This window comes from Notamacropus eugenii, chromosome 6 (assembly GCF_028372415.1).
Source record: "Notamacropus eugenii isolate mMacEug1 chromosome 6, mMacEug1.pri_v2, whole genome shotgun sequence".
Classification (NCBI taxonomy): domain Eukaryota; kingdom Metazoa; phylum Chordata; class Mammalia; order Diprotodontia; family Macropodidae; genus Notamacropus; species Notamacropus eugenii.
In genome coordinates, this window is record NC_092877.1 from 300317244 (window position 1) to 300453449 (window position 136206).

The following is a 136206-nucleotide window of genomic DNA, read 5'->3' on the forward strand; positions in this document are numbered from 1 at the left end:
GGTGTGGGGTATACAAATGCATAAAATAGTCTCTGCCCTCAAGGACCTTACATTTTCCTGGTACTTATATTATACACGTAGAAAAAAACAAGATAATTTTGAGGAAGGAGAGAGAGGAACAGTAATGGGAACAGGGATAGGGATGAAGACAGGCTAGCCTTGGAGGTGGCACATGAGCTGAACCTACAGGGAAGATACAGGTTTAAGAGGCAGCGGTGAGGAGGGGGCCCATTCCAGGCATGGCTCAGGTATGAAAAGCAGCTTGTAACAAGGCATAGAGATGGGAGAAAAAAATTCTCAAGGGTCAAGATTTAAAATGAATTGTGTGTGACCATTCTGTGACTCATTGCTCAGAGGTATTAATTGCAGAATGCTCTTATTGCAAACAAGTTTTCTTCTGTAGTGTTGCTGAAAGGATATCTATGTGTAGGAGGTGGGGTTGTTGTTCAGTTATTTCAGTTGTGTCTGACTTCTCACAGACCCCTTTGGGGTTTTCTTGGCAAAGATACTGGAGTGGTTTGCCATTTCCTCCTTTAGCTCCTTTTATAGATGAAAAGCTGAGGCAAACAGGGTTAAGTGACTTGCCTAGGGTTGCCCAGATACTAAGTGTCAGGTCATATTTGGACTCAGGAAGATCAGTTTTCCTGATTGTGGATCCAACATTCTACCCACTGACCCATCTAGCTGACCCTAGGGAGTGGAAGGAGAATTTCTGTTTTCTCATCTATAAATCAAAGGTCCCTTAGTATGGGGTCCAGGACATCCATTTACGTTTGGAGGGTCTGAGCTCACTTTAAGATTGGAGTATTGAAAAGATGGACAGACCTATGTCAAAAACAATACCTTGGTGGGGTGGGAAGGTGGGGAGAGAAGGTAAGATAACAAGGATAGGATAGAAAGAGTGGCTGAGATGGAAAATTGTGAATAAAATAAGATGCAGGAAAATTCATGAATAGTAATTATAACTTTGTGTGTGAATAGGATGTTTATGGTGGCTCTCTTTTACAGGGGCAAAATTATTTTTTCTGTGAACTGAAAATAAAATAATATTTAAAAAATACCTTTGATTTATATAGGTATTTCTTGTATAGGACTTTCTTCCATACAATGTTATCTTAGGTGAGTCTGGTGGTTCAGTATTAGAACAAAATGAGACACCTTTTAAAACAAACTTTTATTTAGCCATAACATGGAAAGTATATCCATCAGATATATAGCAGCGATCCAGTTGAGCATAGCTCCCCTGCCTCTGATGGCCATGGTGGCACAATGGTCAAGAATGAGGGAGGAGCCTATGGTTCCTCTAATGTTGGCTTTCATACTTTGGCCACAAGGAAGATGCCATTATCATGATCATTGCTTTTTTGGACCAAGTAAGCCTTGAGGACAGTTTTATGACCTTTCCTTTGTGGGAGGGTGGGAGGTTGGGGGGTGGGGTGGGACTAGCCTACATGACTAGGGAACTTTAATAGGTGCTACTCCTACTCCCATGTTATTAAGTAGAAGAGCTGGGATTTAAATCAAGTTTTATTGATTCAAAGTCCAAAGGTCTTTCCAGTATAAATCGATCTTTCAGTTCTGGGAAATTTAGAAGTCCTCATTAGAAAGGGTTGCAGTGGCAGCGGAAAAATAGAATTCAACAAAATAATTGAAAAGAATATGAATTTATATATGAAATAATGGAAAATATTGCCATGGAGTTCATTTCATTTTTCAAAAGACAGAGTTCAGTACACAGAATGAAAACTATTTATAGAGAAGGAGGATAGGGATAGGAGGGACAATTGAAATCTATAGGTAACTAAGAGAATTCAAGCATCTCTCCTTATTATGTGTAGTCAGATTTTCCTTCCCTTCTATCCTGACCCAATTAAAAATGTATATTTCTTGAATCAAAATGACCTACAAAGAAACAGTAGAATATTTTATATTTTCCATCAACCTTATTACTTTTTCCAAGGCATATTTCAGGGGTGCAGATTTCTAAGAAAGGCAACATTAAATGTCACTTTCCACTTTTTGCACACTCCTCTGCTAGCACAGAATTGGCTCATTAATGTAATGAGCCATGCCTATGTAATGCCAAACATCCAAATGAAAAGTGAACAATTTAGTTAACTAGCTGGACAAAATAGCTAAGTGACTGAGATCACGGATTTAAAGCTGAAAAGAACATTCATGATCATGTAGACAACACTTACTGTACAGATCAAAAATGTGAGGCCCAGAAAGGCTGAATAATTTGCCTAAGGGCATATATGTAATAAATAGTAAAGCCAAGTCCTTCGACTCCAAAGTTTTTCCTTTTTTATCCAGATGTTTAGAAATAAATAAAACTGCTATTTTTATTGAAAATTTATTTTCCTTTCAAATCAAGACATACCTTTAAAATGTCTACTATGTGCTTTATAAATCAGTGCTATTCCAAACTACCATAATCTATAGAAGGCAGCATCATCCTTTTATTTCCCAGTTTTACAACCTCATCATTACTCGACTTTTCACTTGGGTGTCCCTGACCCCACATAGTCATTCAGTTCTCAACTTATCAACTTTTCCTCCATCACTTTTCTCAAGCTGGAAAAAGTGTCTTCTTTCAATTCAAAAAGCTACTGTTCTAGTTCAGGTCCTCATGATGGACTATTACTTTGTTTCGAATCCTGCCCTTCTCTATAACATTCTCCATCCAACTGCTAAGGTGATTTTCTTAAAATACTAGTGTGAGCTTGACACGCATCTACTCAGTGAACTCCAGGGGCTCCCTATTATCTCTAGGATAAAATACAAATTTCTATGCATGGCATTTAAAGCCCTTTGAAACCAAGTACCATCCTTCCCATTCTTATTGTACATGACTGCCCTTCCTATATTCTCTACTCAAGCCAAACTGCCCTTACCGCTCCTCACACAAAACATTGCATCTGGGTCTTCATGATTTGTGCTGGCTGCCCTCTATTCTTGGAATGCATTTAAAAATATCATTCTGAGGAGTCCATAGGCTTCCACCGACTTCCAAAAAAAGGTCCAAAATACAAAGGAAACACTAGGAACTACTGTTCTAGAAGGAGACAAGGGTCTAGGATGCATCAAAAGACTGGGTTTCCATGGATAATATAAGAAAAAGCTCGATTTTTCCTCTTCCCCAAATTATTTTGTCTTTGTTTCATCTTTATTTTGCATGTTATGTGTGTGCATATGTTGTCTCCCCCAATAGAATGGAAGCTCCAGGAGGACAGGGACCATTTAATTTTTGTGTTTGTGTCCCCAAAACCTACTACAACTTCTTTCTCTCTAATTTCTGCCACCAACCTCTTCCATCTGTCTGATTCCAGGACACTTTGCACATGTCCTTTGACTCCATATTCAGCATGAAATAGTAGGTAGAGTACTAAATATGCTCTAAATAGCAGATAAAGTACTAAAAAATTAGCAGATAGAGTACTAAAAAGACTTGGACTCAAAATTGCCTGGGTTGAAATCCCACCTCAAGTACTTATTGGTTGTGTGACCCTACGCTGGTTCCTTAGCCTCTCTGGGTCTCATTTGGATCTGATGACCTCTAACCTTTCTAGTTCTAAATCTATGATCACATGATCCAGTCTTTACTATTTCAAAATATCTTCCATGGCCAACTTTGATTCCAAGATAATGATTAGAACATCTCTTCCCCCTGTTGCCTTTATTTGTTCTATCACATGGAAACCCCTTTCTAGTCTTCATGTGTGTTCTAGACTCCTGTCTCTGTCTAGATCATGGGTTCTTAACCTATTTTTGTGTTATAGACCCCTTTGGCAGTCTTGTGAAGCTTGTGGATCCCTTCTTCGAATGTTTGAATGATTTTAAATTCATAGAATAAAACACATAACAAAGAAGACCAATTATATCAAAATAGTTATCAAAATATTTAAAAATCAAGTTCACAGACCCAGGCTAAGAAACTTTTGGTCTAGATGAAAGCTTCTTTAGGTGCAGTGAACCCTACTCAACTGCTCACTGATGTCTTATGGAGTTGTCTCCTAGGCATCCTGTCTTCTTCCTTTTACGTAAAGTAATTTTAAAATGCTCTAGATTAGTACCCACAACTACCTCGTTGGTGAATGCAAGTGACTATTAACTTGTATGAAACAGGTATTTCTTTCCCTCTCCATTCTCAGCACAAGATAGTAATTTCTTTTTCTTCTAAAAAAACCCCAACCAAACAAGCAACCAAAACAACCCCAAAAACCCACTACTGATTATGCCAGTAGGTGTCAGCCATTCACATAAAACAAAACAAAACAAAACAAAAAACCCTCAAGCAATAGCAAACAGTAGACACCACTGCTCATTCATCAAATGGCATTTTTGAGTTAAATGTTAAATGTTAAATTTTTTTAATGGTTTTATTGGTGCTTTTAAAAAATTATTGTCATTTTTGTAAACATCATGCCATTTCCCCTCTCCAAACTGAACCCTCTCTAGTAATTAAAAAAAACTGTATTACTTTTTAAAATATTCACTTCCCTTTTATTATGAACTTAAACAACAGATCGGAACATTTCAATATACAGTTGGGTCTGATTAATGGGAATAATGAATCTCCTGAGATGGTAATATTATTCCAGTTCACACTTCATATTTCCATTGGGCTAGATCCAATTATTACATATTACAAAATTATGACTTCAAATAGTATGAATTTAAATATATTCAACCAGACCACTTCAGGGGATTCATTGTTCTCACTAACAGGGACCTAACTAGAGAAAGAAGAATAAAAATGAGGGAGGTCTGTGGAACTGTGTGAAATGTTATGAACAGTTTTCAGGACTTATTTCACTTTATCTTTGTATCCTCAGGGTCTAGCATAATGCCTGGCATATAGTAGGTGCAAAATAAATGTTTGTTGATTTTAAAAGAAAGAATATATTAAATTAAACATGATTGTAACAAGACTTCTCTGCTTGTCTGTCCTTCCTAAGCTACCTTCCAACCACTTCTCTTTCTTTTTCACGTTTTATTTACACTTTTCTTTCATTCCTTCTTTATGCTATATCACTTTCATTACAAAATTCTATTATATTACTTCTACTAAATTTCAGCCTTTCAATTGGAACCCTTATCAGAAGTCCCATGAGTGAAAGTAAACAGAATTGGGTCCTAAAGATTTCAGAGAGAGCATGATGTAATGGCTTAAGGTTCAGAATTTAAAGTTAGTAAGAGTTTAATCTCACTGGAGAGATGTATACATGAAACTAGGGACCGTGACCCCAATTTTTCTAAAGATTTTTCTACAGGAATGTCCATAATAAACCTGAATCATGATATCTTGATCCTTCACCATGAAGCATCTTTGCTCTTAATCCTCCCTATCATTCATCCTAGGAATCAATCTGAATTACAGGGCAACTAGGTGGTGCAGTGGATAGAGCACCAGTGCAGGAGTCAGGAGGACCTGAGTTCAGATCTCACCTCAGACACTTGATACTCACTAGTTGTGTGACCTTGGGCAAGTCACTTAACTCCAACTGCCTCATCCTGGGTCATCTCCAGTCATCCTGATGAATATCTGGTCACTGGATTCAGATGGCTCTGGAGGAGAAGTGAGGCTGGTGACCTGCACAACCCTCCCTCACTCAAAACAAAGTCAAGTACAAGTCATACGATTATTTCTGATGGCATGGTCCTCTTTGGCAATGAAGGAGGAACACAGAGATCAATCTGAATTAATTGCTAGTATGCCTAAATATTACATAACTAAGTCAAGTGTGATAACTCGACTTTCATCATTTTCATCTCAAGTATGGTAATGCTCATTCCTGCTTCAGACATTAGATATGTGACTCTGGGAAAATTATGTCACTTCTGCGATCTTCAGCTTTCTCATCGGTAAAATAAGGAAGGTAGGAAGTAAATAACTTTTTTTATGATCTCTGGGAGCTCCAAATCTGAGATGCTATATGTTGTTAATATTTAATATAAATTTTAGACTTTAATAAGGGCCAAAGTTTGAATTAAGAAGAATCTGGACCTAATAGTCTCCTTTGTTTAGAGGATGTCTACATCTTGGGTTGTGAATAAACAATTTCAAAGGCCTGTTTAGGACAGGATGTCTGCAATCTGGGTGATGGGACTTTTCCTTACTTTGAATCACAAAGGCATGCTACAGAAGGAAGATGCCCATAGCCTGGGATCACAAAACCTAATTACAATGTATTTACAGTGTGAGAACTCCTTTCTCCTGGCAAAATGTACTTAAGACAGTCAATTTCTGTACTAAGTCAGCCAGTTCTGATCCTGGCTCCATAGCGCTATGTAACTGTTTTTTTTATGGGGAATTGATTAATTAATTAAATCATAAAATGTATGCATTTAGCCTGTTGCCTTTTCTTAACCAAGTTTTCAGGTCAACAATGTCCAATAGCCTTTTCCATCAAAGAACCTATGGGTGAGTGTATCAGCAAGCACTCTGACACATCCAGGATGGCGTGCTATCACAGGATCTTAAATCTGCTTTGTAAAAGCACAACAACTTTTGAGAGATCAGCAATCTTCTTTAATTGCATATACCAACAGAAAAAAATGCAAGCAGAAAAATCAAGACCAATAGACAGAACTTCTAACTCTCTGACCAGAAGCAATACATACATCACAGACCACCAGACAGGTCCAACTGTCTGATCATTACATACATACACAGTTACCAAAGAGAGAAGCACCAACATCTGGGTTTTCAAAGCTGGGGCAGGGGGTGGGGGCTCCTTAACAGCTACCCAGAGTCTCATCTGGCACACAAACCTTCTTCCAAAGAGTAAGCCCCAAAGCAAAACCTCACCTCAGAATATATATATATACTTATACTTTTCAGAGCCAGAGCATATCACAACCCTCTTGACCTAGTACCTCATTAATTAACAAAAGGTGTTGGCCTTCCTACAAAACAAGACTCCCCTAATCAAGCTTCCCTTAATGGATTCCATCTGAGGTTTATAAACTGGTAGGGAAGATCTTTAACTTTCATTACAGTGAGGAAAAATGAATGACTTTGATGGGCACGGAATCATCATCATTCCATTCTGAAAGTACATTAGTGAAGAGGTTGCTAAAGGTGAACACTTGAGAAGCATCCAAGGAAGTACTTAGACTTTTCAGAGAAGCATCTCCCCAAATAAAATAAGGGACTAACAGAGCGTGAAGGCCTTGGGTGACTAGGAATCACTGAGACTCCCTCCTACAAAATTTTTATAGAACTTCCATACCCAAATTGATTGTTATCTTTTCACATAAGCCTCTTGGTTTATGTGCTTATTTCAATGATTTGATGGGCTCATGTCACTCAGAACACTTGTAGAATTGCTGTCTATTTTGTTTTAATGAAATAGGCAGCAAATGTTGGTGTTTCCCAGTTTGATCACTCATCTTGCTCATGAGACTTGTCTCTGAATGACTTTTAGCTGATTGCAAAAGTTTATTCTAACCCCAACAGACCAAAGACTTGCGGCCATTCGGATTTTGAAAAGACTATGTCTTAAGCCCACGCCCAGAAGGCAATTCTAAATGAAGTGTTTCAGAAAATGTGCTCAGCATGAGAAGAATCACTGGCACAGCCTCCCATCCTGATTTCTTTGAAAGGCAACACTCATTTGGGTAAATAAGTTCCCACATGTTTCTTTCAAAATGCGTCACATTACTATGCCTGGTCCAGTGCCTGGTTCTTGGCAAGGGTTTAACAAAGGCTTAACTGATTATGTAGGGCAAATTTCCTACCTTCTTTAGAAACATGTAGCCTTACCTGAGAAGGATATTGGAATTGTTGGACAAATTAACTACTTTAGAGATTAAAAAAACCCCCACAAACTACTTCAAAACATTCCAGGCTGATTTCAAATTCAATTTTCTTCTAGGTTTCAATTAAAGATGGAAAAAAAAAAACCCAGGTAACCCAAGAATGAACCTGAGTTAATTTCCATTACACCTTAACATTCCACTAAGTTCATACGCTGATACCTCATCAGGATTTGATAGTGTTCTCAAAAGCTCTGCTAAAGTCACAAGAAACTCTGGAAGGTCCTATTGAGCTAGAGAGGCCTCAAGGACAGTGACAGAATGTCACTCAAGAACTAGTTTAACTAAATTCCAAGAAGTGCTTCATGGGTTGACTGGCCATCAAGTACAGATTCTTCTGACCACAGTCACTCAAGAAACCATCTGTTAAAGTGGGGAGAACTTAGCATTTGAGCAAGTGGAAGAAACATGTCTCAACTGATGATATGCCATTGGAAGTGTTAAATAAATCCTCCTTACACAGATGCAAAGTTAAAATAATTGCACTCTGCTAGTCCTATGTCAGTATAATTCAGAGAGCAAAACCTTAGAAATTATGCTCCTCTCTGGTATTTTCATTCTACTAGGGGATAAGAATATGTGGGTGTAATCATCTTGCTTTGATGTTTCTACTTGAGGACAGTAAAACATGTTTGGATAGTTTCACCAAGTTTGTTTGAAGCATTCAGATTTAACGTGTGTGTGTGTGTGTGTGTGTGTGTGTGTATTTGTATGTGTATAGGGGTTTGGTTCTGTGAACTCTTTCCCTATTCTACTTTCATTCAGGTTGTAGCTCTATGCCACAAGCAATACATTTCAACTGATCAACAATGTTAGTTGAGTCCTTACTATGTGCCAGGCTTTGTGCTAGGTGACTGAGATGTGAAGAAAAAGCCAAAATGTCCCTGCCACAAAGGGACTTACCTTCAGTTGGGGGAGACAATATCGGGCGTCATGTAAAAGGTGGTGTTGGAGTTGAAGGAAACCAGGGATTCAAACTACAAAATACAAAGGTATTTAGCTGCAGAGTCTAGGAGAGCATTTAGTTTTGAACTCTAGTGCCTGAAAGGCAAGAATTAATAAACATTCCTCTCAATTCTCAGTGTAACACAGTTTCCGTCCCACACACTCCCACCTCAGGCATCTGCATATACAAATCAAAACACTTGTAAGTCACAGAATGAACAAAAACAAACAAAAAGGCTTCCTGTGGGGTGAATGGAAATTTTTACTGGGTTAAATTTCCAGTCACATAAAAAAGCAACTTGAATATTGGAAACTACAAGCAATTTGATTGGTGATGTTTGGAGATTTGAGGGGAATGAGAAAGAACACATGTAAAACAGTTCAACATGAGGTATGATTTAATTAAGGCTTAGCAGTATGACTACTCAAATGTCGTGTTTGGCTATGAGTATTTGGCATTTGTTACAGGGTATTTGGCTAGAAACTTCTGAAGAATAAAAAACCAGGCTGTTGGGCAAAGGCAAAGAGATTCACATAAAACTCCATATCTTTCTTTACCTTCCTAACTTAATCCATCTCCAGCTTTTATGGAATCATAATTTCCATAAGCTGCTTTTCCCCTCAATAAGTTTGATTAGACTTATGTTTTAGTTTGTTTCTTTGGAAATTTTTATATTCTCCAGGATTTGGGGGACTTCATCTAGTACCCCAAAGAAAGTACTGAGATAAGAGAAAAAGATGTTTAAAGTAATTTCTGGCCAGGAGCACTGCCGTGCTCAAGAATGGGGAATGGCTCTTACATTAGCCAAAAGAGACCATCTTGTGTTTAAAATTATGGTTGTGCCAGGGTAAATGTGTACTAAGCAGGTGAATTTAGTCATGTGACATTAACCTAGGCAATCTAATTTTATAAAAATGCCGTTAAAACATGACCAGACCCAAAAGATAAGTGGCCAAAGGCTATAATAAAACACTTATCCAAAGAAGAATTGCAAACTATTAGCAACCACATAAAAGGATACTACAAAATGGGAAGAGAAATGGAAATCGGACCAGCTCTGAGGTTTTACCTCCTACCTACCAAGTTAGCAAAGATAACAAAAGATACGCCCAGTGTTGGAGGCCCTATGGAAAGATAGATACGCAAATGCAATGTTGACGAAGCTATGGTTGGATTCAATCATTTTTTAAAGCAGTCAGAATTATGCAAATAATGTGACTAAAAATGCTAAAATCATTTGATTGAGAAATTTCACTGCTAAGTATATACCCCAAGGAGATGAGTAACAAAAATAAAGGCACCATGTACAACAACACTTTTTTTTTTGTAGTATAGTGGTATAGGAATTATAAACAAAATAGATACCCATTAATTATGAAATGGCTGAACAAGTTGTTGTACATGAATGTAATGGAATATCATTGTGTTGCAAGAAATGGGGAATATGATGAATGCAAAGGAGCATGGAAAGACATATAAACCAATATAAAGTAAATTAAGGAGAACCGGGGAAAGAACCAGGCAAGCAGCATGTACAATGACTGTAACAATATAAATGAAAACAACAAGAATAAAATAATTGACATTGGATGCTATAAAATGATGGTCAAGCTTGGACCCCAGAGGAGAGGTTAGAAGACACTTCCCTCTATTTCTTTACAGAGTTGGAGTATAATGGATGTGGAATACTACATGTAATGCCAAACTTTTTTAATGAGTTGGTTAGTTTTGTTGAACTGTTTTCCCTCCTCTGCTTCATTCTTTGTTATGAGGGATTGTTCTCTGAGTGAGAAATCTGAAATTTGAAAATTTGAAAAATCTAGGTTATATGAATGAAATTTATTTGCCCTCCTCTAAAATCACAAAACCCAACCCCAAATGTTTTTATTTAGGACAGGTGCTGGAGCTCATTCTTGCTCAACCTCTCCTCCAGCTCCAAGAATGGTTAGCATAATCTCCTTATAAAGTGTCCCCTTTCTTTTGCCTCTCTCCCAACCTAGTGTGATCTCAGAGACTGCCTAGAGAGCACTAGTTTTTACCAGCTTGGCCCACCAGTTAAGCTAATCTCCAACAGGGAGAGTTTTTTGTTTTATTTAGCCTTGCCCCTATTGCTTAGTCAGCATAATCTCTTCTCAGAAAAGTTCTTTGTCCTTTGGACTCCCATAGAGGCTTGATTAGAGTTCATTCTTGGGAAGCGTCTGCTTTGCTAGTGTCTGGTTCCTTGTGCTTAAAAAGATTTAAAAAAATTTTTTTTTGTTCCTTACACCATCATGTATCCTTCCTCCACTTACTCCCCAAGCAGCATTCCATATGACAAACAGAACGTTTTGGAAAGGGGGAAAACGTACTGCTGATCAATATATTGAAAGAGTCTAAAAACAGATGCAACAGGCAACACCTCTGGACCTTCTACCTCAACAAAAAAGGGTACTTTGGGGGTATCATCTCATTTCTCTTCATTTGAGTCCCACATGATCCTTATAATTTTCTTACATTTGCTTTTGATTTCTTGGTGTGTTGCTTTTTCTATTTGCACCATTGTAGTTACTGCATGTATTGTTTTCTTGTCTCTGCTTCCTTTACTCTGCATCAGTTCATATAGATCTTTCCGTGCTTCTCTGTATTCATCACACTCATAATTTCTTACTACATTCCATTAATGTATCAAATTTATTTAGCCATTCTCCAATAGATGAGCATCTACTATGTTTTCAATTCTTAACTATCAGAAAAAGTGCAGCTATAAATATTTTGAAGTGTATGAAGACTTCCTTGGGGTATAAGCTCAGGAACGGAGCTGGTTCATAGGGTATGGACATTTTATTTACTTTATTTACATAATTTCAAATTGTTTTCCAAAATGATTGTGCCATTTCAAAGCTCCACTAATAATGTATTACTATGCCTATCTCTCAACAATCTTCCAATATTGACTATTGCAATTTTTGAGGGGTCATTTTTGCCAATTTGCAGGATATGAGGTGAAACCTCAGGGCTGTTTTGATTTACATTTCTCAAAATAGTGATATGGAACATTTTTTTCATGCAGTTGTGAATACTTTTCATTTCTTCTTTTGAGAATTATTTGCATCATTTAATAATTTATTTATTTGGGAATGGCTACTAGTCATATATATAAATTATTTCTATATTTCTGATACCAAATCCTTATCAGAGAAACTTGATACAAAGATTTTTCCCCATTTGACTATTGCCCTTCTTATCCTAGATGCATTAATGACATATGTGAAGAAGCTTTTCAGTTTCAAGTTTCCTCTTCTTCTATAGACATGGTATTATGTTTCTTCAGTTAATTTACTTGAATCTTTTTTTTAAGGTGGCCCTGTCCTCACTAGCTCTCTTCCCCTCACCCCTGAGTCCATCTTTCCATTTAATATTCTCCCATTCTCTCTTCCCCTTCTTCCCTAGTTTTCACATTTTTTGGGGTTCCCATTTCTGAAAAGGATTTATTTCATTCTCTTCATTAACTGTCTTTTATTTCTGTTTATTCGGAATCCTCATTTTCAGAGTCATGAGCTTTATAATTATCCAGTCTCCCTCTTTTCTCTGTATTCTTAATGCAGTCAAAGGTTCCAAGGCATCCATTCCAGGGTCTCCCTTCTAGTTGCTTTCTGTGACTGCCTTGTAGGGTTTGCCCTGTGAATTTCCCTTTTCCATTGAACTACACCTCTAGAACAATGGCAAATATTGCAAGTGTCAGAGAGGACGCTGCCCATGGTAGGACCCCTTCCTCACTAATCTTTGATTATGCTGCACAACTCTGGTCTATACTCTCTTTTGTTTATCATTTTCACCCTATATTTGTCTGAAAATCTCCTTCCTGTGTCCATGTTCTCCCACTTTTCCAGTTGTCCCCAAGGGTCCCTCCGTCTCAGGACAAGTAGATTTTTCTAGCACCAAATCCCTCTGGCTTCATCCAGCATAAGGTCCTCATTTCTTTTCATTGATGATCTCTCATCATCCATGGAGTATTTGTAATTGGAACTCACCTCCAAAGTAAGGCCTTTCCCCCTTTTTTTCAGACTTTCCCCCTCCTTCTCCCCTCCTTTTCTATAGCCTCTTATCTTTCTGAGACCACAGAGTCATCTCCTCATTTCTAGCCCTGCCAGTGCATCTCTATCTCATTTCTCCCATCTCCCCCTTTATGTACCTTTTCATGTTTAATGTAGTCTCACAAAAGAAGTTTTCACCCATAGAAAGGATGTTGCCAGGTTCTGCCTTTGTCCTCATCTTCACTGGTACCCCACTCATTGTACTTTGAATCCTACCTGGCAAGCTCTCTACCTATGTCCCCTGGACATTGTTTTACTCAGTGTTTTTATGGGATCAAGTAATGATATCAGATAAGATTTGCCAGTACTGGGAAAAAGAATATTATTTATAGGTGATTCTATGCTTAAGGATTTCAATGCAAAACAAATGGCTACTCTTATGATGATTTCATAGTCTTACCTTCTTTTTGCCATAAGAAGGTATTAGATATGTGTACGTGTGTTTTGGCTAGTCATTCTCAGAAAGGGTTTCAGTCACCATCATGGCAGCAGCAAGCAATGGCATAAACAAAAATACTTGATCATTCTCTTTCCCATGACTTTTTAGGGTTTTTCATTACCATAAGTTGTGGCAGTTGGAGTGTTCCATTAGAAGAGCCTTTAGAAGAAGATGATGGGCGAGACCAACTTTAGATGTAAAAATGTTCATGTACTTGCAGACCAACTGAGAATAGCAGGCTGATGTAACATTTTGTCTCTTGGTCTATTTATTGTAGCCCAAATCCCAAATATTGCCTGATGTTACCATCCTCATTGTCATCATTGTCATGATAGGGACCCTATTTTTGCTTTAGACTCTACTTATTTCTTTAGCCCCTATAGCTCTACTATATGTCTGTAAGGATGTCATAGAGACAACATCTTTTTTCCCCAAGTTTTGATTTCTAGAGTCTACCACAGTATTTTTCATACAATTGGTTATTCACGAAATATTTGTTGAATTGAATGGAACCATAATCTTTCCATATTCTGACTGTTCTAGTTAGTGAAAGGCAGTGTGGGATAGTGGAAAGAGTACTGCCCTTGGAGTCAGGACAATGATATTAATCTCATACTTAGAAGCTGTGTATCACTGGCAAGCCTCTTAATTTCCTTGTCAGTAAAATCACACATGTTTAATTTATCTTAAGCATGTCATAGTCAATAAAGTGATGGTTTGAAGTCCAGGAAGACATGTGTTCATGACTCATCTCTGAGTGACTCTGGGCAAGTCACAACCTCACAGAACCATAGGCAACTATCAAGACCATGAGTTGTAGAGAAGGTGCCAACTGTATTGGTAGAGCGAGTTCCCTTATCTCTTATCTAGGAGTTACCAACACCAATAAAAACATACCCTGCACCTATTTTCATCTACCCAACCCATGAGACTCTTGGAAGAAAGTGCTCTATAAACTTTAAGCATTATATAAATGTGATTTATTGCTTTCCTCTCTCCTTTTCTTATCTTTCTCCAAAGGTTCTCCCAACATTAAAACAACAGGGTAACTTGAAATATATGAGGATAAAGATAATATTCATCAGTTAGTTGCCTAAGAAATACTGTTATTCACAAGAATTGATAATTTAGGGAAAATATATCTAGGGGAACAAAGTTAACACAGAGAGAAATAAGTGTGTACTTTATGGCAAACAGTCCAGTATCACAGTAACATGTGTTCTGATACTCAGAACAGACTTTTTCTCTATGTTAACCTGCCAGTAATTCGTGGGCACATTTGTCTTTCATTTTCACCAGCCACAATAACACCAATAGCCTTTGGGAGTTAAGTGAAAGCCTTTGACATACTGCTTTTGCATGACTCTCAACTCAACCCCCACATAACACACTTCCTCCCCAGAGCTTAGAAAAACAACTGAAGACGTGAATTCATCCGTCAGCTTTGAAAAATCCCAAGAGAGGGTGGTAGCATCTGTTTCAGGCAAATATGAAGATAGACATCTTACTTTTTGTTCTTCTCAGCCTCCAGGCTAAAATTCTAGCAGGTGAGTGTCCCTACTATGCTTTTCTTTTCTTATTAGGTTATAACCCATGAGGAGATTGAGAACATCATGGCAAGAGAAGCCAAGGACCAGAGGATGGGCTTGGGGAACTGGGAATTGTAACAGAAGATGTACTTGCCTGACTTTGGGCATGTCAGATTTAGTTTTTGTGATTCCATTGTTTCTTACCTGTCATGTTGTCTTCTTTTGCTAAGGAAAATGGCACAGGTTGTTTTGTAACATTTTTGTTATCTGCTTGGAGTTACCATTCACTGCCAGAAACTAGACTTCTACTTTTTCTCCTATGGAGATACAAATAAAAATGGCTCCCATCAACAGGATTTAAACTGCTAAGTTACTTAAAATAAATAGTACTCACATCTGGAATGGGAATTCTTATTTTCCAGGAAAACTAAATAGATGTTGTTTGAGGAAGAACATTTTGATACTTTCATCTTTCCTTTGGTCTGTGGCTCATAATGCCCAGTTAACCACAGAGTTTTCCTCGGCATTGGATGTTACTCCCTTTTACTATAACAGGAACTTAAGGGATAAATGGGACAGGCAAGAGGACATTTTTATTTTGGAGGTCCCTCCCCATCATCCCTTTTTACAATGGTTATTTATTTTATTTTAACAACAAAATGTACATCTAAGGCCCTCACAAAAATCCATATTTTGATGGTATTTAGGTGAGGACTTTCGGTATACTTAATTTATAAACCACAAAAAAGGGCCCCAAAGTTATTCCCACTTGACTTCTTTTTAATATAGTTGAGATTTGTGTCCTTGTCTCTAACTCAGAAGACAGTGGATGATGTCTCATTTGGTGTTATTTTTATTTGCTCTTCAACTCTGTGCCATATTCTTGATGGCTGAGAAGGCATACAACTGAAGTGATACATGAGAAGGAAATACTGCTAACAGCAGAGTTGAAAGAAGACAATTTGACAGGCTTAATCACATCAGTAAATATATTTTGGGGTGGAACAGAGACACACACTTTAATTTGCCTCCAAATTTTTAATGACTCTCTCTTGACACAAATGTATATGCCTGGTACTGTAGTGATACAGGATGAATCAACAGCACTGGAGAAAAAAATAACCTGATTAAGTGAGGCCTATGAAGTATTTAGGACACATAGACCTAGTGCTTGCTCTAGGGGATGCATAACTTCCATTTCCAGGCCACGCAGTTACACATTTGCCTGTGCTTTCTCTATAAATGAAGAAAATCCATGATTAGAGTGAATGAACCTGGATGGTGTTCATTTGTTTAACAGATGCTTATTCAAGGCATGCTATAGGTAAGACACCATGCTTGGTGGTCAGGTCAATGCAAGAATGAATAAGACACGGCCTCAAGAGGCTTATATTTGAATAGGATTGTTGATTTTTCTTTGTACTTCCAAAGTGTCTTGTTTCGAGGAACAGGCAAACAACATTGAAGAATGCTACATCAATCTGGGTGTGTCAGCTACACTCTGAGCTACTTACGTTAATATCAGCATTTTTTTTCTAGTTTAGACCCAGTCTTAGATGAGGTATTTCAGGTCACCAGAGTGATTTGTTAACTCTGGATAGTCATTTAATCTTCCTAGAATACGATTACTCTTGCATCACTTTGACATTTATTTGTTAATGTTCATATTACAAATGGCACCAGGGGCACATCTAATTTTCACTTGACAGTTAAAGAAACTGAAGCCATTGACTAAGGTCATATAACAATAATGATAACGATGATCATATAAAAAATCGATTCTGCCCAGTTCTATAGATTTGTACAGTAGTTACCATTCTACAGAAGTAGAATGCGAGTAGTCCCATAGAATTTAGGCTTCTAGAGGGAAAAGGCTATTTCAGTTTGTCTTTGTGTCTCAAGTACCTGTTACAGTGACTGGCACTTAGTAGGTGCTTAATAAGTATTTGATGAAGTGAGGTCAGAGCAGGAATGTAGGGAGTGAAAGCTCAGGGCTTGTAACTCCCATGTGGCTGCCCAGGTTTGTTCTGAAATTCAGGTAAAGATTGCAAATAGATTAGGATAACGTGGCTGAATAGGAGAGGATGGTCAACGAGGAAATTCTTTTATTTATATCAGTTCTCTTTGAGTCTCCAATAAACACGCTTAACTAAGTTCTGTTAATTATGGTTGTTATTGTCTATTGTGGACAGAAGTAGCTTGGTGGCAAAGGGGGTACAATGTTGACTTCAGAATCAGGCTGACCTAAGTTCAAATCTCCCCTGAAATACTACTTGTGTGACCCTGGGCAAGTCACTGAACCTCTATATCCCTCAGTTTCCTCAACTGTAAAATGAGGCTAATAATATCACCAGGCTTGCGGGTTTGTTTTGAGGATCCAATGGAATGTTTGGGAAGTGCTTAGGATGGGATCTAGCACATAGTAGGTGTTTAATAAATATTTATTGTCTTTCTATATGAAACATTGTTGACTTAGTAGGTAACTTGCATTGAAAGGCTACTAGGAAGCTAGTCTTTCCTAGCTTCATTTGTCTGATAAACACTTATACAGCAAATATTTTGTTTTTGTCATTGTATTTCCAGAACAATGAATGGCACACAGTAAGTACTTAATAAAGGTTTATTGATTAATTGAGGAAACTGCTACGTGTAAAACATTGTGCTATTCCTTTTTCTGCCATAAAGCATTAAAACAATATAAATATGATTATTCATGGTAAAATACCAATAGTTCTTATCTGTAGAGAACTTTACATATATATGTACACACATATAAAGTATGTATACACACACCATATGTAGGCACACACATATTATATGTATGTACACCCATAATACTTATACACATATACATATGTACACACACTATCTATCTATCTGTCTGTCTGTCTGTGTCTGTCTATCTATCTATCTATCTATCTATCTATCTATCTATCTATCTATCTATCTATCTATCGTCTATCTACTGGATCTCCCCATCTTTTCCTGGCTGAAAGCAGAGTCCTAACCCACTACTGATCAACGGGAAGCTTTGATATGCTTCATTTCTGACCTATTCCTATGATTCTTAGGCAACCTGGTATCCAATCCCCCTACCTCCCAACACACCTCACAGGAATTAGGGCAAATATCCAATCAGCTTATCCCTATTGCAGCTCAGAAACCCCAAGTTGTGAAATCCTTCTGCCTCAGCCTCCTAGTAGCTAGGATTATAGGCATGTTCCACCATGCTCAGCAAACCTTACAGTGCTCAACAAACTTTACAGTATTTAAAGAACCTTCATGTTCTTCATAGCCTGAATAAAGGTCAATAATGATACAAACACATCCACATTTATCAAGGATGAAAGTGAATTCCTCAAGATTAAGTGATGTGGCCAAAGTGAAATACTCATGTGGCTTGTCAGTGGTAGATCAGAGATTAGAATGTTATGGCTCTTAATCCAGTGCCCTTTTGACTCTACACACAATTCTTCAGGCTTCATGTATTTCTTACCCATGAGGAGAAAAATACTTCCTTTCTTTCTGATACTGAGTTAAGAACCCAGAAGCTATCCCATAAAAATAGCATCTTTCTATGCCACAAGTAACTTATATACTGAGTTTCCCCTTTCTCCTAAATTCTATCTGCCTGTAACATATCTCGGCTCAGCATGTGTACAGCTCACCCAACTGTTCCACTTAATGTATCATCTGCCATGGCACGTTATCTCCAGTAACAGCTTCTTGAGTCAGAAGCTGTCTGGCAGTTTTGTTAATGAGCTGAAGTAGAGAGCACCTTTTGTTCTTTCTTGGTCTAGTTAGCACCCATGGGGCTGAAAGTAAAAATACATCTTTGCCTACAAATGAAATGGGTTTTAAATTGTGCAAGGGTTTCCCACCCTCAAATTACAAGCTGAATATGTCTATCTCATCTTGGGAAGAACACACACACACACACACACACACACACACACACGAGATAGACAGACAGAGATAGACAGACAGAGACACACACAAACAGAGAGAGACAGAGGTAGAGACAGAGACACACTGAGAAACAGAGACAGACAGAGACAGAGACACAGAGAGAGAGACAGAGATAGAGACAGAGACACACACACATAAAGAGAGACAAAGAGACAGAGACAGAGAGACAGAGACAGAGAAAGACAGAGAGACAGAGAGACAGAGACAGGGGTAGACAGAGACAGACTGAAACAGACAGACAGAGAGAGAGAGAGACAAAGAGAGTTGGGTGTTCTTTGTTCCTAAAACAGACTATTAATATCCACACTAGCATAATTAACACACTTTACTTCTTCAGTGAGTACTCATGGAAGCTTTACTTTGTACAAGATTTAACAGGGATAGTGATAATTATGATAAGAGTTAGCATTTATATAATGCTTTCAGATTTTCAAAAGCTTTATAAATATTATATCATTTTATCCCCTTTGATAACAACTCTGTGAGGTAGGTGCCATTATTATCCGTGTTTGTACAAAAGAGGAAATTGAGGTACACGGAAGTTAAATGATCTGCCAGGGATACATAGTTAATAGATATTTGACTTTGAACTCCTTTCCCTATCTAGAACTTCATCTACTTTACCACTTAGCCGCCATTTTATAAGATTCTATGTAGGCATTTTGTATAAAAATTATAAGGGAAAAAACCTAAGGAAGTGATAATAAGAACTCAAAGAGTTACAATATATGTAGCTTTTTTCTCACAATAACCATATGATACAGTTAGGGCACATATTATTCCCATTTAATGGATGAGGAAACTGAGACTCCGAAGGGTAAAGTCAGTTGTCTGTAGGCACAGAGCCAGTTAGCAATGCAATTGGGACTATAATTTAGGTTCTCTGACAAGTTCAGTGTTCTATCTACTTTATCACATTGATTCTCCAGGTACTGGTTCATTTCACATCCTCTCCCTTCCATGATGATCAAGTGGAGCATTTTTGTTTATTTGGTAATGACTTGTTGAATGCCAACTATCAGCCCTACACTATGCCGGGTGCAGGGAGGGATACAAAAGAAATGTGACACAGTCACTAATTTCTAGGAGATCCATCTGGTGGATCTTCAACCATTGGTTAAGACATTGATCTTCAATACGATTGGAGAGAGGACTTATATTTGAAACAGCTAAGTAACAATAAGAAATTACATATAATTACGGACCAAATAAAAAGCCATGGAGAACAATTGTTAAAGAATTTCAGAAAAGGAAGAGATTTGCGAATGAAACTGCAACGCCCAGAAGTTTGGGACAAAAGCTGGCTTTTGAAAGACTAGCAGAAGAGAGGGCATTCCAAGGTGAGGGAACAGAACGAGTAAAGGCAGAAGATTAGAAAAAAGTGTGGTAAGCTCAGGAGAGGAGAAGGACAGTTTGGCTTGTCCAGGGGTTTGTATTGGGGTATGGCATAGGAGAGAAGTTTTAATGTCTATTTAATAAGTTTAAATGTCTATTTCAGGGTCAGTTTATGAAGAGCGTTGAGTAGTAGGTTAATGAACCTAGACTTAGTTTTGCAGCAAATAGAAATGTTTTGGACATAAAATTGACATGATGATGTCATGTGAAATTCATTTAGCTATGAGGTGCTATTGGAACATGTGAACAAAAGTTGCACAGAATGGGCATGAATGGATGAGTTGTTAATTGCATCATTGAAGCAAATTTCCAAATCCATAAAATCACAGATCCAATGGAATATTTTGAGCCTGGTGTGTGACAACTCTCTTATTGGACCACATCTGAAAAATTTTAGTTCAGTTTTGGAAAATGCATTTCAGGAAAGGCATTGATAAGCTTGAAATATATCCTGGGGAGAGTTTCCAAGATATTGAAGGGCATAGAGCTTACAACATATGGAGATCAGTTGAGGGAAATGGGAGTATTTAGTTTAGAAAATGGAATCCCTGGGGTAGGAGGATATAAGAACTATCTTTAAGCATTTGAAAGTTCTTACATAGAAAAGTGTTCAATTTGTTCCCTTTGGTACTGGGGGCAGAACTAGGAGCCAATGAGTAGAAAAGCAACAATAATGCTCGTACAGTACTCTGAGGTTTTGCAAAGTACAGAATCTCACATATCCCCATAACATTCCTGGGAGGGGGGTGCTATTATTATCCTCATTTTACAGAGGTAAAATTTGTCAGGTATGTAGTAAAATGGATGGGACCTTTTTCTTTTTTTTGAATTTAATTTTATTTATTTTTAGTTTTCAACATTCATTTTTATAAGATTTTGAGTTCTGATTTTCTCTTCTCCCTCCACTCCCCCCTCCTCAAGACAGCATGTAATCTGATATAGGGTTATATGATCAGGTGAAACATATTTTCACATTAATTATGTTGTGAAGAATCAGAACAAAAGGGGAAAACCATGAGAAAGAAAATATAACAACAAAAAAACAACAAAAAAGAGAAAATATTATTATCTGCATTCAGATTCCATATTTCTTTCTCTGAATGTAGATAGCATTTTCCATCATGAGTCTTTTGGTATTGTCTTAGATCATTACATTGCTGAGAAGAGCTAAGTCTAACAAAGCAGTCATGGCACAATGTTGCTGTTACTGTGTGTAATGTTCTGGTTCTGCCCACTTCACTCAGCATCAGTTCATGTGAGTCTTTCTAGGTTCTTCTGAAATCTGCCTGCTCACCATTTCTCATGGTACAATAGCATTCCGTTACATTCATGCACCACAACTGGTTCAGTCATTTCTCAATTGATGGACATTCCTTCAATTTCCAACTCTTTGTACCACAAAAAGAACTGCTACAAATATTTTTTACATGTGGGTTCTTTCCCCTGTTTCACGATCTCTTAGGGATACAGAGATGGGTTCTTTTTCAAGGATGCATTAGACTAGATGGTCTCTGAAACTCCTTCCAGCACTCCTGAATAAGAAAAGATGGATTGAAAAAGTAGGAAAAAAATCTGATTCAATTAACTCATGATTTGTACCTCAATTTTTTCACATTTATTTATTTTATTTTTGATTTATGGAATAAAACAGGCATTTCTATAATATAGTATAATAAAAAATGATTGCATATGAAACTACAAATCTATTATGTGTATAACTTGCTGTTCCTTGTAAATATGTTACAAAGTTTTCATGTAAATTTCTCTTTTCTTTCTTTTCCTTATCTCCCGTCTTCTCCACCTTAGAGATAGCTACTGCTAGACACAAATAGGTATAACTGTATCTGAATTTTACAAATACCAGGATAATAAAAGAAAGTTTATGAGTTCATAAGGTGGAAAAGTAGAAAGAGCAGGAGACATGAAGTCAGAAGACTTGAACCGGAGTCCTGGTTTTGACTTTTACTGACTATGTACCCTTCAACAAGCCATTTAATTTCTCTGAGACTCAGTTTCCTTATCTGAAAAATAGAGATATTATTGTGCTCACAGCTTATAGAATCATGAGGATCAAAGGAGATGCTATGTGAAGCATCTTCATATCATAAAGCATTATACAAGTAAAAATCATTTTAAAGGAGAATTTATAAGCCTTAAACCACAATGCAAGACACATTGCAAAAAGGAAAATCATTTCATATAAATACCACACAATAAGTATGTTCTAGAAGCCTGAACATGAAATAATGAAAGTGCACACAGGGATTACAATATGTTTTTAAAATATTTATGTGTGAGTGGGATGTATATTAAAAACACACACTCATATATATATATAATTTCCTCCCACAGTACATGTATGTATTAGCTTTTCTGGGAGGAATCAAAACACATACACAGAGAGGGAAAACTTATATGTTTTTCTTAGCTCTAATTACTGAAATACCTATGACCTTACTAGACTTTCAAAGGTTATTACCAAAGCCCATAGGTAATAATGCTAAAAAGATTTAGATTTATAAAATGATTGATTAGGCTTGGACAAAATGGCATTATTATTTCTAATGAATCATTCATAGCTTACAATGGCAAATAAAATCTCAGCAATTTTCCTGTTAAGTGGGATCTCTATGGGGTTCTTCTCCTAACCAATTCTGTTCCTCTAAAAATGGTATCCAAAGGCAACTTTTGCTGATTGTTTTATTTGTATTCTTTTATGTGAAATTTGGAATTCAAAATTTTATTTTGGGAAATATAAGAGACCTACTCAGTTCAGGTTTCCAAGGGTATTCCCAAATTATCATTAGTCAAAATCCAATTTTTTTTTGCTTTGAATTTTAAAAAACAAAAAAAAAGTTGACCAGTGAGTTTTACCAACCCAGCTAATAGAAATACAAAACCATTTGTGTGTATATAGATATAATCAAGAGCTCTAGTCAAAAATTTTGTGACATACATAGCATATCTCGACTTTGTTTGTCTTAACTTTTATATTCAGAAGTTAGAATGAAACCTTGGCTCTGCCTACACAGGGTAACTGGATTAAATATTTTTAATTACTCCAACAGTGGCTACATTTAATCAATCAGTTGTTGGATTTTTCACAGAATTAATTACTTATGGTTAGATTGAAATGACCAAATCACTAGCTGTGTAACTGAAAAAATCACATATTTCTGAGCCTTCATTTTCTCTTCTATAACCTTGGGATAATCATACTTCATCTACTTAACTCACTAGGTTGTTATAAGATTAAAATAGAAAATTGTTTATTGTTTTACTAAAATCTGAGATTTCATATTTATTGTGTCAAAACATTCTTTTTTTTTTTTTTTTTTTTTTTTTGCTACTGGACACTAGAGAGGCTCAAGTATCTTTTATAAGGTTATCTACTGCAATGACTACAGAGACTGAGATCTGTGGAATTTTCACAGATAACTTGGTAGTAGAATTTTTCCATTGGAATGTAAACAGCATGAGGGCAGGGCCATGTCTTTCTCAAATTTTGTAAACTTTCAAATATGAGTGTGGTGTTATTGACAAAAAAAATGATTAATAAATATTAGTGAGACTGGTAACTAGAAAGATCAACTTCTTAGGAGTAAAACTTCAATATTTTAAAAATGATTTTCCAAAATGTCATTCTGTATGTAATAGATAATCCTTTCAAGAAGAGGAGATACCCTTGGTTCTAACAGTAATTTGATTAAATAGTAAGACTATTTAAAACCTTTTTGAACAGGACCCGGTGGTATATACTTGTAATCCTTGTTCCTGGGACTGATGAATTGCTTGAGCTGAGGAGTTCTGAGCTGAAGTAGGGCTAACCCAATGGAGTATCTGTCCTAATTCTGGCACCAGAATTGTGAGTTTCCTAAAATGGGGTCCCCTAGAGGCCCTAAGGAGTGGAAACTGTCCCAGATTAGAGAAGAATCGAAACTTCTGTAGTGGACTACGTGTGTGAGTAACCCCCGCATTTGGAGCTTCATGAGCCAGGGAGACAGTCTCAACAACAAAAAAAAGAAAATGATGCAATTATTAGACACTCTCTATGCTCACATCTTCAGCTAAAAGAAAAATATGAGTATTTCATCAGTTTACCATTTTATTTCTTTATATCATTTTATGTCATTTTAAATTCTAATTTCTTTCCTCCTTTTTTCTCTTTTCCATTTTACTTTCTCAAGTCTTCATTTTAGAAATGTCACCAATTCTTCCCCTACTTTCACCAACCCTCCATTTCCCTTTTGCCCTAACCATTGCTTGAAGACAAACTGTTAAAAACCCAGACTGAAAAGCTGTCTCTTTTATGAGACTAGATCAAAGTAGCATAGACAACACCTGCAGGCTTCTGTATTAAGAATTAAGTGTATGAAATTCTTGAATATATATATAATATATATACACATATATGCTTGTTGAATAAATATATACATATACATATGTGTATACACATACATATGTGTATATATGATGATTTGGGCATACACACTAAGGCTGCACAGATAATTTAAACAATCCATGACATCATAGGATTTAGAGTATAGAAGGTGAGATAAGACAAGTGTACAAAGAATTTTAACAGAAAATAGGCAATGAAAACTTCCATCGTATTAATTTTATGTAACTAAAAGCAAGGTAAAAGGTTTGAGGTAACTAGGAGCTTCAGCTCTTGAGACTATCAGCCCAAAAGAATAGTTGCTCCTACATGACATTGTCTGTCTGGTGCTGCTTGTCAGGTGCCCCAGCTTTAGAGACTCTAAAAGACTTGAACCAAATAGCCCACGAGAACAGAGCTCAAGGCAAACAGATGCCCTCAGTTCCTACATCCTGCTGAAGTGTGCCTGTACCATATTTTGGGTACTGAGACAGTGGGGTCTGACTCTACCCAACTTTCTGCTTAATTCACCAGCCAACACTTTTCAAAATTGCCATCTGCTTCTAGAAGGAATGGCACCCCTCAAAATGACAGCCACTAATAGCCTGGATATTTTGGTAACTGCAGGCTCTTTGGGGAATCAATTAACTGTGTTTTTCTCCTTGGTACTAGAGGACAAGTATTTACTATGTGTACAGGGGAAAAGACTTGCTTCCTTTATTACCTCATCATGGAATCACAGAGTGTCAGAGCTCAAAAAGATCTTAAAGATCACTTAGATGAGAAGTTCTTAAACAAGGGTCCATGGATAGCTTTTTGAGGGTTTGTGAACTTGGATGAGAAAAACATTACATGTTTATTTTTACTAACTGCTACTGAAATTTGGCATTTTCTTCAACAATAACAAAAATTAATATTTCCGGAGAGGGGTCCAAAAGGTTTCCCCAGACTGCCAAAGCAGTCCATGATACATGGTCAAAAAAGCTAAACTCCTCTAATTTAGATCAACTCTCTGGTTTTCCTGAGCAAGAAAGCTAGGGAGGGGAAATAACCTGTTCAAGTCCACACAAATAGTAAGTAAAAGAGGCAGGGTTTGAATCCAGAACCCCTGACTCTGCATCCAGTGTCCTATTCACTATACAATACTCAGTCTAATTGCTAGTTTGTATGTAGCTGAACTAGTACTTGAATGCAGATCAGACTAGAAGTCTTTTGTTTTTTCCAGTAGATATTTGCTTAGAAGGATAATCATGAGGGAATAGAGGAGTTGAAGGAATTTACTACTCTATTCCTGCCAGCTCTGGTTTGCGCACCAGGACCATTTTTTGGCTGGGAGAGGGGAGAGGAATTGGGTTGTTGAATGGGCAACCATCTTGCTTCTACATAGGTGATGGATGCAATTCTTTCTCTTCATACTCCAGTCATAATTCACCCTGCAAGGGAGAAAGGCAGGTTTGCTTAATTTCATATCTTTCTGGTAAAACATCCATTCAAAGAAACCACAAAGTAGTGACTGACATCAGAGAATAAGTCTACAAATAATTTGCTTTGATGCTCTGGCTACCATATATAACACCTGTGGGATTTTTTCATCACCTTAAAGCAAAACAATTTTTATGGGAAGGTCTCTCTTTCATTTTTTCCTTATCATACACACTTGTGAAGTTAAAAAATTTCCCCCTCCCACAGAAATAGTAAATCCTTCTACTCGAGTCTTAATCTGGTGCCTTATCATGGTGTGCGGATGGCCTGGCATCCATGAAGGATATTCTGACAACTAATAAGCTCTGGCAAGTCTTGATGAACTGTCAGCCTAAAATTAGACTGGGCATATTGAATGGGTATATATGAGGATCATCCAGGTTAAATTCAGAAATGCTTAGGCACAGAGCACCATCTAGAAGGTGGTCACAGTCACCTATAAAGAATGTCTATTGAGAATGGAGATGGCATCAATTTTTGTGCTTCTCTCCCTAGCACCTAACATAGTACCTACCACATCGTAGGCACTTAATAAATGCTTGTTGATTGATGATGGTGTGTTAAGGTCTACATTGTTGGAGGGAGTATTCACATCGATAAAATCAAGTGTTCTCGATGTATTTATCAATTGATAATTTCTTGCTCTTAATTATCAATAACTTTATCTTAAATATGTGCTTCTCTGAAGGCCCCATCATCAGTACAAAAATCCATTTGCTTACAGAGAATTTGGTAAGTAGGATGAAGTTAAGTAGGTCTGTCTTATAGTAGACAATGTCCTTATTCCATTTCACTAAATAATGTAGATGTTTAAGGAGTCTACCCAGTCACCACACATCTGAACAAATTGTTAAGAACTATGTGGAAGTTCTCAAGCAAAAGGTACTTTTCCTAAAGGTTTTAAAAAAATCAATCAACACCCCTCCCCAATTTAAGCTCTTATTATGTATGTGCTAAGCTCTGGGGATACAAAGACAAAAACGGGATAGCCCATACCTTCACAGAACTTATATTCTACTGAAAGCATACAGTATATTCACAGAAGTAAATACAGGATATATAGAAAATACATGGATGGAGCACTGAGAGAATTAGCAAAACCCTCTGTAGGGAGGTCACAAAGGAGGAAGGCTGAGAAATAGCCACTGGTTTAGCTATAAAGAGATCATTAATCATCCTTGTTTAATTGAATTGTGTTGAATTTCCATTTTACAGATAGAATAAGTCTTAGAATGTTCTTTGAGGCAGGGACTGTATTGTATTTCCTTGTATTTCTAGGACCAGCATAATTCCAAGAACAGAATCCTGAAACCCAATGACTAACTTTTATGTAAATATAATTTCAAAAAGTGAATCTGAATCCATTTAACCACTTCAGGGAATTCTTTATTCACACTGATCAGGACCTAGATGCACTCCATCTCCCAACTCTGGGAATTTTCATGGGCTTTCCCTTCGTGTCTAGGAAGTTCTCCCTATTCATCTTTGCCTTCTACCTTACCTGACTTCCCTCGTGTCTCAACCAAAATTCCACCTTCTATAACAAGCCTGTCCTGGTGTCCCCTAATGCTAGTGTCTTCTCTTTAACCAATCCAGTATGTAAATCATTTGTGCACAGTTGCTTTTCTGTTGTCTCCCCCATTATACTGTGAGCTCCTTGGGAGGAGGGATTGTTTATTGCCTTTCTTTGTATCACCAGAACTTAGCACAGTGCCTGGTATATAGTATTCTAGGCACTTAATAAATGATTGTTGACTGACTGAATTGCAACTGATTAGATATGACAAATAAGGGAGGGAAAGATTCAAGGATGATGCTAAAGTCACAGACATTGGTAACTGCAAGTACAGTCATGTCTTCTTCAGAAACAGGAAAATTTGGAGGAGGTATGTGTTGGGGGAAAACATGAGTTCCACTTTGGACACATTTGAGATGCCTAGTAGATATCAAGGTGGAGATACCCAGCACACTGTTGGAAATTAGGGCTGACTACATGGATTTGGAAGTCAACTGAATAAAAGTGGTAATTGATGTGATAGAAATAGAGGAGATCCCTGGGAGAAAGAGTTAAGACAAGAGAAAAAAAGATGGAAGCAGGGAGGTATAATGCATAAGGCACTGGATTTAGGAAGATCTTGGTTTGAATCTTATCTGAGATACTAGCTATGTGTGGCCTAGGGCAAATTACTTAATCTCTCTCAGTTTCTTCATCTTTATAGTGAGGAGGTTGGATTCACTGGTTAGAGTCAGTAAATTCTTCAGTCTGTCAGTGGATGTCCTGCCTAAAAGGAGATTCCTGGCTGAACACAACAATCTAAATGCAATCTGACTATGGCAGAAGACAGTGGGTGTAGCACTTCCCCATATTCTGAATGTCATGACTTTCTAAGTGCATAAGTGTTTTTGGCTGCCATATTGGACTTGCAGTACACTAAAAACATCACTGTCTCTTAAATTTATGTGGCCATATCTTCCCTAAATTCTACTCTTTAAAGTGATTTTTTGAATTATGCTATTAAATTTCATCTTGCTAGAGTAAGTCTAATATTTTGGAATCTTGACTGTCATTCATTGCATTATCTATCCCTTATGATGATAATTTCTATAAATCTGATAATAATATCTTCATCCAAATAATTATTTAAAAAGGTTCATTGAAGTAGGACCAAATACAGATTCTTGGGACACTTCACTAGAGACTTGCCTCCTACTTGATTTCAACCATATCCTTTATAAACAATAAGTCAATCAGATCTGAATCCACTGAATTGTACTATCTTTTAGTCTATATCTGCCCATCATGTCCTCTAGGATAGGGGGAGAACCTTCCTTAAATGCTTGTGCAGTTGTGGTTTGTCCTTCAGTCTCAAAGAAGGCCATGAAATCAGGAAGATCATACCATGACTTACAAGTCAATTGGATTTAACTGAGGGAGGCCTGGGCAAAGTCACCAGCCTTACTTTCTCCTCCAGAGGCATCTGGGTCCAGTGGGTAGATATAGATCAGGATAACTAGAGATGGCCCAGTAAGTAGTTTGCTGAAATCTAGGCAACTGTATAATATTTCTCTAATTATCTAGTCAAGTAATTGTCAAAAAAAGGAAGTATAGCATGATCTCTTGTTGATGAAGCCATGCTTATTTTTGTGATCATTTCTTTCACTAAATGTTTGGTAACTTTCCTTTTAATAACACATAGAATTTTTCTAGGCATTCAAGTCAAGTTTGACAATTATTTGTATTCTCTCTTTTATAAATCAAGACATTATTTTGTAGCCTAGGTTTTGTGTGCACGTTTTCCTCCCCATAAGCTTTTAGTTATCGTTTACAAAAATTTCTGGAGCAACAAGTACACTGAATAACACACATAAGGTTTGCAATGATTGCTTGTTCAGTTCAACAAACTTATTAAATTCATTGTTTAGGCGCAGAGTAGAACTTCCTCTTGTTAACTCATCCATCTTTTGAAATATAAAATCATCTTTAAAATAGTCAATCTATTGCTACTTTGTTTTTGGCAGAAAAAGAGCTTCAGCAGATTTCTGGATCACTGAAGTCCTCTGTTGCTACTGTATTGTGCCTCTGGATTTGTGATCTATTCTTGAATTCTTCATTTATTTCTTTTTTCTGTCTAGATTGTTTTCAAGTGCTCTAATTATAAAGTTTCTTCATTGATTTTAACTCAAATTTGCTTTCTTTCATGCTTCTCCATGCTACCTTCTCTATTTAATATATTTCCACATTTGAGTATGCTCAGTCTACAATGTTGTTCTCCCCCACTACCTCATTGAACTTGTTTTCTATCTTGTTTCTTTGGAATAAGGTTAAATGTGTAGTACCCTAACTCACATTCACACTTGTAGGTTGGATCTCCATGGGGGAGACTAATAGTACTCCCATGGCTGCTGGGGCAACCTTTGTGAGTAGTCACAATTAATGGCACTGTAGCTCCTGAGACCCCATTGGTGTTCAATTAAGATTCAACAAGAAAACAACTTTTGTTTTAAAGCCAAATAGCATAGTAAGAACAAATATTATAAAGCATTTCTCCCATAGACTTGAGGTGCATTCTCCCATCAGAATCTGTGGGAGAGAGTGGATATAAACTTAAAGTATCATGATAATGGGGAGCACAGATGGCCAACACAACTCAGAGGCCTAGAACTGCAGGACCTTGATGTCTTTTCTTTCTCTAGAATTGTCCCCACCAAATCACTGCTGGGTGTGATGTCTCGGGTAGATGGATGATTCTGTTGTTAGGCTGAATTGCCCTGCTCCTAATGCTAGACTGAGCTTGCCTTTGACAGGGTCTGGCACCCTTTCTGGAAGGACTTCTCCATAGTTCCTATATGATTATTCTCTGCTGCTTTGCTCATATGCTGAGCTGTTCATCTTTTCAGATGAATTTGCTCAAAGGCAGCAGGTGGCAGTGTGGAAAGGTAGGGCCTCTCTGGTTAACTTTCAAGACATTCTTTCTGGGTCAAGACTCAGTTCCCTCAATGAGAGACTCCATTTTTACTTAGGTGACCATCCAGAACATTTCTCAAATCTTCTGCCAAACAATCACCAAATGGTTGTTAGTATTCTACCCTCCTTTTACTTTTTTTTAAAATCCAAGTTTCCTCTGTTGGTCTTAAGCAAATGAGTATCTGAAAAACAAGGTAGTCTATGCACTGGGGACAAATCCTTTGTCTCAGACAAATCTCCCTCTCAAAGCCTCCCATGGTTTGGGTTCTGATCTCTTACAACCTACAGCTTACCAAAATCTGAAAGAGGCACTACTTTCTATAGGCTTCCAGAGTTGTATGCCAGGTATGGATTTCATTACCTCTGAAATCAAATCTACATCTTCCATTAGGGCTTCGAATCTTTCTTGTCTGAATTTTGAGTATTTGTATATAGAGGAAAGAGTCAAAGATAACCTTAAGTTGCAAGCCTCAGACTGGCTGGCTGGCTGGCTGGAAATAAGATGTTTCTCTCAGCAACTCGGGAAGTTTGAAGGAAGGATGTGTTTAGGTATATAATGAGATGTTATTCATTATTGGTAGCTGACATTTATATAGCACTTCAAATTCTATAAAACATTTTACATATATTATCTCATCAGATCCCTACAACAACCTTGTAAGGCAAGTGCCATTATTATTTCCATTTTTAAGATGTCACAAGTATTAGAAACTGGTTTTAGATATACTGAGTTTGAAATGCTAATGGAACAATGTAGTGGGGATGTCCCCCAAAGAGTTGCTGATTTGGAACTAGAGTTCAGAAGAGAGGAGATTGTAGGTTAAAATTTCAATGAGGTAGTGATATGCTGGTGAGGAAATCCCCTCTACCAATGAAGACCAGCAACTGTATTGCAATTTATGATCTTACTGAGCTACCTGAGCTACTGGGAGATTAAATATTTTGTGCAAGATAACACAGCCAGTAATTACTAAAGGTGGAAATTTCATCCAGTTCTTCTCAAGTCCAAGGATAATTTTCTATCCAGTACACCAAACTGCTTCTCATTTCAATTTTTCAGAAGAGAGAGATTAGGATTTAATTCATAGATTTGGAAATCATCTGCATAGAAATTATCATTAACCCACAGGAGCTGATATAATCGCCAAGAAAGAGAAAATAATAGTAATATGTAGCACATAAAAGTTTGCAAAGTGCTTTACATACGCTATCTCATTTGGTCCTCACTACAACCCAGGTGGTAAGTGCTATGATTACCCCCGCTTTGTAGATGAGGAAATTGACACTTGTCAAAGTTAAATGATATGCTCAGAGTCGTATAGCTGTTAATTATCTGAGGCAGGATTTGAATTCAGGCCTTTCTGACTCCAAGGTTGATCCTCTATCCACCATGCCACCTTGTTACATTTGTAATATGCATATTTTTCTTTCTTTCTTTCTATCTATCATCTATCTATCTATCTATCTATCTTTATCTCTATCTCCATCCATCCATCCATCTATCTATCATCTATCTATCTATCTCTATCCATCCATCCATCCATCCATCCATCCATCCATCCATCTGTATCTATCTATCTATCTATCTATCTATCTATCTATCTATCTATCTATCTCTATCTATCTCTATCCATCCATCCATTCATCTATCTATCTATCTATCTATCTATCTATCTATCTATCTGTCTGTCATTCAGAGAATATTTGTCTTTAATGGTTGAGAAATGGGTGATAACATAGTAAAGGATACTGAGTGATGGTTAGGAATGTATGAAGAAAACCAGGAATGAGTAGTGTCATAGAAGCCAAGGGAGGAGAGAGCATCACGGAGGAGAGGGTGATTGAGAGTGTCAAATGGTGTAGAGAAGTCAAGAAGAATGAATATTGAGAAAAGATCATTGGCTTAGTAATTAGATCATTGGTAATTCATTGAGAAAGTAATTCAAGAGAAAGGGTAAGATCAAAAAAGAATTGGAGGGGATTGAAAAGTGAGTGTGAGGTAAGAAAATGGAGCCACTTAGTGTAGAAAACCATTTCTAGGAGCTAGGTTGTGAAAGCAATAAAAATGAAGGTTTTTTTTTTTTTTAATGATAGGGGGGACCTTTGCATACTTGTAAGTGACAAGAAAAGAACCAGTGTATGAGAAGCTGCAGACAAAAGAGAAGGCATATTTGAAGCAGGCAAGCTTCCAGAGAAAAATGAGTATGGTAAGGGATGAGATTGAGAAGATAAGAAGAGACTTTAGCAAAAAAAACAAGGCCATCTCTTTCCCTAAGACAAATACAAAGGAAGAAAAAGTGGTAGATTATGTTGAGGGACTTTCAAGTCTGGAGTAGGGCAGAAGAGGAAGAGCATGATGGATGACCACTTTTCTTCATGAAATAGAAGCTGAGGTGCTATTCTGAGAGTGAAGGATTACAAGGTAGTACAGAGAGGACTTGAAGAGAAAGGAAATATTAGAAAAGCTACTGTGGAGAACATGATAATGAGCCAATGGGGAAGAATAGAAGAAATGTTGTGCAGCAGTGCGGGCCAAGTCAAGACTAGATAATATAAATTTGTAGTGGATCCAGTAATCCTTGTTATGTGACTTTCTCCAGGGTAAATTGGTAATACCAGAATAAGAACAAAGAAGATGGAGAATGGAAGTTAGGGTTTAGGAAGGCATGAGCCATGACAGGAAATGAGTTTGAATTAGTTTTTGTAAAAGCAGTATCAAGTGAGTCTGACTGAAACACAATTAGATGGTGGGTATCATAGACAGATTGTGTGTTAGTGAAGATAGCTAAGAAAGAAGATGTTAAAGAAAGGTGTGTGCATATTAATATAAGGGGGAAAACTATAGATTAAGGAGAGAGGAAGACCAACAGATAAGGGAAGAAGGCAAAGAAGAGACAGAACATAAGAAAAAATAGAGTGGGATTAAGAAAAAATTGCATTCAAAGCTTTAAGGGCTGGTAAGTCCAGCTTTTCTTTCAATTTTCTAATTATTTTCATGCTATTTTCCATTACATTATATGCTTTAGTGACAAAGGGCTATTTCTCTTTTGCAACATTTTGAACATGACCAAAAATGCTATGGAGAGTAGGATGCCATATAATTTAAAAAGTTAAGACATCACAGCCTTTCTTCATGTTCTCATTCCTCATTCTCACCCAATAGAAATACTTAAATACTGAACGCAGAGTAATTAGAATGCAGTTTATCAAGCATTCCTTGGACTCAGTTAAAAATAAACAAATTATTGGAAATCATTGGAACCCTACGTTTATGAAAAAAAAAAGCTGAACTGGCTTTTAAAATTACAATATGTTGAAAATACAGAGAGGTAAAGGTGTACACCTAACCAATTATGAGTAATTGACATTCCTTTTGAGACACACAGAAAATATTCTTGGCTCTTTTTGTTAGAGATAAACTGAGGTACAGCTTCCTGAAGTTTATTCTTTAAGCTATTATTAAATTAAATTTGAATAAAAACAGTCATTGTACAGTTGAAGAAGGTGAGAAGGGGTAGAGATAGAGAGGTAGAGTGGTCTGCTCCAGGGTAGCATACAACAGTAAGTGACAGACCAGCATGAGAATTTAGAGCTTTCAAATTCAAATTTAATGTCTTGTTACAAGTTAAAAATTTTAAATTAATTAATTAAAATAAATATAGAAATCTAAATGTATAATATATTATATATAATATAAAATATAAATAAAAACAAACAAAATTATAAACATAATATAAAACATATAAAATGATATTTTTATAAAATATAATTAAATATAAAAACAAAATTTTAATTAATTAAAATTAGTAAAAAGTCAAATTTCTCAACTTTTCCTCACCACCATTGAGAAGTGTAACATTATCTGTAACATCACTTTTCTCCCATGACTCTTCACTATCTTTGCATCTTTATTCCTTTTTACTGCCTTCCTTCCCTTCAAATATCTTGAGAGAATTAATCCCTCAAGCACTCTCAAAATTATTCTCATTTTGTAAATGAGGAAACCAAGTGACTTGTCTAAATTCACGTAGCTCATTTGTGCAAAAGCAGCATTGGACCCCAGTCTCAACAACTCCTGGTCAACTGGGCTTTCCATAATGTTGCTACACCTTGAAGTTTTTCTGTCTGGCTCATACCAAAAAGGAGAAGTAACACTGGAGATCAGCAGGTACAAAATTTAAGTCAGACCTGAGTGCAAGTCTCAATTCTAACAGAAGCCATGGGACCTTGGGGAAGTGTCTCTTGAGCTTCAGTTTCTTCATCTAAATTGGGGTTAAAAATGTTTATATTACTGTCATCAGAAGATAGATTTAAGACTCATGTGATGTATGCATACACACACACACACACACACACACACACACATACATATACACATCAGGGCAGCTAAGTGGTGCAGTGGATAGAGCACCAGTGCAGGAGTCAGGATGACCTGAGTTCAAATCTCACTTCAAACACTTGACACTCACTAGTTGTGTGACCTTGGGCAAGTCACTTAACCCCAACTGCCTCATCCTGGGTCATCTGCAGTCATCCTGATGAATATCTGGTCACTGGATTCAGATGGTTCTGGAGGAGAAGTGAGGCTGGTGACCTGCACAGCCCTCCCTCACTCAAAATAAAGTCAAGTGCAAGTCATATCATCATTTCTATGATGGCATGGTCTTCTTTGGCAACAAAGGATGAACACACATATATATACATATGCACATATATATGCATATCTATATAATATATACATCTATATGTATATCGATAAAATTTTTTAAACTGAAAAGTATGTTAGAAATGGGAACTATTGTCAGGGATGTGCCAGCAAATATTTAACAACGGGTTCTCACAGAGGGAAAAACATTTGCAGACATGCTTAAGTTTAATCTACATTATTAACATTTTTGTCTATGATTTTCTTAAATCTAGGCAATCAACCATATAAGAAATCAAGTCCTGATTTTGTACCATTTGCAGATTTCTGAGGTATAAATGGTCATGCTGAAAATATATTAATCAGAGAAAGCCTGTTTGAAGTGATTCCAGAATACCCCTGGCCTTCCTATTGATTAAGCTTGAAACAACCAAGAAACCCATTCAGGAGTTATTGGGCTATATTATACCTTCATATCCACTTTCGGCAGAAATTAACACACCTCAGGTTCTATTTTGTTTGCTTGTTTGTTTCCTAAGGCTTAGAAAGAAGACAAATTAATTTTCTTCTTTTTCCTATTTTTTCTTTTTTTTGGGCGGGGGCGGGGAGGATGGGAGTAGTGGCTAGAAACTACAAAGAGGTCTGGGAAAAGAAGTAGCAAAAGATACCAACACACGAAAAGAGGCCAACTTAGTCATCCTTTGTCTAAAACAGATGTCAACAGCTCTGTTCTCTCTTTAACCTGTCTTTAAAAATCTGACGTGACCCATAGCCCTTCCTACATGGTTACATTTGCAAACTTTTCTTTTTTGCCTCAGACTTCCTGAAAAGCCTAAAACCAATGGAGATCTAACTTGATACTAATGCAACCTCCTTTTTTGGGTGGCTGTTTCTGCTGTTTTTTCTCAGCTTGTGATTTGCTACCCAGATGAGGAATGGTGCCTTGTGGATAGTGTACACCCGATAAGCTGCCTAGCCTCTGCCCCACATTCCAGGAGGGTGGCTATGTTTTACCTGGCTCACACAGATACTGGGCCAGAGCACCGTCCAAGAGGGTCAGGACATGACATGCAGGGCTGAACCACCAAAAGTAAAGTTACTCTTCTCAGGTGGAGTCATGGAGAGAAAAAGTGGTATTTCCCTAATTCTTTCTCTGTCTCAGTAGTCTTTTATACTAGGCTGCTCCCCCTCCCCACCAAAAACAGAAGAGGAAAAGAAAAATAAAATAAAGTAGGTGTGCTAAATGAGGAGTAGTGAAGTCTTAAACTACAGGGACTTGATATACGCATGCTGTACCCCTAATCCTCCAGAGCGTCCAGAAAAGCAAAAAAGTTCATGTTCCCTTAAACTTATCTAGGGATCTGCATCTGGGTACATTTACACAGACATGTGTACTTACCTTAGCCTTTAACAGTGATATACCCTCCCTGATGCAAAGACTGATCCCCAGATTCCATCAAGAAATGCATTCATTCATTGCTCATACCAAGAGTGCATGTAATGCTTGAACTCAGAATTATCACAAAATTCCATCCCAGTCAGGATAGCTAAACCCTTTTATCTGTTTACCTCAACTCTTCCTACCCACTTACAAGTCAATCTCGCAATGTCCACTTCTGCCACAAATATCAGTATTAGGGGAAGATCCTGATAGCTCTTTTAGAGTCTTTGAATGAGTGTTTTAGGGGTGACAACCACTCCCACCAGAAGTACCTGTGCCTACTTTGCCTCTGCTCCAGCTGCCAGTTCCTGAACTCCAAGAATATATTTCACAGAAATATTATAAAGATCAAATGATATGGTATATTTAAAAGGTTTGGAACACTTAAAATGTTACAAAAATATCAGCTAGTATTATTATCATTGCTTAGCATCAGGTTCATATAGAATTAATTAATATCTAGTAGGAGGGCTATGCTTATATGGGTAGGCTTACCCCTAATCTTTTCTTCTTTCTTTTCTCTTTGATTGAAAAGGCTAAACCTATAAATTATCAAACATTATTTCTCCTGTTTATTTTTAGCATCAAATCCTCAAATTAAAAATCCATTTGCTATTTTACATGACATATATTGTTTATAATTTTCTTCTGGATGATATCTTTTCCAACATGGAAACTCTCTAAAAAAGAAAGGTCCGATGTATTTGATTGAGTTTTTGGTAGGACTCTTGAGAAATAAAAACTTAATCAAAACCAAACTATCATTCTAGAGTTTAAGCTTAATCTGTTGTTGAGACTTTTGCTGCTTAGTCAGGAAAACCACAGCTTCCTCCTTTCTCCTCTCTTTACCAGACAAAAAATATGGGACGCATTCACTTAACTCCCACCATTTCTGACGAATAGTAAACATATGCTTGTTGACTGAATGATGAAACTGATTATTTCTTCATTTTCAATTCCATTTTCCCTCCCTCTCTTTTCTCAGTAGATACAGCGTAATTTATGGACATTCATATTGGGGAATGACCTTTTTTTTTTTTTATTTTTTTGGGTCTCTAATGAGAAAGAATGAATTTTTAAAATAATTATCTCTATTCATACTTAGATTGGACCATTTTGCCCTTCTAGAATTTTATTTTTAATGGTGTCCTATATTTATTGTTTTCCTTTTTTGACTGGAAGCTTACAATTGTTTAAATGTTCATTCATTCTTCTAAGTAACCTGATACTAACAGACTGAGGGCACTCAATTTCCTCATCACTGGACCAATGATTTAAAAGTACTCTTTATTTGCTGAGAAATCTTGGACCTTTAGCAATTTACATGGTCCAAATCCTGACTATTAGGTACAGGACCACAGAGATTTCCAAGATCTCCAACAACTGACCTATAGACAACTAAAAGAGCTAGGAAGGGTCAACATTGTTGACTTCTTCCATTTGGTGCTAAATGAATAGAAGTAGAGTACGGAATCAAAGATTTAGGGTTGGAAAGGACCAATCACTTAGTCCATCACTCTCATTTAACAAATGAGAAAGTGGAAGCCTAGAGAAATGGAATGACTTGCCCAACGTCACAGAGTGACAGAATATCCATGAGGCAGATAATTCACTTCACTTTCTGCCTCATCCCCTCTACTAAATTTAAAACGATTTTATACACCAAATAGAATGTGTAACATGCAATCAATCAACATGAACCATTTCCTGTTCAGATTATCACCAATGTATGCTCTTTTATCTTTACATTTTAGCTATGGGGAAACAGTCTTGATGATTAATATCTACAGACTTTTTGGACATCTTGTGTTATGGGCCTGACTAGGCAATGAGGTCTTCAAATAGAACATGAATGACCACTTGTCCAGGCAAAGATCATTCCTTATCTAGCTATGGGTTGGACTAGATGACCCGAAGTCTTTTGCAACTCTGAGATTCTATGAGTCCAAATTAGAGTTTGAACAAGGAATAGAATTAATGGTATAAATATTTGTTGTTTATTGCTATATCATTTTTGTTTATTTCCACTAAGCAACCTCAATGGATACAACTGATAGAAGGTAGCCTGCTTTCAATAGCTATTCATTTTTGTTTCCTGAGATCATAATTTTCTGTTCTTATTGACTTTGTAAAGCTCTAACTTAAGGTAAGATGTGAAAGGTGATTGCTCTTATATCCTTACACTGTTACTCAGAAACACACATACACACAAAATGCTACTTGTTTTTTTTCCTCCTCCAGAAAATTTCAATGAGTCTGCCCAGCTGCAGTTGATTGAATACCATAACAGAGGCTTAAAATTGACCTGCCGCTTTCCTGAAGATGCCCGGGACTTTAAAATGCAGTTGTTGAGTGGGACTGGAAAGCAAAAAATCTGTGAACTCAAAAAGGATAAGACAGGTGTTCAAATGACCAAGGAGATGGTATCTTGTCAGGCCGATCTTTTCAACACAAGTGTAATTTTCTTCTTGTCTGACTTGAACAGCACTCATACTGGCCATTACTTCTGTAGTCTACATATTACGTTTCCTCCTCCTTATCAGAACAGTACTTCAGATGGAGTTTATGTACATATCTATGGTAAGAGAACTTTCAAAACCTATTCTGTTTAAAAGGGAAGGAGAAAATAGGGGGAAAAAAGCCATTGTTAGAGAGACATTTGCATATGCATTTTGCTCACTATGATAAAATGTCTCAACAAATCAAGAGCCTTTGTTGTTGGCATTTCTTTAGTTTTACCAAGTCACAATTATTTCCTAATGGAAAAACATAAGGTGGTAACTTTAAAATTTATTTTTATTACAAATCTATAGGAACATTTTTTACTCAATGATAATGAGAAATCCAAAAGAGCTAACATTCATACAGCTCTTTAAGGTTTGGGAAGATATGTGTGTGCGTGTATGTATACACATACATACATATAAACATATATGTATGTGGGTATGAATGTGTATGTATATGTATACATATATCTACATACATACATGTGTGTATGTATGTAGATATATGTATACATATATCTACATACATACACACATGTATACGTACATATATATTCATTTTTTTCCCCCAATACAACCCTGCAAAATAGGTGCTACTATTACACCCTTTGCAGAAAGGAGAAAACTGAAGCTGAATGGTGTTAAATGACTTGCCCTGAGTCACCCAGCTAGTAAATACCAGAAGCAAGATTTGAACTCAAGTCTTTTGGATTCTCTTATTCTCTACATTGTGCTATTTAGGTGCCTAATAAGATATTCCTTTTAAATGCATGTTCCTAAAAGCTAAAAACGAATAATGATTCAAAATACATTTCTTTGGTCTCTACTGTGTGCAAAGTGCTATATTAGGTGCTGAGGGGTAAAGCAGCAGTTTTTGCCTTCAAGAAACTTAATGTTTACTGAGAAAAATATTAAGAAAAAATGACCACACCTGAAAGGGTGATAATATAAGCCCCAAACCTGAGGTTATAGATAGAAACTTCCAAAATGTTTAGCTGAACTAGCTATGACGTAGTGAAAAGAATGCTGACCATGGAATTATGAGACCTGGGTTCAGATTCCAGCTTTGATAACTGGCCTGTCTTAAGTCTCCCCAACTCCACCATATACTCCATCATCTACTTGGCTCTTAAAACCCTTAATTCCCTTCCAGGCTCAGTGCAGGCACCATCTCCTATGCCAAACATTTTCTATTTCCCCAGTTATTAATTCTCAGTCCCTTTTTAAATTTAAGAATGTACTTATCCCTATAGATTTTGTTTCCTCCTGGTGGATTTAAATTCCTTGGGGGTAGGGCCTGCTTCACTTTTAATTTTGGCTCCCTGGTTCCTTGCACACAGCAGGTCCTAAATTTTTGCCCAGTTGAGTTGAGTTTGTAACAACAAGAATGTCACTTGTACTCTCTGATTCTTTTTATTTTTTCTCATCTGTAAAATAGGGATAATAATATTTGCAATAGCTCCCTCTCTGGATTGCTGCAAAGAAATGCTTTGCATATCTTCACAGGGCTAAAGAAATGCCAATCATTTGTTATGCAACAATGTTGGCTTTTCTAATGTGGGGACTCCTTCCACTAAGGCAAGTCAGAAAATGCCCTATAACATGTCGTCTCAGAGGTTAAACTGAAGATTAGATTGAAAGTTTAAGTGATCTGTCCATGATCATGAAGCCAGTATATGTCAGTTAAGACTTGAATTTAAGCCTTCTTGATTGCAAGGTTCTCCCTCTACTTACCACATTACACTGGCTCTCATTGTGAGCTATTACTAATAACATATACATAGACATACACATGCATACCCACATACATATACACATATGTATGTGTGTGTATACATACATGCACATACATATCTTTGCAAACCTTAAAGAGCTATATGAATTTTAGCTATTTTGTAATAGCTAACTAATTAATAGCTACTAATATAAGAATATAACATGTCACTTGACATAAGATTCACAAAATAGTGTGGTTAATAAATGGCTTTGAACATATGCAATGCTTATTCCTTACATAGATATCTGTTGCTATTGTTCAGTCATTCAGTCATATCTGATTCTTTGTGAACCCATTTGTGTTTTCTTGGCAAACCTACAAGAGTGGCTTGTCATTTCCTTCTCCAGATCATTTTACAGATGAGGAAACTGAGGCAAATGGGTTGAATGACTTGCCCAGGGTCATACAGCTAGTAAGTGTCTGAGGCTGAATGTGAATTCAGGTCCTCCTGACTCCAGGACTGGTGCTTTATTCACTGTGCTACTTAGCTGCTCCTTTTACACAGATGTAGGGAAGATTTATCTACCAACCACAGATTACATAAACTATATGTGCGTGTACGTGTATGTGTGTGCACATCTATATGTATGTATGTGTATATATGCGTGTGTGTGTATAAAATTTTTGGTGTCTGAACTGTTAACATAAGTTGATGTTTAGATTACTCTAGATCTATTGAATGTCATGAGTGTTTTAGAAGCATAGCCTGAGTCTGTTAAGAATGTCTCTTAGACCTGTATAGGAAAGAGAATTTTCAAAAGTGCCTTTCTAACGATAACGTTTGTCTCATTTTTTTCCACCTTAGAGTCAAAGTCTTGCTTCCATCTGGTCTTATGGTTATCTATTGGAATTGCATTTCTCCTCTTTTTTACTGGAATATTTGTTGGCACATTTTCTTACTGTGTAAGAAAAAAGGTGAGAAGATTCTGTCTTTTCTTGTAAAAACCATTCCTCTGCAAGAGAGATGATGCATTTTGGACCTAGCTGGCTGAGGAACATCAGGGATATTTGCTTGTTAAGGGGAAAGATAAATTGTATTTGCCAAAGTAATTTAAGAAAATGAGAGCAACTTCTCTCCAGATGTAGCTTCTGGTTAATTTAATCATCTGGATCAGAAGGGAAGAAGAGTCCTTAATATAAATCAGCAAGAGTACTCAGGGAGGAAATCTGCCTGTTGGCTTGTTCACAGCGTGATAAGTGGAGTAGAGAGATAACAGTAGATCGACTTACCTCTCTGGCCTCTTGAACTTGAACCAAGGAAGAAAGCCAGAACACAGGGAGAGGGCCTTGGCCATCCTATGTTCATTGGCTTTGTTTTAGCTTCATAGCCCACTGTGGCTCTGAATTCAAAGACCTAAAGCCTCAGTGAACAGATCTTCTGTTAACACATAAATATTCCTGATACCAATAGAGACAAATGAATCCATGACAGACTAAATATTGAAGAAGAGAAAAAAGGAGGTGGTGGGGTCAAACTTCAGGAGATGGTATGTGGAGAGGGCACCAAAGCAAAAATGAGGAAAATTTCACTTAAAAAAGATATAATGGCATAATATTTGTGCAGAAAATTCTTCCTTTAAGGGTTACCATTAGACATATAGGATCATACACATAGAACTAGAAGAAACCTTAATGGTAATTGAGTACAATCTTCGTGTTATTTGTAAAATACAAGAGTTGTCATTTTGCAGATAACAACACTGAAGAACATATTAAATAACTAGCCTAAAGCCACATAGGTCATAAGTGATGAAACCTAGGTTTTCTGTCTCCAGATTCTTTCCTCATGCTCTTTACTGACTCCCTTTGGCTTCTGTTGTAAATAAGTTCTAAAAGCTTAACTTCATGCTTCCTTAAAACTCCTGGACCCATTCGAAAGGTCTGTGATTTCATTAGCTGCGGAAACACCCTTTTCTTCTACCCCAAAGACCAACACAGATCTACAACTTAGAAAAAGCCAAGAGAGTTACTTGGGACACATAAAGGTTGTAGTACTTTCCCAGGGTCAGGATATGGCAAGGACTTCCAACGACGAATAGGAAAAAGAGGGCAGAGAACAAAACTGGCAGATAGAGGCTAGGAAATAGAGAATAACTAACTTATTTTGCTCATGGGGTGCTCTTTCTTTTCAGATGAGCCAAAGTCAAACTTGTTTGCATGAAACTAATAGTGAATACATGCAAATGGCAGCAGTGACTGCAGCTAAAAACCCTGGATTCAAAGGTGGGTCTTAATTCAGAACTTTAATCAATGATGAGAGTGTTAGGGTCCAAATATTTATGTTTTCTTTTAAGGGTAAAGGCCATTTCTTCTTGGATTGATTCTAATAGGTTTGAAAGAAGCAAGAATTTTCACATTAATAGTGCAGTTTGTTCTCCCTCTTGTACATTGAGAAAAAAACACCAGTTTGAGAAAAATTAATTAAAAATTATTCAAAAATTAGAACTCAGAAATTGTGCCTATTTTAGTTCTTTACAATTCACTGTTACTTTAAAAACTCAGAAATCTCCAGGATTGGAGTGAAGAGAGGGAATAAAATGATGTGGGCCACCACATTTTGCAACTATCCTACTAAATTTGGGAAAGAGACATGAGCATGAAACCATAGGCCAAGAAATGACCTTAGAAATAATAGGAACAATGACTTAGATCTGGAAGGGACCTCCAACCTCCTTATTTAATAAGTGTTTTCTCTCAGCCATGAGTATTCTAGACTCAACTCTATTTAGGTACTATTTATAATCACTGGTTGGTACTGCATCTTCTGAGCTCTAAAGAAAAATATCTTGAATGAAGATTCAAAGAAGAATTTATTTCCAATAAATAAATGAAATATTGACTGAGCATCTACTATGTGTCAGACACTATTCTAGGCACTGAGAAAATAATTACAAAGAATGAAAGAATTTTGAAAATAGGTAATGTAATGAAAGTTTTTTCAGAATAGGAAATATATTTCTTCTTAGTCCTGAAGAGCACCTAGGGCAGCTCCCTTCAGGGCTTAAAGACTTCATACAGCTAGTTAGCAGTCAATCATTAATATATAATAAATAAGCATTTGTTAAGCTTTTATGATAAGCATTTATCATAATAGTCAATAAAATGTATTATTTATTAATAGATTAGCACTTATTAAGAGCCTACTATGTGTTGGTATGCTGCTAGGTACTAGGGCTATGGAGATAAAAATGAAATGGTCTCTCCCCTCAAGGAGTTTATATTCTCTTTTGGGTAATATATCATTAAATGCCAGATGAATGGCACAAATATTGGCAGTTTCAAAACTTAAAGAAATATGAAATGGGGTGGTTGAGGGAGACTTTTTGAAGACCCCAGTCTCCCTGCTTGTAATATGCAGATGGTTGGATTATATCAATTCTAAGTTCACTTGTAGATTTAACAGTTTAAGAATCAATGAAGAGGTCAGATTTGAGATAGACCTTGAAGGATGGGTAGGATTTGGATAGCTGGAGAGGAAGGAGAAGAGCACTCTACAAGGAAATTCATTAAAAGAAGGTCTGGCGAATGGTGGTATCTTTATAACTAATTTAAAATTTTCATTACAGGTATAAGTGCATAATCTGAAGCTCAGGTTTCCAAGCTGGGAAGCATGCAAGTCAACTCTTTCTACATGGAATTCTGTATTCTTCATCTCACTCAAATAGAGTTTTGAATTTATTTGGCTAAACTATACATGGATCCCAGTGACTATATATGTTAATGGCTTTTCAATAGGTTGGGATTGTTGGGTCCAGCTCAGAACCAACATGTGGTTTATCTACCTTGGCCCCAGAAAAAAATAAACACATAAAAAACTATCTCAAAAAAGAATGAAGCCAACGCTATGGAATCTCTTCTAAGGAAAATATCCAGCACTTATCCTCAGATCACTCACAGACTACCTCTTCTTTTCTGTGGAGTCCAGTTTACCATTACTTAGCAAATGCCCTAGAAGCTTGAAATATACCCATAGGACAAGAGGGGAAACACTTGAACTATACCTAAGGACTTTGAAGATATTGGACAGCCCTACAGTATTCTTCTGACTTCAAGTATCTTAGGAACTCCGGGATGCAGCTCAGAAAGAGCTTCAATATCTTTTATTTTTCTCCTAGAATTCTCTTATTTACTCATTTCCTTCTGTGCATTTACTTGTCTATCAAGCAGAATCAAGGGGATATTTCTATACTATTTCTGTGAAGCTCAAAAAGACTTTGAGACCTCGATAAATATAATTTGTTTTCCCTAAAATAAATGATCTGTCACAGAAGCCCATCTTGTTACTTCAAGTTTACGTAATCCTATCGAGTTACTTCATTATTATCAGTGATACTCAGCATTGCTGTAGCTTCCTCCAATATTATCAGCCTTCTGGTGTTGTAGTATTTGGTGGCTACCAGCCAATGTCATTTTCATAGATCCAATTTAAACAAAAGATTTTCTGTGGCAATGTGGCACCCTTCTAGTGGAGGACTGACCGATAACTTGCTTGAAAAGTTCTAGGCTAGCTAAATGGCCAATAATCTCAATAAAACTGCTATTTGAAGATTGTATCCTTACATGCTAGAGGAGATCCCAGAATTCCCAAGCCTAAGGAGATAAAGTGAAAAGACTTGTTATAGCCTGCATGTTCCTGGAATAAGTACTAGAGGTTTGTCTCCATCATAAAGATTGAATGACTTCCATTGCTATTCACTAGCTCCAGGTCCTTTTGCCTTAGGGTTTGCAAACAACTTGAGGAGTCAAAGGGACCTCAAACCTAGAACTAACTAGGAAGTTCTGAGTTTCTGATAGGACCATAGAATAACTCCACATTCATGGCGGAGTTCTGCTACCTAGAATAGAATGAAATAGATTTCTTTTGAAACCTCCTTTGTCAGGAATATATTTAAAATGCAGTCTTTGGTTTTAATATCCCCTCTGCTTGTTTCTTTTTTTTTTTTTACATAATCACAGCTTCCAAGTGACAAAAATGTGTGTAAATTCCATTTTGTCTCTTATGTGAAATGAGTGTCTAGTAGTATGCAAAATGATAGTCTAGAATTCTTAATATTTTAGTTATCAATAATATCATTATGTATACCTATGTTCTTTAAGTGTGCATAATGTTGAGTTTGTACAGTACAATACTGAACTTGTAATTTGAATCAAGTTTTGATGTTCAGTGTCTTCACTTGGACTAACTCTCTAATTCTAAAGAGATTTTTCCATAAGTTTTTTTTGACTCAAGGTATTGAGTGGACACATAGGCTGAACTTTGGTATGTTGGCCTTTTGGTCAACAGGTACATTAATACAATGCTCTTTCTGTCAATAGCATTGAACATTTCAAAATAAATGTATTAAAAGGCAAAATTCCTGTCAAATGAATTTGGTTTAACAGCATCAGATTTTGAAATGAATTAAAAAAGTAATAAAGATAAAGTTTGCTTGTTGTTTGTTGTTTTTCATTTTATAGTCTAAGTAGCTTTCTTATTTTCTTGGGTGTGGAATACTTCCCTCAAAGTATCTTTCTGACTGGGTTGGGATGACAGGGATCTTTAAATTTCACTTGTGCCCTATCCACTACCTTTTCATTTTAGGACCAGAGGCAATCACAGGCAAGTGACCTGTATGAGTGCAGCAACTTCTGTCCCTGTCTTTTCAAATTCAGACTGTTACTACCTTGTCAGCACCAGAATCAGAATCACAGAATGTTCAAGATGAGAGGGCATTTAGAGATCATTTGATTCACCCTTTTATTTTTCCTCTGAGGATACCAAGGCTCAGAGAGGTGAAATTACTTGCCCAGTGTCACAGAGGCAGTTAGAGGCAGAGCAAGTTTCCAAGTTCCTCTGCCGTTACGCTTACAAATCAAGTTCAATAATTAAATAATTCAATAAACCTTTATTAAGCATTTCTTATATGTGCTAAGCTTTGGGGACATGAAGGGAAGGAAGGGCAAGGAAATGAGCATTTTAAGCACCTACTATGTGCCAAATATTGTGTTAACACTTTATTTGTATCCTTACAATGAAGTAGATGCCATTATTATCCTCATTTTACAGTTGAGGAAACTTATGTGGACAGAGGCAAAGTAACTTATCTAGGAGTCACACAACTAGCAAGTGTTGGAGTTAAACTCAGGTTTTCCTCCCTCCCAGTCCAGCTATCACATTGTACCACCTAACAGCCCCTGCTCTCATGAAGCTCACAGTTGAATGGAAATAGCACAGAAACAATCAGGCATAAACAATATATACACACATATATGCATATGTGTATGTACATGTATATATATATATACATACATACATACCTATATATATACATATATAATAAATTGGGGATACTTTTGGGGAGGGCATTAAGATTAAGGAGGACTAGGAAAAGCTTGTAGAAAGTGGGACTTCACTTGAAACTTGGAAGGAAACCAAAAGGCAGAAATGATGAGAGAGAAAGTTCAGATGTGAAGGGTAGCCTACAAAAACTTTCAAAGTTGGGAATTGAGTGCTATGTTCAAGGAATGGCTAGGAAGTGAGAGTCAGTGTATAGTAGGGCATATAAAAGGAAGTAAGGTATAAAAAGACTGGAAAGGTAGGAAGGAGCCAGGTTATGAGGGCTTTAAAAGCCCAACAGAGGTTTTTATATTTTGACCTGGAGTCAATAGGGAATCACTGGAGTTTATTGAATGAGGGAAGGGAGGTGACATGGTCAGACAGCTGACCGGAGGATGGATTGGAGTAGGGAGAGACTTGAGTCAAGGAGACCAACCAGCAGACTATTGCAATGGCTCAAATGTGAGATCATGAAGATGTGATGAGGAACTTGATAAATATTTGTTGAATGAACAAATGAAAGACCAAACTTGAAGACAGTAATTATGTCTCCACTAAGTCTTCTCACTTTCAGAGACATTTCTAGATTTTTTCAGCCCATCTTTTGTAGGACATGGTTTCCAGACTCTTTGTTGTCTTGATTTCCCCTCCTTTGGATATGTTATAGCCTACCAGTGACCATTCCCTTTACACTTTCTTACTCTATACTTTATGCATATATATATGTATATATATATATACATATATATATATTCAATCTAAGGTATCACTGAGTTTTATTGTTTGTTTTTGGCAGCCATATTATCTGGTTGGCATTGAACTTGTAGTCAGCTAAAACTCTTGGATCTTTTCATATGTATCAAGTAAGCCTCCCACATTTTCTAAATCTTCTACTTATTTAGTCAACTTTTTGAACTAAGTACAGGAATTTACCTTTATCCCTGATAAAGTTAGGCTACTGACATATTTTTAAAATCTTGATTTAAACATTATAGTTAGCCCACTCAACTGTGCAATCTATAAATTTCATAATATACTTTGTTTTTATTCAAATCATTAATAAAAAGAATGGTTGTCTAGCCTTGGGTACAACACTAGAGATCTCATTAGATTCATTAGATAGTAAGTTCCTTGAATGCAGGAACTGTCTTTTGCCTCTTTTTGAATCCTCAGCACTTAGCACAGTGCCTGAAACATAGTAGGTATTTAATAAATGTTTACTGATTGATTGATCTCACTTTGAGTTGACATTCATCTGATAATATGCATTCTTTGGCTCTAGTGAGTCAGTTACAAAATCTCTTTAAACTGCCATCCAGTTCACCTTTCTTCATTTTGGGCACACAAATATCATGAGAAATAATTTCAAATGCCTTATGAAATCAAGGTAGACTATGTCTAGGACATTCCATTAATCTACCAGTCTAAATATCCTTTTAATGGCTAATATTTACATACTTAAGTCAACAAAAAATAAGGTTTATTAAACATGTAGTATGGGCCAGGTCCTATGCAAAGCATAGAGAATGCAAACATAAACAGAAAAAGAAATTGTCTTTACCCTCAAGGACCTTACCTACTAATTGAAGAAGACAACACATAAAAGATAGCTGAAAAGAGAGTGTGTGTGTATGTGTGTGTATGCGTGTGTGTGTGTGTGTGTGTGTGTGTGTGTGGTGAGATGAAGAGGGCATTATAGAGAAAGTTCAGAGTCAGCAGTGTAGCCTTCAGAGGAAGAAAGACAAGGCTGTTCTGGACATTCTTTATAAAATGGATGTTCCAGGAAGAACCAGCCGACTATAGGAAGAGGCCACTGGGATGATATTTATTTCCCATGTGAGAAGTCCAGGGATGAAATGTGTTCCCAGATAAAGTGAGTTTCCAGTGAAGAAGATTCTGTAGATTGGGACTTCAGAGTTTCTAAAAAAAGGACAATGTGTCAGATTGCAATACGTGCTCAACATATGCCAGCGATTGGACAATTGCTAGGTCTGAGGGGATGTCAGCAAGGAAAAGAGAACTAGGCAACACATGATGTAAGGAGGTTCATGTTACCAATGTTGCCACCTTAAGGAAAATTTGTCAAACATAATCAACCTTTTATGAAAGCAGTGCTTTCCCTCACTCAAACTTTCTTTGTCACTGTACTCATGGGCCAATATATCTATCGTGTCCACTTCTACTTCAGCTGTGCTAGTGATGCTGTGCAATCAAACACCATCTCCCCCCTATGTTCACATCTGTGAATATAGAATATAGAACTTGGGAGGACATTATTGAGGCCTCTGCCAACTTCACAGCATGTTGACTCCTCTGTCCTCTATTTTGGGCTGTACCACTGCTAGTCAACTAGATATTTACTCAGTCTTGAGTCAAGTATCACCTAGACACTGCATATTTCTTGCCTTTTCATAATTACCAATATTGGGTACAGATTCATGTGTCGAGGTCAATCTTGTAATAAGGATTTTGTAATAACAACTAATGGAAAGGAATAATTTTAGCCCTTAGCCCTACAGACTTGAGTGAAGTGGAAATAGGCCTGTCTTCCTATCTGCAATTTTCTGGAAAAGTTTACTGGTATGGTTGTGATAGTCTCCTGTGCCTCAGGGCACGATGATGGCTCAGTGGTAGTCAGTCTCACGTCTCCACAGAATTAAGGGACTCTCTCTGCCTTGGATTGGTGTCTTGTGTAGCTTGAAAAAACATTCTTTCCTTGATGGAGACAGAAACAAAATAGGAACTGGAACAGCTTTTCTTTCTAACTGTAGAAGTCAGGTAGGAAAACTTTGGCAAGAGTTAGGACAAAAATGGGTCAGATGGGTAAGAACACAAAACATGAAGCCAAGGGACAGTTAGTCAAAGAACACCAGATTGAGAACTCCTAGGATGCTGGGTAGCACAATGAATAGCGGTTACTTGGAAGATGGTTACTGGTGGACTAGGGATTTTTGTCCTCACAGTCCTAGAATTTCTCCTAGATGAAACTCTTGGGATATTAATTGAGCAATGCCTAGTTTGGACCAGCTTTCTACTTGTAGGGACTGGAGTTCATCTTCATTTGCCCAGAAACCTTTAGTATCACTATTGGATAATTTGATCTGGAGTTTGGAAGGGAATTGAATCTTACCAGAAAGTTCTGTGGGATCATATCCTAAGGGTCCTAGTACACCAGAAAGGAGAACATAGATTTGGGCAAACAGGAGGAGCTACCCAGCTGCCCAGATTTTTCTAGAACTTCACTGATCTGTCATATACAGGCCTCATCTTATCATTTCTTAATGTAGTCAGTTCTGCAGCACAAAAATTGGCCCAGAAACTTGGGCTAGCTTTGCTTTTATAGCATGGCACAGGTTGCCTCAGCAGGGGCCAGGGAAGAGGTTGGTGCCCTCATCATGGGTATTGGCAACTCCTGCTGCCTTCCTGCCCTCCAGGGCAATTGCTCTTGCCTTCCTGATTGTGGCAACAGCTTGATCAGTTAGTGAGGTCAGAGAATTATTTCTGCTCTGATGATATTAAATTTGAAGTCATGTTCAGATCAGAAAGTTGAATTTTGGAGGTGGTCCAATGTGTGTGATTTAAAACAGGAAAAAAAGAAAGTTTATTCTTGCTCCTTGGAAGGAACTGACATAAAGAACGAAGACTCCAAGGCTGGCAGTATTTGCTACTGTATGGCTATCTTAGAATAAGAAATAAAAACACTTTCCTTCTCTGAAGGGTACAGAACCTTAGAGTCAGAATTGAGGCATGGAATATTGAGTATTCCTAATACCGTCAGCTAAGCCAATCTGTGGTTAGACTTTAGCTACCTCTGGAACAGAAATCTCTGCTCTGGTTTTTGTGGGCATTTTCTCTTCTAACTTTCTCTTGTTTACTAGTAACATTCCTGGAGCCTTGTTTCACTTGAATCAAGGGATGGTGGTGGAGGTTATTAACTCCTATTCTAAGAGAACTCAATTGAGACCAGGTGTGTGTGTGTGTGTGTGTGTGTGTGTGCGTGTGTGTGTGTGTGTGTGCATGTGTGTGTGTGTGTGTGTGTGCGAGTGGGGTTAATGGTTGTCTCTCTGTTTTATAGAATCATAGATGTAGAGCTGGAAGGGAAGTCAGATGCCAGAAAGTGGAAAACCTTCATTTTACACATAAGGAACCTGGAGCACAGGGAAGTTAAGTGACTTGCCCAGGCTCACACAGCTGCTAAGTGTTTGAGGCAGGGTTAAAGCTCAGGTTTTGTTGACTCTAAGTCCAGCTATTTTATCTACTGGGCCACCTAACTACCAAATTCCTAGTGCCGGTCCTTCTCACTTTCTTACATGGTCCTCTAAGATATTAGAAACTTGACACTGAACACCAATACAAGCAAATCAATACGCTTAGTAATTATTCACATTGAAATAAATTATTTTCAACTTGCAAAGATGAAAATATTTCAGTCACTCCTTAAGTCCCCATCAGGATTCTTTGTCCATTTATTCTTAAATACTTTTTCACGTATGATTGTACTTACTATGTACTCCATTTTTCTGGTTCTGATGGTGTGTCTGTGCATGTGTGAGGACAAACATGATGCACATGTGCTTTGCTTTCTTTTCTAGCCTCATAATGGGGCATTGAAGGCCATCCCCTTCTACCCACACTTGACCAAAAATCACAGTTGTTCAGCCGCTGCTTGAAAACCAAAAATGAAGTGGAATCCAAATAGTTCCTAAGCTAGCCCTTTCCACTTATGGATAACTCTCATTATAATTAGTTTTCCCCTCTGTTGAGCCTAAATCTATCTGGTTACAACTTCCACACGTTAACTTTTAGCTCTATTTCCTAGGGCTAATCCCTCTTCAAAGTATCAAACCTTCCAATTCTTGAACAGATCTTAAGATTTTCTTTTCCAGGTTAAAAACATATAGTTTTTTCATCAGATCTATGTTCAGCATAATCTTAAACTTTTCATCCTTCCAATCAACCTTTATTTAGATATGCTCAAGAAAGAGATTTTTTTCCCTGAAGGATCCAGATTTGAACTGAGAACTATTGATGTGCCAGGTACACAGGATATAGGAGAAGGGAATAAATATCTTCCCCATTTTGTACCCTGTGCCTTGCTTACTAAAGCCCAGGATAGACTTAGCTTTTTTGTGGTTACCATGTCACATAGTTGGTTCCTAGTGTTTAGAATCTATTTAAACCCCTAGATAATTTTTTATTTTTGATAGTATTTCATTTTTTTCTCAGTTATGTCAAGAAAATTTTAGCATTACTTTTTATAAGATTTAGAGTTCCAAAATTTTCTTCTTCCTTGCCTCCACTCCCCTCTTCTGAGAATCGCGGACAAGTTGATATATATGTGCTATCATGTAGAACATATTTCCATATTAGTCGCAGTTGTGAAAGAAGAAACAGATCAAAAGAAAAAAATTAAAAAAGAATAAAGTAAGTGAAAATAATATGCTTTGATCTATATTCAGAGTTCAATAGTTCATTATCTGGATGTGGATGACATTTCCTTTGTGAGTCCTTTGGACTTGTCTGGGATCATTGTGTTGCTGAGAAGAGCTGAGTCCTTTATACTTAGTCATTGTACAATGTTGCTGATACTATGTATAAGGTTTTCCTGGTTCTGCTCATTTTATTTTGCATCAGTTTGTATAAGTCTTTCCAGATTTTTCTGAAATCTGCCTGTTCATCATTTCTTATTTCACAACAGTATTCCCTTGCATTCATATACCACAGCTTGATCAGCCATTCACCAATTGATGGGCATCCCATCAGTTTCCAGTATTTTGCCATCACAAAAAGGGCTGCTATAAATATTTCTGCACGTATGTCCTTTCCACTCTTTTATGATCTCTTTGGGAAACAGACCTGGTAGTGGTGGATCAAGATTAAGCACAGTTTGGTTGCCCTTTGGACATAGGTTCAAATTTCTCTCCAGAATGGTTAGATCACTTCACAAATGAACCAACAGTGTTATGTGTTCCAATTTTCCCACATCCTCTCTGATAATTTTCTTTTTTTTTGTCATATTAGCTAAACTGAGGTGTGAGATGATACCTCAGAGTTGTTTTAATTTGTATTTATCTAATCACAAGTGATTTAGAGAACTTCTTCATATGTATATAGATAGCTTTTTTTATCTTCAAATGAAAACTGCCTGTTCATATCGTTTGACCACTTATCAATTGAGGAATGGCTTGTATTCTTATAAATGTGACTCAGTTCTCTATATACTTGAGAAATGAGGCCTTTGTCAGAGATACTTGTTTCAAAGATTGTCTCCCAGCTTTCTTCTTTCCCTCTAATATTGGTTACATTGCTAGTATTTTGCTCAAATTTTTTGCATCTATGTCCATTAGGGAAATTGATCTATAATTTTCTTGCTCAGTTTAAGCTCTTCTTGGTTTAGGGATCAGCATCATATTTGTGTCATAAGAAGAGCTTGGTAAGACTCCTTTGCCTATTTTTCCAAACAGTTTATATAGTTTTGGAATTAGTTTTCTTTAAATGTTCGGTAGAATTCACTTGTGAACCAATCTGAGTCTGGGAATTTTTTTCTTAGAGAGTTCATTACTGGTATGCTCAATTTCTTTTTCTAAGATGGGCCTATTTAGGCACTGTATTTCTTGATCTGTTAATCTGAGTAATTTATATTTTCATAAACATTCATCAATTTTGCTCAAATTATCAGGTATATTAGCATATTATTGGGCAAAATATTTCCTGAAAATTGCTTTAATTTCTTCTTCATTGGTAGTGATTTCACCCTTTTCATTTTTGATACTGGATATTTGGTTTTCTTGCTTTTTTAAAAAAATCAAATTAACCAATTGCTTTTTTTAATCATTTTTTTCATAAAACCAGCTTCTAGATTTATTAGCTCAACAGCTTTCTCAATCTTATTAATCTCACCTTTGATTTTCAGGATTTCCAATTTGGTACTCAATTAGGAATTTTTAATTTGTTCTTATTTTGTAGTTACGTGCCCAATTCATTGATTTGTTCTTTTTCCATTTTGTTGATGTAAGAATTTAGAGAAATAAATTTTCCCCTAAGTACTACTTTGGTTGCACCCCATAGATTTTGGTATACTGACTCATTGTTGTCATTCTCTTTAATGAAATTATTAATTATTTCTATGATTTGTTCTTTGACCAACTTATTCTTTAGAATTAGATTAGCTTCCAATTAATTTTTAATCTCTTTCCACTGCTCTTTGCTGAATGTAATTTTTATTGCATTATGATCCAAAATGAATACATTTAATATTTCTGCCTTTCTACATTTGATTTTGAGGTTTTTATGCACTAAGATATGGTCAAATTTAATGTAGGTACAATGCTGAGATGAACATATATTCCTTAATGTTCTCATTCAGTTTTCTCTAAAGGTGTGTCATATTTTACTTTTCTATTTACTTCCTTAATTTCTCTTTATTTTTTGGTTGGATTTATTGAGTTCTGAGAGGGGTCCCCCACTAGTTTAGTTTTGCTATCTATTTCTTCCTGTACCACTTAACTTCTCCTTTAAGAATTTGAATGCTATAGCATTTGGCAACTAAATGTTTAGTACTGCTATTGCTTCATTGTCTATGGTATCTTTTAGCAATATAGTACCTTATCTCTTAATTAGGTCTATTTTTTCTTTTACTTTGTCTGAGATCAAGATTGCTGCCCGTGCTTTTTGTACTTCAGCTGAAGCATGATAGATTCTGCTCCAACCCCTTACCTTTACTCTGTATGTATCTCTCTGCTTCAAGTGTGTTTCTTGTAAGCAATATATTGTAGGATTCTGGCTTTGATCCATTTGTTACATACTTTCATTTTATGGGAGAGTTCATTCCATTCATATTCACAGTCATGATTACTATGTTTTTCCCTCCATCCTATTTTTCCTCTTGTTTGTCCTCTCTTTTCATCCTTTCATCAGTTTTTTTTTTGCTTCTACTGTCTACTCCTCCTCCTAACCTGCCCTCCTTTCTGTTATTCTCCCCACTCCTTTACTTAATCTTCTCCTCTCCTACTTCTTTGTCAGGTAAGATAGATTTCTATATTCAACTGACTGTGTATATTATTCCCTCTTTGAGCCAATAATGTTGAGAGTAAAGTTCAAGTGATGCCTGTCACCAACCCTTTCATTTTCCCCTCCACTGTAATACATTTTTTGTGCCTCTTCATGTGACATAATTTGTCCCATGCCTTCTGTACCCAGTCTATTTCTCTTTCTCATTCCTTAATTATTTTTTATATCATTCCCTCAAATTCACCTCATACCTGTACCCTCTGTCTATGTATATTCTGTCTAGCTATACCATTAGTGATACAATTTTTAAAAACTACAAATATCATCTTCCTATGTAGGAACGTAAATAGTTTAGCTCTGTTGAATCTCTTATGATTTCTTTTCCCTTTTTACCTGTTCATGCTTCTCAATCTTGACGTTGGAAATCAAATTTTTGGTTTCATTCTGATCTTCTTATGAAAGCTTGAAATCATTCTATTTCATTGAATTACCATTTTTCCCTTGATGCGTCATGCTTAATTTTGCCAGGTAATTGATTCCTGATTGCAATCCTAGATCCTTTGCCTTCCAGAATATCATGATCCATGTCCTCTGATCCTTTAATGTTGCAGCTGCTAAGTCCCATGTAATCCTCACTATGGATCCACAGTATTTGAAGTGTTTCTTTTCAGCCACTTGAAGCATTTTTTTCTTTGACCTAATAGTTCTGAAATTTGTTATTATGTTCCTTGGAGTTTTTACTTTGGGATTTCTTTCTTGAGGTGATTGGTGGATTCTTTCACTGTCTATTTTGCCCTCAGGTTCCAGGATATCAGAACAGTTTTCTTGAATAATTTCTTGAAAGATCCTGTCTAGGTCTTCCCTTTGATTATAGCTTTCAGGTAGTTCCATGATTCTGATACTGTCTCTCCTGTATGTATTTTCTATATCAGCTGTTTATTCCCATGAAATATTATACATTTTCATCTATTTTTTCATTCTTTTGAAGTTATTTGACTGATTTTTGATGTTTCATAGAGTCATTAGATTCCATTTGCCCAATTATGACTTTTAAGAAGTGGTTATCCTCAATTAGATTTTGTACTTTCTTTTCTATTTGGCCAATTGTACTTTTTAAGGCATTGTTTTCTTCAGTGGATTTTTCCATTTTCGCCAATTCTACTTTTTTAAGCAATTGTTTTCTTTTTCCAAGCTTTTGACTCCTTTTTTGATAATTCTCTTGTATCACTCTGATTTCTTTTCCCAATTTTTCTTCTATCTCTCTTATATGATTTTTGAGCTCCCTGTTGAGCTCTTCCATGAGTTCTTTTTGGTTTTGAGACCACTTTCCATTTTTCTTTGGGGTTTTGCCCACAGGTGTTTTCATATTGTTGTCCTCTTGTGAATTTGTGTCTTGATCTCTGTCTCTGTAATAATTTTCTATGGTCAGATTCTCTTTTTGGTGTTTTTTTGCTTATTTTTTTTTTTGATCTTTTGAGCTCTGCTCCCATGGGGGGTATTATTTCAGCTTTCTTGTGCCAGGGGCTCCAGGCCCTGGCTGTTTAACTAGTGCTGAACCCGTGGGGAACCCATATGTCTGATGCTGCACTGGGTAGGAGGTAAAGTGGGGGATGGCTGGTGCTGCCGGAGTCTGTAGTGGTCTGGCAACTTACCTGGTGCTGAGCCAGGGTTCTAGTGCTGGTGTCTGATGTGTTGAGGCCAGTGGGGATGTTTCTGCTTTTCTCTGGGATACACTCTAGGCACACAGTGATCTAAAGAGTGGTGGCTGCTTGTTTGCCCAGAGCTATGCTGAAGCTTGTGAAGAGGGGTGATGTTGGCAGCTGTCTGTTTACTTAGGCACCTGAAGGGTTAGTGTCTATTTGTTTGCTTGGAGTTATACTGAAGCATGAGGAATATGGCTGCTAGGGGTTGCCTCTTTGTCCAGGGCTATGCTCAAATACATGGTGGTTCCCAGAGCTGAAGTCTGCTCATTCCTCTGGTTCTGTTGAGGCATGTGGGGAGTCCTGGTGTTGGCATTTGCCTGCTCTACCACACCGGGGCTCAGGATCTACTACTGGTTTGCTGAGGTGGGGCTTCCTGCTGGCTTGCTGGGATGCTTACTGTCCTGGACTGCACTTCCTTTTATCTGAGTGAGATGGACCTTTTCTACTGATCTTCCAAGTTTCTTAGGCTCAAAGATTGACTGACCCTCTGTTTTTGCTGGTTTTTCTGTTCTAAGATTTGTTTTGGGGTATTATTTAAGGTTGTTTGTTGGTGAATGTGGGAGAGTTAAGGTGATTTACTGCTTAGTCTGCCACCTTGGCTTCTGGAAGTCCTCTAGATCTTCTTTAACAGAAAATAGTTTAGCTGTGCCTCTCTTACTCTATATTTCACTGAATTTTATGGTTTAAAGTGAACTCAACTGTCATTTAGTCCCACAATTATCTGAAAGGAAACCACAATAGAACATACTTGACAAGTGATTATCCAGGTGCTTCTTGAAGACCTTTAATAAGTCTTTGCAGATTCCTTTTTATTCCATGATATTTCTTTACATGCCAGATGATGGCTATTCAATGCTTCTCCAACCTTTATTCTCTAGTCTAAATGATCTTAAAAGATTTGTTGACCAACTCTTTGCCTTTTGTAAGAACATAACTGAAAAATTGAATGGGAAGTTAGTGTAGCAGTCTACTAAAATCATTTCTTAAGACATCCTAAAATGCTGATCTCCATCTCTTAGAACTATAGCATCATAGAAGGCATCTTAGAAATTACTTTATCCAGTCTCTCCATTTTCCAGATAGAGAGATTGAGGCCAAGAATGGTTAAGTGACTTGCCCAAGGTCACTAGGTCTCTGTCAATGACAGAGCCAGGGACAGCATAGATTTTCTGACCCACAATTTAGTGTTTTCTACTGCATCACATATGAACCTGATAAATACCCTCTGCCTAGCATATAATAGATACTTAATAAGTATTTACTGAATTTAATTGATATTTTACTTCTGTATTAATTAACCTAAATATTTATCAATCAACTACAATGTACCAGGTACTATCTTGGATGTTGGAGTACTAAGAAAAGAATGAATATAGTTATCTCTTATACATCATGGGGGTCATGGCCATGAACCCCCATGATCTGGAAAAATCTGCATAAAATTTTTTGGCTATCCCTTCATACCATAAAAGAAGTCTGAATTTTTTTTCATTTTTCTTTCATCAGGTGTTTATAGTATCCTATTATAAAATTTGGGTTAAGTATTTGGTCATAGATTCTGTGTTGTCTGTTGACCTTTGTATGTCATCTGTGACTTCTGCAGAACTCCCCCAAAATTCCCATTTAAATTCTTATGCTGACCCATGATATATCAAAAGCATGATGGGGAAAGTGGATAACTGTGGATGTGAAAGGGATGACTGTATTACCTGACCTCAAGGAGCTTGTAATTTCTGGTGGAAGGGAGGGGTGCAGATTAATAAACAAATATGGGTGTGTATGTGTTTATGTATGTGTGTATGTGTATGTGTTATTGACAGAGAGGAAGAGAGAGAGAGAAAGAGAGAGAGAGAGAGAGAGAGAGAGAGAGAGAGAGAGAGAGAGAGAGAGAGAGAGAGAGAGAGAGAGAGAGCACTGGGTGTCAAAGTGAATAAAGTGCCAGGTTTGGAGTTAGGGAGACTCATCTTCCTGAATTCAACCCAGCCTCAGGCACTTACTAGTTATGTGACCCTGGGCTAGTCTCTTAACTCTACCTCAATTTCCTCATCTTCAAAATGAGATTGAGAAGGAAATGGTAAACCACTCCAGCATCTTTGCAAGAAAACTCCAAATGGGGTCACAAAGAGTTGGATGTGAACTGAAAAATGAATTTTAAAATATGCATGTGTAGATAAATAGACAGTAATTTTGGTGAATGGGAATAAGTACCAAGCAACCGGGAAGGTCGCACTTGAGTCCTGAAAGGAACTAAGGATTCTGTGAGGGAAAAGTGAAGAAAGAATGCATTCTAACCAGCATGCTTTACTAGTAGGTAAGATTTAGTTCTATGAATTGCTTCTCTCTGGCCAGGGTCTGACCATTCTCCCCAGGTCAAACCTTTCTTCTCTTACTAGGAATCCCCAGCTGCTTAACTTTCCATTGGTTGACATCTCTATACCCTATTCCTTGATTGGAGACCAGAGACTAAAGATTCCCTGAAGCACATATTTTCTAGTCCAGGGGTAGGGAACCTACATCCTTAAGTTCACATGTGGCTTTCTAGGTCCTTAAGTGTGGCCTTTTGACTGAATTCAGATTTTACAAATCTGTTCTGTAAAATTACAATGTAAAATTAAGACCACAATGTAAAAATAAGACCACAGGTTCTCCACCTCTGCTCTAGTCACTTGAATCCAGGGAACAAGTGGCTGGTACATTGTAGGTACTTAATAAAGGCTAGTTAACTGACATTTTCTCAGGTCCAGAGAGGAAGCTGATCTAAACCCCATTTAACTACATGGTCACAAGGGGACAACCTAGATTGTGATGTGTAGGCCAGTCTGTTTGGAATGCAGAAGGAAAGCACTGTGTAATAAACTTCAGAAGGTAGGCTGGAGTGAAGGCTTAAAGTTTTATTTGAAAGAAGTTTTATTGAATGGAGAAACCAGGACTGCTCTTCTAATGATTAATCAACAAATTTGTATTAAGCACTTTCTATGTGCAGGACTTTATGCCACTTAACAGTGAAGGTTACAAAGACTGTAAAATAAGACTATAAGAAATGATCCACATACCCAGGGATCTTACAATCTAGGTGAATAGACTGGCAAGGCACAAAAACACAAAATGTTGAAAAACAAGCTCAGGCAACCTACTTTTAACTTCCTTCCGAATCTTCAAAGTGCAGGGTTGGTTGTGTGATCTCATTTGGCTTTTAACTCCCACAATTATCACTATTTTAACCACTTTTTTCACACATGCACTGGTTTTTTGGGAGCTGCTTTAAGCAGTGGGTTCCTATTAGACTTATTTCAAACTCACACCAAACCCAAACCAAGTTGAGCCATCCCCAGGAAGCCTTTTGCCCTCACCTCCAGCCTCAGCCGGGCAGTTCCAACAACCTTGACTAAGTGCATATCTGAGACGAAAAATCCACTTTCAGGATAGACATAATGAAACTACATTCTGATGACTGCCATTTAGAAATTGTGCCACCCACACAAAGCAGAAATTCTTGCTAAGCAATTTTTTCCACTGAACAACTTGATTTTATGTAGAAGTAATATCTATCTTTGCTGCTGAACAGAGTGCTATGTTCACCTGGAAGGGGGAAGTCCCTGAATTTCAGATGCATCCCTTAAAAAGCTTATATAACTAAAACAAATTTTCAAGGACTGAAGTTTCTCACTGAGGGTTTGTCCAAAGTCAGTCTGGTGCTTTGTTGTTGTTGGTGGTTTTTTTTTTACTCCTGTGTTCTGCTCCTGTTCTTTAGGTTTTATACCTAAACCTCATCATTGTTGGCATTGTTACTTCTGCAGCTCCAATTTCGTCCTCATTTTCCTTATTTTCTTCCTTATAGATTTTTAGTTCAAAGAAGAAATAGCATCCTTTGATGGAAGGTTCTGGACTAAAAGGAGGCAGCTAGATGGTGCAGGAGATAGAGCACTGGACTTAGAATCAGAAAGTCTCACCTTCCTCAATTCACACTTACTAAGTGTGTGACCCTGGGCAGGTCACTTAACCCTGTTTGCCTCAGTTTCCTGAAGAAGAAAATGGCAACCCACTCCAGTATATATTTGGCTAATAAAACTCCAAATGGGGTCATGAGAGTCAGACATGACAGAAACAATTCAACAACAACTGGACTGAGAATTTAAAGACTTAGATTCCAGTCCCAACCCTGTCATTAATTAACTTTGAATAAATTCTAAGTCAGCATAACATAATTCACTGAATTCAGAGACAGGAAAACATCAGTTTGTATCCCCTATCAGACACTTATTACCTGAGTGAGTCCAGGCAAGTCACTTAACCTCTGTCAGTCTCAGTTTCCCCAGCTGTAAAATGAGGATAATAATAGCACTTATCTTGTCATGAGGACCAAATGAGATTTTATACACATACACACGTATTTGAAAACTTTAAGGTAACATATATGTATACATATATACATATGTGTATATGCACACACTGTATGTATGTACACATATGTATGTATATATGTGCGTAAAGCCTATTTCTATTATCTGTATAATGTCTGAGTTCTTCCAAGCACTGAAATTCTATGAATTAATCATATTCAGTTCTGTAAGTAAATGATTTTCAGTTCTATCCATAGATTATAGAATATGGCTTTACTACAGTTTTTTAGTTACATCTTCTAGCTTTCTTCATGGTGTTTCAATTTGCGGACAAGCGTATCATGAGATTTCTATATGTCCTCTAGAACAGTTAAACAATGAACTGCTTAGAGTACCATCAGGAGTTGAACATTTGAATCATGACTTTTCTCTATACTTTTTGGTATAATATCTTTCATATTCCTAGTCATTCATTCAAGAGACCCTGAGAGAATGCCTCTTACCTCTAAGACATGGCTGTGATGGAGACAAAGAATTATCCTTGTCTTTACAGAGCAGCTCACAGGCTAGGCTTAGAAATAAGATTGTACCAATAAGGATAATACAAGTCAAAATGTGGGAAGTATCATGTTAATCTACAGAGTGGTACAGGAGTTTGGAAAGAGAGGAGAAACTATGTCTTGGTGAGGTTACCAGGGAAAGCTTCATGGAAAATGTGATATTCAAGTTGAATTTGAAGACGGGGAGAATTTTGCCAGACAGAGGACAGGAAGAATTACATAGACAAATGTGAAATGCAGATCATGGCCACACCCTAGTTTGTATCAGTTGATTTTGTTCCACTTTCAGGTTTTCAAATTCTGAAATTCCCCTTTGTCTACCTTTTCCTCACTGTCAATCTTTTCCAAGCCCTTGCTCCTGGTAAGTCTTGTTCTCTCTCTCCATAGCAAATTCCTGCCCTTCATAGGCTCCCTTTGTCCCGGGCCATTAGTCTCTTCCTGTTTTTTTTTTTTGTTTGTTTTTTGACAGACTAAGCAAATAGAACATCATAATTTACTATTTCCATTTTTTTTTTTGTTTTGTTTCTAGTACCCTGGAATCATTTCCCCCATTGATCTTCGATAACACCAACTTTATCAGTCTCTTATCCTAAACAAGAGCCAATGTCTTTTTTTTCTCTGTTTGAAGGCTGCTAAGCATTCTTGGAAAAAAATAATATTGTTAACCATGCCAACTAAATCCACTATCCAGGTATCTCAAAAGTCATACTGAAACTTTAAGTTATTAAAGCTTAAAACTCATTAACCTTTTTGGACACACCATAAATTCATATTTCTGCACCTAATGTCTTCTGGGTCTTCACTACTAACTGGCAAACCTTATAGTCTTCTCTGTTAACTCACTTGTGAAATCTCATAGTACTATTCCAAACCTCTTTTGCTCCCCCAATCCCTAACTTACCTCTCCCCTTCCGCCCTTATTCTCAGTAGATGATCTTAACATCTACTTAACAAAGATCAAGGCCATCTGAAGTGAACTTCCTCAACTTCCTTCCTTTTTCTTCTCAACATTTCTCTTTATCTTTGCCCACCTCCCCCCAAACTTTCTCTCTCAGAAAGAGAAGCGTCCCTTTTCTTTGTCAAAACTAAGTACAGCACCTGTGACCTTTCTTAAAAAAAAGTATTTCATTAAATATTTACCAATTACATGTCAACTTTTTTAACATTGATTCTTAAAAAATATTTTGAATTTCAAATTCTCTTTTCCCCTCATATCTCCTTCCCCCTTAAGGCAAGCAATAAGATATGGATTACACATGTGAAGTCATGCTAAGCGTATTTCCATATAAGCCTTGTTAAAAGAGAAAACACACACACATATACACATAAGGAAAATAAAGGAAGTTTAAAAAGTATGCTTCAATCTGCACTCAGAATTCATCAGTTCTCTCTCTGGAGGTAGATAACATTTTTTCATTATGAGACCTTTGAAATTGTCTTGGGTCACTGTCTTGATCAGAGTAGCTAAATGTTTTGCAGTTGATTATCCTTACAAAATTGCTGTTACTATGTACAATGATCTCCTGGTTCGGCTCACTTCACTCTACATCATACACATCTTTCCACGATTTTCAGAAAGCATCCTGCTTGTCATCTCTTATAGCACAATAGGCTTTCATCACAATCATATCCCATGATTTGTTCAGCCATTCCCCAACTGATGGGTATCCCTTCAATTTTGTATTCTTTGCCACCACATAAAGAACTGCTATAAATATTTTTTGCGCCCATGACCTTAATCCACATCCTTTCATCTCCTGCAGAACTATCAATTGTTCCCCTCTCTTCCATTTCCGATGTCTTCCTTTCCACTGACTCTGAGTTACCTAACCGTTCTCCCTACCTTCAGACTTCCCCCTCTCTAAACCATCCGAAACATAATCACAAGATTGCCTACCTTTCCTTAAGCATTATTGCCTGAAGAGAAATGTCTAATTATCAAGTTCAAGTCCCCTAGCCTAGTAATTAAGGCTCTTCATGATCCCACCTATTTTCTCCTATACAATCAAGTTACCTATTCAGTAAGTGTTAAGCATACTTTGTAGTTTCTTCCCTCCATGTACTGGATTAAATTATCTTCCCTGCCTGGTGGGCCCTTTGCTTTATCTCTACACATTGGAATTTCACACATTCTTCAATGTGTGACAGCCCAACTCAATTCTTATATTTCTCCAGACTACCCTGTAAACAGTGATAGGAGATAATAGTCCTGCTGTACTCTGTCTTGACCACATATGGGATATCTTTTGCAAAGAGATAAGCAGGGAAATGACATTATGCTAAAGATATCATAGATAATGAATTAATATCAACACTAAACATATAGGTATCAAAGGCTATAACATCCAAATATATAAAGGAAAAGGCAAATGAATTACAGGTGGAAATAGATAGGAAACAACCTTCCCCTCTCAGAACTAAATACATTTAACCAAAAAATAAGTAAGATAGAAGTTAAAGAGATGAACGATGAATAGAAGCTTGATATGATAGACATCTGGAGAAAACTGAATGGTAATAGAAAGGAATATGCCTTTTTTCTCAGGGGTACATACTACATATACAAGAATGACTGACCATATATTAGGGCATAAAAACCTTATGGTCAAATGCAGGAGAGCTGAAATATCAAATGCATTCTTTTCAGATCATAATGAAATAAAAATTACATTTAATAAAAAAACCATGGAACACAGATTCAGAATTAATTGGAGTCTAAATTACCTAATCTTAAAGAATGAGTAAAAGAACAAATCACAGAAATAGTAAATAATTTTATTAAAGAAAATGACAATAATGGGACAACATACCAAAACTTATGGGATGCAGCAAAAGCAGTAATCAGAGAAAAAGTTATACCTCTGAATACTTATACCAATAAAACAGAGAAAGAGCCGATCAATGAATTGGACATATAATTAAAAAAAAAAACAACTAGAAAAAGAAGTCCTCAATAAAACACCAAAATGGATATCCTGAACTATTTCCAGAAGTTGCTAAGAAGCAAATTTAGGCTTTACATCAGGAAAAATATCATGACAATTAGGGATAGGGACTGTGCCTATGGTTTCATTGGCATGAGGAACTTCCAGATGAGAACAGTCTCTCTACAACAGAAGGTCAGCAACTTTATCTGCAATTTATATTCCTAGAGAGGTACATAAAAGACCTGAGAGGTCATTTAGGCAGCATTACAGGCAGGACTTGAACCCATACCTTCTGGGCTCCAAAATGAGCTCCTTCTCCATTTCAACAAGCTGCCTCTCAAGACAATTAGAGTTATCCCAAAATGGAATGGATTGACTTAAGAGTTAATGAATTCCGCCTTCTCTTGAGGTTTTTAATCAAAGGCTGGATGATTCTTTGTGGTGCATATTGTAGAGAGGATTCTTTTAAAAAACAACATTTTATTTTTTCCAAAGACATGTAAAGGCAATTTTTAACATTCATTCAAAATTTTTTTTTAGTTTCAAATTTTTTCCCTCGCCTTCCCTCTCCCTAAGACAGTAAGCAATTTGATATGGCTTTTATATGTGCAATCATATAAAACATATTTCCATATTAGTCTTGTTGTGAAAGAAGAAACAGACCACAAACAGTGGAAGGGGAAAAAACATGAAAAAAAGTAAAGAAAATGAAGATAGTATCCTTCAATCTCTATTTAGACTCCATCGGTTCTTTCTCTGGATGTGTATGGCATTTTCCGTCATGAGTTCTTTGGAATTGTCTTGGATCATTGTATTGCTGAGAAGAGTCAAGTTATTCATAGTTGATCATTGCACAATGTAGCTGTTATTATATACAATGTTCTCCTGTTCACTTACTTCACTCTGCATCAGTTCATACACATCTTTCCAAGACTTTTCTGAAAACATCCTGCTTGTCATTTCTTATAGCACAATAATGTAATAGAATACATTCATATACCACAATTTGTTCAGCCATTCCCCAATTGATGGGTATTCCATCAATGTCCAATTCTTTGCCACCACAAAAAGAGTTGCTATAAATATTTTTCCTTTCTTATGATCTCTTTGGGGTACAGATCTAGGAGTGGTATTGCTAGATCAATGGGTATCCACAATTTGATAGCCCTTTGGGCATAGGTCCAAATTGCTCTCTGGAATGATTGGATGAGTTCACAATTCCACCAAAGTGCATTAGTGTCTCAATTTTTCCATATCCTCTCCAACATTTGTCATTTTCTTTTTCTGTCATATTACCCAATCTGAAAGGTGTGAGATGGCACCTCAAAGTTCTTTCTATTTGAATTTATTTAATTGAAAGAGATTTAGAGCATTTTCTCATATTATTATAGATAGCTTTGATTTCTTCTGAAAACTGTTCATTTCCTTTGAATATTTATCAATTGAGAAATAACTTATATTCTTATATCTTTGACTCAGTTCTCTATATATTTGAGAAATGGAGCTTTTATCAGAGACACTTGCTGTAAAATTTATTTACCACATTTCCACTTTTCTTTTAATTTTGGCTGCATTGGTTTTGTTTGTGCAAATATATTTAAGTTTAATATAATCAAAATTATCTATCTTACATCTTGTAATCCTATTTATTTCTTGTTTGGTCATAAATTCTTTCTTCATGGATTTGACAGGCAAACTATTCCTTGCTTTCTTAATTTGCTTATGATATCACCCTTTATGTCTAAACCATGTACCCATTTTCACCTTTTTTGGTATATGGTGAAGATGTTGGTCTAAACCTAGTTTCTGTCATACTGTTTTCCAGTTTTCCCAGTAGTTTTTGGCAAATAATGAATTCTTATGCCAAAGGCTGGGGTCTTTGAGTTTATCAAACACTAGATTGCTATGGTCATTGTGTCTTAGGTACCTAATCTATTCCATTGATTCACTATTCTTCTCCTTAGCCAGTACCAGAGACTTCTGATGATTACCACTTTATGGTGTAGTTTGAGATCTAGCACAGCTAAGCCATCTTTTCATTTTTTCCCACTATTTCCCTTGGTATTCTTAACCTTTTGTTCTTCCAGATGAATCTTGTTATTATTTTTTTCTAATTCTGCAAAATAACTTTTTTGGCAATTTAGCATGGCCCTGACTAAGCTTATTAATTTGGGTAGAACGTCATTTTTTGTTATATTGACTCAGCCTACCCAGGGATTCTTTTTTTAAGGTAGCAGTTGCTCTAGAATTTTTAAAAATATTTTGATAACCATATTTTAATGTGATTTCCTTTGTAATACTATGTATTTCATTTTATGCATTTAAAAACTTCATTCTGAGAAGGGATCTATAGGCTTCACCTGACTGCCAAAAAGGTTACTCCTCAATTAGATGGTCCCTTCCAATTCTGAGATTCTGTGTTTCTGTCATCTCCTTTTCTCTGAACTGGTAGCAATTATTGCTTGAAACATTCATTGACCACTTCCTTGTGAAGTTATTTTTCTTCAGCTTATTACTCAATTTTCTATGCTTTTTTTATGCCTTCCCTCCCCAACTAGAATTGAATCTCCTTGAGGATATGAACTGTTTCTTATACCTTATGGACCTTCCTTCTGTTTCTTTCCTCTCTCCTCCCACCCCAGATTCTAACATAGCGCCTTTTGTGTAAAAAGAGCTTAACAAATGATTGTTAATTCATTGTCAAAGGAATGGCCCTGGTTCCTTCCTACAAATAGTAGTAGAAAGGGTGTTGACCAGGTTCAGACATGATCAACTGGAATGAGCACTGGAGTAAGAGTCAAGAAATCTTGTTGTATCCCTGGTTCTCACCCTGGTTGACTATGTGACCTTGGATGCATCACTTAGCCTTTATGATCCTCAGATTTTCCATCCACAAAATTAGAAGGTTGTATTAGATGACCTCTAAAGTATCTTTTATGATTCCATGGTTCAAAGAGATGGCATTCAGGAACACTGATGTCAAAGTCCTGTTAGATTCTATAGGGCCCCATGATCCATCAGCTCTATTTCTTTAAGCCTTGTTCTTGCTTCATAATGAATATTTTACTCCTTCTACAGGAAATTGCTGCTTTTTTCAGTAGTAGAAGACAAGAGTGGTTTCTCAAATGATTTGTCAGATGTCATTATTACAAGCACTATGCTTGAGTGAACAGTGGAAACACAGATGTTAAGAATTCAAGGATTTGGGGTTGGGCAAGGCACTAAACCTGAGAGCAGCTTTAGTGATGTACCAGCACAGAGAGATGGATCTAAAGCCCTTAAATAAAATGAAATGACTTCCAACTTAAATATCATCATTTCCTTAGAGTCTGATTTTGAACTCAAACAGTATTGTTGGCTAGCTGAGCAAATTTTCTCCCTGGCGAAGGAATTAAGAAATTTTGGTTGTTTAGTGTCATCAGCCTTCGGTGTAGAAACATGTAACATGTGTGTTGTAGTTTTAGAGTAGAACTCCAGCTAGACCAGTGGTCAAGATTAGAATGAAATATCCATAGAATAACCATTACCGTGGTTGTTATTTGTCCTTTGTTATCACAAAATTGTCAGTCTCATTCCATCTTTCTGAGTCATTGAAGTTCCGTGGCAGGACAAAAGTCAGGATGACTGGCGATGGCCTGGGATGCAGTGGATGACCTTGCCACTCCATAGTTCCTGTTTCAGCTGGCATTATGGCCATTGGAACAAATTGTTCTCATCTTTCCATTTCACTGGGGAAACTGGTCACATACTTCAGGCAGTCATCCCCCAACTCACCAATAGGTTTGAGGCTTGTTGGTTACCCCCAACCTGGTTTAGCCTGTCTGCCAAGAGGGCTTATCAGAGTGTGGTTGTAGCACATGCTATAACTGCTTGTTGCCACAAGTGAGAGTTGGGTGAATCAAATGGACACCAAAGGCAGATAAGCAGCCCAGAAAAGGGTTCAGCCAGCATTCATACCAGAGGTGCTAGTCATCCTGAACATCCCATACACCCCACAGAACAACCAAAGGATGTTTACTCAACAATACATGAAGAGAATATTCAGCAAGGACATAGTATTTATTCAGTTGGGTGAACCTCCCTCAGTTTCACGTTTGCTATGCTAGCTGTTGGAAACGTGTCAAGTCTCAAGGGTCTGTCGCTTTTCATGAGCTAGGTTTTTATACTTAGACGTCTAGGAAGCTACATCAATAATTTGAGTCTCTATACCCTGGACTAATTAAGTCTCAAGTATGGTTTCACTGACTGTTACAGAGAAAAAGCTGACCAGACACATGGTAGAAATCTTAGCAGATGTTGTTCCCACCACTATTTTGAAACCTACTAGATCCTGGGGGCAAGTCAGAAGATGCATGCTGCTACCTTTCTTAGGGAGAAAATCATCATTGATGGGACTGAGAATGCTCTTTTACAGGGGATCAGGTGGAAATCATTATTTCTAAGGAAAAATTTTAACTCTAAGAGCATCAAGAGGAAAGATAACACGCCTCTGGGGTGGAAGCTGCAGTGACTTCCACAGTTCTGAATTTATTTTCTCTTTTTAAGCCAGTGCTATACCTAAAAAGTTTAATTCTTCTAAAGCATGAATTGTTTCACTTCTCTTTTCATGGGGCAAAAATGACAGATACTTACCACATACATAAGCAGACAGACAAAGAAAGTGTCTCTCTGAGTTAGAGTTGGAATTGAAAGGAAACAAGGGGTCTCTATTTACCAGATGGCATTTTTTTGGTTAAAAGCAAGTGGTCTTTAGTGGAAATTATTGGAACAAACTCAGCCAACACGTCCTGCTATGTGTGCCCAGTCTTCTGAGGTCCCACCCAGAGTTTATGGTCAGCACAAGTACTTAGCCTGGTCAGCACATAACAAAATCTTGTGCCATTTATCTGGAAATTTATGTTGTTTTGCTTGAAAGACTTCCTGTTATTCAACACATGGTTTCTGGCTTAGTCAAACTGACGTTTTTTAATCACTTAGGAACTCCCAATGTAAGCAGACAGAATTAATCATACACCGTCTTGCCTCCCTGCACGACTCATCTCTGACTCTCCTTGCCCCAAGAAATCCCCTAAAGGCCATTCACATGTGCTTCATGTCCTCAATTTTATATTACTTATACCCTGAACTTCATGACAGCAATCTACCGAGGACATTATTATCCGGAAACATGATTGTTCAAGATGCTTATTATTCATTTTTGGAACCAGTAATTTTCCTTTATTCAATTAATTTTACAAAATGTTTACTAGGTGCTTAGGTCTCCGGCACTGTATTCGATGTGTGGGTTGTATCCAGTGTGTAGAGCTTATATTAAGAAAATAGGCAACCTAGTGCCATGGAATCATAGCTTTAGAGTTGGAAGGGACCTCAAAGGTCATTCAAGAAATCCCTTTAGTTTTACATATGAGGAGACTGGGGCCCAGAGAGGTAAAGATGTGAAGATGCTTGGCCAAAGAGATGAACACATTTAAATATAAAATGCATAAATGTATGTATCTATGTGTCTGTCTGTCTCTCTCAGTCTCTGTCTCTGTCTCTGTCTCTCTCTTTATCTATCTATCTATGATCTCATCAATTTGGAAGTTCCCTTCAACAGTGCATGCCATAATCTAGTCATGCCAGTCCATCGTTAGGCTATTGTTCATGTCCTCTTGTGAGTAAAGTAGCAATCTACTTAAAAATTTATTCTAGAAGAAATACTAAAAGAATAATGATGATTCATATTTATATTTTACTCTAAGGTTTACAAAGTACTTTCTTTACAGCAGCCTTGTGAACTAAGCAGTCCAAATGTTAACTCTGGCCCACTGAGGTTAAGTAACTTGCTGGGTACCAATATCTTCTGATTCTATACCTGATGCTTCATATTATTCTTCTGACCTAAAATATCGCAATGGCCTCCTAACTAATCTCTCAGCCTTTATGCTTTCTCTACTATAAATCTTTCCCCTAAAACTCATCAACATCATGTCACTCCTGCTCAAGAAGCTACATTTGGTCCCTGATGTCTATGGAATGAAGGCCAAACTCTTTGGCCTGACTTTCACAGTTTTATAGCCTTTTCCAGCCTTCTACATCTGTAAATAAACCTTGGAACTGCAGAAAACCTGGTTTACTCCCTGGACCCTGGCTGCACCCTCCATTTTTCCACCTTTGTGACATTCCCTCTACTGGAGAGCTATGTCCTGTATCCTTCCCCCCTTTCTAAGCCATAAATATCCTTCCAATCTCACCTCAAATCCCATCTAACCCTGACCAATCCAGCCTCAAGTGATCTCTCTCCCTCCCTTGAACTCTGATGGAATTTTCACTTTCTCACTTTTTGCGTATGTAACATTTCCTGCCTTGGCGAGAGGATAATGGGGACTAGTTCTGCTTCTTCCATTTTAAAACTAAATATATCTTTATCTTTCTTTTCCTTTTTTTTGGTCTGCCAGATGTCTCTTCACCTGAAGCAAATTGCAAAACTGGACTTTACAAGTCAGATCTTTTTCAGTTTCCTTCATTTTTTACTGAGTTTTACTTTGATCTTAGTGGGCTATGAAGAGGGAGAAGGGTGCTACTATTCTGGACATAAAGGTCCCTGCAGGCCACAGATTAACTTAGTTTTAAAATGTAATGTTATTTATAGTTTTATCTATTTTGTTAAATATTTTCCAGTGCTATTTCCATCTGGTTCTGCCAACTAGGGAGTAATGCCGGGTGCATGCGGTGTGTTTGACACCTTTGGCCTCTGTTAAATAACTTGCCCAGAGTTACAAAACAATTATATATCAGAAGCAGAATTAGAATCAAGATCTTCCTGTCTTTAAGGTCATTTAAGTGATAGAGTGGATAGAATGCAGGGCCTAGAGGCAGATGTTTTCAGAAAGGCTCCTTTGCTAAAGTTCCGCCTAACTGGTTTTGTCACAGCATTTTATCTCTCATTTGCACCTTCTCACTCACAATTCCCCAAGCCTAAAATGTACCTTTTCCTCAAGTCAGTATCTTATAATCCCTTATTTTCTTCAAAATTCTGCTCAAGTAGCAGCTTCTACATGGAGCCACCAAATACCAGCTGCTGGTCCTCTCCTCTCCCAAACATCCTTTTTGTAAATACTTAGCATGCCTGTCTTCCTTAATAGAATGCAATCACTTTGAGAACTTCCATTTAGGCACAAAGGAAGTACTTAATAAGTGCTTGTTGATGGATTTGTTGGTTGATAGATTGATAATAACAGTGGAAGTTGAGAAAGACTAATCAAAAGCAGAGTGTGGAATGGTTTGGAGAGGAAGAGACTGGAGAAAGGAAGACAAAGTTTACTGCGCTTGTTCGCTTTTCTAAATTCTCCAAAATCTTTCCAGATGTTTTGACTCCCTATATAAAAATTTCTCTTTCTTTTCAATAATGTGCACTTTCCTATGTCCATAGGCATGAACCTCAAGCTTCAAGGAGGTTTAATTTGACTCCTTGTCTTTATTCTCCTTACCATGCATACATTGTACGTTTGTGACTGTATGAGACTGTAGGTTTTATTGGTAGCTTCATTCTTTGATTGATGTATGTGTCTATCTATCTATATCTATATCTCTCCCTATCTTTCTTTCCATCTCTCTCTCTCTCCATCTCTCTCTATATCTATCTATCTATCTATCTATCTATCTATCTATCTATCTATCTATCTATCTATCATCTATCTCTGTCTCTCTATCTCTCTGTCTCTCTCCGTTTCTATCTCTCTATCTGTATCTCTCTCTCTATCTCTCCATCTCTCTCTCTATCTCTCTCTTTCTATCTCTCTCTATCTCACTGTGTCTCTCTGTCTCTGTCTCTATCTCTCTCTTTCTGTCTCTCCATCTCTATCTCTCTATCTGTCTCTCCATCTCTATCTCTCTATCTGTATCTCTCTCTCTCTCTCTCACACTCTCTCTCTGAATTTCTGGGACCTGTTGCTTCTACTCTTCTCTCTGTGTGGCACCTACTCTGAAAGGTATCTATCTTGATATACATACATACATACATACACATATATATGTATAAGTAGATTTTCTTTATCAAAAGCTCTCTTGATCAGGTTTGCAAAACTTCAGGCAAGCATTATTAGGGTTTTTTTTGTTTGTTTGTTTTTCCCCATTCTCAGGTCACTGTCTTCCTGGTCAAGGACTCAACAACGAGGAATTAAACCCCATCTCAGGCACCATCTGCTTAGCCAGCTGCTCTCTTTCCCAAACCTTATCTTATCTTCTTAACTCCCTGCCTTTAACTGAAGGTAGTCATGAAAGCACTAATTTATGGACCCAGAGGTAAGGGTTCTTCTTAACTAGGTGACCATGGACAGAAGCAAAGGGTCAATGAATAGGTTTCAGGGAGTCCCACGAACTTGGACTTAAAAAATCCCAACTTTGTTCATTAGCTTCTAACTGAAATGTAGTATTTCCTTCCATTTTGAATTTTAAAAAACTGATTCTTCTGAGAAGAGATCCATAGGTTTCATCAGACAGTCAAAGGGCTCCATGACCCAGAAAAGATTAAGAAACTTGCCCTAACGTCTCTTGCTTGAGACTTCACTATCCCTAATAATATTTTTTTTTAGGTTCCCTTTGTCAGTATCATTTGTCCCCATCCAAATCCTCAGAAGTAGATTGTGGTTGCCATGTCTGTCAGATAGTAATATCCTGATAACATGCCCCAGTAAACCACCAGACCTCTCTATTATTTACAACAGGCTGACAAAGAGTTTCTTTGAGAGACCTCATCAAGAGGACAGCAACATTATCACTACTCATGTTTTCTTCCTCTCCCAATATTGAGTTTAGATTCAAATCCAAGTTCTTGTGACCTTCAAATGGTCACTGTCTTCCTTTCCTTCCTTCTCTTAAGTTATATCTCTTTGTTGTGTGTGTGTGTGTGTGTGTGTGTGTGGGGGTGGGTGTGTGTGGGTGGGTGTGTGTGGGTGTGTGTGTGTGTGTGCTGGAAGCAGCATGAACTAGGTCAGGAGAGCTGATTGTTAAATTTTGGGGGTGAACATTTACTCCTAGAAAATCTGAAGAACTACAAAGTGGGGCTTACTTTATGGTTTCATTGACTGACTAGCTTTAAGAAAATGATGAGGACTAACAAAACAGATTAAATTTGAAAGGGTATCTAGCTCACACTTTTTTGTCCCACCAGAATTGGCTGTTAAAAACCTCTGGAGACTAATTTTCATGATGATTTGATATAGCAAATTGTCTGTTGATTTTTCTGGTGGCTCAGGAGCAAGGATTGCTTTTTCTCTGAGAGCATTTCTGTCTTTTCTCTTGAGATGAAATTATCTTCAGTTAGTAATTAGCAACAGGAACCTAAGCCAATCCAAACTGAGCCCAGGTCTTATGCAGAATCCAAGGATCAAGTTTTTCACACTTCACCCAAAATAATATTAATAATAGCTAACATGTACCTAATGCTTTAACGTTTGCAAAGTACTTTACATGTATCTCATTCCATCTGCTCAACAACCCTAGGAAGCAAGTCTATTATTATTCCCATTTGATAGATAAGCAAACTGTGGAGGACAGAGGTTAAAGGATTTGCCCTGGGTCAGTTAGCTAATGACAGGCAGAATTTGAACTCAGGTTGGTGAGCCAAGGAGGAGACAAACTTTTAGTCTTCAGGACTCTGCATCCAACACTCTATTGACCATACCATGAGGAGCCTTCTAGCTATTTCTTCTGTCTTTTACTTCTTTCCTCTCTTTTGTTATTGTTGTTCAGTCATTTCTAGATGATCAGATTTTAGATGTGTTCTTCTCTTTTCCTCTATGTTATAGTTTATAAAATGGTTAGTGCCAAGAGCCTAGAGTTAAGGCTCTGGTGGAAGAATTGGATAAGGAAATACTGCAAGGATTTGGAGGTTGAGGTGTGGGGGAGGGATAGGGCAGACAAGACACACTGTATACAGTTACATATCTCAATCCTATAGCCCTCTCCTGGCCCCCCAAAGATGTAGGACTATTTCAGATCTATCTCAGGTAGGCAGCTAGATGGAACATTGGGCAAGAGACCTGGACCTAGACCTGTTGAGGTGTAGGGGTGTTGAGACCTCAAAATAGCAGCAAGAGAGTCTTGCCTGAATGAATTTGACTCAAGGTTCTTTCAGCCAAAGAAAAATAAAGTTTGTTAAAAATCCACCATATTGGGTAGACTCTTAAGGAATCAGAACATTTGTATTATATTTGTATTGACAAACGGGCCAGACTGAATCTGAGCCAGATTGAATCTGAGCTTTTTCATGGAAAAAAGATGGATCTTATATACAGAAAGACTGAGGGAGAGATCTTGGAGTAGCCAAGTAGTCTGAGGTGTCTGGAGGAGTAGGGGCTGTCTAGGGAGGTTCTTGATGGAAGTGACTAGTGTTGACTGGAGGTCAAATCTAGGAAAGATCTTGATGGGAAAGACTAGTACGCTGGGGTGACAAGAGATCAAATTTAGGGAGAATCTTGATTGGAATGGGGTAACTAGAGGTCAGATGCCAGGAAACAAGAAAATGGAATTTTGATAGGATCAAGGGTGGGAAGTAGACAGAGGCAATCCAGAGGTAACAGTGATTTGGGCATAGAGATTATGAAAAGTTTATGGTTTCAAGAGGACACCAGATCAAGTGGGGAAATTTGAGGAGATTTCAACGTGGGGTTTTTCAGGGTCCTTTAGACAAATGGGACCCAAACTCTTTTGGGGTAAGGGGCAAAGGTCTCAACTTGGACCTGTGCTCCATCAGAGCCAGGAAGACCTGAGTTGAACTATAGCTTCAGACACTGTGTGACCCTGGATTAGTCGCAACCTTTCTGGGCTTCAGTTTTCTCATATTTTGAATGGGAGCAATAATAGTACATAGTTCGCGGGTCTGTCAGAAGGATCCAGTGAGATAATTTTTTGTAAAGCACTTTGCAAATGTTTGAGTGTTATACAAACACTGGCTATTATCTCAGAGAACTACAGAAATAAGCAATTTTGAGACATCACTTTAACTGATCTTTTTTTTTTTTTTTTAAAGGCTGAAGAAGACCACTTCTTTTTGGGCCAAGAAGGCTATAGTTTTCTTTTAACAATGGGCATTCCAACAGAGGACTTGAGCAGCCACACTTTTTCCACCCAAGAGAGAACTCAGCTTAAATTCCCACCTTGTCTCCCAACCTCCTCTGATTCTAGTCTGGCTCATAGACCTGTCCTCAGTCACCTGCTCGGATTATAGGCTTTGGGGAGTTTGACTTATAATAACTCTCTTCTGATCTTTGTTCTCTCTACTCTTCTCCTTCCCGCTCAGATCTCTGTGTGTCCAACTTGAGTTTGACCAATCACTGCCCAATCACCATAAAAACAAGCTGTCTCCCAAATCTACTTTTTCCTTGGGACTTCTCCCTTGGCTTTGCTTCTACGTAGCCTGGATCAACCCCTATCGATCCCTACCCTACCTAAGGAAAAAAATCTCAGGGATTTAACCCAGACAAACCTGAGAAACTTGGCCTGATCCAGGCAGGCTGATGTGTTAGTAAAACAGAATTAACTGAAATACGCATGTGCACATACATGCACACACACATACCCGCATACTATGCATACATGATGTTTAAATTATATATAGATATAGTAGATTTTTTTTATTTTTTAAATTTATTTCTTTATTTCACTTTAAACATTCATTTTCACAGAATTTTTGGGCTCCAAATTTTCTCCCCCCTTGTCCCCTCCCCCCACCCCAAAACACCAAGCATTCCAATTGCCCCCATCACCACTCTGCTCTTTCCTCCACCATTTCTCTCTGCCCTTGTCTCCATCCTCTCCTCTGTCCTGTTGTGCCAAATAACTTTCTATACCCCTTTACCTGTATTTCTTATTTCCTAGTGGCGAGAACAGTACTCGACAGTTGTTCCTAAAACTTTGAGTTCCAACTTCTTTTCCTCCTTCCCTCCCCACCCCTTCCCTTTGGAAGGCAAGCAATTCAATATAGGCCAAATCTGTGTAGTTTTGCAAATGACTTCCATAATAGTTGTGTTGTATAAGACTAACTATATTTCCCTCCATCCTATCCTGCTTCCAATTACTTCTATTCTCTCTTTTGATCCTGTCCCTCCCTATGAGTGTCGACCTCAAATTGTACCCTCCTCCTCATGCCCTCCCTTCCATCATCCCCCCCACCCTGTTTATCCCCTTGTCCCCCACCTTCCTGTATTGTAAGATAGGTTTTCATACCAAAATGAGTGTGCATTTTATTCCTTCCTTTAGTGGAATGTGATGAGAGTAAACTTCATGTTTTTCTCTCACCTCCCCTCTTTTTCCCCAAACTAAAAAAATCTTTTGCTTGCCTCTTTTATGAGAGATAATGTGCCCCAATCTGTTTCTCCCTTTCTCCTCCCATATATTTCTCTCTCACTGCTTGATTTCATTTTTTTTTAAGATATGATCCCATCCTATTCAATTCACTCTGCGCACTCTGTCTCTATGAGTGTGTGCATGTGCATGTATGTGTGTGTAATCCCACCAAGTACCCAGATACTGAATAGTTTCAAGAGTTGCTAATATTGTCTTTCCATGTAGGGATGTAAACAGTTCAACTTTTATAAGTCCCTTATGACTTCTCTTTGCTGTTTACCTTTTCATGCTTCTCTTCATTCTTGTGTTTGAAAGTCAAATTTTCTTTTTAGCTCTGGTCTTTTCATCAAGAATGCTTGAAAGTCCTCTATTTCATTGAAAGACCAATTTTTTCCCTGAAGTATTATACTCAGTTTTGCTGGGTAGGTGATTCTTGGTTTTAGTCCTAGTTCCTTTGACTTCTGGAATATCCTATTCCATGCCCTTCGATCCCTTAATGTAGAAGCTGCTAGATCTTGTGTTATCCTGATTGTATTTCCATAGTACTTGAATTGTTTCTTTCTAGCTGCTTGCAATATTTTCTCCTTGACCTGGGAATTCTGGAATTTGGCCACAATATTCCTAGGAGTTTCTCTTTTTGGATCTTTTTCAGGTGGTGCTCAGTGGATTCTTTCAATATTTATTTTGCTCTCTGGTTCTAGAATATCAGGGCAGTTTTCCTTGATAATTTCATGGAAGATGATGTCTAGGCTCTTCTTTTGATCATGGCTTTCAGGTAGGCCCATAATTTTTAAATTGTCTCTCCTGGATCTATTTTCCAGGTCAGTTGTTTTTCCAATGAGATATTTCACATTATCTTCCATTTTTTCATTCTTTTGGTTTTGTTTTGTGATTTCTTGGTTTCTCATAAAGTCATTAGCCTCCATCTGTCCCATTCTAATTTTGAAAGAACTATTTTCTTCAGTGAGCTTTTGAATCTCCTTTTCCATTTGGCTAATTCTGCTTTTGAAAGCATTCTTCTCCTCATTGGCTTCTTGAACCTCCTTTGCCAATTGAGTTAGCCTATTTTTCAGGGTGTTATTTTCTTCAGCATTTTTTTGGGTCTCCTTTAGCAGGGATCTGATCTGTTGTTCATACTTTTCTTGCAAGTCTTTTATTGCCCTTCCCAGATTTTCTTCCACCTCTCTAACATAATTTTGAAAATTTTTTGCGCTCTTTACGGCCTTTTCTCAGAACTGATCCCATTGAGTGGGCTGGGATGTAGAAGCACTGACTTCCGTGTCTCTCTCTGACGGTTAGCACCGCTCTTTCTCATCAGAAGGGAGGGGAGGAGAAACCTGCTCACCAAGAAAGTAACCCTCAATAGTCTTGGTTTTTTTCCCTTTTCTGGGCATTTTCCCAGCCAGTGACTTGAGCTCTGAATATTCTCCTCACACCCACCTTGCCTCCTGATCCTCCAAGCCAGCGCTTGGGGTCTGAGGCTCAAATGCTGCTTCCCAGCCTCAGGGCTTTGGGCGGGGGCAGGGCTGCTATTCAGTGTGAGATTATGTTTAGGTGCTCAGGTGGGGGCAGGGCCACCTCACTGGCTCAGTTTCCTCAGGGGGTTTATGTGGAGACCTTCAACAATGGATCCGGGCTCCTGCCTGCTTGGGGAGCCTTGGTCTGCTTCTGCCTCCGCTGTTGCCTCCTGAGGGGGCCTGAGTATGGGGGCACCCCACTCCCCTCTTGACCCACCAAAGAAACCTTCTCACCGACCCCCGTCACCTGTGGGTGGAGGGACCTGCGTGGCCGCTGGAGATCCCATCCCTGAAGTCCGCTCGGATCTTCTCTTCTTGGTGATGGGGCCGGGGCAGGGCTGGGCTGGGCTCCGACGGACCTTTTGCGAGAGGTTTGCAGGTCCCTCTGGAACAGAAATCTTATCCGCTCTGCTGTTATGTGGCTTCTCCTGTTCCTGAATTTATTGGCAGCTCTTTACTACAGATATTTCATGGGCTGTAGGTTCAGAGCTAGCGTATTTGTGTGTTTCTACTCCACCATCTTGTCTCCGCCCCCCCGATATAGTAGATTTTTTTAAACATGAGAGACAGCATAGCATAAGAGATAACGGTTATTCTTGGAGTCAGTAGTCAGGAAGACAAACTTCAAATAATGCCTCAGACTTATGCTAGCTATCTGGGCAAATCACACTTCTCAGCCTTTGTTCACTCATCTGTAAAATGCGGGATAGTAATAATAGCTCCTACCTCACAGAATTGTTGTGAGGATCAAATGGTCAGAAATGTAAAGTGCTTGGCAAGCCTTTAGAGTTAGATAAATGCTAGCTATTGTTATTAATTACTATTACTGTTATTATAATGGCTGTGTGACCAGGAGCAGATCACTTAAGCTCTCAGAGTGCTAGGCAATTCTCTATGACTATATCAGTTTCAGAGAGGGTGCCAGACTGCATGAATAGAAGGAGTTTCTTCATCAAAAATTCCCTAACCCAATGAAATCATATGCATAGTTAAAAATAACCAAACATAAGCAGATGTTAAAGTTCATTTATAATATTCTAACCATCTTCTATATGCCCACATGGGGTTTGTTTTACTGTTATTGTTTTCATTGTCATTATTTTTAACTTCTCAGTATCTCTTCTTAAGGAGCTCATCTTAAGCAACTCCCATGAAATGATGAAAAAACAGATTTACCTTTATATTCTTTATGAAAGATGAAGGCAACATAGAAATGGAGAGATGCACTAAGAGACAGCAGATCTAGGTTCAAATCCTGGTTTTGTTACGAGTTAATTAGCAGGGATCCTCTTATTTTCCTGTAGCTCAGTTTTCTCCTCCATAAATTGAAAAGATTGGCCTAGATGTTTTCTCCAAGGTTGATCCTTATCATCAGGTTCCATGATTCTATGCTGGATTTACAAAGTGAAATAGAAGTATAAATACAATTTCTGGGAGTCTAGATCTGTGTGTTAGTTCTGTTTCTACCACTTAGGGGCAAGCACAACTTAGTGGGGAAAAATGCTGGATTTGGAATCAAGAGGTTGGGCTGCAGTGAAGACTGGATTTGGAATTAGAAGACATGGGTATAAATCTTGTCTCTGGCACACATGGCTTGTGTGCCTCTGGGCAACTTATTTAACCTCTCTGATCTTCATTTTCCTTATTTATAAAGCAAAGAGACTGAACTAGATGATGTCAGAGGTCCCTTAAGTTCCAAATCTATGAATTTACTTACTTATTAAGACCTTGAGCAAGATGTGCATCCTCTCCAGACAGAAATTTCTTAATAAAAATTAGCAAGGTGGACTATATCAGAGGTGTCAAAAATGTAGCCTGTAGTACTTCTAAGGACAACCCAATCACTGGGAAACATCCAACAAAACAAATAAAAATACAAGAGGACATAAATAATGTTAATATAGTTTTCTCAGTCAATATGCAGCTCACAGAGATCCTTACGTACAATGGGTTTGTAATAGTAGCCCCTTTTAATTTGAGTGTGATTTCACTTGAACTTGATGAAATTTAAGATTTTTTTTCAGTTTTGATGCTTCCATGTTTCCATGAGTATAAAATTTCAAGGAAAAATTTTAGGTTGTATCCAAAATCTTTTTTAGTACCCTCAAGCATTTTTGTAAATTTTTTTCCAATTGCTTGTAAAAAACAATTTTTAACATTCATTTTTAGAAATTTTGAATTCAAAATTCTTTCTCCTGATTCACCCCCTCCTCACTGAGAAGGTAAGCATTTTGATACAGATTATACATGTGCAGTCATGCAAAACATTTCCATATTAATCGCATTGTGAAAGAAAACACAGACCCCTCCAAAAACCACAAGTAAAGTTGAAAAATATATATTTCCATCTATAGTTAGACTCCATAAATTCTTTCTGTAGAGATAGATAGCATTTCTCATCATAAGTCCTTTGAAATTGTCTTGGATCATTTTATTGTTTGTTCAATATTGCTGTTACTGTGTATAATGCTCTCCTGGTTCTGCTCACCTCATTTTGCATCAGTTCATGTAAATCTTTCCAGGTTTTTCTGAAAGCCTCCTGCTTATCATTTCTTATACTACAATAGTATTCCATCATAATCATATATCACAACTTGCTCAGCCCTTCCTTTAGCAGTTGATGGGCATCCTCTCAATTCCTAATTTGTTGTTACCATAAAAAGAGCTGCTACAAAATTTTTGGATAAATAGGTTCTTTTTATTTATTTTTTATTATGTGGAAAGCACTTTTTTCTAACTTTAAAGTTTTGTCATTATTTTGACAATCCCCTTTCTAAACTTTAAAGTTTTTCATTTTGCTTGTGCACCTTTCTTTTAATATATTTTATTTCCCCCAATTGCATGTTAAAACGTTTTTTAACATTTGTTCTTTTCAGAGTTTTGAGCTCCATATCCTATTCCTCTCTCTCTCTCCTTCCCTTCCCCCTTCCCTGAGACAATAAGCAATCAGATATAGTTTATACATACGTACTCATGTAAAACATTTCCATATTAGTCATTTTGCACAAGAAGACTCAAATTAAAGAAAAAAATGAAAAAAAGTGAAAAATAGCATGCTTCAGTCTATATTCAAACAATATCAAAAAAATTTCTTTGGGCTACAGACCTAGTTATGGCATTGCTGGATTACTGGATCAAAGCGTATGCACAGTTTGGTAGCTCTTTGGACATAGTCCCAAATTGCTCTCCGGAATGGTTGGATCAGTTCACAATTCTACCAGGAGTGCATTTGTGTCCCACTGTTCCCATATTCCCTTCAATGTTTGTCATTTTCCTTTTCTGTCACATTAGACCCTCAAGCATTTTGAAAACAAAAGCTTACTTTCAAACAATGGATAGAACAAGGATGTCATTCTTGACTATTAAAAAGACTTTCCTGAGAAAATCTATTCTTTGTTCCTTTAATCCAAGTACCTGAGTACCTCGAAGCAATTAAATTACATTTTAAAAACAGAATAGTTCAGAATTTTACTGAATTCAGATTAACCTTTCCTTAAAATTTTCAGGGGTGGGGAACCTGTGGCCTTGAGGCCATATACAGCCTTCTGGGTCCTTGGGTGTGGCCTTTAGACTGAGTCCTCATTTTATAGAACAAATCCTTTTATTAAAGGGATTTGTTCTGTGAAGTTTGGATTCAGTCAAAGGGCTACACTTGAGAACCTAGAGGGCCACATGTGGCCTTGAGGCCACAAGTTCCCCATCCCTCCCTAAATTATTTGAATTTTTTCAGTATCTACAAGACTAAGGATTGAAAAAATAAGTTCATCTCTAAAGAGATGCTTGAACAGTTTCAGAGGTCTTCTTAACTCAATTTAGGACACCGGCTGACAGAATTGCGACTTCATCAAAAATGGGCGCATATGACCCAGACATCTCACAGAAATGCTTCCTCTCCACTAAACAAACCACACTGTAAATTGTTTATAAAACAGGAAAATGTGGTGTCAAGATCATCGTCAGAAGATATGAAATGCTACATTTTTACAATATTTGACAAAAACCAAAATAGAACCCATCCACAAGAAAAAGTACCACAATGAAGAGGGACAGGCCCTTATTTAAAATGCCAGTTGGTATCAATGTGATCATGTGCCTGGCACAAATAGGACTTAAATGTGATATCCCTTTTGTATTTGGGAGGCCACCCCTCCTCTGAGAGAGAGGACACAACTTCGGTCCTTATTCCTTTGTATGAGTACACTTGTTCCTCCGGTCTAGTGAGTGATTGAAATTGGAACTCTGTCCTCAGCACAGGTATTTGATTATGGCTCTTTCATAAAAATGTGACCAGACCCTTGTTAGGGTGTTAAGTACAATTTATTTTGAAACTGAGAAAAAAAGACAATCCCACCCTCCCTACACACATACTCACCTGCCCTGTGGCACCCAGAACACTTTAGCTATGCTTTGTTGGTGACACATAATCAGAATGGCCATATTTGATCAAATTTGAAAAGGGACATTCTGCCCACCACAAAATGCTATAATTCGGTCTGATTTGCTTTTATTGAACACCTACTATAACGAGCATATACAAAGATGATAAGCCAAAATGGTCCCTACCTTCAATGGACTAATATTCTACTGTTGGGATATAGGACATTCATAGGTTAGTCAATAGATGATACCTTGAGGAAGGAGAGAGTAACAACTGGAGAAATCAGGAAAGGATTTGCGTGCCATATTTCTTCATACTAACTCTCGAAGGGAAGTCTCATACATAGAGCTATGAAGAGGCTGTGGTGGCAGGTCTTTCAACACTCACTTTGTGTAATGGAAAAGTTACCTAACTGGGAGTCACAGCTACCACTTACTGGTTTCATGAACCTTGAGGAGACCACAACCACTTAGAGCCTGAGTGTCCTCATCTACAAAGAAGGGATAATACTATTTGCATTTCCTATCTACACAGAACTGTTGGGTGGATAAAATGATATAATATGTGTAAAATATTTTGTAAACCATAAAGAAATGGGTCAGTCTAAACTGGTTAATGATTCATACTACCAGAAAAGCCCAAGGTAGAACATTCTAGCCACTTGACATCATCAGCTCCCATCTACTGCTACTTTGCCTGGACTCTTCTATTATGACTAGCAAAGTTTTCTTTTGCCAAAACCCAAGGCCCCTTCTCTCACTTTTAACCACCTCAGTGTTACCCCATCCAACCTTACCTCTTCAGTTTTATTCTCCTCCCCAACCCCATTGCCCTCTGGAATTCCTTTCCTGTAATTAACAGATTTGTCTTCCTTTTAGACTTTGTGCTCTTTCTACCTACTGGAACTGAAAGAGAGCTTACTGCCCCCTAGTGAGACTACCTCTGACCACATTTTCTAGTAATGAGTACACCTTCTTGTATGCCTCAACACACTAGTCCTAGAGGAAGAGTTAGAATACTCTTTTTTTCCACTACCATTTCCAAATTCTTCTGCCATCATTACTCAGCAACCTAGTCACTATATAAGACCATTACGCAATCCAGATCATCGCTGTTGCTGTCTATTGGCCCATTCTTCTCCCTATAACAAAGACAGTGGCAACAGACACATTTTTTAAGTTTACAAAGCCTTTTACAAATGTTTTCCCATTTTATCCTTGGAATACAACCTTGGAAGATAGGTGCTACTGTCCTGATTTTTTACAAATTAGGAAATTAAAGTCACATGGCTAGTAAGCATCTAAGGCAAGATATGAATTTAGATCTTCCTGATTACAGGTCCAATGTTCTTTTCAGTTCTATATGGAGAATTCGATTCTTCCTTGGGTTTCTTGTGGGCCCTAAATCATGCCTTCATACTAAAGGACTTCAATATACAATGTGATGTTCCCTCGAATAGCTCCATGTTTAAGAACTCTGACATTCCCCTATAGGATCATATTTTAGCCTTCTATATTTTTCCATGCTATACATTTCATTAACCAATTCTTAGTCCTCACTTCACTATCACCTTAGATCTCAATAATTATCTGGGTTTGTTCCTGCCCTGGTTTTACTTTCCTCCCTTTCTAGTCTTGATGTTTTAATGAATCAATTCAACTCTGTGAAATCTTTTACTCTTGATTCCCTTGCTCCCCTATCTTACCATTGATGATAACTTATCAAATCCCAACCCTGAATTATTCTCCTCACCCACCTCCTCCCCTCCAACTCATAGGTCCTTTTCCTTCTGTTTTCCAACTTTGTAATTCAACTGAACTACTCCCTCCAAATTACAACAATCTCTTGGTCACTAAATCTGATTATTTTTTTCTCAATCCTCATCCTTCTTGACCTCTTTGCAGCACTTGATAGTGCAGACTGCCCTGTCTTACTGAATTCTCTCTCCTCTCTCTATTTCAAGACATTGTTCTCTTGTCTTCTCTACTGACATATTTGACCATACCTTTTCACTCTCATCTGATGGATCATAGTTTATATCATAAATGTGGGTGTAGCCCAAGTTTCTGCCCTGGCCCCCCTCTTCTTTTCTCTCCACAGTCTTTCTTATGGTTATATTCAGCAGCTCCTGTTGATTTAATTTCCTTCTCTGTATTGAGGACTGCTTAGATCTGTAGATTCAACCCAAGTGTCTCTCCTGAGTTCCAATGCCATACACCATGAACTGTTTATTGGATGTTTCAAAGTAGTTGTCACATAGACATATCAAATGTAGTATGTCCCAAACGAGTTACTATCTTTTCCTTTAAAACTTTCCCATTTGTATTGAATATCCCAGTATTCTGACAGTCACCAAAGTTTGAGGCCTTGGTATCATTCTTAACTCTTCATTTTCATTCTCTCCATATATATGATCAGTTGCCAAATCTTGTTGTGTCTGCCTCCATAACATCTCCAATATCCACCCCTTATCTTCACTCCCAGAAGCACCACTCTGGTTCACCTCTCTTCAATTCAATAGCTTCCTAATTGTTTCTCCATGAATCAAGTCTCTCTTTACTTAAATTCATCTTTCATACAACAACCAAAATTATTTTCTTTAAGCTCAGTACTGACCATATCCTTCCTCTACTCAATAAATCTCAATGACTCCTTATTATCTGTAGGATCAAATATAAACTGCTCTGTGTGTATTTGAAATCCTTTAGAACTTGTCCTCATTCTATCATCTTTCTAGTCTTATACATTATTTCACTTCGTGCCATGAAATGGACCTTCTTACTGTTATTCATACTATGTCTTTCATTTTTGTGTTTTCACACTGACTGCCTAGTCCCCCTGTCTGGAATGTATTCTCTCCCGATCTCCCTATCTTAAAATCTGTGGCTTCCTTTGAGGCTTATTTCAGGAGTCATTTTCTGTATCAAGTCTTATAGTTCTCTCAATTGCTAGTGTCTTCCTCATAAAATTATATTAATAATACTACATGTTAAGTGTCACCTACCCAGACTATGTTGTAAGCTTCTTGCAGGCAAGTATTTCTTTTTCTCTCTGTATCCCCAATGCCTAGCACATTGCCTGATAGGTAGTAATTAGCGAATACTTTTTAATTGATTGATATTATCCCTTCATATTCAACTCACTCTGTGCCATCTCTCTATCTATCTCTCTATCTCTCTATCTATCTATCTATCTATCTATCTATCTATCTATCTATCATCTATCTATTTCCTCCAACAACCCTAATATTGAGAAAGGTCTCATGAGTTACAAATATCATCTTTCCATGTAGGAGAGTAAATAGTTCAATTTTAATAAGTCTGTTATGATTTCTCTTTCCTGTTTATCTTTTGATACTTTTCTTGATCATTGTATTTGAAAGTCAAATTTTCTATTCAGCTGTGGTATTTTTATCAAGAATGCTTAAAAGTCCTCTATTTCATTAAATATTCATTTTTGCTCTAAAGGATTATACTCAGTTTTTCTGGGTAGGTGATTCTTCGTTTTAATCCTAGCTCCTCTGATCTCCAGAATATCATATTCCAAGTCCTTCAACCCTTAATGTAGAAGCTGCTAAATTTTGTGTTACCCTGATTGTAGTTCCATAATACTCAAATTGTTTCTTTCTGGCTGCTTGTAATATTTTTTCCTTGACCTGAGAACTCTGAAATTTAACTACAATATTTCTAGGAGTTTAATAAAGAATCCTAAGATAAAGAAATTGAGAGCAACTTTAAGAGGGTAATTGAATCAGGATAGCTTTTCAAGTTGTTTCCAATCCAGTTAGTAACTGGTAGCTGTTAATGAACATGGATTTCTAAGGACAGAGGGAGCCTTCTATTCCCTCCTACTGTGAGTCTATTACACTCCTAATTCTATTAAGGTACCAGGATTGCTGGAATCTCTGGTTTTGGCCTTAGTGTGTCAGTAAAGGTGAACTCACAAAATAATTCGATACTGTGTGTGGATGTATGCATGAATAATACATATATAGAGAATATATGTATACTTATGGAAGTAAGTTCTCTTTTTATAATCTCTACACGCATACATATACACATATATGTGCATATGCACATAGAAAAATATATCTGTAGCTTTTTGTGTGTGTATGTATGTATGAGAGAGAGAAGGAGGGAAGGGGAAAGGTATTAAGAGCTAATTTGGGTCATCAACATATATCAACAATGTACAAATCTATCAGTATTGACTTCTAACTAATAAAAACAAAACCTTTAATAATAATTCTAAAAATATAAGGCAAACAATTATTTCTATAAAGTGGATAGTACTAGATTATCTTTTCTAGGCTTAGTTAGGCAAATATAGCCTGCATCCATATGACTTTCATGAGAGACAGCATAGGAGGGAGATTGAAGCCAGGTTTCTCTCTACTCTTTACCTGATACGAGGTGATATATTACACTAAGAAGAACTTGGATCAGTTTAGAGCTCTCCTGGGCCACCAGAATGGAAAGAAAAGAAAAGGAATGAAAAGGAAGCCAAACCCTAACCTCCTTAGCAGCCCACAACTAAGAAAACCGGAAAAATCCATGTAGAGCCCTGACCATCCAATGAACTTGGAAGTCCAAGAGCAAGAGGAAAAGTGAGAAAAGGGCAACCTAAGTTCTCTATGGAAAGGGATGAGGCAAGACTAAGGGACCAATGTTAGAAACCCAGCCTCTTACTTCAGGTTCAAGTACTACTCATATTGATTCCTCATTGAGTCTTCATATTCCAATGAAGATATGAGATGTGACACTATTTGCCTATATTGTAAGCTCTGACTGGAAGAAGTCAGTTTGGAGGGAAAGGGAACTTGACCCCCATTCTGTGAACAGAAGTCTTTCCCCCTAATAAGGGTCCACAGTATGTCAATGATAGGAAGCCAATCCCTCAGTTCATGACCAAATGATGGATCATCCCCATTGACTGAAGCTAGGCAGGTTTTTCCCACATCCCCTTCTCCATTTAAATAGCCCAAGCACCAGCAGTTAACAATAGCAATCAAGAATGGATTGGTGATCTTTATCATGACTTTCATATAGCCAAATAAAGAAGGAACTGAGATCACCTCAGGAACCAAGGATGCCTCTAAAGAGTTGCACTGATGATGACATGCTTTAGGTATGGCACATATTTTCTTTGGTCTCCACTGGAGAAGAGATAGGGATGAATGAGAAAGAATAGGGACTAGATAGGACAGCAGTGAGTTGCTTAGAACATGGCAGAGTGGGGCAAAGCCAAGATGGCAGACTAAAAGCAGGGACTTCCCTGAGCTCTCCCACAAAGCTAAATACCTACAAAAATGACTCTATACAAATTCTAGAGCTACAAAATGACAGAGTGAAAGAAACCCCCAGCCTAAGACAACCTGGAAAGTTGACAGGAAAGGTCTATTGCACTGGGCAGGGAGAAGAGCATAGTGCTCTGTGGGCCACAATGGTGCAGACAGGCTGGAGCAGGCCCTAGGGGACTGAATCATTGGCAGCTGTGGCAGTTTCCAGACATCTTAACCCACAAATGCTAAAAAGGTCATTTGGAAAGCTCTCTGGGACCTGGGTGAAAGGGGAACAAGCAGTCTGTCTGGGTCTGGCCCCAGCCCCAGAACAGTGGCAGGGGTCGGGGTTTGTGTGGCTGTGGTAGCCAAGAGTAGCAGCAGCAACAACAGCAAAGACTGCTTCCAGAACTCTGGGCCACGGATGGTGGAAGATCAAGTGGCTGATACAAAATCCCTGAAACCTGGGACATAACACCTACCCCCACCCCCACCCACAATGGAAGCAGAGTCCTACCTTGACAAAGAGTTAGAAAGTTGAGTATTTGGCTGGAAGATGAGTAAACATCGTAAAAGAACTCAGACCATAGAATCTTACTTTGGTGACAAAGATCAAAACATATAACAACAAGAAGAAAACAAAATCAAAGCTCCTACATCAAAAGCCTTCAAGAAAAATATGAATTGGTTGCACGTCATGGAAGAGCTCAAAAAGGATTTTGAAAAATCAAGTAAGAGAAATAAAGAAAAAATTGGGAAGAGAAATGAGTGATGCAAGAAAATCATGAAAATTGAGTCAACAGCTTGCTAAAGGAGACCCCCTCCCAAAAATAATGAAGAAAATAACACCTTAAAAAACAGACTAGGCCAAATAACAAAAGAAGTCCAAAAAGTCAATGAAGAGAAGAATGCCTTAAAAAGCAGAATGGGCCAAATGGAAAAGGAGGTCCAAAACCTCATTGAGGAAAATAATTCCTTCAAAATTAGAATGGAGCAAATGAAAGCTAATGACTTTATAAGAAATGAATGAACCAAAAGAATGAAAAAAATAGAAGACAATGTGAAATATTTCATTGGAAAAACTACTCACTTGGAAGATAGATCAGGAGAGATAATTTAAAAGTTATTGGACTACCTGAAAGCCATGATCAAAAAAAGAGCCTAGAAATCATCTTTCAAGAAATTATCAAGGAAAATTGCCCTGATATTCTACAACCAGAGGGTAAAATAGAAATAGAAAGAATCCACTGCTCAGCTCCTGAAAAAGAGATTCCAAAAGGAAAACTCCTAGAAATATTGTAGTTAAATTTCAGAGTTCTCAGGTCAAGGAAAAAATATTACAAGCAGCCAGAAAGAAACAATTTGAGTATTATGGAACTACAATCAGGGTAACACAAAATTTAGCAGCTTCTACATTAAGGGTTGAAGGACTTGGAATATGATATTCTGGAGATCAGAGGAGCTAGGATTAAAACGAAGAATCACCTACCCAGAAAAACTGAGTATAATCCTTTAGAGCAAAAATGAATATTTAATGAAATAGAGGACTTTTAAGCATTCTTGATAAAAATACCACAGCTGAATAGAAAATTTGACTTTCAAATACAATGATCAAGAAAAGTATCAAAAGATAAACAGGAAAGAGAAATCATAACAGACTTATTAAAATTGAACTATTTACTCTCCTACATGGAAAGATGATATTTGTAACTCATGAGACCTTTCTCAATATTAGGGTTGTTGGAGGAAATAGATAGATGATAGATAGATAGATAAATAGATAGATAGAGAGATAGATAGATGGCACAGAGTGAGTTGAATATGAAGGGATAATATCAAAAAAATAAAATTAAGACGTGAGAGAGGAATATATTGAGAGAAGGAGAAAGGGAAAGATAGAATGAGGTAAATTATCTCACATAAAATAGGCAAGAAAAAGGTTTTACAATGGAGGGGAAGAAAGGGGAGATGAGAAGGAATGAGTGAATCTTATTGTCATTGGATTTGACTTAAGGAGGGAATAACATATACACTCAATTGGGTATCTTACCATACAGAAAAGTAGGAGGGATGTGGACAAGAGGGGAGGATAATAGAAGGGAGGATACATTGGGGGAGGGGGTAGTCAGAAACAATTTTGTAAAGGAACAGGGTCAAAGGAGAAAAGAGAATAATTGGGGGATGAGATAGGATGGAAGGAAATACAGTTAGTCTTTTACAACATGACTATTATGGAAGTGTTTTGCAGAACTGCATATTTATGACCTCTAATGAATTGCTTGTCTTCTCAATGAGAGTGGGTGGGGAGAGAAGAAGGGAGAGAATTTGAAACTCAGTTTTAAAAATAAATGTTAAATAATTGTTTTTACATGCAACTGGAAAATAAAATATAAAGATAAGAAAGTAGATGGGAGGGAGATAAGAGGGGGGATGATAAAAGGGAGGACAGACTGGAGAAAAGGGTAATCAAAATTCATGCCATCTCAGGGTAGGGGGAAGGGAGAGATGGAGAGAAAATTCGGAACTTAAAATCTTGTGGAAATGAATGTTGAAAACTAAAAATAAACAGATAAATAAATAAAGAATGTGGCAGAGAAAGTTGTAGCCAAATTACTTTAGATGACTAAAATGTGGTATGGCCACATTAATATGGGACAGAGATGGTCAGAAGGTACCACACACAATGAATTTGGAATGCCAGATGGGTCAGAGGTTAAGTTCAAAGAAGTCAATTACAGTAGGAAAAAGCCATCAGGTGGTATACTTCTAGGCACCATATGAGTATGTTTAGATAAATCAACTAACACAAAGAGAAGCAGTCACTCTAAGGAAAGTAAGGTTCAGATCCTAAAATATAGGAGGTCTGCTACTGTGAATTGATCAGGAACTTAGACTAGGAGATGGGAGAAAAACATTAAGGATTCAGTCAAAGACAAAACTGGACAAAGGATGAAGAACTCAGTCAAAGAGTTTGAATAGGTAAGCCTGAGCTTCCTATATAGGTCCTGTCCACAGTCAGAATGGACTGGAGATGGGTCTAGGAGGAAAGATCTCTTATAGGGGGAGTTTATTAGTTACACTTGTCAACAATGGGAGGAACTAAGATTAGGGAGAAAGGCAGTTCCTCACAGGTGTAATGAAACTAACACTGGTTCAATTACTCTAAAGGCTACTTAGCTTTTCTTTAGACCCCTGTTATTGGATAATAATAGTGATAATAAATAATAAATTGGGCCATGAGGTGGCACAGTGGATAGAGTGCCATGATTTAGAGTCAGGAAAACTTGAGTTCAAATTCAGCTTCAGACACTTCCTAGCTGTGTGACCCTGGGCAAATCACTTCTATTTCCTCATTGGTAAAATGAGCTAGAGAAGGAAATGGTCAACAACTACTTTGTCTGGAAAAACCCAAATGAGATCACAGAGAGTCAAACATGAATGAAATGACTGAACAAGAACTACAAAGCATTTGTATGCAGCTCAAGATTTTCAAAGTGTTTTAAAATATTATCTCATTTTACCCTCATTTACCAACACAACAACCCTGGGAGGTAGGTGATTTTTATTATCCTGGTTTTACAATTGAGGTCACTAAGGCAATGTAGAAGGTGCAAGATGAAAGGACTGAGCAAACAAAGGTTTGAGTATCTGAGTATACCAATTTATTAAGCAATACATGCCAATTGCCTAACAAATTGGGACCAGACCTACTTCCTCAGCTTTAGGCTGGATCCCCAATACAGGGAAAGACAGATTTTTATACATTACAAATAATTAATAAAAAAAAAAACCCAGCATAACACAGTAGGTAATCCAATTTCTAATTGGAAGAAAGATTAGGGATTTTCCAAGTTGGGAGGGGGAGAGTGAACAGGTACAATTCTCTAGAATCAGAAAAAGAAGTGTCTCCCTCCCCCCAAGTATCTGTAAACAGTCAAAGGAATATGGAAACAATAACTGGTGGATGAGTATGAGACAGGTTTTCAGATAAGGCATAGGTTTCTTGAAATGTATAATTGTGAGAAAATTCCTTGAATCAACCTTTGTATCTGACCAGGTCTCTGGTCAGAGTAACCTGTCCTTAGTTAGGGATCTCTAAGCAGTGGGTAGAGGTAGTCTAGCTTCCCAGCCATGCAGGGCTAGGTTCAAACAAAGCAACAAAGTCCTCTTACAATTACCACAACTGAATGCAGTTTTCTTACAAGACAGAAATTGGACTAGACCCATAATTGAATAGAAAGGAAACTGAGCTAGCTCCAGAACTGAGTCAGAAGATGGAATCAGTGTGATTTACTCAATTTGTACTACCACTTGCTATTCTAAAAATCCTCAATTCTCTTAGCAGACAGGGGCTAAACAACTTGCCCAGGATCATACAGCTGTTAAGGGTTTAAGGCTGGATTTGAACTCAGGTCTTCCTGGCTCTAGGATCACCATGATATCCACCACTTCACCTGTAGCTGTAATGAATGATCTTTGATCTGACCTGGTCAGGTAAGAGAGGGGTAAGAGAGTATACAAGACTCAGATAAAATTCATCCCCATTAATGGAGTTGAATAATAATCCAAAACAAATGTTCTACTGAAGGCAGATCAAGAGTGTTATCTTCATATGTGGAGGATAAGACAACCATAAGGTAGTGCAAATGGTTGTGAGGCAAGTAAGGAAGTCTGAGGAGAGTGACGGGTCCTAAACCTTCTTAAGTTTCTTTAAGAGGCTGGATCACAATGTTAGTTTCACTTAAGCTAAGTGAGTCGAAAGAGGGAATATTGGGAACTAGGGCATGGGAAAAAGACTCCCTACCCTAAGAACTATGAAACCCCAATATAAGCAGAGGGAGCAAAAAAAAAATATTCTTAAAAATGTTCATTTGTAAGTCAGTCAGTCAACTTTTTAAAGAACTTTCTTTTCATGTGCAGGTACCATGTTAAGCACTTGGATACAAAGAAAGGTGAAAACAAAAACCAACCAAAAAAAAAGCTAATCATCCAATAGCAATGAAAAAAACTCAACCTATTAAAAGACAATTTGCTGAAGCTTTACATGCAGCATCTTCCCTACTCTTTGCAGCTAGTAATTATCTTTTAGTTCTTTTCTTAAGAGGGAGGAACAAAATACCTTGTCTTCAAGTACCGACTCAACTTGTGTATCAACTGTCAAATCTGTAAGAAAATGTGCTTATGTGTGGATTTCCTTTGGTAGAGCTTCATTTCATGGTTCTATCAGCTATTTTACTTCATAAAGGAACCTCTCTCCTCCATCTTCATAGACCTTGCCCACAATTGGTTCTTCAGCTTCCCAGGATTCTATATGAAATTTTATGCTGATGGACTTTTTCCTTATCTGTCCAACATCTTCAAGCTATCTTTTTTAAAAATTTCATATAAGTATCTTTAACTGGAATTCTTAACATATCATAACCACATCGTCCTCTACAGGTCTACACCCATCAGGACATGACAGGAAGAAAAAGAAATTGATGCCAATTCTATCTTCTGTTTTCTTAAATTTACTAACGTTTCCATATCCTCTCACAGTTTCCTCCAAAAAAAAAAAATGAAAATGGCATTACAGAGGCAGGAGCAAAGGGAGAAGTAAAAAACAACTATACTCTTCCACTTCAGTGAGAGCAAATGAAACCTACAGGTGTAGGAGGGATGAATTGCAAAGGGAAAAAGTCAACTATTTATAGAAACAATATTCATGTTCTTTGTCAACGGAAGAAAAGGAAGAAACCAACTAGTTTCATAAAAAAATGGTAATGATGCTAGTAGGGAGAAACTGCATGGAGTAGAGGCTAGAGAGAGCTGGCATTGGAGTTATAAAGACCTGAGTTCACGGTCTGCCTCTCACACATACCTTTGATGAGACAATGGATAAATCACACAATCTCCCAGTGTCCCCAGCAACTGTCTAACAACATTGGATTTAAGTGAGGGAGGGCTGTGCAGTCATCAGTCTCACTTTCTCCTCTGGAGCCATCTGGATCCAGTGGACAGGTATAGATCAACTCAACTGAATATGACCCAGGGTGCAGTGGGGAACCTTAGCCTTTTCAAGCTAAGATCTAGTTTGACAGAGGCAATGCCCATTCAGTGATTAAGGTTTAATAAGAAAAAAGGCAGAGAATGGCCTTTTTACGTAGTTAAATAAAATCAATCTGGAGGGAAAGACCCTCTGGGTTTGTGGCCAAAACAGAAATATGTTGCAGGACAACCGTCCATCTGCATTGACAGTGTTTCCTCACTGGGAGCTCTCTTGACCATGAAAATAATAGGTTGTTGTGGTTTGTTCTTCATTTTCATAGAGGACCATGGTATCAGGAAGGTGATGTCATGACTTGCAAGTGAATAGATAAAGAAAAGGAGTAAAACCCTAAATTTTAGAAAACCAATGAGATGGAACTCTAGTTCCTTTGATTTTACTCAGAAATGTTTCATTTTAGTTCAATTCAATAAATGGCTATTATACATCTACCAGAGCAAGGCATTGTTCTGGACATTAGAGAAAGGCTCATTAACCTGGGGGTTGTAAACTTATTTATTAAAAATATTTTCTAAATCAATACAATTTGTTTCCTTAGTAATCCCATTCATTTTATTTCATGCATTTGAAAACATTATTCTGAGAATGGGTCCATAGATTCCTCAAGATTTCCAGAGGGGTCCACATCACACCAAAATGTTGAGGATCCTTGAAAAATTAATTCAAAGTTAACAAAAAGTTAATCCCCAGTGGGTGTTTTTTATAGTTACTTGACCCTTTTTTAGTGATAGGAATCCGGAAGCTGGCACTCCCAACTTCAGCATGAAAACTGTTCGAACTGAAATGTCAGTCTCTATGGTTCTCAGAGAGCTGCCCCTTCTGTCCACCAGCTGTGGGCTTTTGTGAGTGAAAGCTGTTCACCTTGTTATTCTAAGGGTATGTGTTCAATGTGCATTTGTCTAATCAGAATCTTGACTTAAGCCTCCATTCACTAAGAAAGTTCTAACCTCCTCACTGTGCTTGTCTATTTCAATAAATTACACTCAAGAGAGCATGGTTTAATGGAGTCAACTATATAAACGTGTCTTAAATGTAGGCAATCTTTTTTACAAATCATGACAAAACAAAAATAAAGGAATATAATCAAAACATAATGAGGCATCAACAAGTATATGAGCTATTTACCTTCAGTCTCTTACCAGACTTAAGTCTCCAATAAATCCAGGAAAGAGGTCTTAGACACATTTCAAATATGTAGTCTCAGCCTTCCTGGCAGCTGTTCCCACTGAGAACTAGTCAACTTTCCTTGGTGTTGTTCCACTCGTGGCCTTCAAGATGGTTAATATTTATCTGGATGAACTTGTGTTCTGATGGCTCAGTTATCTCTGAGTCCTACTTGAGGTTAACCACTGACAAACTGGATTTAGATGATGGTTTCTCCTCACTTTTGTTTCCTACTACCTGGAATGCTCTACACCCATTATTCAACAGTAAGACAGCAAGTGCTTATTAAGTATTTACTATGTTCTAGGCACTGAGCCAAACATTGGGGCTACCAAGAAAGGCTAGCTCCCAATACCACTACTTTTTAGCTCATACTCAGTTTTCCTGCTGTTCCTCATAGGGAAAGAGATCTCCCAAGAGGTCTCCCAACTCTGGTCCAGCAGCCAAGGTAAAAACACAGCCAGGCATACTAGCACCATTATCCCTTTTTCATCTCTTCCAGTCTTTGAACAACCCCAAGGCTATTGTCATTTCCTTCTCTGTTCCCTTGACTTTCCTTCCATCCTCCTCAGCAAAGTCCAGCCACTCTCTCCTTCTTCTTCTCCTCCTCTTTCCTTCCTCCTCCTCCTCCCTGCTAAATCATAGCAGATAGAAAGTAGAGCAAGTGCATTATCAAAAAAAAAAAAAAGAAAGAAAGAAAAAGAAAAAAAAAGAAAGAAAGAAAAGAAAAGAAAAAAGAAATATTTCCTGTACTCACAATCTTCCACTGGGGAAGTGGAAATTACAGGAACAGAGGTGGTGGTGATGGTGGTAGTGATGGTGTGTGTGTGGGGGGGGGGGGGGTAGTATGATAAAACACATACATACAAATGAGTAAACACAAAGCCAATAGAAGAGAGAGAGAAAATTAACAATTAAAAGAATAAGATAAGTAAGTCTTTGCAGAAGTCTTCCAGAAACTAGAGGTGAGCTTAGAAGGAGCTCGAGGATTTGGAAAAATAGAAATAAAAATATAGAGATAGAAGCAGCTTGTGTAAATGCACAGAAGGGTGAGTTCAGGCTAGTTTTTCTGCAACATAGAATTTGTAAAGAGGGATAATAAGAAATTAGGTAGAAAGGCAGGTTGGAGTCAAATAATGTAGGGTCTTAAATGCTAAGCCAAAGAGATTTTTTGGATTTGGGTTTCTTTTTCTTCACAAAGGCAACGTGGACACACTGATGGTCTGAGCAAGAGAAAGAAATGACTATATAATATTAATTGGCAGTGGATCTAGGAAGCAATATTCTATTTATCCCTTTCCTCTATGCATATCCTATTATAGCACCTATCCTCCCTTTTCCCCAGTAGAGATGGAACTTCATATAGGTTCTGGCCATAATAAGTTAGTTTAGCATATCTAAAGCCAGAAGGAGCTGGGATACTGGTTACTTATAGTAATAGCATTAAGAACCTGGCCATCATTACTTAACAGAACTCCTAAATCCCTTCCTCATTTTTTTTTTTGGCCTATCGTAGTGTTTCAGTAAGAAAATATGAGGGGAAATATTTGTTGAATCTCCATTTCTAAGAGATTTTTTTCCTGCCTCACTAGGATATATACCCTTGGTACTCTATATACCTCAAATGAGATGCTACATGTAAAGTGCTTTGTAGACCTTCAAAAGCTATATGAATGTTAGCTATTATTCTGGCAGCTTTGAGATTGATGGGGTAACAAAATGTCTCTTCCTCCAACCAACAGACAGACCACAACTTTCACACTTCACCCTACCACCTCTTTTCTCTAAAGACTTTATTTTTCTGTTATAGGAGGCCACTTAACACTCTGAACTAAACAGGTAGAAAGCTTTGTTGGCACAATCAGGCTTGGAAAACTTCTTTTAACATTTGTCAATCTACATAATTTGTTAATGACTTGAGAACATTTTTTATAATAGGTATAATTAATTCTTTCTGGTAAAAATGTCTCTCCTTCCTTTTGTTTCTTGTCCCTACCTCCACTTCCTTTTGGGTGTTCTTCAGTTTGGCATTTCAAGCCACATTTACTTGGCAGGCTTGGTGTAGTGGATAGAGAGCTATCTTGGGATCTAAGAAGATCTAGGTCCAAGTACCACCTCCAATCCATATTGGGTGTGTGAGCCTGGTAAAGTTGTTAGACCTTTCCATGCTGTACATGATTTTTAAATACCGTAAGCTGCAGAGAAGGTGTCAATCTGTATTTGTAGAGAGAGTTTCCTCATCTGGGATTTTCCCATGTCAATGAAATGACAGATCCAGGCCCTAACACTGTCTCTGCTTAGTTGATGCCAGATGTCAAGTCACTAGAGAAAGGTAGCAACACTAATCAGAGAGCAAACCAATCACCTGAGTAGTTTAATCTGGTGACTGTTTAGGGGTTGCTCAGCTAGAGTATTTAGAGAATGCATAATTCCAGCAATTCCTGTTAAAAAATATGAAATGCCAATCAAACTCAAGGATATTTAGATTTTCACCCAGGGAATGGGGGTACAGGTGCCACTATTCATGGTGATCCCTCACTGCCTACAGGATGTGGAAGCAGAATATGAAAAATAATCTCTTGCTTCTATGCTGATGAAAAAGGAAGGTGATTTCAAATTGCCGTTTTTCTGCAGATGAAATTTTGATTAGTGCCTACTTAATCCTTTATCTGCAATGGCTTAATTGAAACTCTTTCAATGAACGTGATTGAGGCAGGATCCAACAGATGGGTAAAAGCCTCAAACATCTTTCAGAAGGTTTAAGATAAAGCACATACTTAATTTTCTTTAAATCTTTGAAGTGCTGCTATATAAACTGTGGTCTGATGGCTAACAGGTTTGCCAGTTTCCCCAAAGAACTCACAATTTAGAGATTGTGAAGGAAAAGAACTTAAAGTTCTTAAAGCACTAATGTACTTATTTTTCAAGTGTTGAATTTGCCCAGTGTGAAGGGATTCTTTTTCAAAATGGAAATGAAAGTTTCAAAAGCTAAATTAAAGGGGGTGTCCTCAAAAGAATGAAATTGTACATTTCTTCAGAGAGAAGAAATAATGATAATGATCATAATGATAGTAAAACAATAATCTATATGATACACAGCTTGCTAAGTACGTGAGATATAAATAAATCCTTAACAGACTAGATGCACTTGTATTTTTGGATAACCTGTGCAGTATAAATTCAACAGATGCATTGCAATAGCAGTAGTGTCCTGTTAGCCCAATATGGAAGGCAGTGCAGCTAAGCTAGGGTGAAAGTGTCATGAAGCAAATAACTACTGTCATCTCTCTCTTTCCCACACGTGGGCTGCAGATAGCCAAGATATAAAAAGATTGAAAAGCAAAATCTACAAAACTTCTTCTGATGATACTAGATGTAGAGAACCTCACAGTATTATTTCTCCAACACTGAAAGAAAAGGAAAAAGTAACCAACCTCATAGTAGAGTAGAAACACTGTAAACTCTCTGGGTGCTCATCCCTGTGACTTTGCTTTATGCTTTGTGTATCCTTGAAGTGTTTTATTTAATCTGTTTAAAAGATGAAAATTTTGAATCAGGCCATGTTTCTAGATTCCCAGCAGTCTCATACACAGAGAAAACCAAAGGAACTGGAAATAATGAATATATCAAAAGATCAATGGTAATCATGTTCTTCTGAGTCATCCCCTCTTCCTTAGGGCATGTCAGTGTCTGAGTTCCATTTGAATTGTCTTAGGGAGATTCTGAGGATCACCTAGCAGGATAAGGTATCAGACACTGAAGTCCTTGCTTGAGTTCAACTGCCAGGCATTCAAACTGTGCTTCAGAGAATGCAACTCTGATGGGCTGGCCATATTGTTTGAATATAAAATGTACTCTTGCCAAAAAGACTATTTTATGGAGAACTCACATGGGTCAGGCAATCACATGGTGGTCAGAAGAAGTGATACAAGGACACTCTCAAGGTCTCTCTCAAGAACTTTGGATTTGATTGTGGGAGACACTGGCATAGGACTGCTCAGCATAGCGTGCCCACGTCAGAAAGGTGCTGGGCTCTATGAGCAAAGCAGAATTGAGATAGCACAAAGTAAACATAGGATGCACAAATTTGGAGTACCCACCCCAAATATTCACACGGACAATCTGTGCCCAACCTGTGGTAGAGCATTCTGAGCTCATATTGTTCAATTGGACACACTGAAACTTCACCTTATCATGGTGATGTCATTTTGGTCCTCTTCAAAAACAAAGAACAGCAACCAGTGTCTGAGACTGAAGGACCTTGACACTTACAATGATAACTTAACAGACAGGACTGACCAGTTCTAATAGTTATAAGAACCATTCAACACGGTTGAGTTGAGTAATCATTACAACTCAAAATATATGGCTTTCTTCTTCCCACTTAAATATCTCCCTAAGCACAGAATCTGTCAGCCTTGTTGGGGCTTACTTTTTCTGGTAGACTATTAATGGCTTTTATGTTTATGCCAAGGAAAGCCTCAGTATATCCTTTCTTCAGATGTCCCCAATACCTTTGATTTGTCAACATTCATATATCATTGTTGATGTTGCTACCAGTACTTTCACAAGATGTTTACATTCTTATTTTAATCGTCTCACACACCAGCTGCTGACTACTTGAGACAAGTCCTTCTGTAGCTGCACCTTAGGTAAGGCAGCGTTCCTTGAGTATCCTTAGCTTCTGACCTTTTCAAGCTCTTCTGATGTCAACGATATGCACTAATGATCATTGGTATCTCTACACACGTTAAAGTTCACAAGACATTTCACACACCTGATCTCCCATTTTACAGACAAGGAAATGGAGACTCAGAAATGTTAATTACTTGTCCATGATCATATAACTAGGCAATATCAGAGGAAGAATTTGAACTTCGGTCTTTTTGGTTTCAGTACTCTAACCACCATGCAATCCTACCTCTCAATAATAAGTATAGCAACTCCACAGACCCTATTCCACATAGTTTACTTTAGTTACACTACTTATTAACCATGCACCATATAATCTTCTCAGTCCCCATGACTTAACATGTTAAAAAACCTTGTCATTTAATAATCTTTCCCAGTTAGGGAGCCAGACTTGTATCTTTATCCAGGAAAGGACACATGGATCAGAACCATGCAGAGTTAAGTGCAGACTTTGACGCAAGTTTTGTCCCTGCTTATATAAAGTGAAACCCTGAAAGGGTTGTAGAGATAAGAAAGCTGGGGAAAAAAACCCACAACTTATTCCTGCCCTAGAGAAGGACAGAAATAGAACTCTGCTGCACAAAACTACTACTCTGCCTACACAAATAACTCACATACTAGGCCCATGCAAAGAAACTTCCATATCAGAGAAACCAACATGAGAAAGTTCTGTGGCTTTACGTCTCACTTACTAATATATACTTCCCTAAATAAACTAATTCCCAGAGGAAACTATTAAATGCATAACTTTCACTCCCCCTCCCCCGCCATGCTGCTAATGGTAATGAAAATTCTATCAGCAAAAGCACGTTTGATTAATCATATACATGCATGAATTTTCTCTTATACCATCTGTTTAGAAGATGAAAAATGTATTCTGTTAGTACTTTGGTGTAAAGTATATTTATAGAGACATTTTATTTATAGTCTACTACTGTATTCCAAGCCTGTCACCATATAGGCTTCAGAAGGAGGTATACTGAATGTTCAAATATTAAGGCCAACAACATTTTTATCATTGAAACAGGAAAGGTAAAATGTTTTCCTATCTAGTTCATATTTCGGACTATTTCCCCCCTGTGGCTGGGGACAGCACCATCTATTTAGATCAAAGCTTAACAAAACACTGAGCTAGAACTCAATAGCCTTGGTTAGTCTCCATGACGGATGGTATATAAAGGCTCGCTCTGATTCCAGTTAAGCAATTTTCATCACGAGATAGCCAGCACTAAGGAAAACAAGGCTTATAATAAAAAACATTTCAACGGGATTGAACATATCTAATCACTGATTTTAGCTCTGAAGAGGCCATATTACAAGGACTTATTAAAAGACTCCAGAGTTATCAATCCAATGGGGACAAACCATACATAGCAGGATACAGTTATTACTTTTGGAATGGCTTTGAAGCTGATATGCCATCTCTGAATAGCAGGAGAGTCTGCAAAATAACATACTTTATCTGGACACATATCTGCATCCATATTGCACAAGTGAAAGTTTAGGTAGCATTCAATTGTGCTGTTAACCCTCAGGGAAGCTAGCACATGTTGCCTTTTCTTCTTCTTAATAGTAAAAATAACAATAGCTAACATTTATGTAGCACTTTAAGGTTTACAAGGATCTGTACAAATATTATTTCATTTAATCCTAACAACAACCCTGAAAAAGGTTCAGTACTATTAATATCTTTTTTTTTTTTTTACAATTGAGGAAACTGAGACTGAGACGATAAAGTGACTTGTCCTGGATGACACAGCTTTCTAGGTAAGTAGCTGAGGCTGGATTTGAACTCAGATCTTCAAACCTTAAAATTCTGTGCTTTTAATCACTGTGTTGCCAAGCTGCTCAATAGAGCAAAGAAGGAACCTTTTGAGTTTATATTGTAGTACACAAAACAGAGGGGGACGTCACTCTTGGGAGACACGTATAGATAGCAGTTATATTACCATCCTTGGACAGCCTTGTGATGAGATAGAGTGAAGACCAATTACAAAATGGAGCTGGTTTGGTGTGGAGATCTAGAGAACCAATCAGATTCCATCTCATCAGCACTGGCTACATCTTATGCTGCCACATGTATTCTTCTCCATTTGGTTGTTTTTCTGTAAATCATCCATGTGAAACTAGATGGTTGTTACAAGTCATCCATTGTTTCATAAATGCAGGTGGGTGCGATTAATCAGCATCTCTCAGTTCTGAGAATAGAAAGACCCCAAAACTTACTCACCCCCTCTCAATTTGACTGAAACTCACTCTTTCCACCGACCAACTTGGAAAGCCCCAAAACTTTTCTGCAACTAGAAATCAGATCACCTAATTTTGTATTCTGCTTAATTGCTTTTTTATAATTAATTGGCTAATTTCATTAGTTGCTTTTAATATATTTTTAAAAATCTGTCTCACTCTGTATTCAAGGTCTTTGAACTGACTGGGGACTTCATTGCCCTGTTTATTATGCCTATTTTGCTAATAAATAGTATAGCTCAGATTGTTTACTCCAGTTATTATTAATTAACCAAAATACTTGTTAAAAGTGTCAATGACACCCAGAGAAATCGTTGCCCTTCAGCATGTCTATGGTCTCTTAATGCCTTGAAATGTTAGAACTCCTATAATCATTTAAAGGGATGATTCATATCCCTTGTAGACAAAAGGCATAAAGGTGAGAGGTGAACAGGAAGAAAGAGTATATTTCTTCGTATGGACAAATACAACCATTTGCAACTTATCTTTTTAGGCCATATACTTAGTAGACAGGGATTTCTTTAATACTGCAACAGAGGCATCTATCTGGCAGAATGAAGAATGTTAGACCCTGAAGTCAGGAAGAACTGTGTTCCAATCCTCCAACAGAGTGACCCTGGGTAAGTCAATTAACCTTGCTCAGCCTTAATTTCCTCATCCATATAATGAGGATAATAATAGCCTCTTTCTCACATGACTCTTGTGAGGATCAAATGAGATAATAGATACTATATACAAAGCTCTTTGCAAACCTTAAAGTGCTACACAAATACTAGATATTATCAATTCAAAAATAATAAGATTTCATTTATTAATGTAGATCATAGTCCTTTCACCTCATCATGGGTGGTTTAATGAGCTATTGTGCTGAAAATTAAAACAAAATTAAACAAATTCAAACAAAAATAATCACCCTGGTGCCCAGACCTTTTATCTTTTAATAAACAAAAACCTATTGTCTTTACTTTCTATTCTACTCCATCTGGGGAAAATATGTATGGTCGAGCAAAACAAATTTCCACATTGGCTGAGGTCAAAAATATATGTGAGATGACTGTACCATGTTTCATTTTGTATCCTGAGTCCAGTGTCTCTCTGTTAGAAGGCATGTGTTTCATCATCTGTCCTCTGGAACCATGGTTGGTCAAAGCGGACAGTTTTTTAGAGGTAAGCTCTCCAAGCTTAGGTTCATCCACAGACTCTAAGATATCACAATTTGATGGGAAATACCAGGGCCCACATTTCACTGGGATAGCCTTCGGAAGTCCAGGATGACTTCCACAATCAAAATGGAGAATATAGGATTCTAATAGAAGATCAAAAATTATGTTTCCATCGTTGGATAAGCTCTACTAATACAAAAGATTCTTCAGAGAAGGACTTCTTTTGGTAGCTGGTCCTGTCTAATAGCCCCATATAAAAGAATTATAGCACTTCTATAGAGGTGGCTACTCCAAAAACTTGAAAAATGTACCCAATGAGAGTTCAATCTTTGCTTGGAGACCTCCAATGAGAGAGAACCTACTTGTTACCTGAGGCAGCCCATTTCCCTTTTAGATTGCTTCAAATTTTAGGAAGTTTTCATTATTTTGGGTCCAAATTTGCTTCTTAGCAATTTTCCACCGATTCTTCCTCATTCTGCCCATAGAAGCCAAAACTAAACAAACTCAGCTGACAATCCTTCAAATGCTTGAATACGATTATTTTCATTCACTAGACTTTTCTGGGTTGATAGAGTTTCTCAGAACTTACATTTTGTTGGCACTCCTTTCAAGAATACCAGATTACTTCTAAGCTCTGAGGGGATATTAGAGGAATAATTCAGAAGATTCTATGATTTTGTGAAAATCTTATTTGAAGAGTATGCTTTAAGATGAAATTGATATATTCTTTTGCCAATATCAAGAGAAAAATGCGTAAAAGGATGATAATGATGTTAGTAATGGGTATAAGGGAAGAGAAAATGCATTTATTAAATAACTACACTATGCCAGTCACTTTACAATATTATCTCGTTTGATTCTCTCAATGACCCTATGAGGTAGGTGCTATTATTCCCACTTTATAATTATGGAAACTAATACAGAGATTAAGTGATTTGTTCTCGGTCACACAGCTAGTAAGTGTCTGAGGCTGGATTTGAATTCATGTCTTCCTGACTCAAGGCCTGGATCTTTATCCATTGTGCCACTTAGTTGTCTCACCAGAGTTTATTTGTACTCCCTGACTTGTGTACATTTGGGAAAGGCAGTCAGGAGCATGTATAGCATTTCTGTATTTTTCTTCGTGTCTTGTATGGTTCATAGTTGCACCCTATGCTACTCCAGGGTCGGGATATAAAAAGCACATCTTAAAGGGGACTTCAGCAGGAATAATGTTTTCCTACATATGCAGCCTAAGACCTACATGAGTGAGGTAGTCTCCCATTAATAGGTCAGTGACCCAACTTGCCTGCCTATACTTTAGATTGTCTCTAAGGGGCAATGCGGTCAAAAACTTCATTCTAGATGTCCAAATCAGTCCACATACATGAGGAAAACCTGTCTGCTGACTCTTGTAGAGTAAAATACCAGATAAAATGCTTTGATGGTCTACTCAGTCTTCTGGGATAATTCATTAGTCCATAAATTTCCTTCATGGGTTGAGCCTCCAGGAAATTCTTAAATGGATTTTTTTTCATTTTCATTTTTTTTTCCTGGGGGAGGGAAATGAGGAGAATGGCTAATGAAACATAGTCTTTGCTCTATACAGAAAACATTCCCCAAGCTTGTTCTTACTGGAACTAGAATTATATAGAAAAATTGGACTGAATTCAAAGAAGTGTAAGATAAATGATCAGGAGACCAGAACAGCTGAACATTGAGGAAAGAAAATAATAACTGAATGTATATGGTTTGATTAAGCAAGAATTGGTAAAGAAAGGTGTTGGGGAATGAATGAAAACTGTACATGCCATATGCAGCTATCTGAGGCTGCATCAGGCAGGCATAAATAGCATGCAAGAGTGACAAAGTAGGTTTAGAAAGATGAAAGTCTGTTACAGAGGCTTATTTCTATCCCAAAGGGTCTGGTGACACTTAGGAGTAATTTTCATTTGTCTGTATAGTCCCTGGTTCTCTTTTTGCCTCCTATTGTCCCAAGATGCTCTAGGAACTTCCCTGTTAGACTTACTCCTACGCTGTGGGCATAGTCCTCCTTATAAACCAATAGGCACTAGTGCTCAACTCATCAGTTCCCTGGCTATTTGCACAGCTTATATCCTTATGAGCTCTTACTCCACTGGTTGTTGCCCCTATATTTATCTATCTATCTATCTATCTATCTATCTATCTATCTATCTATCTATCTATCTATGTCTGTCTCTGTCTCTATCTTTCTGTCTATCTCTCTCTCTATCTGTCTGTCTATCTCTCTTTATATATCTCTATCTGTCTGTCTGTCAGTCTTTCTGTCTATCTTGATCTATCTGTCTGTCTGTCTGAGTCTTTCTGTCTCTCTGTCTCTCTCTGTATATCTCTGTCTGTCTGTCCGTCTGTCTCTATCTTTTTGCCATCTCTTACATTCCATTTTAGCTTCTTACATTTACCTCTACTTTTTGCTACCTACTGAAGGCTGTTTTTTTTCCCTTCTGGCATTGTTTTGCAACCATTCCACTGCTTCTAAAGCTTTCTTTAGCTTCTAGCACATGGTGGGCAATTGATGTTACCTGTCATGCTTCGTCTACTACCACCCTCTTGTGTAGTTTCTTCAGTTCCCAGAAGATGGCTCTATTCGTTGTTGGCTGTCATCTCCCCCCTACCTCCCGCTCCTCCCAATTTTCTTTAGCCATAATTATTAATGATGATGATAACAAATCAAAATTTTACTAAGCATCCACTATGTGCTAGGTAGCAAACATTTACTAGAGAGAAGTTATTCTTCCTCAGGAGCTTTGCTAGCTTAGGTTAGAACTCCAATCTAGCTGTATTCTTAGTGTCTTCTCTTTTACAAAAGTTGCTAACTGCAGGCATCACAGACAAGAGGTCTTCCATGGGCTAGAGGAACTATTTCCCCTGTTGTTCAGTCATTTCAGTCATGTTTGACTCTCCAAGACCCTATTTGGGGTTTTTTTTGGGGCAAAGATACAAGAGTGCTTTGCCATTTCATTCTACAGATGAACTGAGACAAACAGGGTTAAGTGACTTGCCCAGAGACCCCTAGTTAGTAAGGATCTGAGATCAGATTTGGACTCAGGAAAATGGGTCTTCTTGACAAGTCGGTTTCTCTTGCCAGCTCCAAGTTAGCTCTTGGCAACATATCATAGTATGCCTCCTTTTACCCTTGGTATTGAGGCAATGTGCCTGTTACCTGAATCATCACTTCCTGTGGTTCTATGCCCGGAACTTTCCCCATTTGTCCCAGTCTACCAGGATCTCCCCTGGACAGCTGGGTAGTTATTGAAGTTACTCAGAACTTGAAATTGCCAGGAGAAAAGGATGGGGAGGTCATATAGTCCTCCAAGCATTATCATCTGGGAGGGAAGGACTTTTTTTAGTTCCTAGTATAAGAAAGAAAAAAGAAAAAAAAAATAGCTGAACAGTCCCTACTGGATTGTGAGAGTTGTGAAACTATTTAACAGGGAACTCTGACCTCCTTTCAAGTGACAGTTATTTTCCTTCTTTGGGCCCAATTTTCCTCTTCTGCAAAATACAGGTGTTGGATTAGATGATCTCTAAGTTTCACTCACTTTTAAAATTCTGTCATTCTCTAGTCAGCTAGGAAAACCTTGTAAAGGAACCTGCTCTGACTCTCCAGATGGGTTCCAGCTACCTTCAGAAAGCAAGGTAGGCAAACTCTTAGGAAGGCTGACCATTAGGTGGAGTTTCCATTGGAGCAGTGAAAAGAACACTTAAAGATAATTCTATATTGTCCTCTGGGGTAGCATGAGCCAGCTTAAAGGACAGAACTAGCTACTTATTTGATTTCCACCTCATAGATCCAGAGGTTTCCTTCCCTGAAGAGCAATTTTCTTTTTTTCCTAATTTGGCTCTTTCTACCTCAAGAGGGCACCAACGTCCCATGCTTGGCAAATGTAATCCTGAGGATTGGTTTCACACTTAAGGCTACAGGAAAAAATCTTGGTTATAGACCAATAGACCAATAACAAGACTTCCTATTTTAGTTTCTGAAAACAAATTTCATTTGTTTTAAACCCAGGCCAATCATTAAAAAAAAATCTGGAAGCTGAAAACTGTGAGACTAGGCTGTTTGAGCTCAGAATGGAAAAGGCAAAGTCCAGAACTTTGATGATTACACATGATAGTATATTCACATTTTAGGGTATTTTTCATCTGTTTTTCTTGGTGCAGAAAAAAACAAAAAGCTTCCCTTTTTCTGTACACTAGAGGAGTGCATCAACAGTGATCAAAGGTTATCCACAAACATGCATTGAGGAGATATATAAAAGAGGGTCAAATAGCAATTCATTTCTCTGCAAGATGGTACAATGCCCACATTTTGCCAAGAAATGTTATATACCAAAGAATGTGACATCCTTCAGCATTAACTTTTATGTTACAGATGTCATTCTGTTATGTCTTACTACCAAGTGTCTGACTCAGTGGGGCGAAATACACACTGGACCTTCATATCACATCATATTTAACTGTTTTTAATTAAAGACACAGATGGCAATGTTCCTTCTTTTTTTCCCCATAAGACTTGATCTGATCAATACACTACACATGCAGAACAAAATGATACATGAGCAAAAACTGATGAAGACTATACCTATATGCATAGAGTTTAGTGCTGTAATCCAATAAGATTTATAGTTTAAATTAATTTGGTGCATGGTAACATGGCTTCAGTGGTAAGTAATTCACCTAAATGATTGTGATCAATGTTTCTTTTACTCAGGTAGCTCAAAGTTTTAGTTTTTCTCTTTTCACTTTGTTAATTTTCTAGAGTTCAGTTCAGTTCAAAAAGAATTTAGTAAGTGACAACTATGTGAAAGGCACTAGATGTGCAAAGATGAAAAACACCTAAAGTCCCTTCCTATCTTTCAATCTAACTGCAAAGATAACCATTTCGTACAACATTGAACGTGATGCAATTCGTTCTGATTCAACAAACATTGCTACAATAAATGCAAGACACTGTGCTAGTGATACAAAGACAAAAACATCAGAGTCTATACATATATACATGTATGCATACATACATACATTTCTTTCATGTATACAACATATACAAAATAACACAGTTAATTAGAAAAATAGAGAAAATTAACAAGGGGTTGGGGAGGATGGGAAAGGAGAAGGGAACATTTCTAAATCACCTATTGTGTTAAAAGCACTATGCTAAAGATGTCAGTAAGCATGTCAGGAGAGGTCTTGTGGAGGTGATGAGACAAAGGAAACACCTACACAAAAAATATGTTAGGAAATATGGAGAATTTGAATTGCTTTCAACTAAGAGGAAGTCAGAAAGTTCTCATAGTTGAGAGAGCACTTGACCTGTGTCCTGAAGGAAAAAGGATCTCCACAGAAAGAAATGTGGAAAGAGTATATTTCAGATTGAGGGGATGGAGGAGGTCTCCATGCACCTTTTCATTAGCAGTGCATTCAGTGTGTCCAAAGAACAAAGTCTTCAATCTGACTCTTCAACAGTTTAAATCCCCATTGCCTTGGTCTCTTTCTTCTTCCCTCCCCAGAATTTTAATGACCCACAGCTGAGATTTTGTTTTCTGGGTATTTTTGCTCCAATTCTGCTAGAAATCTCCCATACTTCCCTGTCCTGACACATACATACACACTTGAAGGGTCTTGGAAGATCATTTGGCACTTTGAGTCACTAGACTATGGACTGGCTGAAGGTGAGTTAGGGTAGAAGAACCAGCATGATCACTCTGCTTCAGTAAGGAGAGGGATGGAGAACACCAGGTCATGCTGGAGTGGCACAGGGGAGAAGACAGGACCCATTGGGAATAAGGTCTAGATACTCTTCCCTTGGGGAACCTCTGGCTAAATAGATGAAAAAAGGAACATTCAAAGAGGTTTAACTGTATAAGAAGCTAGGAATGATAGGATGTTTTCCAAACTTAGGGTCAAACAGGAAGTAGTCCAGCTGCAGCTGGATTCTAGCTCCCCTAGGACAACAATATAGGTTCATCAGGTAAGGGTGGGAGACAGGAAGTTGAAGTAAGGAGGTGAAGTCTGGAAAAGACCTCAGAAAACATGCAGTCCAACATTCTGGAATGGAATTCCTTCTATAATCCAGACAATAAAAATCCATCCAATTTTAAGAGACAGTCATTTCCATTTTTGGAAGGCTAATTATGAATCAATGTTAAATCTGCCTTTTACCACTCTACCCATTGCTTCTATTTTTGCCTCTTATTGTTACTGTGGTTGTCCTTCCTTCTCCAAGAGGACCATGCCATCAAGATGATGCCATGACTTGCAGTTGACTTTGATTTGAGTGAGGGAGGGCTGTGCAAGGTCACAAGTCTCTTTCCTCTTCTGATACAGTCCTCCAAATAAAGATAACTCCTTTTAAGTCTTCTATTCTCCAGGTTAAAGATCCTTTGTTCCTCTAATGGGTATAGGATCTCATTTTAATCAAAATCATTGTTTTGCCCAAATGTTGTCTTGGCGTATGGGAGATTTGATCTAATTGTTTTTCCTTCTAGGTCTTGTTCCTCAAAATCTAAGCATTTATGGGAGGAGTAATCTCAGTGGGTGGGATATGGGGAGAGCAGATTTGCTGATATGCTTATTAATGAAGATTAGAGGAAGGTCTGAGATTGGAGGAAGCCAAAGGAACCTAGAAATGCTCACATCAAACATATGCTAAAGCTATTTATCAGTATGTAGAAGCTTGTTTTCTACTCTACCCACTCCACCTCCCCCACAGTCCCTTCTGTGGATAAATTCATATTTGTTAAACAAGTCATTCTGTTATTCCACTTTCCCTTATTTACCAAGTCTAACCTTGATCCAACTCTTTAGCTTGCAAGGGTATCCTAAAATGAAACCACTATTCAGAACTGTGCTAGTTTACATGGCCAGCCTAATGTGTTAGTACAGGGGGAATGAATAAAACCATTTCCTTTGCAGCCAGTATGACTTACATGCCCCACAGCTGCAAATTCTCTGAGTCACCAAGCTTGAAATCTTGGAGTCATCATCTGCTCCTCCTTCTTCTGCAGTTTCTGTCACCAACTCCTATGGAATCTTCCTCCTGAATAGGTCTCTAACTTGTTATTCAGACTTTCCTCCATCCCGTGTGGCTGTCATCACATCTTTTCCAAATCGCTGTAATAGCCTTCTAACTGGTCTCTTTACCTCCAGTTCCTCACCCTTACCCCCAATCCACCTTGCACACAGCTGCCCCATTAATCTTTCTTAAACACTTGCTTTCACCAAGGTGCTCCCTGCTCAAAGTATACAAGCACTCCCCACTGTCCATTGGAGCAAATCCAAACTCCTCATCCTACTAACCATAGGCCTACCTTACCTTGCCAACATTTCCGTATTATTACTCCCTTATAATGCATTTTCCATTACAGTGGTGCTGGAGTCTATAACTCCCATGTGTAAGTCGTGAATGAATGAATGAATGAAAAAAAGGACTTATTCAGTGCTTGCTATGTACCAATCATTGTGTTACACACTGGGTTGTAGGATTGGGGTGAAGGATTAATGAAAGGAAAGGAGATAGGAGCCATACTCATTCCTGAATTTATATCTTTACTTAAACTTTCCCCTCCCCCATTTGGAACACTTTCCTCAGTTTTATCCTCCTTTTCAAATCTTACTATTTCCTTAAAACCCATCTTTCTTTTCACCTCCTCCATGCAGTCTTCCTAAATAAACTCAGTCAGACCTAGTCTTTTTGATTCTGAATTCCCTTAACACTGTCTAGACCATACACTTGATTTTATTTGCTCTAGCACTCTATTGTATAGTCTCCCATCTTTCTCTAATGGTTTCATATTGGCAAATCAATGTTTTATGTGTACATGTCCTATCTGACTCAAAGATTACCAGTTCCTTGAGATAATATCATTTCATATACTACTGAACTAAGATACAACAGATGCTGAAAAACTAAGAGCAATAGAATTGACCAAAAAACTGGATGATTGGCTAAAATCGTACATATGTTACATCTTACTTTAAGACATTCATCTGCAACTTTGTTCTGTAGTTAGCAATATTGACCAATTATCCAGGACTCAAAAATTAGGGTCACCAGATCACTGGGGCCAGCGTCTAACTTTCAGTCTCAAACATACCAATCTTTCTTTGTTTAACTAACATTTTTACTGACATACTAATATTGACTAACATTTTTACTGACACATAATAATAGCTTTCATTTATACACGCTTTTGACAAGGTTGAAAAGTAGTTAATATATGTTATCATTTAATCTTCATATCAACTCTGCAGGGTAATTATTATGGGCATAATTATCCCCATTTTGCAGATGAGGAAACTGAAATTCAGAGAAGCTAAATGACTTACCTATGATGATATGGCTAGTAAACAACAAGTTGAAAAGTGGCAAATTCAGATAATCAGAAGCAGGATTTGAAACCAGGTCTTTTTACTGCAGACCCAGCATCCTATCCATTATGCCACTATGGCTTATCCTATTCACCATGGCTTATTAACTTGTGGGGACTATGGGGTGTTCAAGGAGGGTTTGCCAAGCCCTTTTCAGGGCTTTCCATTCCTTCAGTCCTTTTCATCCACCTTTGGTATCTTCCTGAAACTCAACTCTTACCTGTGGCTCTAAGAAGCTGTAGTATGAGCAGTAGCCATACCTTGGTAAACTATCTCAGCAGATGGGCTCAACCAGATTGAGGGTAAACCCATTAGTGAGTTAGAGGGGTATCTACCCCAAGTATATGAAGATTTCCCGTAGTTGAATGGGTAGATCCAATGTCCATGAGGGTGGATGAAGCAAGCACTATGGAGTGCGTAGAGACACTGAAGATGCTGAGGTAATCTATTGCATCCTGGGTCACTGCCAGGCATCTTGACTTTTGTCTTACCACTGGACTTCGATGACTGTGGAAGAAAGAGGTCGGTGCTTTGTGCAACTCTGTCTCCCTTAAATCTAATTCACACATGAGTCAAGACATTGCTCCATGATGGCATTGATTCTCTTCTAAAATGAAGGACAAAAACAACATTAACTTGTGTTATAAGAAATAAGTGTAGGTGGTCCATTTACCACACTGAAGTGCAACTTCCTGTATGCATTGACTCTCAGCTGTCAAGACCAGTGCTATGGTTTGGTATGGTCAGGAACTACACATTTGCTCTCTTCCTCTTGTACTACGCCAGCAATCAGGGGACTTGGCTGCAGAAGACCCTAAACTTCTAATTTCTTAAAGCTCTTGTCTGGATGGTTGCCCTTACGTGGGAGTGGTCAGCTTTTACATTTCCTTCCAAGATGGATTTTGTTCTGCAATTAAGTTTCTACCCCCAAATTCCACTCTAGTTTATTCCAATAGAGTTAAACATTTGTCTCTGTCTAGTTTCTCAAGCATAGTTTATAGCTCTCAGCTGTTGGCCAATGTGCACAATCACTCCCTTGAATAAGAACATTCTAAATCATATTTATTTTGGTTTAGTTATAGCTACTCTACTGAAAAACCTGTTTGAAAAATATGTCCAGTGATAAGATCTCATACTTTACACAATTATCCTCAGCCATAGATAATCTAACAACCCTCCTCAGTTTAGTAAGCATGATAACGTTCAGATTTCTCCAGCCTCAGAGGCCTTTGCAAAGTATTCCAGTCATTAAAACCTAAGACAACAAACCATCCATTTCAAATGGTCAGCAGTGTTCCCAATGCCCCAGCAAATTAAATTAGAAGACTATCCAGTTGGTGAGTAAACATCCCACTCATTTACCTAGTGTCTGCTTCTTTTATTTGGTCTTTAGGAATTTAAACAATTTAAGGTTGTTTAGCTCTAAGGACAACCTTTCCTTTCTGGATATTTACTTGGGCCTTCCTGGTATTTATTTAAGGATATTAGAAGAGTTTGGGGGAGGATTTTTTTTTCCTGTTCCAGAGGCTTGGGAGATTGATTCAGCTGTTCTGTGGGGCTTATAATGATGAGAAAAAGAATGAAAATGAAGTTCTGGACTTGGGGTTAAGAGATATCTGGGTTCAACTCTCAGCTTTGGCATTTTCCTAGCTGTGTGACCTTGGGCAAGTCCCTTGTGTTCCCAAAGCCTCAATTTCCCCATTTGTAAAAATGAGGTTGATATTTGCAATATTGTATAATTGTCTTTTAAAAAAATTACCTTAGTGTCCCAGATAAAATCCCACCTTCCACAAGCTTTTCCTGATCCTCTTTATTGCTAGCGTCTTCTCCCATTGATTATCTTCTGCTTATCCTATACATATCTTGTTTGTACGTAGTTTTTTGTGTATCATCCCCCTCTCTCACATTTGATTGGCTCCTTGAAAGGAAGGATAGTCTTTTGCCTTTTTTTTTTTGTATCCCAAGTGGTTAGCACAGTGCCTGGCACACAGTAGAGGATAAATGTTTATTGCTTGATTAATTGATGTAATATCAGGTTTGCAAGAGTTAAACATGGTACAATGGCAAGTTCCCACAGAAATAGGTCGTCTAAGTGTCCCAGTTAGGAGGGAAGTGTAGGGGGTCATCTGACCACATTCATGGTGAGTAAATAAGCAAAGAGGAACAGAAAACAGGAACCCAATCCAGAAAGGTCTGAGATGGGCGCCTCTGAGGCAAAGGCAATACTCATTTTCTCCCATGGACAAACCATAAGGTTCTTGTAAATTGGCAGTTTCCGGGTCAATTGGCCTACGGTTACGGTCTTGAATGCTCCCCAAATACAGTGTGGGGCAGGAAACTCTTCTGCATTTCTGCGTACAGAGAAATGTATAGAACTTAGGAAAGAAGAAAAGGAATATAAAAATCCATTATTAACTTTTTAAAAAGTTGTATATAAGAGATTTAGCAAACCTTTCTGTTCATGACACTATGGGCTTTGTTTTCATAATACTGAAACAATAAGTGAAATATGGCAAATCCAGACAATCCAATGTTTTTCTGACTACACAATGACAAATAATTACTTTGGTTGATTTTCCCATTGATTTTTGGGATCTTCTTACTGAATTTTCAGATTGTTCTGAGGGCTTATAGCTTGTTCTCCAGCACTATCATGGGACTGTGGTCATACTGATGTTGGAATGCCTTCAAAGATGGAGATTGCATCCAGTTCCTGCCTCTGCATTCTGTGCCATGCTTGTTCATATCTTCCCATACATTTGCTAAAGGAGGTCCAATCCAAAGTTCTGAAAGCCTTCCTCATATTTACCTCATTTTTATATAGCACCTAGATCTCAGGGTCCAAGGCATCAGGTTCCCAAGCCCTCAACAATATGTTTCTCTTTCTAACCAACAGTTTGACAAAAGGACAGTCAATTTTTTTTAAAAAAGTTAATTAATCAGCCTAGCAAATACACTGATAAGAAATGATCATCTCATGCACACCTAGGGAACACTCTTCTGTAACTTACCATACCACCACTGTGGAAAGATGAAGAGAGGAAATGCAACTAGGACACATGCATAGAGAAAATACACATAAGAAACATGTGTTGGTAGGGTACATAGCTTGTGAGCTCACAATCTTCTGATACTGCAGAGTTGCTGATGTCTTTTGGTGATGTCAGCACACTACTGTCTACTAGTTGACATGTTTCTTCTCTCTTCTGAGAGCTAAACCTGAAGGACATCATGACTGATGAGTTTTTGGTCACCAATCTCTCTCTGCTACCGCCAGCTACTGGGTATCAGTCTTTGCAGGTTATCTGTTTCTACCTACTAACATGTGATGGCTCAAAAGCTTTTCTCTGATATAATAGCTCATAGCCACAGCTTAAGAGCCATTACGTATATCAAGGGAGAGCTAGGAAAAATAAAAACCCCAACAAATTCAGAAACAAACAAAACACCTTCAAGATACCCCCCAAGCTAAGGTTAAATATATTACTTTATTTTTTAAAAATTAATTAATTTATTTTTAGTTTTCAACAAACACTTCTGCAAGATTTTGAGTTACAAACTTTGTCCCCATCTCTCCTTTCCCCCACCTTAAGACACCATGCATTCTGATTACCCCTTCCCCCAATCTGCCCTCCCTTCCATCACACCCCTCCCTTCTCTTATCCCCATCCCCTCTATTTTCTTGTAGGGCAAGATAGATTTCTATACCCTATTGCCTGTATATCTTATTTCCTAGTTGCATGTAAAAACAATATTTGATATTTGTTTTTAAAACTTTGAGTTCCAACTAAGTATATTACTTTACCTGGTAATAATTGAGGCTTATGGTCCAGGTCAACTATTGGACTTGAGCTAAAAGTTCTTTATAAACTCTACTTTACCCTTAATTGTGAATTTGTGTTTTAAGACTTTTTTTGGGAAAAATCTCTTAGGAATTTCATAGAGGTTGGAGCATATCATTCCTAAGATCATTTTTACTTGGCATGCAAAGGAATTAGGGGGGGAAAAAAGACCTAGAGAACCAACTGGGATATACTCCTTCCTTTATTATCCATATTTACAAGCAAATAAAATTAGAATTCCCTTTTGTTTATCTCCAGCTAACAAAGAAATGCTGGCTCCCTTTCTGCAGCTATCAGTTGTACATTCACGTTGTCTATTCATTGTTTAGTCATGGCTTGATCTCATTATGTGACCAGTCCGTTTTTTCCCACCCCAGTTATATATTTCTCTGACAGCATCCGTTGAATCATTTCTGCATATTCCTCACTGTGATATTTTGAGGTCTGCCATGCCCATCATCCATTTCTATATTACCCTTTGGGTGACCCACAGCTTTAATTATTTGGAGACTTAGATATCCTATGACTCATCACCATACATTATCATCAAAAGAGTATAGGTGCTAAAAAGATGAATATTTATTTATGGGAGAAGTTTAGGATCATTAACAAAAGTGTATTTTCCAAAGGCTACCTAGCTCCATCTTTTCCTTTCTGTCCCGCTCTGGGTCCAGCTCACTTTCTGTCAAAGGCTAATGGATCAGCACTATGGATTGTCCATTCAACTACGTGTCATAATCTAGAAATATATCTCTTTCATCCTCCAAGTGAATGATCAAGCAAGCACTCTGATCTATGTAATTTTTAAAGTCCATACATAATTTTGTTCTGTAAATAGCTTCTCTTTAAAAAGAGTGAAAACAAAACAGAATAAAAAAAATACTGTTACCCCACCCTCAAATTTCCTTCTTCATGGAACAAAAGAATACATACATGTTGTTTTGTTCTGTACTTTGTCAGATGAACTTTAAGAATATGACTATTGACTTCTTTCCTGCATGTAGCAATTATTTTTGGATTTGCTTGCTTGGCCTTTATTAGGAATTTTTAATAAGAGCTAGAGATAAGCTGAAGAGGCTCAGAAAACATGTTTCCTTCCAAACTGGCAGGTGTTGTGAGACCCTCTTGGATGGATATTTGAATTCAAATTATGTCACTTCCTAATGGCCCTGCTGTGGTTATCTTTCTGAGTACTGTTTCCTATCACCCCAAATAAGGCTTCTGGGAACTCCAATGAAGCCATGAAAATGCTCATTGGCTGCTCGGCCTCGATGTCGTTAACACAAGTTCCATCTTCTGAAGGTGGTTATTCTGGAAATTATAGTGAGTGAAATTAACAATCATGCTTAATTACTTGTGCTCATGTATTGCCTACAATCTAGCCCTGTCAGCCCGCCCTTTCCTTATTAAGGAGTCATAACCTTAATCTGGCCATTTCGTTTGGTTCTGGCTTAATGCCCTCTTCTCTTCTAACCAGGCAGCTCATATGCTCATCAGTAAAATGTGAGAATTCAAATCTAAGGCTGTCTTCATGACCCTTTAGTGAAAGCTCAATCCCAGTGGGAGCATTTCTTTTTATTTTTTGATAGATTATTCCTATTTTTTTTTAAAAAAACATTCCCCTTTCATTGCTCCTCCTTTATTTCCACCATATGCCCAAATACTTTAAATTTAAATTTAATACAAAAGGAAAGAAGAGAATTGGTCTCCTAAAAACAATGACCATCTTCAACCTGATCCAGAGAGCAGACGAGCCTAGACCTTAAAATCAAGGATGCCAATTAGCCTGTGAGAAAACAGATTCTGTTTAACAAAGGAATATAGATTTCTCACACACTTCCTTCTTAGAAGCTCTCTTTGATATCTTGGCACTTACTTTATGTGTAAAGGCAAAAATATATCTTCAGGTTCATATAAAAGTGTCTATTTTCTCTGCTGAGGTTCACAGTTGGTTTTTGAAGTGATGCGCTTGCCTCTGGTATGAAATTATAAGCAGAGCTGGTATCAAGAACAAGTAGCAGGGGGGCTGAAATATTGCATATATTGTCAGGTTTTTTTTTGATGTATTGATTGGTTTGTTGATTTTTTCTCTCCTTTCTCTTTTTCTTTTAGAAAAAAATTCTTTGTTATATGAGAAGGCTCTCTTAGAGGGGTGGGGGATAGATATGAAGAGAGTGAGGGCTATGTAAAAAATAGTAGACATCAATAATTTTTTTTTTAAAGGAGCCAGGGTCTTCCTTATCAAGGACTCCAGTGAATTGAATACCTATGATCCAGAAAATCTAGAATAAAGACTCCGATCACCTTTAAAAAAATATTGTCATACCCATTGTTTTTAATGCTGCCATTTCCATTTGGCAACTGTTCAAATACCTTAATATGGCAATCATTAGCTCCCTAACCCTTCTCTGTTTTAAGCTAAACAACTGTAAAACCCTTCAACCATTTTTTCACGTGGCATGATATTGAGACCTTTTACCATTATAGTTGCTATTCTTTAAATTCTTACTGGTACTTACCTTTGTAACCTTGACCAAGGCATGGCACCTCTATGAATATCAATTTTCTCATTTATAAATATCAAGGGATTGGAGTAGATGATCTCTTAGATCCCTCCAGTTTAGTATTTTATTATTCTCTGATCTTAGTTATCATGTGTCTGGTCTTGGCATATTTTACTCAGTAATGCACATACATTTCCCCTTGAAAACAAGAAAGTAATATGTTTTGATTGCAATAAATGTGTCTTGATTAGTTTGGATAACTTTTAACTTAAAGACAAATCTATGAATCTGTATTCATCAAAATAACCACTTTGCATGAGTAATTTATTTTAGGTCCTAACAGTCATTCTCAGAGAGAATAGAATGCAAGAACCTATAAGGGAGATTGATGTTAGATTTAGGAAAAATAGAACATTTTCACATGAATACACATTGTTAAATATCTGAGAAAGTTGTGGAGCTTGCAAGTTACAATGAAAGGATATATGAGACTATTGGATAGAGCTATAAAATTATTTTTCAAGGGTCATGATGGACTATTCTTGGAGAAAATTACTTTAGTCATGTTGAAATTTATGATGGTACTCTAACTGTAAAGGTCCTGTAACCACTGACCACAAGGTCTCCTTGTTACTTGACTATTGACACAGCCATCCAAGAGAGAATAAGGAAAGTGCTGTCAAAGATTTTGCAACCATTGGTCTTGTAATGCAGAACCATCAAATGCCCAGTCCTTTGGCAACTTCTGCTAAATCATAGTCATTCATTAATAAGACTTTCTCTGGGACAACACATTCCAGAGGGAAACATAAAATAGAAAAAGCAGAAAAAGCCACCTAAGTAACCATGCACTCCAGAGACACATCTGTGTCACAAAATGATTTCAGTATGTCTTCTTCCAAAGCACACAGCTCTGTTGTCACAATATAATGGGATTGCTTAAATGATAACAGATCAGAGACTCTAGATCTTCCAGATTTTATCTTTTGTTTGTAGGTATCCTCAGAGTAGAAGAAAGACTGGTGCTCTTAGCATTTATTGGCAATAGTTTCTACCTTCCTGAGCCCCAGATACGACTTTAGGAACAGCAGCCAATACACCCCAAGGGTAGCCAGTGGGTAGCTTATTCCCTTAAAATTATGCTTCAAACTAAGTGTAAAACTCCAAGCCAGTTTTTCAGTCTTCCTATTAGTCCTCCCCAGAGATTATGTATTTCATTGTGTTACCTGAAGGGAAAGAAAAGAAGGAAGAAGATAGAGTACCTGACTTTTCTCCTAGTAAGTGCCCCTGACCAAGTGATAAATTGAACCCCTCCAATCATTTATAATAATATTATTACATATACTCAGTATATATAATATATATTTATATTACCTCAGGTTGAAGTCAATCCCTCCTTGGCTGAACTTCCAATTGAAGAAGAGGTGTTGAGGGGCATTAGGCTACTTTCACGTGGCAAAGCACCTGGTGCTGATTCTATTCCAGCTGAGATTCACAAGGTAAGGGAGCCATTGCTCACAGAAAAACTGACTGAAATTTTCAAGGTTTTATGGCAAGAGGAGGTTATCCCCCAGGAGTTCAAGGATGCCTCCGTTGTCCATCTCTATAAAGGTAAAGGGAATAGATTGTCCTGCGACAATCATGGGGAGGGGGGTCTCTCTCTTAGTCATTGCTGGCAAGATTCTTGCTAGAGTCCTCCCTAATATGCTGATCCTTCACCTGGAAGATGGTTATATACCTAAGAGCGAGTGTGGCTTCAGAAAGGGCCGAAGAAGAGTTGGTATGGTGTTTGCTGCCCAACAACTCCAGGAGAAACGCCAGGAGCAGAACAGAGGTCTGTACACAACATTTATAGATCTTACCAAGGCTTTTGACACTGTTAGTCATGAGGGCTTATGGAAAATTATGTCAAAATTTGGCTGCCCAGAGAAGTTTATCAGCATTGTATGTCAATTTCATGATGACATATTTGGGTTCTGGATAGTGGACAAAGCTCTCACGTCTTCTCAGTCACCAATGGAGTGAAACAGGGCTGTGTGCTTGCTCCCATGCTTTTCAGTATGATATTTTCAGTCATGTTTTCAAATGCTTTCAATGAGGATGAACACGGCATCAAGGTCAAGTACTGTACTGATGGTAAGCTCTTCAATTTGAAAAGGCTACAAGCCAAGACCAAAGTGGAGGGAGTGTTGGTGCATGATTTTCTATTTGCAGATGGGTGTGTACTCAATGCAACCACTGAAGCTGATATGGAACAAAGTATGGATCAATTCTCTGCTGCCTGTGCTAATTTTGGCCTAATTAACACCAAGAAAACATAGGTGCTCCATTAGCTACCACCACACCATCCATACATGGAACCATTGGTTGCAACAAATGGAGAAGTTTTGAATGTCGTGGATAAGTTCACTTACCTTGGTAGTGTACTTTCCAAGGATGTACACATTGACAATGAGTTTGACACACATTGCCAGAGCTAGCTCAGTGTTTGTGAGGCTCCGAAGAAACATTAGGGAGAGAAGAACTATTAGACTGACTACCAAACTAAAGATCTACAGAGCCATTGTGTTGACTTCATTGTTGTATGCCTGTGAAACATGGACAGTCTACCAGTGCCATGCCAGGAAACTTAATCACTTCCATTTGAATTGTCTTAGGAAGATTCTGAGGATCACCTGGCAGGATAAGGTACCAGACACTAAGGTCATTGCTTGAACTAAACTGCCAAGCATTCAAACTATGCTTCAGAGACTGCAACTCCGATGGGCTGGCCACGTTGTTCAAATGCAAAATGTACACTTGCCAAAAAGACTATTCTAAGGAGAACTCGCATGGGTCAGGCAGTCACATGGTGGTCAGAAGAAGTGATAAGGACACACTTAAGGTCTCTCTCAAGAACTTTGGATTTGATTGTGGGAGACACTGGCACAGGACCTCTCAGCATGGTGTGCCCACATCAGAAAAGCTGTTCTCTATGAGCAAAGCATAATTGAAACAGCACAAAGGAAACATAGGATGTGCAAATTCAGAGTAATTTTCCCAAATGTTCACATGGACTATCTGTGCCCACTCTGTGATAGAGCATTCTGAGCTCATATTGGTCTGATCAGCCCTAGTCATACACAGTGAAACTTTACTTTATCATAGTGATTTCATTTTGGTCCTCTTTGAGAATGAAGGAAAACAACCATTATGTATACTATATTATAATCATTATATACTATATTATAATTATTATCTTGGATCATAGAGTTAGAATTAGAGGAAGCTGGTAAATACATTACTTACCCAAGGCCACATAGATAGTAAATATCAAAAATGAGATTTGAATTTGGGTCAAGATCCGGGGCTCTTTCCACTAAAAGATGGTGCCTCCTTCATATGAAATATATTCCTATATGTTCTACAATAAGTCACTGGAATGCAACCAAATCACAAAATCTCAGTTAGAAGGGACTTTAGACATTATCTAACTTAGACTATATCCAAAGAGGACTCCCGTTATAAAATCCCAACAAGTAGATATTAAACCTTTTAGTGATACAGAATTCACTATCATCAAAGGCAGCAAGGATATTTTATTTTGGAATAATTCTAATTATTAAAAGGGGAAAATCTCTTACGTTAACGCCAAATCTAACTTTTTGCTGTGTCCATTCATCAACATTGTTCTGACCTGTTGGGCCAAATGGAATATTTTTAAATATTTCCTCAATATAATAGGCTTTCAAATACTGGATAGTAGGTATTATATCCATCCTAAATAGTTTCTTTTTCATAATAAATAACCTCTGTTCCTTCAATCAATTTACGTCATGATTTCTAGTTCTCTCCCCCTACAAGTCTCTATATACTCACTAGCTTTTGCCCTTAAAATTATATCCAAAATTACATATAAAACTGTAAACATCTTATGATCATGACAGAGTAGTATGCAATCATCAACACCTTTGTTCTGGGCATTATCATAATATACTACAAGGTTTCATTAGTATTTGAAATTACTGTATCACGCTGTTGGCTTATGCTGAGTTTAAATAATTCATTAAGCCTCTGGCTTTTTTTTTTTACATAAAAACTACTATCTAGTCTAATTTTCTTCATCTGTAAAATGAGCTGTCATGTTAGCCCTAAATCTGTGATCCCACGAATCTATACCTATGCCACTGATTTTTTAACCTTAGTCTAGGACTTTACATTAAGTTCTATTGAATTTCATCTTATGACGTTCAGCCTTGGTTGTTGAAATCTTTTTGGATTAAGGCTGCATCCTCCAATATGTTAATTATCCCTCCTAGCTTTGTACCATCTTCAATTTTGATAAGCATTCATGCCTTCCTCCCAGTCATTGCTGAATATTTTTAAGGACTGCACTCTTGGAACATGTCAACTAGTGATCTCACTCCAAGTGAGACCTGTCCCTTTTATGGCTGCTCTATTGATCTGGTCATTCAACCAATGAAAATCTGTCCAAATATAGAAATTAGGTCATCAACACTTTGTGTTAGTCTAAGAACTAAGAGCTTAAGTGTTATGTTACTTCCCATTTAAAAATCATTCAAACTGAGTAACTCCTAGGTCTTGTGCAGTAAGCAAATTGCCACTATCCTTTAGTTCCTAGGCATCCCTTTACTCTGGAAAAAAACAGTGACTCCATATCTTGGCTGAGTTTCACTACCAAAACCTGTAGACTTCAGCATAAAATTGTTTGAAAATCAGATCTTTGACTAATGAGCGTTATTCGTTTTCCAGTATACAATTACATTTTTATCTTAAGCTTTCACATAAACCTTTTTTTGGTCATGACCTGCGATAATGGCCATAAAATCCCCCAGTATGGGAATCACCTTCCCCTTTCAGAGACAATTCCTCAGAAATTTAGAGAGAAAGAATTGAGAGTTTAAGTGACTTAAATATCACCTTGTTTTTCAGAGGCAACTTCTTTCAAATTTATAATCATAGATAAGGAATTGAGAGATTAAGTAACTCTGGAGTGGACTTACACATAATAATGCCAGACTCAGAATTGAAAGCCAGACCTTCCTGATTTCAAATTCATTTCTACATCTACTCTACCACACTGCCTCTCACATTGAAGATAAAATAATCGAATCAAGTCCTATACAAAAATTGTTACCTTATTCTTAAATAAAATAATAATCCATTTTAATTACACATAGGTTCATCTATAATGAATTCGTTGTAAGTTCTAGCTAAACATTACCTCTTTTTGGTACCATGACATTTTATAATTCTGCATATTCAACTCAGAATAAATAAAAACCTTTAGGATAGATTCCTGTATGGGCTCTATTTGTAATAGATGCCTTCTGAGGTTTCTTCCAACTCTGAAATTCATGATCCTATGCTTCACTTCTTGACATCTTTACTCTGCTTATTTGCTCATTTTCACATAAAGAAAAGAGTTCATTCTCAGTCAGAATTCAGCCTTCTAGTCAACATGGTCTCCAGTAATGCATTATGGATAAAACTTAAAGGGACTACTGTCATACAAATATCCCTTCTTTGAATGATAATGGTAAAGCTACATAGCAGACAATGAATAAGTTATGATACGTTAAGATGAAGAAGATGGTGCACAGGGATGGGGTTGGTATATAACCATATAGAGCTTTTTTTTCGCCCCTGAAGCAAACATAATGTGGGTTAGGAAATGCTTTTTTCCAATTCCATTTTCTAGTAATTAAACCCGTAATTGAAAGTAATATTATGTCTTCCTTGATCTTTTCTATATACAAATGTGTTCTCTCACATTTTAAATATTCATAGGCCCTTTGTCTGAATCTGTCATTGTTCTCATCATTTTCAACCCTGTATTGTGTTTAGTTTTGTATGTGTCATTTCTTCTCTGTAGAATATAATCTTCTTGAAGGCAAGGGACGGTTAAATTTTGATCTTTTTACTCTCAATACTTATCAGAATTCATTGCACATGAGAGTTGCCTAATAGTCATCAAACCAACAAGCATTTAAGAGCCTACTATGTGCCAGGCACTGTGCTAACTGATGATTAATGAATGCTAGATTACTCAGTTTCTGTTAAACCAAATTAAGTTGAATGTCTTTTGAAAGGCCTAATGTGATTTTACAGGAGAGAAATCTGTGAAAAAGTTTTTAATTCTTGTAGGACTTTTTCTTCTCAGTCCTAAAGGACAAAACCATGTCTGAAGCCATGTCTAAGAGCTGAATAGACGGAAATTTTAGAAAAAAGGAGATAGCTCATTGTGAGGTTTCTTGTAGAGGGGATTCTAATTTAAGAATGGGTTGTTCAAGTAGTTACTGAGAATCTTTCCAACTCTGAAATTCTTTGGGATTTTGCAACCCATCAACAACAGAAAAAAATAACCATGACAATATAATGTCAAAATGTGTGTGTGCCTGTGTTGTGTTATAATGATATTTTGTTGATGACAGTAGTAAGGTCTTGCTCCCACTCCTGCTCATGTTGGTCATCCTTATTATAAGGTAGAAAATGAAACAGGAAAGTTAGCAAGAGATTTGAATCAGAAATAATGTGTTTCTTTAGGAGTTTCTTTAAGTCTTTAGGAGACTTAAAGCACTTAAGTCTATGCTTTCCTAAGTATAAGGAACTCCTGGAAAGGCCCTCCTACCTCTACCAGTGCAGAAGAGCACCTTTCGTGCAACTGACTGCCTTAAAGAGTTGGCTGGAGCACTGAGTGGCTGTGCATCTGCCTCTTGCTCACATATTGTGTGTTTCAGAAGCATGCTTGAAGCTAGAGCTTTTCTACTGGAAGATTAGTTCTCTATCTCCTTAAATTCCTTAAATGAAGAATTTTAAAGGATTTACTAGCACTACATTTTCATAACTTACCCCTACATAATAATACACATAACTACAATAATCCTAAATAATGAAGGAATGAATGACAAGAAATGACCTCCAAAAAAAAGTGTGTCTCTCAGCACAGCTATAGAATTAGTTCACTACCAGAATATCAGTGCCACTTCTTAATGTGAAGATCACCTTTCAAGTAACCTTAATATAGTTCATTGTTTTAAAATTTCCTTTGTTTTCTTCATGAAGGGAGTATTTGATGCTATGTATGAGATCTTTTCCATTTGGATTGGATTGCCTCCAAAATGGGGCTTGAAGAGAAAATGATCAAGTACTCTTCTTCCTCCAAGATCAAGGGGTCAAAGAAACCTTTTCCAAGAGCAAAACAAATGTGGCTTCAAAAGGCAGCCAGAAGGAAAGTCTGTCGCCAAGGATAATACTTCCCCTTCCACTTACCAGTCACTTTAATAACTCCTGAATGCACTAGGGCAGGGGTCTCCATAGTTTGAGCAAGGACTGCTAAGTTACTAAGGCCTAATTCCAAGAGCTGTGAGATCAAGAGGGTGGAAAGATGGGTTGCCACTGCTTCCTTCCCTGTGAGACAGGTGCTATTATGGTACTACCTATTTTGCAGATAGGGAAACAGAGGCTCGGTGGGGTTAAGTGATTTGCCCAGAATCATATAGCTAGTGAATGTCTGAGGTAGAATTAAGACTCAGGTCTCCATGTCTTGAAATTCAGCACTATTTTCACCCCAGTGTGCTATGTCTTCAGTCCACCTTTGGAAAGCAATAAATCTTAGGAACTCTTTTCTTATATTCAGTCAGATTCTGTCCCTTGAGAACTTCACTCTTCTACTCTTGTGGGTGAAGGGGAACAAATTTAATCCATTTACCAGAGGGCTGGGTCTGGGTCAGGAGAAAAGATATCCCATGCAGAGGTATCAGTTGAAAGAAAAACACCCAGAAGCAGAAAGGCTAATATTTATATCAAACAAGACTGGGGTTTGAATCTTGGCCTAGCTACTTACTCACTTCTCTGGACCTCAAATTATCCTGTGTCACTGAATGGGTTTGGACTAGAAGCTTTTTAGGTCACTTCCAGTTTCAAGTCTAAGGAAGAGAGTAGAAGTAGGAAGTCTAATTATGAGATGGTGGCAGTCATCTAGGTGGGTGGCAATGAGGGCCTGTAATTGGGTGGTGGCAGTGTGAGGAGGGAGAAGATGGTAGATGGAATGATATTGTGGGAGTGGAATCACCATCTAAAATTAAGCCAGTGGTGCCTCATCTGTAAAATGGGCATAATAGTGCCTACTCTGCAGGATTGGTATGAGGGCTGAGAGTAATGATGTATGTGAAAGACCTTCCTGACTTTAAGACATTATATGAATGTTAATTCTTGGTGAGTGAGCAGCTAACTTTCCCCTCATTCTGAATGACCATGTTTGGACTTGGGAGAGGGAAGTAAGGTAAAATGTGGTGTTCCCACAAAAAGAGGAGTAGGACTCAGTACAATAAAGTCTCATGACAGACTTTGAAAGAGAGTTGGACTTCATATTTTATCTAACGGGCCAAATTAAGTCAAACGAAAACAAGCTGTTATGGAGCTTTTAACTAGAATGTTTGATTGGCTCTGTCCCTTACCTCCTTTCTTGGAAGGTGGTATGCATTAAAAATAGCTCCTTTTGCCTTAAAGGAGGTGCATGTTTGACTTTCGTTTCCAATATCTCATCCATCTTCACTTCCTCTCAGTGTCACTACTCTGAGAAATGTCTCCCTGCTTAGAAAAACCCATTCCTTCCACCCGTCATCAGTTTCTCATTCCCAGTCCCTTTGGCTTTGGGTTAAGCTTCACTTGCTTGAATTATGGGAAGCTATTGAAGCCTTTTAACTATCCTATTGGGTAAACTCCAATTCCAGTAATAAACTATGTGCTGGATTCACTCATTACATTCATGGAAAGTCATAAAAAAATGGTGTTTGGAATACTCTACTGGCACAACAGGCTCCATTTCTGGTGCATTTAAAAAAAATCTATTTGGGGACACTGCTTTTCCCACTTTATCCATCCCTCCCCATGACAAAATTGGAGCTCCTGTAAGTAAAATTAATGCTTGATGTAATTTCCTGTAACAGAAGAGCCAGACTCCAGCACTAATGACAATTTCATGGAAAAACATCTCATTGCTCATGGACATAGAGTTACACCCTTGAATTATGGGTCTGGATCACTCAACAAGATGGGACAGGAACAGGGCTGAGCATACCACTTTTTAGCCAGGAAGGAGGGTAGTGGTAGAAGCTGGAGGCAGTGGGAAAGAGAAAGAACTTGTTGAGAGTGGGTGCCAGGGATTGTCAGAGGAGACACATTAAAGACAAGGGATCTGACATACACACAATGGAAGACAAGAATTAGAAATAAAAGGCCTAGGCAGAGTTAATATACATCAACATTGCATCGATGTATTTTTAAAATGCTATTGAGATTGGAGCAACTATATGGAGTAAGGCATAAAACAACGTTACACACCACAGTCTGTGGGAACTCTTGTGGTCCAGAAAACTGACAAGGCAGAATGTTCCAATTTATTGGATAGGTTACAGGCAATCCTTAAACATCTGTTGGTCTGAGTTTGGAGGTCTTTCTAAACTCATCCCTAATCCCTTTGGTCTGGAAAGTAAGCCTGCCCACCAGGCTTCTCTGTACTGATTTACCTGTTTGTTTATCCTGGTGTGGGCCAGGCCAAAGAGCTGTACAAACAATACTTATCTAGTGGTGAGTTATTGAAGCTTGTACCACTGCCTGTTTTAGCTTCTACCCAGAAACAGATACATTCAATCATGTCACTGTGGTTGGGTCCATGAAATTTTTAGGGGGGTTGAGGTTTTGTTTGATATAGTGTTTGGAGATGGGACAAAGAGTTGGTCATACTTTCTTCTTAAAATCTTTGGCACATCCCGACTCAACCATTTTCATTCAATATATGGCATAGTTGCAATGGAATGCATATTCAAGTCATATGGAATAAAAGACTAGACCACATGTAGATAACTGAGGGAAAAATCCTAGGACCAGTAGTAAAGCTTTAAAAGCATGATATTCAGGTTAAAATAACCTTGTTGTCTCAGTTTACTCATCTCTAACATGAGGAGATTGAACTATGTAATCTTATAATTGTTATTTGGTCATTTTTCAGTTGTGTCCATGTCTTTGTTACCCCATTTTGGGTTTTCTTGGCAAAGATACTGGAGTGGTTTGCCGTTTCTTTCTCCAGCTTATTTTACAGATGAGGAAACTGAGGGACACAGAGTTAAGTGACTTGCCCAAGGTCACACAGATAGTAAGTGTCTGAGGTCAGATTTGAACTCAAGAGGATGAGTCTTCCTGACTCCAGGTCCAGCATTCCATCCACTGTGCCACCTAGCTTCCCCCTAGGTAACCTAGAAAGGCAAAAATTCTGTGATATTTTGATTTTTGACTTTCCTATGATGGAAGTGGTGTATAGAAGTGGTCTGTGAATAGGGGAAGAGAGAGATGACTGCCTCTATTATGTTCTCTGTCTTTAGCTATGACTCTCATCAATTCCCAAGTAGGATGATCACAAAGGCAAATAGAAGAGGTACATCAAGATGATCATGGGGCCTTGCCAATGCAGAAATGAAAAGTGGTTGAAAAGATACCATTCCATTATATTGGACTAGAATTCATAGCCATGGTAGCTCCTAGCCAGAGTAGAATTATTGATGAATCAATATTTATCAAGGTACTAGGGCAGCTATCACCATCAAAAGGGGCAGAGAATGGTCAGATGGCTTCTACAAGGTTATTCAAGAAGCCAAGATAGTTCATCATTTATTTATTAGCCACCTAAGGTGGTAGGTATGGTCTGTGCTGATTAGCTTTTAAGCCTACTTTTAGAAATATAATTTGTACATAATAGATCTTCAATTCACATGTGATCATCTTTTTATTATACTATGTCATAGAAATGCTTGTTTTATTCCATAAATTAAAAATAGAATTAATATTTTTTTTTAAAAAAAAAGAATCACCTTACTCTTCTTCTACATGATACCTGAGGCAACATGGCATTGGAGTCAAAAGACCTAAATTTGAGTTCTGGCTCTCCCATTAACTCATATAGTCAGAAGCATGCTATCTAAAGCTTTGGGAACTTCAATGGCCTCACCTGTACTCTGGGGGTAACATTATCACATGATCTGTTATTAAATCAAATAAGTTAATGTATATAAAACACATCGTAACTATAAACAGCTATACAAAGCATGGTCTTATCATAAATATAAAATGATTAGTTGTCCAAAACCTTTCAAGATGTAGCTGTCCTTCCAGAAATCAATCTTTATATGTGGTAATGTGATCATTTCTCATGGTGAAAAGGCTTCACACTCATTTTCTCAATTAATCATAAAAACAAAACCTTGATGGAAGCCCTGTTGATCAAGCATTCAAAGGTAATGAAAGAAGAGAGTTTGCATGTTTTCAAAGAAAAAAAATTAAAAGAGTTTGAAGAGACACCATCACTTTATAGTGAACTCTGACTCATTCCATTTTTTAAACAAGCTCAGTATCATGAATATGTATATGACCCTATATATGGTCCCTCATTCTCTTCCTCAAAGATCTATCTGCATTGTAGAACCTCTTCTTTTAAAAACAATACCCACTAGGCATACATCTTTTCCCATTAGATGATGTAGTCTCTTCAGTTACTAACCACTGGATCTCTTTGTTTGAAGGACGAGGCCAGATCTCTGGATTCTGTTAATATTTAGAAGAATGTTTCCTATTTATTGAGAAATTTGAGAAAGAATATGCCAAGTTTGAGGTGTTGGTAATCATCCAGGTAATATGTCTAAAAGCTATTTAGAAATATGGATTTTGTTTTCCAGTAGAAGACTGAGGCTGGATATATAGGTTTGTGACTCATTGGGGGAGAGGTGATAACTGATTATCTAAAAGAAGATGAAATGTCAAGGCAGAGATGGTAGAGAAGAAAAGAGATGAAGACAGAGCATTGGAGGGTGCCTGGCCTTGGAACATGAGAAGAGAAAGATGAATCAGTGAAGGAACAATCAGAAGGGTAGGAAGAAATGTAAGAAAAAGAAAAGTGACCGAAATCAAAGGAAGGAAGAAGGAGTAATCAACAGTAAAAAAAAATGCTGCCAAAAAGTCAAGGAAGATGACAGGGAAAAAGTTATTGGATTCAGTAACTGAAGTCATTAGAATAGAATAGATAATTTTGGTTATACATAATTTAAATGTTTTGCACAAAGAAAATCAAAGCAATAAGAAGTGAAACCTTTAAATGGGAAGAAAATCTTATCAAATATGTCTGATAAAAGTCTGATATCCAAGATATATAGGAAATTGATATAAATATTAAGGCTAATAGTTCTTTTAAAATAAGTAAGGAATCAAAGGATATGAATGAATCATTTAAATGATCAATAACTATATGAAAATAATGGTCCAAATCATTAATAATAAGATAAACCCAGGTAGTACCAGCTCTGTTGATATCTTCCTAATTCCTTCTTAAGCTGGCAGATTAGGTGCTCAGAGTCAGGCCATTCGTTCAAAGTCAAAGGCAAGAAGCAAAAGCTATGTATGTGCATATATATATATGTCAACACTTATGTCATAGCAAGAAAATTGGGAACACAGTGGCTATCCATCATATGGGTGACAAAAGTGTGGTATGTGGCTATGATTGAGGATTATTGTCCTATAATAAACAGTAAAAATTAAAAGTTTAGGGAAACATTGGGAAGAATTAAATAAACTTATGTGGAGCAGAGAAAGGTGAACCAAGGGTACACAATGATTACCATAAGTAAATCACCAATGAAGAAAGACTAGAACAACCCAGTGAGCCATTTCCACTGGAGCCAAGGATAATAATTCCAAAGTAGAGTCTCATTTAACCCTTTAACACTTGGGAAGACAGGATTAATGATACCAAAGCAGAACTGGAAATGGACAGAGAAGGAAAATCACCAAAGATTTCAAGAGGAAACATCTGAAGAAAATGATCTTCAAGTCATGAAAAGAAGAAGGAGTCTATGATAAGACCATTATGGGTCCTGGATCCATTAGTACTCTTGGGTCCATATTTTAGGATAGGGTAGCAGTTCTGGGGATTTTGGCAACTGTATCAGCTCAGAAGTCATGGCTTCTGGCTCAGCTGGGAGGTTTTGGTTATGGCTGGAAGCTGTCATTTGGGCAGATGAACACATGAAGGGGACGTGATCCTACCAGCTCCCAGATTAAAGTTGTTCAGGCATTTTCTGAGAAGAGGAATCTTCTCTCAGGTGGGTCTGATTGGGTCACAACCCTTTAGGTCACAGGCCACTCCCTGCATCAGGCAATTAGAAAACTGGGAAGTTCTATTCTTGAAGTTTCTTTTGCCCCTGGGGCCTTCTCCAGTCATCCTGATGAATGTCTGGTCACTGGACCCAGATGGCTCAGGAGGGGAAAGTGAGGCTAGTGACCTTGCACAGCCCTCCCTCCCTCAAAACAAAGTCAAGTGCAAGTTATATCATCATTTCTCTGATGTCATGGTCTTCTTCTTCTTCAGATGAACACAGAACATCCAGAAAAATGCATTTCTAGAAGAGAGGCAAGGCAAGAATAAAGCATCAGGGGATAGCATATAGCAGAAGAAAGTATGAATGGAAAATAGCCAGTTGAACAGAAAAAAGACTGGGTTCATTTTTTCTTTTTATTGACTACCAATAAACTTTTTTTAAAAAAAGAAGCCATTAGAGACCTTGGAATAAATTGTTTCAACAGATTGAAGAGGGCCAGAAACTAGATTATTTGGAGTTGAAGAATGTGTGGGTAGTGATGCATGGGAAGCAATGATTGTATTCTCATTTTAGCACTGAAGAGAAAAGATTTAAAATTATGGGAACAGTTGTCTGGCAGTAGTGTTTTTAATTCTCTCCACCCCCTCCTTACCACTTCAATATGTGTTACCTGAACATATCTGGAGGTTGGAAGAAAGGAGATTATAGAGGGAGACATATTAAAGATGAGATAGGGGGGGAAGAAGGGGATCAACTTTTTAAAGGACAAGAGGAGAAGAATGGATACCAGAAATCTTAGCAAAAAGGAGAATTATCACATTTATTGAGACTTGAAGGAAGTACGAAGGGACAAATGAGGATACAGAACAGAAATATGAAGAAGAAATGAGGGAACCTCCACTTGAAGCTTTAATCTTCTCAGCAAAGAGCCAAAGTTATCAGAGAGAAAGGAAGGTGAAGATGCAGTTAAGAGGTTGAGAAGAGTGATCTATAATAGTGACAGAGAGCTAATCCAAAAATAAAAGAATGTGCCAGTAGGGACCTCGCATAAGTTAGCATCAATTTTCAGTGGATTCAGTTGGCAGTTTTGTGACTTTCTCCAGTAACACTTGGCAGCTTAGGAGTAAGAGTAAGAAAGGCAGATGGTGGAGGTTATACAGATTTGAGGAGCAGCAGAGTAGGAACAAATAAGGATGATACAGGGGATTCAGTGGAGAGGGAATGATGTAGGATAGAAACTGAAGTCATTGAGGAAGATGGGAGAGTGTCTATGAATACATCTATGTGTACATATATGTGTGGGCATATATATACATATATATGTATACACAAATATTTCCATTGCAGTAAAAAGTAAGACTGCTAATAGTATGTGTGCCTAATACATAGATTTGCACAAAATAAGCATGCATGAATGTTGACTGTTCTATTTTCCATGTTTTTAATTATGGCTGTAAACCTGCGTATTCTAATAGCTATTTGTACAGGCATACAGAGAGTCAGATCTTTCAGTAAGAAGCAATGGCTGCAGACTTCAGATCTTACCCTCTTGGTATTCTTTTACCTGGCTAATTGTGCCTCTGGTTAAAATTCACATTACTGAAGTGTATGAACATTTTAATTTAATGAATTTAAAAAAAATTTTTTTTAAAATATTGATATCTTTTCTAAATTACGTGTAATTTGCCATCAAGGTAAACAGAACTAATATTCTTTTGCTAATTTTACAAATCAATCTATCAACAATCATGATTAAGTGCCTACTATGTGCCAAACAACGTGCCCAGGCACTGAGGATCCAAAGACAAAAATGAATCAGTCCCTGCTTTTTAGCAATTTCCATTACATAAGATAAGGAAAATGAGACACAAGAACCAAAGCTATCCAAGAGAAATGGAGTGACACAGACTAACCAGGAAGTTGAACCCAGATTTTCTAACCAGGTTCTCAAGAACCATGCTTTTCTCAGTACTCCATGTTTCTCCATCTTTGTTTGCTAGTTGCTGTCCAGTTTTCAAAAGCTACAATGCTGAGCATCCCTGCTCACACCATGACGTGAAAGTCTGTCTTTCCATATCCGTATTGCATGTCGTCCATAGTCATCTTGACTGGAAATTCCTATCCCCCAGTGCTTTAGACAAATTGATCTTCTCCCTCCTCAAGTGACCAATCCTTTATTAGAAATATTATGAAAATCAATCATGTTTCAGTCCATCAAAAGTTTATGTTCTATAAGAGGGTTTGAGAGAGGCTTCTCTATTACATATAATATGGAAAAAATGTCAGTGGGAATAAAATAGCTCGTACATCTAAATGATTTAAATTAAGTAAAATAAAATTTTCGACTCTTTTGAATTAGGTCATTAAAGCGATAGCCGCATACAAGTACAGTATTAATGAGCAGTATCACAAGAACAGTATTAATTTTGCATCTCCTGACATAAAAATTTAAAACATGCAATTTTAACTTAGCTTTAGGTAATATTTTGCCTTCACTTGACTTTTATTTTTGAACCTCCAAAATGAGATTTCTTAAAAGTTAAAGACAAAAGCTGGGGCATTATGACATCATATAAGTTTATTTTACTCATCTTCCTGAGTACCATACTCTGGATTCAGAACCCAAACTAGGCCTAACATAATGTTACTTTAGTTCAATTCAATTCAATAAACATTTAATAAGCACCACTGTGTGCAAAACTGAAAATTTGAAATTGTATAGTACTTGATTCTTGGTTGGTGTTCAGTCCCTTCAGTCAAGTCTGCTTCTTCTTTACCACATTTTCTTGGCAGAGATACTGGAGTGGTTTGACATTTCCTTCTCCAGCTCATTTTGCAGGTGAGGAAACTGAGGCAAACAAAGTTATATGACTTGCCTAGGGTCACAAGTCAGTGTCTGAGGCCAGATTTGAACTCATAAAGATGAATCTTCCTGACTCCAGGACGGACATTCTATCTATCCAATGTGTTATCTAACTGCCCTAACCTGGCTCCTAGTAGGTGCTTAATAAATGTTTGTTTATTTGAATTTAAATTTCACAATTTCAAGGCAGAACAAAATATAAAAACACACCTTGCCATCTCAATAAAACTGATAATTTCATATTTAGAGGAAAAGGATTATGAAATTGTAGAGTTGGAAGGAATTTCAAAGGGCAATCAAAATAACCCCTCTACTTGCTAGGTAGCTCTACAACATGCCTGGTCAACTCTTATCCAGATTCTCTACTTGACCATCTCCAATGTCAGGTAATTCATGACCTTCCAAGACATTTCCCACTTTTTAGAGGAGTTCTAAATGTTAGAAAGTTTTTCTTTTCATTGTACAAAATTCTATTTCCCTATAACTTCCATTCATTGGTCCTAGTTCTGTTTTCTCTGGAGTCTGGAATGGAATAGGACATTTCTAATCGTTTCTCCTCATAACAGTCTTTCATATGCTTGAAAATAGTGATCAAGTCTCTGTCTTCAAGTTTTCATTTCTTTAGACTTAATTTACTTGATTCTTTTAATTGATTTGCATATGACAAATCCTTCATTGACCAATATCCTCTCTTTGGACATGCTCCAGTTTATCAATGTCCCTCCCAAACTGTAGCAACACGATGTTGCAGACTTTCTAATCAGTGCAGAGCATAGTAGGACTATAGCCTATATAATTATGGATAACATATATCACTTAGCATAGTGTAAGATTGAATTACCTTTTTCAGCTGCTGTGTCACTGGGGACTTGAGGAACTCTGGAACAACTAAAATCCCTAGGTTTTTTTTTTCATATTAACTATTGATAAGAGGCAGTATGGCCCCATCAACAGAAAGCTGGCCTTGTAACCAGAAAGACACAGGTTTCATTTCTGACACACGCTGACTTTATGACTTTGGCCAAGTCACTTAACCTCTTAGTAACGTAGACAACACTCCAAAACCATGCCAATCTGTCTTGATAGAGGGTGTTTCCTCACTTGGCAGTTCCCTTTATCAGTGAAACCACAGGTCCAAATCTTATGCCTATCAACTCTCTAGCTACATTGCCCCCACCCTGTATTTAGACATATCCATCCATCCATCCATCCATGTGTCCGTCCATCCATCCATTTGTATCTATCTATCTATCTCATTCAATTAAATATTTATTAGGTACTTGCCAAGTGGAATCATGTTTTCCTAGGTGCTAGATACAAGGACGAGAGACGATACAGTCCTTGCCATGGGAAAGTAAACTATTACGGAACTTTACATACATCATTTCTGGATTTCATTCCGTTAGGTTTGGCCCTATCATGAGCTTTGTGGACTCTCATTTCATTATCTTACCTTTACATCATTTGTGCATTTGGTATAATTATATTTTCTATTTTTTATCCAAGTTACTAATAAAATTGTCAAACAGAGCAGGACCAAGGACATAGCACTGTGGTAGAAATTTCCCTCTCTGTTCTCTTTAATCAACACTGTTTAACTTTGGCCCTTCACGTGTATCTCTATGAGAATTGTCCAAGAGAGAAACAAAGAACAGTCTCCATAAGTTAACGGTTACTCACTTGGGGTCATTTCTCCCCACCTTTATTTCAGAAAGGGATCTGGGTTGAAATTCTAGCTCTTTTCAGAATCCAGATGTGTGAGAAGGCTACTGGAATTCTTTAATGCGACTCCCATGACCCTTAGTTACTCTGGGGGAATTCAAATTCTGTCTCCTGGACGTCTGAGCTATAGAAAGCTTTTGAGGATTGTGGAAAAAGGGCAAAGTGTTCAGATTCTCCATTTGTTTCTTTATGATTCCATGA

The 136206-nt window shown here is 37.5% G+C and overlaps 1 protein-coding gene and 1 long non-coding RNA gene across 2 annotated transcripts; one reads left to right on the forward strand and one right to left on the reverse strand.

The window, feature by feature from the left end:
- The first annotated feature begins 14674 nt into the window (after nucleotides 1-14674).
- ICOS (inducible T cell costimulator) lies at nucleotides 14675-46301 on the forward strand. Its single transcript, XM_072617355.1, has 5 exons — nucleotides 14675-14829; nucleotides 38828-39166; nucleotides 41673-41782; nucleotides 43000-43090; nucleotides 44434-46301. Exons 1-5 carry the CDS (start codon nucleotides 14772-14774, stop codon nucleotides 44445-44447), a joined length of 612 nt encoding a protein of 203 aa, XP_072473456.1. The 5' UTR covers nucleotides 14675-14771; the 3' UTR covers nucleotides 44448-46301.
- On the reverse strand, nucleotides 25759-115013 carry LOC140509641 (uncharacterized). Its single transcript, XR_011968855.1, has 3 exons — nucleotides 114938-115013; nucleotides 98868-98961; nucleotides 25759-25986 (listed from the first exon to the last, which is right to left on the reverse strand). It is a non-coding gene; the product is annotated as an uncharacterized lncRNA (long non-coding RNA).
- Between the last annotated feature and the right edge of the window lie 21193 nt (nucleotides 115014-136206).

Excerpts from the sequence above, each read along its gene's own strand:
- ICOS (XM_072617355.1), top strand. The coding sequence starts at position 14,772 with ATGAAGATAGACATCTTACTTTTTGTTCTTCTCAGCCTCCAGGCTAAA. Across the intron at positions 14,830-38,827 it reads CCAGGCTAAAATTCTAGCAG|AAAATTTCAATGAGTCTGCC; the intron begins GTGAGTGTCCCT and ends TTCCTCCTCCAG. Across the intron at positions 41,783-42,999 it reads CTTACTGTGTAAGAAAAAAG|ATGAGCCAAAGTCAAACTTG; the intron begins GTGAGAAGATTC and ends CTTTCTTTTCAG.